Here is a 109,253-nt window from a genome sequence, read left to right as displayed (position 1 = left end):
AGGGTGGTTAGATGCTGATTGTGACCATCAAAAATGGATCTAAACATTGTCAAATGTCCCTCTAGGAGGCAAACCTACTCTGGGTTGAGAGCTTCTACCTTAGAGGATGACTGAACCCATGAAAAAAAAGTATAAATTGTGTAAGTTGTGTTTGCACAGGTGCGTTCACAAGGCTTTGGATAGAGCAGAATGGTCAGAATTAGGCTGACTTTCTACAGTCTCGGACGGTGCTAGACTGCAGGCCTCCCCCCACTGTGGGGCTGGGTCTGTCCCTGTCACACCCCAGCCATAGAAGCTGTCCAGAATGAGAACTCCGCAGGTGAGCCAGCTCCCAGGAGAGAGAGAGAGAGAAGAGCAGAGAGATGGGTGAGTCATGCCTTGTTTCTCCTTCCAAGTTCATCAAGCCAGTAAATGAGGGCATGGAGAGAGACACCAAGGGTGTTATGCCAGTGGGCCTCTCCCTTCTTGAAAGGAAACATCAGGAGGGGGAATGCAATGTCCCCCACTAAGATGCGATGAGCCACAGGCTGGGAAAAGCCGACTTGAATCCCTGACTCACTGCTTGGGAGAAAGCCGCCCCGACAGCTCCCCAGTCTGAAGCAGACTTGGTGTGAGCCACAGACAGACTTCCAAGTGTTTAGCCACTGAGATCTTACAGTTTGTTTGTTGCTGTGTCATAGCCGAAACCACAGGAGAAGTCGTTTTCTCGCCCACATCCCATTCTCTAGCCCACCTACAGCTCCCACAGCCCCAGCCGGTTGCGAACTCAATCTTTCTACCTCCTCCCCTGAAACAAATCTGAAAACTCCTTTTGAGATTTTTGTGTTGACTCAGTGACGGACTTTTTAGTTCTAGGAAGGATGGTGAGATGAAGGGGGAGGGCGGCCCAGAAAGCGGGGTGATTAAGACCATCTACCATCAGAAGTGGGATGAAACAGACATATATTTTAAAATCTTTGCAAAATCTTTGAAAGCTAAATGTAGTAATGGGGTACCTTGGATTGGATCCCAGAACAGAGAAAGGATATGAGTAGATACACTAGTGAAATCCTGATAAAGTGTGTAGTTTCCTTAATAGTAATGTACGGATGTCAGTTGCATCGTTGCGACAAATGTATCAGGTTATGCAAGTTGTTAACATCAGGGGGAAACAGAGTGAAGGATGTTCAGGTGTTTTCTATACTATCTTTGCAACTTTTCTGTAAATCTAAAATTATTTCACAATAGAAGGTTTTCTTTTCTTTTTTCTTTTTCTTTCTTTTATTTTTTTAAGCAATCAGTGAGGAGTGAACATGAGTGCGAGGGGTTACCAGGCTGAGGTCTGCAAGTAGAAACCCAGCAAGAGGAGCTGAGTGTGCAAGGTGCTTTTGTCCTTGAGAATATGTACTGATTCAGAAGCAGCTGCAGAGGGGATGGAGCTAGGAGTCCATGGCCCTCTGAGAGTGGGGAATGTGGTATATGTATTTTTATCACATTAGGCTAGAACCCCAAAGGGCTACACTTTGAGAGAAGGATCAACTGCAAAAAACGAGGCCACTGTGGACTTTCACTCAGCCTCCTGCCATTTAGGTGTCTCCAAAAGATTCAAGCTTTAAACTTGAATTTAAAATGGTCTTGTTCGGGGTGCCTGGGTGGCTCAGTGGGTTAAACCTCTGCCTTTGGCTCAGGTCATGATCTCAGGGTCTTGGGATCAAGCCCCACGTTGGGCTCTCTGCTCAGCAGGGAGCCTGCTTCCTTGTGTGTGTGTGTGTGTGTGTCTCTCTCTCTCTCTGCCTGCCTCTCTGCCTACTTGTGATCTCTGTCTGTCAAATAAATAAATAAAATCTTTAAAAATAAAATGGTCCTGTTCTGGTAACACCCTCCCTACTCCTACATCCAGACAAAGAGACCAATGTAAAATCCTTTCTGGAGGAAAATAGTATCAGCCTGAGTCTCTAGTTATTATAAAAATTGTTTTTGCAAATCCAATCCAATATACCATCGAAGACAACCAGCTACGTGGGGAGACAAGACTCCATCAGCGAGACTGCCCGGAGGTAGCTGAGCACAGAAACAGACTGTGGAGGCTCCAGATGTTGAAAATAGCAGGACCAGCCTTAACACAAGAATTCTTACTCTGTTCAGGGCAGTACAAGTCAAGCTTGAAATGTTGGGCAGACGAGTGGAAAATATACAAAATGACAGAGCAGATCTGAAGAAGAACGACATAAAATTCCAAGACTGAAAAAACCTGTGATAATGAGAATGAAGAATCTAACGCATGAGGTTTAGATTAGACACAATTGAAACAGTCACAGTGAACTGAAAGATGGGTCAGAAGAAACCATCTGGAAGGAAGCACTGAGAAAGGAAAGGATGATAAACAGAGGAGGTAAGAGAAATGGGGAATCAAGTGAGAATGTCTAGAATACAGTTTACTGGAGATTCGGGGAGAAAGAAGACAGAAGATGTGACCCAGCAGTCTTGAAAGAAATAATTGCAAAGAAGTTTCCAAATGTGATGAAACATGCGGTATGTTCTTTGACACATTGTATGGTGTGTGTGTGTGTGTGTGTGTTTCTTTTTTTCAATATTTTATTTATTTGACAGAGTGTGCACACAGCACGGGGAGCAGGAGGCAGAGGAAGAGGGAGAATCAGACTCCCCACTTAGCAAGAAGCCTGATGTGGGGCTCCATCCCAGAACTCTGGGATCATGACCTGAGCCACAGACAGATGCTTAACTGACTGAGCCACCCAGGTGCCCCGTGTGCGTGTTTCTAATAGGGCTGCTAGAGCAGGCAGCCCAGGGCATGGGCCCCTCTTGCCTGGGTCCAAAGGAGGTGCAGTATGGACACCTGATGGGTGACAGGAGACACAGTAGGGTAGAGTGGGAAGGGGGGTCTTTTCATCAAGTAATAAAAGATTATGCTCAGTGAAGGAAGCCAGGCTTACAAAAGACACATTGTATGATTCCATTTAGAAAATTTACAAGCAGACCAGAAAAATGGTATTGTATTGGGATACATACATTTAGATGGTAAAACCAGAAAGCAGAAGTAATTATTGTAGATGTCAGGTGCATACTGGCGGGGAGGGGGCCCTGTATTCCCCTCGCTGCCCCCTCCAGGTGGTGGCTCCATGAGTGTTCCCTTTTCACTGATTTGGGACATTGTCTTGTTCGCGCACTTTCCTGTGCGCATGTCCTTTTTCACAAAACTAAACTGTGTTTTTTTTTTGTTGTTGTTGTTGTTTTTTTTAAGATTTTATTTATTTGACAGAGAGAAATCACAAGAGAGGCAGGCAGAGAGAGAGGAAGGGAAGCAGGCTCTCCGCTGAGCAGAGAGCCCGATGCGGGACTCGATCCCAGGACCCTGAGATCATGACCTGAGCCGAAGGCAGCGGCTTAACCCACTGAGCCACCCAGGCGCCCCCTAAACTGTGTTTTTGAGGTGGAGTGACAAAAATAATAAATAGGAAAAGTTATCAGAAAAAAAACCAATTACAAGTACTTTCCCTTGTTCTCCTTGAGCGGTAAAATCGCCCTTTCTTCAGACCCTTCTTCTCACCCTCTTGATTCCTGTCTGGGAAGGAGCACATTTCTCCTCTTGGAATGATTCCCTGTTCCCTTCCGTGTCTGGGCTGAGTGCCAAACCAAGGGAGGCAGACCTGTAGCCTCAAGGGTTCTTTGTTTCACTTCTTTGAGGATCACTGGCATTCTGTCTTTTTCAGAGTTGCTTCCTCTCCCCACCTCTGCCTGTGAAGATAGACTCCAAGCACCTGGGTGGCTCATTTGGTTAAGTGTCTGCCTTACACTCAGGTCATGATCCTGTGGTCCTGGGATAGAGCCCGCCCGCACTGGACTCTGCTCAGTGGTCTGCTTCTCCCTCTCCTGCTGCATCCTGACTAAGCCCTGGCCGGGGGATGCCACCCCCGCCTGCCCATCTTGGCCAACTGTGCCCTGAGTCACCTTCTTTGTCCTGGGGTGTCTCTCCCCAGCTCTCCACCCAAACATCCCTCTCTTTCTCTCTGCCTACTTCTCCTTCCAGCCTGCTTCCCCAAATATTCCCAGGGCTAAAGGACAGGTACATATAAACATTTTGGTAAATAATGTGCTAAATGCTCTTCCAGAAAGTTTGCACCAATTAACACTCCTTCCAATATAAACCTGTTGATTTCCCTACATCCTTGACCGCATTAGTCATCAACAAACTTACACATTTTTGTGTCTTAGTAGGTGAAAAGGGACATACATCACTTTTTATTTTGGTTTAGAACCTTTGATTTTGAGTCAAGTTGGGCATCTTTTTGTATGTTTATTGACTGTATCTTTTTCTTTTGTAGCAAAGTATTTTTTAGCCATTTTCCCTTTTTCCCCCCACTTTTTTGATGTATGGGAATGCTTGTAAATTACGGAATTTAAATATTGATCATAGAGCATGCCATATCCTCCCATGTTACAAATAATACTTTTTGTCCATAAAAGTGTTTACATTTCACTTAGTCACACGGATCTTTTTCTTTATAGATTTGGGTTTAGATTTGAGCTTAGAATGGCCTTCCCTCACTCCAAGATTATAAAAATAAATCCACTGGAGAAGTATTTTGGTGTGAGGAGTGAGGTGGGGATTCAGCTTTCTTTTTTTCCTTATTGCATACGGAATAGCTAGTTGTCCCCACACTATTTTTTTTTTTAGTAATTCCTCCCCCCACACTTATTTAGAATGTCATCTTTTTAAAAAGTTAAATTACCATATACATGAGGATTATTTCTGCACTTTGTGGTCTGTTCTATTTGTCTAGCTGTTGATGGTTTCTTCACTACTAAACTTTAAAAAGTTGTTTTCGTGTCAGAAATGTTTCATATCAGATGGGGCTAGCACCTGGCACACCACCCCACCTGGTCCTATAACTTCTTTTCTAGAACTTTCCTGCTGCTCGCCAAGGCTTATTTTTCTGATGAATTTTGGTACCATTTTATTTTATTTTTTAAGATTTTATTTATTTACTTCAAAGAGAGAGAGAGAGAGAAAGAGCACAAGCAGGGGGAGCAGCAGGTAGAGGGAGAAGCAGGATCCCCACAGGGATCCCAATGTGGGACTCTATCCCAAGACCCTGGGATCATGACCTGAGCTGAAGGCAGACACTTTACTGACTTGGCCACCCAGGTGCCCTGAATTTTGGTAGCATTTTAAGTTTCCTCTGAAGATCCTTTTTTTTTTTTTTAGAAGATTTTATTTATTTATTTGACAGACAGAGATCACAAGTAGGCAGAGAGGCAGGCGGGGGTGGGGGGGAAGCAGGCTCCCCACTGAGCAGAGCTCGCCATGTGGGCCTCGATCCCAGGACCCTGAGACCATTACCCGAGCTGAAGGCAGAGGCTTAACCCACTGAGCCACCCAGGCGTCCCTGAAGATCCTTTTTATACTTCAAATGCGATTACATCAGGTTTGGAGAGGATTTTACTACATTAAGCTATCCTTTTCTGAATCTTTTGAGTTACCATTTGTTATATATGTGTTTTACTAGTTTTTTAAACGTCCCTCCGCTCCCATACATCAATAATACATCTTTTGGTTACTCTCTTATTATGCAATTTTTTTCTTTCATTATAATTATTTGTCTCTGTTCATAAAAAAAGTCATTGAATTTGTAATATGAATTGCGTATTCTGCTCTCTTTATCTCCTCAGGACTTCTATTTCTATTTATTTTAATTTTGAAAAATTTTTATTATTTATTTATTTTTAAAGATTTTTATTTATTTATTTGGCAGACAGAGATCACAAGTAGGCAGAGAGGCAGGCAGAGAGAGGGGGAGAAGCAGGCTCCCTGCTGAGCAGAGAGCCTGATATGGGGCTCGATCCCAGGACCCTGAGATCATGACCTGAGCCGAAGGCAGAGGCTTGACCCACTGAGCCACCCAGGTGCCCCCAAATTTTTATTTATTTTTTAAAAAGATTTTATTTATTTATTCGAGAGAGAGACAGAGGGAGTGCAAGTAGGGGGAGTGGCAGAAGCAGACTCCCCACTGAGCAGGGAACCCCCCCACTCCAACATGGGGCTCGATCCCTGGACCCTAGGATCAAGACCTGAGCTGAAGGCATGCTTAACTCACTGAGGCACCTGGGCACCCTATGCTGCTCTTTCCCCCCCAAACATCCAAACATACTGGCCACCAAACCCAGAGCAGTTAAATAACTCTGGTGGTAATGGCAGATACCTTGAGGTTCAACTATAATGTTCATGCACAGTTAGGGTTGACATGGCTTCTTGGCCAACTGATTCCCTCTTGTTACAAAATATCCCCCTTCTCCTTGGTACTATTTCTCCTTTTGAGGTCTATCTTTGCCGGACATTAATGTAGTCACTTCAGCTTTCTTAATTAGTATCTTCAGGGTAAATCGTTTTTCCTTCATTTTCTTTTATCATATCTGTATTTTTATATTCAAAGTGAGTTTCTTCTAGCTAGCATACAGTTAAGTTTTGCTTTTTTCAATCCAGCCTGATGATCCCTTATAATTTGGAGGCTGCTGTCCATTGACTTTTTATAAAAAACAACTTTATTGAGATATAATTAACATACCATAAAACCTCTCCATTTAAAGTGTACAATTCAATAGTTTTTAGTATACACAGAGATTGACTAGTAGAATTTTTAGTAGATTCACAGGGATTGGTATATTCAACTGACGGTTGTAAAACCAGCACCATAATCTAATTTTAGAGCATTTTCATCATCTTAAAGAGAAAGCTGGTACCCATCAGCATTCACCCCTCACCTTCATTCCCCCAGCCTAGGCAATGAAATCTCTTTCTCTCTGTACATTTGCTTATTCTGGGTTTTTCATATTCATGGAATCATACAATGTGTGGTCTTTTATGAATGACTTCTTCCATTTACCTTCATGTGTTGAGGCTCTTTTGGCACGTATCAGGACTTCATTTCTTTTTTATTATTTCATTTCTTTTTATCCAATTGTATTGTGATGCTCCGTTTTATGTATCCATTTATCAGTTGATAGACATGGGTTTTTGTTTTTTTTCCCCATGTTTTGGCTATCACAAATAATGCTGCTTGAACCTTCTTGTGCAGGCTTTTGTGTTTTCATTTTCATCTCTCGGGTACATATCTAGGAGTGGAGTTGCTGGATCATATGGTAATTCTATGTTTAACCTTCGTAGGTTTAACTTTTAACCTATGTTCACCTTCATTTTTGAAAGATATTTGTAAAAAATCATGTATGGAAGCATCTATGGAGATAATATTAATTTCCCCCTTTTTATTCTATTCATAGATTACTCTATATGGAGTTACAGTAGTCAATTTCCAAATAGCAAACCATTAAATTTCCAAATACCAAGCCCTTTTTTAAAATACACCCTACTTAATCATGGTGTAGTATTCTTTGGGTGTCCTGGTAAAATTGCACAGTTTTCAGGATTTTTTTCTTGAGTGAGATAGGTTGTGGGTTGGGTTTCTTTGTTTTTTGCTTTCTCCCACAGGTTTTCATCTCAATGCTCTGTTTACTTCATAAAAAGAATTTTGAAGATTTCCTTCTGTTTCTATGTTTTAGAAGAGGTATGGATATCTATTGAAGTGTTTGTTGAATTCTCCTGCACAACTATCCAGTGCTTTTGGAGGGATCTATTTTTTAACAACTCTACTCTACTTTTTTTTTAAGATTTTTATTTATTTATTTGACAGAGAGAGATCACAAGTAGGCAGAGAGGCAGGCAGAGAGAGAGGAAGGGATGCAGGCTCCCCGCCCAGCAGAGAGCCTGACGCGGGGCTCGATCCCAGGACCCTGAGATCATGACCTGAGCCGAAGGCAGAGGCTTTAACCCACTGAACCACCCAGGCGCCCCTATTTTTTTTTTTTTTTTAATTTTAACTAGGCTCCATGTCCAGCATAGGGCTTGACCTCATGACTCTGAGATAGAGTCACATGCTCTACTGACTGAGCCAGCCAGAGACACCAACAACTCTACTCTATTGAAATGGGTCTGTTCCTATTTCTCCCTCTATTGGGGTAATTTAACTAATATGCATAATAGTAATAACACTCTGGGTTTCTGAACCAGTCAAGTCCTCTGAGTGCAGTGACAGCATCAAGATCACAACACCCCAGGAATCATGCAGTATGTATTTTCCTGTCTGTCTTCTTTCATTCAGCATAATATATTTTAACATTCACCCACGTTGTTGCATAGTGGGGGTAGTCTTTGAATAGTAGCTTGTTTCTTTTTATTTATTTAAAGGATTTTATTTATTTATATGACAGAGAGAGAGAGAGAGAGAGAGAGGGACAGCAAGAGAGGGAACACAAGCAGTGGGAGTGGGAGAGGGAGAAGCAGCCTTCCTGCTGAGCCCGGAGCCTGATGCGATGCTTGGCTGGATCCCAGGACCCTGGGATCATGACCTGAGCTGAAGGCAGAGATGCTTAAGGACTGAGCCACCCACGTGCCCCATGAATAGTAGCTCGTTTCTTTTTAACGATGAGCAAATATACCACCGTGTGGGTATACCACAGTTCATCTGCTCATTTGCTGAAGGACATCTGGATTGTTCTCCATTTTTGATTATTATGAATAAAGATGCATTGGATAGTCTTATATGGCTGTTGTGGCCAGATGGCTTTATTTCTTTAGGATGAATACCAAGGAATGGAATTGCTGGATCACACAGTAGATGTGTGTTTAATTTTCCAAAGTAGATGCAAAACAGTTTCCAAAGTGGTGGTACCATGTTAGAGGCACATAATAGTGGGAGAGCTGCAGCTGGTAACTCTTTGCTCCATGCACAGTGATACCTACTGATGGCTGTAATTTACATTTCCTGATGACAAATGATACGGGATGAGCACTTTCTCTTATGCCTATTGGCTATTTATGTATTTTCTTTTGTGAAGTGTGCGTTCACATCTTTTGCCTGTTTTTGTTTGTTTGTTGGCTGTGTTGTTTGTCTTTTTATTATTGAGTTGCAGGATTTCTTTAGTCCAGCTATGGGTCCTTTGTCAGATATATCTGCTATGAATATTTTCTCTCAGTTTGTGGCTTGCCTATTTTCTTGACAGCATTTTTTGGTAAACAGAAGTTTTAAATTTAGATGAGATCCACTGATCAATTTTTTTAGAATCTCTGCTTTTGATGTCCTATCTAAGAAAATCTTTGCTGACCAAAAGATTGAGAAGATAGTCTCCTATGTTTTCTTCTAGAAGATTTATCAATTAAGTTTATGTTTTGGATTATGGTCCCTCTTAAATTGACCTTTGTGTGTGGTGTGAGATAGGGATCGCAGTCCCCCCTCCCCCTCCCCACCTCATACGAATATCCAGTTGTTCCAGCATCATTTGTTGGGGCGCTCATTAAAAATCATTTGACCCGGGGTGCCTGGGGTGGCTCAGTGGGTTAAAGCCTCTGCCTTTTGCTCAGATCATGATCCCAGGGTCCTGGGATCAAGCTGGATTCCAGCTCTCTGCTCAGCGGGCAGCCTGCTTCCTCCTCTCTCTGCCTGTCTCTCTGCCTACTGGTGATCTGTCTGTCAAATAAATAAATAAAATCTTTAAAAAAATCATTTGATCCTATATCGGAGGGCTCTAGGTATCTCTCCAACACTAAGCTCCCAAGTAAAAATGTGTTTCATGCAGTCTCTTCTGTACTCAAAGTGAGTCCCCAAGACAAGGAGCATCAGGTCACCTGGGAGCCTGTTGGAAATTCCAAATCCAGCATCCCTCTAACCCTATGCAACCTCTAGGTAATTCACAGGCACATTACATTTTGAGAAGCACTGGTGTAGATCATTTTTGGTGAAGGAGGGGAAATACCACATTGACACACTCTGCCACTGACAGCCTCCCCGTGTACTGCAGACTGCGGGGTCCTGGGAACTCATTTCGTTCTCTGAGTATGCTAGACTCACTCCCAGACGCAACCTCAGGGTCCGCCACTCCCGACGAGCGCTGCTGCGCGGTCTGGGCTGCTGGGAGACAGCGAAGGGAACTCGGTCGCTTACTCCTCGCTCTCTAATACCCACAGCCACCTGCTCACTCACCCAGCAGCTTCTTCTGCCCTCTCTTCCAGCCACATCTTCCGCCCCTGAACCTTCGTTTCCTCAATTACGGAGCCCAGATAATAATGGTGTCTATCTCAGGGGCTAATGGGATGCAAAGTGATCTGAGCAGAACCCGGGCATGAAGGCAGCACAATAAAAGTCAGTGATCTTCACGGCCATTTCACAGAGCCCGTCGCCCGGGAGAAGCCCCTGCGTACAAGCCGCCTTCCCTCTCCCCGCCCCTCACCCCCGCTCCGCAGCCCCACCCCCCTACACCAGGGTAGAATTGAGCCCGGCGGTCTCCCCAGCTCGACTTCTCCTCCCTCCCTTCCCCGCGCCCCCAGGGCACAGGGCACCGATAAATCTTTCCCAGCACGCGGCATTGTTACAGCCCCTCGCCCTCGCCTCTGACTGGTCCCCGTCCGGGACGCGAGTTCCTCAAATCCAGGTTGTCTGTCTTGGTCGTCTTTGAAGCGCCAGCCCCCCGCACAGTGCCTGGTACTTGCAGGGCGCTCCATAAATGTTTGCGATATTCAATAATACGTGAAGCAAGCGTCCAGCCTTCAACTCGCGGGGGTGGGGCGTGTGCGGGCGGCGGTGGCTAGGGGAGAGGCAAGGCTGGCCGCGGGCCGCGTAGAAGGACACAGGCGGAGGCGGGGGGCTCCTTGGGGGCTCGGTGGGTGGACCTCGGGCCGGGAGACACAGGAGGCCCAAGAGCCGAGCCCGGGTCCGCAGAGGACTGGCGAGGCGGGACGCCCAGGCTCCCCGCGCTCCTCCCCCGCCTCCTCCCGCGCCCCGCCCGCTCCGGCTCCGCCACCCCCGCCCCGCGCGGCCGCGATAGGGAGGGGCCGGGGAGGCGGAGCCAGCGGCGGCCGAGGCTCCCGGCACCCGCGCGGCTCCCGGTGGCGGAACGGAGATCCCGGAGCGCCCAGGTAGGAACCCCCGCGGCGAAGCGACCCAGGAGCCGGGAGGCGGCGGGAGGGGGCGCAGCGGGGGCGGGTAGGAGGCGCCGAGCCCCGCCCCTCGTGCGCGCGGCTGCTTCGCGGCCCCCCGAGCTCCCCGCCTGGGGGAGGGGGCGCTGAGTCCCCGCCCCTCGGCCCCCGGCCTTCCCCCCCGCGCTCACCCCCTCCCCACCCCGGTGCGCCCCGCTCCTTTCCCGCCGCTGGGTCTCCTCTGCACCACCCGCAAGCGGCCCCCGGGGTTCGCCTTCCCTTCGGCCAGCCGCGCTCCTTGTTCGTCCCACAGGTTCCTTCCGAAAGCGAGCTGGAGTCTGTGCCTGGCCGCCTCGCGGGAGGGGGGGCACAGCTAGAAGGAGCCAGAGGGTGAGTCTGGCGGAGGGCGGCGCGGTGGCTGGAGAGCCCAGTACCATTCTTTCGCATCTTGGTGTCCCCGGTGCTCCGCGCCGCGGGGCTAGCTCCATGTCTGCGGAATGAATGAATCATTACTCTCCTTGTCCCCTTCTGAAGGAGGACTTTTGAGGTCCACGTGCTGCAGAGCACGTTGGGGGACTGGGGGGGGGAGGGGCTCCTGAGCTAGGGCTGCCCAGTCCTGCGTAGTGGAGACCCTAACCCTAACTCACATTTCTCCACCTCTTCGCACTCTGTTCTGGGGGGTACTGCCTTCAGTTTGGGACTTGGGGGCGGTGGGGAAGGAGGGAGCTTGTAGGCCCAGATGGGTACTTGTTGAAGGTATGACCAGGGGCTTGAAGGTGAACAAGGGACTTGTGAAGGACAAGGGACTGAGCTAGGCCTCTTGAAAGGGAACAGGGCACAGGGGGTGCCGCAGAGCAGAGCGCCCTCTGTAAGCAGGGGCCACCTCATACCTTGGAGACCAGCCGGGAAAGGCCACCGGAGTATGGATTCTGACCTGTAAGCTACTGAACTCCTCTGAGCCTCAGTTTCTTCATCAGCAAAATGGGGATATTAGCGCCCATTCCTCAGGGCTCTGTGCACGTTAAGAAAAGTGTCATATGAAACCTCTCAGCAGAATGCTTGGCACATCTGGCGTGCCAGCAAGTCTTAGTTTTCTTTCTTTGCTCTCTGAAAACAAGCAAATGAAAAAACAAACAAACAAAAATAAGCGGAGAGTTATTTGTTCCCATCCCCTCTATCCCCAAATTGGTCATGGACAGACACAGCAGGCGTGTAAACCCTGTTGGTTGAATGAATATGGATCGACCCCACTTACCCTCCTTCTCCCAGAATCTTCAGGCAGAGCCCTGGGAGCTGAGCGGCACAGAAATGCCCGTGCTGTCGGAGGACTCTGGTGAGTGCCTTTCCTGGGGCCTGCCCGAAGCCCCTGAGACAAGACCCTGCCCAGCAGCCCCAGGCCGGGACTGCTGGAGAGCCCTAGGAGATAGAGCCTGGGGAGACAGTGTCCACACTGCAGGATCCCCTTGGGGTCCCACGGAGCAGGAAGTACCCAGGGCATGGGCTATACTTCGTGCTCTTACCCTGTCCTCAGGTTTGCACGAGACCCTGGCACTGTTGACTTCTCAGCTCAGACCTGACTCCAATCACAAGGAAGAGATGGGCTTCTTGAAGGATGTTTTCAGTGAAAAAAGCCTCAGTTACTTAATGAAGGTAAAGCCCCATTTCATCCCATCTGCTGAGGGTTTCTAGAGGTTTTCAGAGCTGGCTGAGTCCCCCAAGTGCATCTTAACCATTCCCCTGCCCCGGGAGGGTCTTCGTTGGCCCACTATGGGTGGCTTTCTCTTGGGCTGACCCATCCGTGACCCACTCTGTGGCCATCTCGTGGGCAGGCTGTGGGGTGTCCCTGGTGCACCTGGGCTGCTGACTTGGGAGGCCAGAGCCTGAAAGTGGCTGTCTTTGCAGATTCACGAGAAGCTTCGCTATTACGAGAGGCAAAGTCCAACCCCTGTTCTGCACAGCGCTGTGGCCCTTGCTGAGGATGTAAGCTCCAGGTTTTCCGCTACATTGTTATCCCCCCTCCCTACCCTGTAGGGCTCCATCACCATTGCTTAGATTGTCGGGGACATAGGGGCTTGGAGCCCAACGGGGAAAGAGACATCTCCTTCGCTTCTCCTCCTGCTGCTCCTTGGGCTTCTTAATGGGCAAAAAGGGACTTGTGAACCCCGGACTGGGCCAAGGGACACAGGGACATGAGGACGCCCACTTACTGTGTGTGCCCGAGAAAGTCTGTTCCCCCCGCTGTGAAATGAGAACATTTGAATCATATCAGCAGTTCCAGACTGTTGAGGTCTGGCGACATGAAGGTCAAACAGTCGCCTTGTGCTGTGCTTTGGGGAGGCCCAGTGTAAAGTCCTGGGGTCACGTGACTTGCGGTGCGCCTCTACAGGCTCGGGGTTCTCATTTTTTAAAGGAACGCTTCCTAACTTCCCGCGGACCTGCCCTGTATGTTGCATGGTTTGGGAAGTTGATTGCCAAGGCCAGCTCCTGGGTATACGCACCCAACCCCAGGAGATGGCCTGGCGAGGCGTGGGCGTAGACCTTCCCTCCTTTCTGCGCTGTGTGACGTGATGAGGAGCACGTTAGGCTGTCAGGCTCCCAGGCTCGGCACTGCCTCTCCTACCAGCTCTGGGACCTGCCGCAGGTCATTGAACCGCCCTGAGCCCCAGTTTCTTCATCTAGAAAATAGCACAGCAGTGAGAGCACACATAATAGAGCTACACAGACCCAGGTTCAAATCCTGCCTTTTCAACCTGGGGCAAGATGTTCAGTCTCTCTTGTGTCATTCTCGTCTGTTACATGGCAAGATGAGAATACCTGCTATGTTGGGTTCACTGTGAAATTTGTCCTCATGAGGGGTGCCTGGGTGGCTCAGTGGGTTAAAGCCTCTGCCTTCAGCTCAGGTCTTGATCCCGGGGTCCTGGGATCGAGCCCCACATCGGGCTCTCTGCTCGGCAGGGAGCCTGCTTCCCCCCTCTATCTCTGCCTGACTCTATGCCTACTTATGATCTCTCTCTCTCTGTCAAATAAATAAATAAAATCTTTAAAAAAAAAATTTGTCGTCATGAAGCAGATAGCACCTAGTAAGGGCTTAGTAAGTTAGCTCCCAGTAGGAGTAGCCCACACGAGCTACTCATGCTCTTCTGATCCGGGCTGTGATTTCCCTGAGAGTGTCAGTCCTGGGGCGGCTGAGTGTCCCACGCACTCTCGGGTGCTGTCACCATTCCTGAGAGGACCCTTGGGTCCGAAGCTCAGGAAGCAGGGTTTTCCCTGGAGACTCCCAGCAGGCTCGAAGCCTGGGCAGCCGCGTGTGACGTTCTGCCTCGTTCCTCCACAGGTGATGGAGGAGCTGCAGGCCGCCTCCGTGCACAGCGACGAGAGGGAGCTGCTCCAGCTGCTGTCCACCCCCCACCTCAGGGTAGTCACACAGCCCCTGCCTGCCCACGCAGCTCACGTCCCCCTGGAGTGGGGGCCGTGGGGAGCGCTCAGCCGGGAGGCTGAGGAAAGGAGAGTTCTGAGTGGGAGAGTCCTCACTACCAGTGTCTGGGTGGTGGTTTCTCTGGCATGCGACCTGAGACCCCCAAATCACTGCTCGGCCAAGGCCCCCTGACCCCTGGGAGCTCTGGGGCTGGCCCGTCACTTCTCTTGCTTTCCTGACAGGCCATGCTCATGGTACATGACACCGTTGCCCAAAAGAATTTCGACCCCGTTCTTCCCCCTCTGCCTGATAATATTGACGAGGATTTTGATGAAGAATCAGTGAAGATTGTCCGCCTGGTGAAGAACAAGGAGCCCCTGGTATGTGACACCCACCTCTCTTTCCCCACCCCTTCCATCTCCCATCCACCCAGAAAACTGGGAAGACACCCCCCCACCCCCCCGCCAAAGTCTCCAGAGTGAGCGATAGCAGCTTTATTGGGGGCTGCCAGTAGTCTCCGTGACATCTTTGTGTGCAGGGTACCTCTTTCTCTGGGTGTACACAGCCTCCCTTGACTGTGGCCAAGCTCCATTGTGCAGTACATAATCTGCGCAGCTGTGCAGGGCAGCCCTGATCATCACGGTCCCCATCAGAGGTTGGCAGACTAGGTTCCAAGTGCCAAACCCAACTCACTGCCAGTTTTTGTAAATAAAGTTTTACTGGCATGAGGCCATGCCTGTTCATTTCCGTATCATCTGTGGCTGCCTCTGCGCTGCATCGGCAATGTGGCGTAGTTACCACGGAAACGGTGTGGCCTGCGAAGCCTGAAATATTTACATTTGGCCCTTTAAAGAAAAGTTGGCCAAATCCTGCTCTGAATACTGAGGGAGCACCGGGCAGCAGCCATTCTTCTCCCCAGCTGACAGATTGTTATCATTTTGGTCCAAGTGCAGCATTGATTTACGGAGCAAAGGGACAGGGTTGTTTATTACACGGGGGAGTGTGGAGGAAGTCTGAGAGTTGATCGCTTGCCCCAGAGAATGCCTCAGCTGGCATTCTGGATTTTCACCTTTCACCAAGGGCCCTCAGCTAAACCACTTCTGCAAATGGAAGGGGAACTCTCTGCCCCCTTTGTTTCCCCCCTCGCAAAATGGGGCAGGCATCCTTGACAAGCAAACATACCGTGTGCCAGGCACCATGTTGGGCACCTGCAAATCAGAGGTGATGAAGACTTAGTCTTTGCCCTCTGGGAGGTCACAGGAGAGTGACAGGGGTGTTTTCTGGAAGAAGTGATGCCCAGGCTGAATTCCAAGAAAAGGAACAAGTTTCCCAGGAGGAAAAGAGAGAGGAAGGGCACCCCACACAGTAGAATGACCCGAGCAAATTCAGGGTAAGGGAAACAGCATGATCTATTTGTCAACAGAGAGTCCTGTTCCCCGGCCTTAGTTCTTGATTTTGGCCAAGAAAGAATTCAGAATCAGACCGTGGAGCAAGCAAAGGTTTTTTTATTTGTTCTGTTTTTTAATTTTTTTATAAACATATAATGTATTATTAGCCCCAGGGGTACAGGTCTGTGAATTGCCAGGTTTACACACTTCATAGCACTCACCATAGCACATACCCTCCCCAATGTCCATAACCCCACCACCCTCTCCCTACCCCCCTACCCCCAGCCCCTCTCAGTTTGTTTTGTGACATTAAGAGTCTCTTATGGTTTGTTTCCCTCCCAATCCCATTTTGTTTCATTTATTCTTTTCCTACCCCCCAGCCCCCCCCATTGCATCTCCACTTCCTCATATCAGGGAGATCATATGATAATTGTCTTTCTCTGAATGACTTATTTTGCTAAGCATAATACCCTCTAGTTCCATCCACGTCGTCGCAAATGGCAAGATTTCACTTCTTTTGATGGCTGCATAGTATTCCATTGTGTATATATACCACATCTTCTTTATCCATTCATCTGTTGATGGACATCTAGGTTCTTTCCATAGTTTGGCTATTGTGGACATTGCTGCTATAAACATTCGGGTGCACATGGAGCCAGCAAAGGTTTAATAGCAGTTTAAGGGAAAGGACACTCTGGAGATGGGACACTGGGAGATCAGGGTTGTCTTTTTATGTTTGGATAAGTTATGGGTCATAGCTGGGCTGGTTTCTGCCAAAGGCTGCAGCCAGTCATCTAAGGGACTCCTGTTGGTTGGGGGTGGGAGTTTTGGGCCCCATATGGTCCTTGTCTGACCTGTTCTGGCAGCCATTCTGGGGGAGGGGGACGGAGGACAGAATAAGGGGTTAAAAGCGCAATGTAAATGTATTACAGTGAAGCTCTAGGTTACTATAAGGCACTGGTCATAGGGAAGAACACGGGCATATCCCGTGGGGTCTGTTCTGGCTGTTTTGGAACTTGGCCTCCGCCCTTTCATCAGTGGGAAAACACTTGTTCCCTGCTCCTGTCTAGCTCACTGCCTGCTGCCTACTCTGTCATATTCAAGGTGCTCTGGGCTTCCCGGTGCAGATGTGGAAAGCCAAGTTTGTGGTTAGGAGTGACGGAGGCGGGGCAGAACCAGAGGGAGAAGCCGATGGCCCATGCATAGTGTCCCAGCTTGTTCCTGCGGGCAGCGGGAGGCCACTGTAAGGTTTCACAGAAGATATAACATGATCAGATTTGCGGTTTAGGAAGATCGCCCTGGCTGCCGAGTAGAAGGTGGCCCGGAGGGTGAGGCCAGAAGCGGAGGACCGGTTTGAAGGTGGGGAGCCGACGGGGAGGTCCAGAGATGGGGCTTGACTAGGCCTGTGGGAACAGGGAAGAGAAATGCAAGAAGTATTTCAGAAAAAGGTTAGTATCACTTTGTGACTGCCTTGATTTGGGCAGGAGTCTGGGAGGGGGACGCCCAGGAGAGTGCCCAGGTGTCCAGCTGGGACGACTAGGTGGGCACTGTTTCTGTCGTGCAAGGAATGGAGCTTGGGTCCCGTTGAACACAAAAGCGGAGGCTTCCAGGAAGTGGAGGGAATACTGTTCCGAGACACAGATCCGGCAGCTGCCTGCATCCGGGAGGGGTTCAAATCATACCTGAGAGGTCGAGACCACGTGGGTAGAGAGCAGTGAGGCAAGAGGGGGTCCGGGTCTGAATCCTGCCCCTTTATCACAATCTGAAAGGCAGAGAGAGGAGGACCCGGCTGTGGAGACCTATCGTCTGCTGGGAAGACCCGGGAGAGAGGGGTGTCACCAGCGCCCTGACTAGGAGAGGGTCCCAAAGTGTGGGGGGCGCAGGAGGCAGAGGCAAGAAGGCTGAGAGTGTGTGGGAGCCGGCAGCTGGTGGGCGGTCAGTGCTGTGGCCGCTGTCTTGGAGGGTGCAGGTGGCAGTGACTTGGAGGGCAGGAGGCAGAGGAAGCAGGTGCTTGTTCCAAGGGAGCAGAGACGGGGAGCTGCCGGAGGGAGGGGCAGGCTTTTTACTTATGAGGGGGATGTGATAGTATTTTTGGAGCCAGGAGAAGGAGCCAGCAGGGAGCAAGTATTGAGTTTGCTGGCGAGAGAGGGAGGGGATCGAGGCACCAGCCCAGACAAGAGGAGCCGCTCTGTTGAGAGTAGAGAAAGGAGGACAAGATGGACAGAGATGCCGGAAAGTTTGAAGGTCTAGGGGGCAAGACACCATGGGGTTCTTGGCTGACGATTTCTCTTTCCAGCAATATTTGTCCTGCAGACTTCAAGTAGGTGACATAAACAGAGTTAGTAACAAGCGTGCCCGTGTGTTTGCAGTAACAGCCAATAAGGAAAGGTTAACATTTATTGAGCACTTACTGCATGCACTTATGCTGTGCAACATAATTGAGGCTTGCCCGCATCACCCAATAGAATCCGTGCACCAGCCCCAGGAAGTTAAATGCTGTCCCCCACCCCAGAGGAAGCAGACTCAGAGGAGACAAGGGGCTTCCTTGCTAAGGCTGCAAGCTTTCAGGGAGCGGCAGGTGGATTCGAACCCAGGGTCACCGTGCGTCACCGCCTGCTGCCCTGCCTGCTGTGGTCCTGCCTGCAGGGTGCACGAAATTGAGGGCTTGTTAGCACCTCTCATCTGAGACATCATCTCTGCTGGGCTCCACAGTTCAAGTTCTGGTCCCAAAGCTCTGGCTCGTCCTAACTGGTGCCTCTCGGCAACCACAGAGGGTCTAGTACCCTGTGACTAGAGGTTTAGAATTTGCAACCACGTTTTCTCCGAATTATTATTAAATGTCTTTCCAAGAGACAAGGGCTGTGATGGGCTAGACAAGCTCTGGACTCAGCGTCCCATAATCCGTCACGCCTTCGCAGCTGGGCGACCTTGGGGATGCTGACCTTCGCCGAGCCCCTGTCCCTTATCCCCAAAATGAGATGTGGGGATCGCTGAACTATATTAACATGAGAGGCTGGTTTCGTGCATCCTCGGCGCTGGAAAGGGCTGTCCTTGATGTGCCCTTTGGGGTGACTCTGTGGGGCCCAGAGACTGGGGGTCTGAGGTTTGGAGCTGCCGCTGAAGAGCCTGCTCTGTCTCCAATGCAGGGCGCCACCATCCGGCGGGATGAGCACTCCGGGGCTGTCGTGGTGGCCAGAATCATGCGAGGGGGCGCGGCGGACCGCAGCGGTGAGTGGCATCCCTGGTGGCCTGGTGGAGGCGACAGCCAGTGTGCCCCAGCCTTCCCCCACCCTGCTGCATGGCCAGGAGTCTCCTTTCCTTCTCCTCTCTGGTCCCCTGTTTGGGATGTGCTTTGCTCTCCGGGAGTGGGGCTGGAATTCTCTTCCTCCCTCCCGAGCCTGGTAAAAATTGTAATTGTTTGAACATACCTCAGGCACGGAGAACGCTGGGGTTGGTCAGACGGGCTCCTCGCTGGCCTCGCTGAGAACTGGGGTCGCTGAACCCACAGGACGGGCTTGACGGGTTTCCGGACTGCGGAGCAGGGACGCCCGTCCCCGCCACCCCGGTTGTCATGCTTATGGAGGAAAGGGTGTTCACGCCCCAGATTTGTTTGGGTGGAAAACAGGTGGAGAATCTTGGTGTGTGAAACAACTACTCGGTTGGGAGGCAAACCTCCTGGTGGAGAGAGGTGTTACCCCAGAAGCCCGGGGATCACTCCTGTGGAGACCAGAGCTTCTCGAACACTAACAAACACCGACCCGGCCCCCCGAGCACCTTGTTAAAACACAGATTCGGATTCAGCAGGTGTAGGGGCCACCCCCGAGATCCTGCACACCTGACCGCCTTCTGGGGGCTGCCCATGCTGCCGGCCGTCTCTTTGATGAGCAATTATGGCCTCCTGGGCAGAGACAGTTGTCGTTAGAGCAGAGGCCAGTGGGCAGGTGTGTTTAATACTCTCGACGACACCTTTCCAGGTGCCTTTAAGTTTTCTTGGGATTTGAGAAAGACGTTCTAAGACTATGTCTGTTAACCCAGGAAGGTGAAGAGTTAATGATATTTTTAAAGAAACAGAGATTATAATGGAAAGAATCAGGCTTTCGATGCCAAAATAAGTGTGTTTGGACACAGGCTCCATTATATCTTAGCAGGGTGGCCTTGGGCAAGTGGCGTACTTGCTCTGGGTCTCAGCTGGCTGCTTGCAAACCGGGGATTTCCCTGGGGGGGTTGGAGGCCGCGATGCTGAGTGGGGTGCCCTGCGCACAGAAGGACTCAGCCAGACACAGGCCTGCCGGCCGTCTTCACACCTTGAGTCTGCCGTGCATGTGGTGGGCTCCTCCTGCGGGTGCCAGTGGTGCCCCGGGCCTGGGGCCCCTTCCTGTGCTGATGGGCAGCCCTGTGTCTCCTAGGTCTGGTCCACGTTGGAGATGAGCTCCGAGAAGTGAATGGTATCACAGTTCTGCATAAGCGCCCTGACGAGATCAGCCAGATTCTGGTCCGTGCTGCATGTGTCCGGGGAAGTTTGTGGGCGGGCGGGGGCGGGGGGGGGGTTTGTGGTGGTCTTTGGAGACTGAAACAAGGCACTTCTAGGAGCCAGGGCTGATTCTGCCTCAGTCTCTGTGTTCACGAGGAGGCTGCAGTCAACGTGACTTTGCAGTACGCCCAGGGCTGGGGTGGGAGACAGGAAGAGTGGTACTCCTGGGCCACCTGCCTCTCAGACCTCTTCAGCATAGTCCTACTCCCTTTCCCGAGGCCCCTTCTGCGACATGCCCTCAAATGGGCCTCCTCTTTGGATGGGCTGAGGAATATGGAAAAAGAAGCTGCGGTACAGGGAGGACCAAGAACAAGGGCTTTGGGGGTCAGGTGGTCCTAGGTTCAAATCCTGCTTCCACTACTTTCCAGCAGGGCAGCCTTATGCCACCCATTAGGTCCCCCTGGATTCCAGTTTCCTTTTCTGGAAAGTAGGAACAGGGAGGAGGGTTCCTCCTCCAGTGTGTGGTTGTGATCAGGATGTAAACATCAGGAAAAGGCTACAGCACTTCCCGTCTGTGAGGGGATTCTAGGGTCTTAAGTGCTGGGACGCAAACAACCTCCAGAACCCATTCTGCTTGTTCAAGTTGTAGTTGTCAAAAGCTCCAATCACAGTTTGTCTTCTTTATCCTCAGGCACAACACTTCTTTGTCCTTGTCCCCAACACGACCCTCTTTGCTAGTTTCTGATGGTTCAGGAGGGGGGCAGAAATTGGCTGATCTGAAGAGAGGGAACCCCTACTGTAGGGACCCCTGGTTGCAGGCAGGCTCCTTTGGTTTTCCTGGCCCCACCCCCTTGCCCTTTCCCCAGTTCCAGGCCCTGGGTTCTAGGGCAGTGCTGGTTCAGGGAGACTTTTGGGCCAGATGTGCTCTCATGGGCGGACCACATTCTGCCTTGTGCCCGCCCCCGCCCCCCGCCCCCATGGAGATGCAGGGTCTGTGTCAGGTAGAGGGAAGGAGAAACCCTGGCAAGGTAGGGGTAGCCTGAGGTTGGAGAGCCTGATGGGGAAGATGGGAGCAAAGGAGGGAAGTGAAACTGAACTTGGTTATGAAAAAACCCTGAGAGAAGAGAAAGAAGGGTGGCCTGTGGGCTCTAGAAGTCAGGAGAGAAGGAAAGGCGGAATTCAGTGCGTGCGCTGTCCTTGGTGCTCATTCAGAGTTCCACGTCCCTTTGTCCCATGACAATGTGGATACTGGGTTTCGAGTTTTGCTTTAGTTAATTCATGGGAGCCACCTTGGGAGGGTGACCCACAGGGGAGGCGGTGTGTCTGACTTCCTTCTGAATGTGAGTTTCCAGATCGGGGCTGGAAGACTTGAACTCACCGAGGGTGAGGGTTAGACGTGGGAGGTGGTAAGCTTCAAACTCTCTCCTCTCAGGCTCAGTCCCAGGGATCCATTACCCTGAAAATCATTCCAGCCACCCAGGAGGAGGACCGTTTAAAGGACAGCAAGGTATGGAGGGGTTGGAGGTGGGGGAGGGCCTTGAAGCAGTCATTCTGGAAGAGATCACATGTCTGGTTCTCCAAACATGCGCTCAGTAGAGAACTGGAACTCAGTCACGCTGTGATTCATTTATTTGTACCTGGCTCTTTCTAAACAGGATTTGACGTGACTTACTAATAAAAGACAAGGTTATTTTAATTGAAATAGAAAATCAGGGCCACGAAGAGGAGAAAGTACCAAATGTGCTGGATTCGGGACCAATTAAGTAACTGCCATTTGCTTAATTCTTTGGTGAGCCTACCTTTTTTGGGCACTTCCTCTGTGCCGGGCGCTCTGCCAGATGCTGGAGACAGGGACAGTTGGTAGCCTTGAGGACTCCTGGTTCAGAGAGGGAGGCCGGGGAGCAGGTGTTTCATTGCTATGTGATGAGTGCTAGTGTTTCAGAAAGGTTCCGAGCAGAGTCACGGACACTCTGGAAGGGACTGGGTAGTAGGGGTACTGGAAGTGAGGCTTGAGACAGGTGAAGGTGAGTAGGACTTCGCTGGTGAAGAAGAGGGGGCGGGAAGTTTGCGCTCTGAGGTCTGCATCTACAGAGGCTCAGGGGTGCGGAGAGGAGTGCATTCGGGGATCGGTGAGAGCACCATGCTCGGGCTCTGGAGGGGTTGTGCTGGGAGGTAGGTTAAGGCTATCTTCTGAACGGCCTTGAATGCTTTCTTAAGGGTGCTGGCATAATCCCGGCCTGCTTTGAGGTCTCAGAGGCCGGCCCCGAGATGAAGATTCGAGTGCAAGTAGTTCATTTGGAGGTAACCCCCGGGAAACCTCCCGGGGAAGGGAAGGCAGTGAGTGCAACAAAACGTGCATCATCCTGGTGGGAACTTGGGGATCCTGCATAGACATGTGTCTTCCCACCCAAGAGCCAGGGGAGCTGGGAAATCTGGGCACCCACTCCTGCCAGGCTGCATCCAGGGATGGATTCCCAGCATTCCCTGCTGGCTGCATGAGAGTAGAGCAGTGGCCAGAGAAAGCCTTTGGCCAGAGAGATACCAGGGCTGGCTGCTGGAGGTCTGGCTGGGGGGCACTGAAATGGTGAGACCCTGGGGGATGTGGGAGCTCCCGGGCGGCCATGTGGCGGGGGTGGGGGTGGAATGGGTAGAGACGGGAGGCAGGGAGACCTGCGAGGGAGGCTCTTATAAAATGTCTTTGGGAGAGATTATTCTGACCCAAGTGGAGGTGGCGGTAGAGAGGACAAGAGAGGGCATTGCTTCAACTTCAAATAAATTGGAATCTGAACGAGCAACCAGGGCAGAAAGGAGAGGAAAGGCAGGACATACTTTTTCTCAACAGATGGAAGGAACATGCCCATTTCTTTAAAGAAAGATGAGTCCCAGCCCCTGCCTCTGGGCATGAAATGCAGGAAGAGAAGGGACATCGCAGCACGTGGCACAGAGTAGATGTGGACAAGTATTTTGGTGATGAGGGATCAATAATGGGCAATGTCTCTGATGTCAGACTTTGACAGCAAACGAAGACAGCATCTCCGTGTGACTGTTTCTTATTTGCACACTTAGGTTGAATCCTAGGGCTTGCCTAGTGTAGACTCTTAACCTGATGGAAGCTGATTCTTTCTTGGATACGCTAATATGATCTCCATAGACAGCTTGTGCAGGTTCTAACTTGGCACAGGGAGAAAACACGGTTTTCCTGGAGAAAATGGGTAACCTGTGCCTTAGTCCATCCTTCCTAAATATTTCTTCTTGATCCAGAAGCTTGAGCTGGGATGGCCATATAAGATTATACCCTCTTCCGAGCGCCTGGGACCCTGATAACGTCTGTGGCTGGGTGAGAATGTCTGTCCTTAGAATATCTGGCTGGAAAGTTCTTACCTTTGTCTAACTGATTCTTTTCTTTTTTTAAAGATTTTTGTTTATTTATTGGGCAGAGAGTGAGAACGCACGCGTGTGCACAATCAGGGGGAGGGGTATTGGGGGACAGAGAAGCAGACTTCCCACTGAGCAGGGAGCCCTATGCGGGGCTCGATCCCAAGACCCTGGGATCATGACCTGAGCCGAAGGCTGACGCTTAACAGACTGAGCCACCCAGGTGCCCCCAAGTGAATCTTTTTTCTGGTTGACACATAAAGGAATATATGACTTGAATCTGTCTCAGAAAACCCTCTGTGTTTTTGTTTTTGTTTTCCTGTTAGTTGTCAAAGTAATTGGGCCCTAGTGGTCTGGTAATAGAGATAAATAAAATAAATCCATCCACTGAATTATAGAACAAGAAAGTGTGGCAAACACCATCATCTCTGGGGGGTGAGCTCTCCAAAGGGGAGAGCTGGGGGTGGCCGAGGATGGGGTAGATGAGGCAGGGTGAGCTGTAAAAAAGAAGTGGACATCCGTCGCCCACTGCAGGGTGGTGGCGAGGAGCCGGTCACAGTCGCGCTGTTGGTGTCCGTGCTCTCATCAAAGCGTCTAGATCACTTATTTAACAGATGGCCACTGACTTCTTAGGGACAGTCAGCATATCAAAAAATAACATTTTTGTTAAAATCATGCTGGTTCCTAGGCCTAGCTGTTGCTTTGTGTAATGCTAAGAGGCTGCTCCAAGGACTGGGTAAATAAAGAGGTACTTAGGCTGGGAAGAGAAATTCAGATAGAGGAGCGCATCTCTTAATTTTCTGAACCTTGATGGATTTCCCAACTGTAATATTCAAAACGGTTTGAAGAACAAGAGGAGACCATTAGCTTTCTGTCCTCGAGGCTGCTTGCTCGTCCTGCTGGCCCGTGAGAGGTGTCCTCTGGCCTTTGATGCGGCAGAGACACACCTGTGCTCACGCCCCCAACAGGTGTTCATGCGGGCGCTCTTCCACTATGACCCCCGGGAGGACCGGGCCATCCCCTGCCAGGAGGCGGGCCTGCCCTTCCAGCGGAGGCAGGTCCTGGAGGTGGTCAGCCAGGATGATCCCACATGGTGGCAGGCCAAGCGAGTAGGGGACACCAACCTTCGAGCTGGCCTCATCCCCTCCAAGCAGTTCCAGGAAAGGTGGGTCTGGGATGTGTTGTTGGGGCGGGCGGGGGTGCAGCTGTGGCGTGGCTAGAGGCGTGGGTACCCGGCCGGAGCCCCAGCCGGAGGGGCGAGCGGTGTGTCATGGCCTAGGTTAAGTACCCATCGCCCTTGTGGTCCGTCTTCTTGTGCTCTAACCAGTGCTGATGGCCGTTGGCGATTTATATACACATGTGGAAATCTATGATGTCACTGAACACAGGTATGTTTTATAGTACGTAGAGAAAGTCAAAAAATAAAATATAAAATTACAGAAGAGGAGGACGAGGGGAAACAAAGTCCCCAAAGCATCACCACCATCGAGGCATCATGATAGATGTCCTTCCTGTGCTTTTTATGGGAGAGACATATGGCCGAAAGAATGGGAAGTCATGCTTTTGGCGGCTGGGAGGCACGTGTCCCGTGTCCCTTCACGTGGTGCCATTAGCATTTCCCACGTTATTACCTAGTCTTTATTGTGTGGTTTTTAATAGCTTTATGATATTCTATCAGAAAGTAGACCATGCACTCACCGGCAGCGAGGATGGTTTCTGTCTCCTGTCCCACCGAGGAGCTGACGGTATAGCCAGAAAGTCGCATGTGGTTTAGACGCTTTCTAGACATGTGATGGGTTCTGGGGGAGGAGGACACCAGGCTCTGCGAGGTCGGATCCTGGGAGGGTTGGGCCTCACCTGGGCATGCGCGGAGGCGTCTCTGGGTGACTTCGCTCCTTCCCCGTGGCTGTACTTTTAAGCTGTCTGCACCATTCCGCTGCTACGAGACCGCGGTCATTATCTTGCTCGTGAGACTCTTCCTCCTATTTTGAATGATTTCCTCTGGATAGATTTCCAGAAGTGTAAATGCTGGCCTGGAGGGTGGGGCAGTTACGGCCTGCATTGCGTCTCCTGTAGCCTTCTTCCATCTTTTGGGGTGTGGAATGCTGCAGTGACAGATGTCAGGGGTCATCTACCTCAGTGCCCCCAACCCCTGTACACGGTCCCTAGGTCAGGCGTGTCAGCATCCCCTGGGAACTTGCAGGAAGTGCAAACCCTTGGGCCCTTCCCCGGACCTGCTGAATCAGAAATTCTAGGGGCCGGCCCTGAGCTCCGTGTTCCAGCGGAGTCCAGATGGTTCCAAGGTGCTGAAGTTGGAGAACCCTTGCCCTCTTTCCTCAGGAACCTCAGACCCACGTGCATCTTGGGCTTCCTGGGTCTTGGGGGGAGAGCTCTTTAGCTGCATTTAAATGTGGGACTCTAGACCCCTCCAAGAGCCCTGGTTGTTTTCTCAGATCCGAGGTGAGGCCTTCGTGACTGCCTGGCCACTGATGATCAGATTGGGTAATGTGTCCGGCTGAGCTCCCCGATGACGGGGAGGAGGAGGCTAAATTAGGGTCACTCTCGCCCTCAACTCTCCTGGGAGTTGCTGTGCTATCTCCCAGCGTCCCCAGAGCTAGGGAGGCTGTGTGAGAGTGAACGAGAGGCCTCCCTTCCTTGAGAATCAGCCCTAGGAAAGTAACCACCGATCACCGATGTGGTGTGGGCCCCATCCCCATGGGTGACTGTCTTGGGCTGGAGGAGCTTCTCCTAGAGCAGGAGACTTGCTTTCTTCCAGCTTGTGAACCAATGAGCTTCTGTGAAAGTGTCTCTCTTCATGGCCACTGACTGTGGAGGGAGGCCCTTGGAATGCCAGGATGTACCCACCTGACAATCCAGGCCTTGGTTTCTCTGAGTTTTCCAGAAATTTCTCTCTGACTGGTTTTGTGGCTGAGCTCATGGGCCTGCCCATCCCCTTGTGTCCTCACAGGCGACTAAGCTACCGGAGAGCCACCGGCACCCTGCCGAGCCCGCAGAGCCTCAGGAAGCCTCCCTGTGAGTAGATGGGCAGCAAGGGGCCGGGGTTAGGACTCAGGGGCTTTGTGCCCCGAAGAAGCAAGCACTGGACTGGAGAGGGCACCCCAAGGGTCCCGTCTGAGCTGGGCAGGCCTCCAGAGGCAGGAGGGGAAACTGGAGTAGGTCGGGGAGGGGAGAGCTATTCTCTGGAGAGGAGCTACTGTATTTGGGACCCATAGATGATACGAGGGGGCATGTTAAATACCTCTTCCAAAATAGCGTGCAAACATGTCTATGTGTGTGTGTGCATGTTTGTGTGTGTGTGTCTCTCTGGAGAGTGTCCACTACCAAGGGGCTCTCTGATCCTGACAGTTTTAGAACCACTGATGCTGGTCAGGTGTGGAGAAGGCTGAGCGTGACCCTGTGTTAGCACCCAATTTGGCAAATAAAAACAAAGGATGGGGCGCCTGGGTGGCTCAGTGGGTTAAGCCGCTGCCTTCAGCTCAGGTCATGATCCCAGGGTCCTGGGATCGAGTCCCTCATCGGGCTCTCTGCTCAGCAGGGAGCCTGCTTCCTCCTCTCTCTCTCTGCCTGCCTCTCTGCCTCCTTGTGGTCTCTGTCTGTCAAATAAATAAATAAAATCTTTAAAAAAACAAAAACAAAGGATGTCCAGTTAAATTTGCATTTCAGATACATAATAAATGGGTTTCTAGTGTAAGTATAGCCCATGCAATATTTGGGACATACTTATGCTAAGAAATTATTTGTTGTGTATCTGAAATTCAGAATTAACTGAGGGTCCTCTGTTTTATCTGGCCCCCCATCCCGTGCAGCCCGTCCCTTCAGAAGACACACTCACCTACCACCTTGCCTTTCAGTCATCACAGTGTGAAGGGGTGGAGTCAGGACGTCCTCTTTTCCAACGTGGGAAAATGGAGGCTCATGAGGTCAAGGGAGCGGGGCTGGGGTCAGGTTTTCAGAGGGCCTGTGCCCACAGCCTCCAGGTTAGAGCCCTGTATAGAGACGAAGCTGCCCCGCGATCTGGCCTCTCTGGCTCAGGCGGGGGTAGAGGGGGGGACTCGGAACCAAAAGAGTGGCCCAGAGGGGTGTCAGGTGACCAGAGCAGAGCTGGCTCCTCCGGCACCTGACTTTGCCCAGGCCTGTCTCAAGCCCCGGAAGAGAGAGAGCAAGTCCCGGCCCCACGGCAGGCATCCTAGGGTGAGCTGCTCCCTGGCTGGGGGCCACTGCCCACAGCCGGTCTTCCAGACCGGCTCTCAAGGCAGAAGGGCTGCTGAGTAAATCGGCCTTGGGGCTGCTCACGTCAGTGCTGCACCGGCTTGCTTCGGGCTGCTAATGAGACACACACGGGGAGACTAATGAGAGCTAGGCTCGGTTTCATAATGCACCACAGCTCGGATCACAGGTTTGCTGGAGGAAAGAAAGGGGACAGATGGAGGGCTCCTTGTGCACACGAGGCCACGGCTGCCTCTCAGCCGCGGCGCCTCCTGGTTCCCCTCCACTAACGCTCTTCCATCTGTCTTTTGTGCAAACCGAAGATGATCAGCCTTGTGACAAAGGTAGGCTGGTGTTTATCCCCCGTGCGCCCGGACAAGAGTGTAGACTGTCTGGAGCTGCAGGGGCTTCTTTTCCTCCCCACCCCCCCGTGCCCTGAGGTGTGAAGAGTTGCAGGGAACAGAGCTCCTCCCTGCCCACCCGGCACATAACAACCCCCCCCCCCCCACCACCACCAGATGCTGGCTGGGTGGGAGGCAGGAGATAGGAAGGGGGGCCAGGGCGAGTGACTGTCCCCTCCTTCTGCACACTGAGCCTAATCCAGAGGGGCCTGCTGGCCCAGAACTTCTGCCGGGTCCTGCAAAGTCTGTTCGGGGCCTAAGCATGGAGAATTGAGTGAAAGAGAAAGGACTTGGTTTCCTGGAGAGCCGGGACGTGGCATTTCTCCCGGGCCCCCACAAGACATCATCCCAGTGGCCTGCTCATGGCCACCTAGAAGTCGGGTCCCTTTGGATCAGAATATGTGTCCAGCAAGGCTCACTGTCTGCCTATCTCTGTTTGGTTCCCAGAGACCTGTGACTGTGAAGGGTACCTCAAAGGACACTATGTGGGTAAGTATTGGGCCTTGATCCCCAGCACTCCATGCCCCGCCTATGCAAAGCCAACCATGGGCTCCTGGACTAGGGGAAGACAGAGGCGGGGTGATCTGAGCTCCAAGAGCAGCCGAGCCTGGGGGACCCACATTCCCCTTCATCTCTGTCAGCCAGGGGAGGGTAGCTTATGAGCCCAGGCTTTGGGATCTCCCCATCTTCCACCCAGCCCCCTGGGAGCAGAGCCCTATCAGGGAAGGGCCCCGGAGCGCTCTGTTAACACCGATCTCTTATCATCACGGTCTCAGCCACGGTCTAGCCCGTGTGTGCCGCCGCCACTCAGCGACGGAACCTTCTACCAACCTTGTACCAGTCTCCAAAGGTCCTTTGCTGCTTTTATTTTGCTTGGTCTTTTCAAAGGCCTTAGAGACCAGCAGAGATTTATTTTTTTTAATATTTTATTTATTTGACAGAGAGAAATCACAACTAGGCAGAGAGGCAGGCAGAGAGAGAGGAGGAAGCAGGCTCCCTGCAGAGCAGAGAGCCCAATGCGGGGCTCGATCCCAGGACCCCGGGATCATGACCTGAGCCGAAAGCAGAGGCTTTAACCCACTGAGCCACCCAGGTGCCCCCAGCAGAGATTTTTTTTTATCTTTCATTTCGAAGTAATTTCAAACTTACCCAAAAGGTGCAAGAATTGTACCCAGAACTCTTTGCCCTATTTGCTTGTCATCCCCTTTTTCACACGCACACGGTTTCTTCCTGAGTCCTGTGACTCAGCTGTAGCCATCACGTCCCTTCATCCCTAAATGCTTCAGTATGTATTCCCTAAGGACGGGAACATTCTCTTACAGAACCCAGGGGAGTTATTAAAATTCTGGAAGTTTAACATGCAAGCAGTTCCATGATCTAATACACTGTTCATATTAAAATTTGGCCGGTTGCCCCAGTGATATCCTGTAGAGCATTTTCCCGGATCCAGGGTCCCCCCTCCCCACCCAGGACCACATGTTGCCCTTGTAGATTTGTATTCCCATTTCATGGATATGGAAATTGAGGCTCAGAGAGGTGATGACCAGCCAAAGTCAGCCACATGCTAAATAAAACAGGGATTGGGACGCCTGGGAGCGTGGTCAGTTGAGTGTCCGACTCTTGGTTTTGGCTCAGGTCCTGATCTCAGGGTCGTGGGATCAAGTCCTGTGCCAGGCCCCACACTCAGCGTGGAGTCTGCTTAAGACTCTCTTTCTCTCTGCTCCTTCCCCTGTGTTCTCTACAAGTAAACATCTTTAAATAAAACAGTGACCTTAAACCCTAATTTTAGAGGCCAGATGGTCACCCTTTCTTCATCTTACTAGGCACCCTGATCAGCCCCTTCCCGTGGCAGGAGGTGGTTGGGAGAGGCCAGTGGGACTCAGGTCCCCCACTTCCAGGTGTGGCCAGGTAGAGAAAGTCTTTACTGGGAGATCCTGGGAAAGATGCCACAGTTCTCCCTGCCCTTCCCGCAAAGCTGGTCTTCGGAGAAGCTTCCGGCTGGGCCGAAGGGAAAGACCGGGAAGCCCCCAGGAAGGAAAGGGGTCTGCAGGAGTGGAGTCTCCAGAGCTGCTGACCTACGAGGAGGTAACCAGGTACCAGCACCAGCCTGGTGAACGGCCCCGCTTGGTGGTTCTGATTGGTAGGTGAGGGCCTGCATTTCCAGGGAATGGGCTGGTTTCCTCCTGGACTGGTGGGGAGGGAGCTCAGCAGGGACCCTGGTCAGCCTTCCTTTCATTTCCCAGGATCTCTAGGAGCCCGACTGCATGAGCTGAAGCAGAAGGTGGTGGCAGAGAACCCACAGCACTTTGGCGTTGCTGTTCCACGTGAGAAACCCCCCGCCGTTCCACGGGGGCGGTTTGTGTGTGCATACCCGTGTGTGAAGAGTTCATAGGGACTTGACTCCCCAGATGCATCCTAATCCTTACTTCGGGTCTGAGGGACGGATGGGCACTGCCTGCTGTGGGCAGATCATGGGACCTAGGCATGATAAGAAACCCACTTTCAGGGGTCCACTAGGACCCTCTGAGGCAGAAGCTAGAGGACCACTTGCTCGGTTCCTTCCTGGGATGGGAGATAGGTCTAGAGCACACTGCAGGTAAAGTAGCAACCTTGGGCACCAAGGGGGCGTTCCAGCTTCCTCTTCACAGTGACTCTGACTCCGACAGCCCCTGCCCTCTGCTTGGGTAAGAGAGTAGGACAGAGAAGCTGGGAGCCTGGTGAGTTCTGAGACTGCTCGGGCACTCCCTTGTAGCCAGCTTCTGGGCCATCAGAGTGGCCAGGCGCCCTCCAAGGTGCTCACACCCCTGCCAGTTCCTGAGGCTGGGAGCAGCTGTGGAAGTGAGACCGAGGAGGCAGGGGGCCCTGGTTCTGGATGTGATGCAGAAGAGGGGAACGAAGGGTCTGGGAGCTTCTATGGGCATTGGCTTGGGCAGCCCTCCCGATACCCTTGAGGAGAAGGGTGATCACCATTGTATACTGCAGAGGAAGACGCTGGGGCTCAGAAAGGTTAAGTAACTTGCCCAGTGTCACACAGTTGGGAAGTAGTGGGGCCAAGATTCAAACCTAGGCAGCCTGTCCAGTCACATCCTTGATGAGACCACACAAAGGGCGTCTCCTCTCCTGCCTGCCACTCCTGTCCTTGGCTATCCTTTCCCTTTCTAGAACCCTCAGTTCTGATCTCAGAGGGGTGCAGTGTGGGCACCTGGCAGTCACCGAAAGGGAAGGCTCTGGTGGCAGCAATGAGACCTTTCCAGAGTGTTCTAAGGGCAGCTACCAATCCTTTCTTTTACCAGACCCCTGTCTCCTGGACCTCGCGGTCCATACCCCAGTCTGTGGGTTGTCAGAGTTGTCTTTCGGAGCCCTATCTAAAGTGGCAGGGACGGGAGGGAGGCAGCAGGGCTCCAGAAGCCATTCTAGCGACACACCCCTGATGGACCTGGGAGGTAGGCTTCCGAGGGCCACTGCCTTCCAGAGCGGACTGAAACCTGCAGGACCTGTGGAAGCTGCTCATACATGCGCCTTTCAGAACCTTCAGATCCATCCCCCGGGGCAGGGGTACATGGTTGGTCAGGCCTACCTGCTTCAGACACCCCACAGATAGGTGAACGCCCCCCCCCACTTGCTCTTAGGACCTGAAAGAGTCAAGGAAGGCTTCCCAAGGCTTCCCACTTCAGAGAGGCAGTGACTTTTATCCTGGGTTTTGAAGCATAAATAGGAGTTTTCCAGGCAGGGAAGAAAGGAATAGTTCTCTATACAGAGGGATCCGGTTGTGCAAAGGGATGGGGGTGTGATCCAGGGTCACAGCATTAGGGACTGGGGGGGGCTCGAGTGGATCATGTGGGAGGAGATACTCATCTAAGTTCTTCAGAATGTTATCGGTGGTGAATAAAAAGTTTTTAAGCAAGTAAATGACATGATCAGAAAAGTGACCCTAGCAGCTCTCCCCAACGTGGGACAGAGATGCCACATGTTGAGCACAGAGCATCCTGGGTTGGTCCCCAAGGGCATGAAAATACTGTCCTTCAGGACCCCCATCGTTTCTTGCGGAATGCTCTAGAAAAGAGCAATGTGGTCCTTCATGCGTGCTCTCATTCTGGGAAGGACCTGGTTTCCCCCCGAAGTGCACATATCAGTTCTATCACAGAAACCAGTGGAGAAATGCTGCCTATTTTGCGCTAAGTTGTATGAGAGCCAGATTTGCTGAAACGCACCTTGTCCATCACGGGACTGTCTGTCTTCATGTCTCTTCTCGAAATGAGAAGTTACTGAATAAGGATTTAAAAGCCTCCAGCAGGGCCGTCTGTATCTGGGTCCCCATGGCTCACAGAAAGGAAAACGAGTTGGAAATCAACAGTTAGGGCTAGAGATCCCTCCTGCGATTCTTAACCCACTCCACCTCTGCCAAGCCATCTAGCGGGGCCGCTAAGGGGCAAACGCTTGGCATGGGACAGAGCTCACACCCCGGCTTGGGCTTGATCTCCCTGCATCTCAGTTGTCCTCCCCTGCAAAGTGGGAGGCCTCGTTTCCCACATCGCGGAGTGTGCCTGCACCCCGGGGACACCGAGGAATGGGAGTGGTGGGTTCCTTCATAAAACAGCAATGAACTCCAGGGGGGTAGGGGGACCCAGGCTCGCTGCTGTTCTCAGGCACTGCGAGGTGACATCTCTTAGCCTGGTGTCCCTTTTCCTTTCTTTCAAAGATACCACCAGGCCCCGAAAGAGCCACGAGAAGGAGGGGTTGGAATATCACTTCGTCTCTAAGCAAGCGTTCGAGGCTGACTTACATCACAGCAGGTGCGTGGGCCTGATGGCCCAGCTGGCCCTTGGGGGCCCTGGCCGGTGTTCCGCCTGACCTTGTGGGAGCGCTTTTGGGAAGGCTAGGGGAAGCGGGAGAGTAGTGGTGGTGGAAAGTCCATCCAGCTTTGCCTGCTCATCTAGGCAAACTCAGGAACTGAAGGTTGGTGGTGTTTTAGGTTCCTGGAGCATGGCGAATATAAGGAAAACCTCTACGGAACCAGTCTGGACGCCATTCAGGCGGTGATGGCCAAAAACAAAGTGTGTTTGGTGGACGTGGAGCCGGACGTGAGTTTCTGAGCCAGCTGGGCGTTTTCTGTTAGCGGAATATATACATGGGGGGCGGGCTCAGTTGGTCGAGAGTCTGACTCTTGATTTCAGCTCTGGTCCTATCTCAGGGTTGTGGGGTTGAGCCCCGCATCCGGCTCTGTGCTCAGTAGGTGGTCTGCTTGAGTCTCTCCTGCTCTCTCTCTCAAAATGAAATAATAATAAGCGAGGGAGCTGTATATTACACAGAACATTTGACCTCCGTCTAAGGCTTTTTTAGTCCAAGAGACTGGATGTTAAAATTTCCTTAGGTCTCTCTTTGAGAATCTAAGGAAAGCTTTGTACCCTGAAACGTGCATATGTATACACAAAACGGCATTTGTTGGAGGATGCTCCCAGACCCCCTGTAGACCTGGGGTCGTGGCCTCTGCGTGGAGGGGACCAGGCAGTAGCACGGGCGCTGCTGAGCCGTGGTGACAGGACAGGGAATTAGATACCAGGGCATGGGTGGGTGCCGGGGCCCAGCTCCCTGTACCGGGATACCGCCCCTAGGCCCCCGGGACAAGTCAAGTCAGCGGCTCAGGGAATCACCGAGAGAGAGGCAACCTAGAGAGCCGTTTGAAAGAGAAAAGGGAAGGAGACATGACCCTGCGAAGGGCTTCCAACCTGTTTCCAGTTCTGCACGCCCTGCCTGCCGTGTGTTTGACGGGGGCTCAAGCATCTTTTTAACCTTGTCTTTGACAAAAACTGCGAAGCTTTGAACTCACTCTGGGTTTTTCTTTTTTTCCTCTATAGAAATGGAGCTCTGATTTTATGGTAGAAGGTGTAGGCTTTATTTAACAAGAGTTGGCTTGAGACAGATTCCAAAAAGCACATTATGTTTATGAAGGAAAAACCCTCTCGCATTTGGACTTGCTGGGGGTTGATCATCAAAATTAAAAGTCTGAATTGCAAAGTTTTATCTGAAAAGTGATTTTATTGAATGGGGGGCTGCAGAGCGTACATATACGTTTAATGCCAGTGTTTCCAAATTGAGGCCCTTACGTTATAGGTCATAGGCGCTAACAGGATGATTTGCATATTGAAAAGCTTCTAATGTCTGTACCATTTGTTTCAAATGGTTTCTTAGTCTCTTCATTTGTTCAGCAAACCTTTTCTTCTCTGAATATCATAAGGAGGCCTGTGTGATAACACATGTTTTGAATTAGTGTAGTCCAAACCGACATCTGGCTAATAAGAGTTGCACATTAAATCTTCTATCAGGACGGGGCACGTGGAGAAGGGCATATGAAGGTTAATCAGAGCTTGTGGGGTCAGAGCTGAGAGAGACGGCAACACCTGGAGCCTGGAGCCTGGGCTTCGGAACGTTCATTCTCAGCAGGCGGGCCTCGGGGCCCGGCCAAGTCCAGTGTCAAAGTGGAGGATGGGAAAACGAGCAGCTGGTCTGCCCAGTGGAAGTCCATTGTCACAAGACCATGCGGTCAGGACCCTTGCCCCCGAGGTTCCGAGATACAGCACACCCTTACGGAGCATTCAGAAAGTGTTTCATAATAAAATATTTCTCAAATGTGTAATACTTCTGAACTTTCTTTCTCAGGCACTGCGCCAACTGAGGACCTCAGAGTTCAAGCCCTATGTTATATTTGTCAAGCCTGCGATCCAGGAGAAGAGGAAGACACCGCCCGTGTCCCCAGCTTGTGAGGACGCAGCAGCCCCACTTGTAAGTTTAAAGCTGATCATTTCTGAAGGCCTGAAAGGGCTCATGACAGCTGCCTAAGGGTCCTCGTACCTTCTGCCTGGGGCTGTCTTTCCATTTGCCTATTGGCCAGACTTAGATGGTCGGGTCACCGGAAAGCCCAAGGTAGGGCAGCTGAAAGTTCCTCCCGCTTCAGACAGGGATCACTCTGCCTGGGCTCCCCACCCTTCACTCCTTCACAGAAGGATCCTCCCAGAAAAAAAGGGACATCTGTCAAAGACTCGATCACACTGATCTGTTCAATTCCTAGGCCACACCCCAGTCGTTCTTAATTGAAACACCAGCTTCGGATCCAGTCTCTCCCATCTCTGTGGCAGCATGCCCAACCCTTTCCTAGGCCTTTTCGAACCTATCTTCTGACCTCACAAGTGCTCTTGCTAAAGTTGGGACCTGGGGCTGATGGCAACAGAGAGAAGAGGAGGAGGAGGGAGGGAATATTTTGGAATGTGGGTCTCTTTGGGGGAGGACGGCTCCCCCACGCTGTGAAAGCACTGAATTTCTGTGAGCACAAGAGAGAAGGCAGAAGCTAACCATCAGTCAACTACCTACTTGAGGTTCCGCGTCTTCGAGGTGTTTTTGAATAAAGAAGCAAACCCTACACAGGCCAGGCAAAGGAGGGTTCGCCGGCTACCTGTCCCTTAGTGTTAGGGGCCAGGAAAGCAGTCTGATGAAGTCGGGGACCCCAGGGAAATGGGGTGTTTGGTCAGGATTGTCCTAGGACTTTGGTAAAGAACTCCACTCTAGCTACTGTGCTCGTAATGGGCTCTGGTATGAGGAAATGGCAAGAAGAATTAAGTTCTACGTGATGAATTTAGGAGTCTGAATTCAGAGGGCATGAGAGTTACTTATCCTCCTCCTTTTCCCCCTCACTGATTCCAGAAATGCTTGCTTTGCTTATAGTTAATAGTATTTGTAGTTCTTTGCCATAATTACTTAAGCACCTTGACACACAACACAGTGGTACCCCCTTCTCTGGAAATACCTTCCACCCGGAAGTGTGATACTGACATATTATTTGTACACACGGATATAGAATTAGCGTCCGGCCAAAGCCCATGTCATGGATGAGGTTAACAGGTCCTAAGAGCTAACAGTAGATATTTTGAGAAGACGAACAAGGATTGTGTCTACTTCCTGGCCACATTATCAGACGTGTGATAATCGGGTGTTATCACTACACTCTGTTCTTGTGTAGCCATGGGTTATTCACGGCCCGAGTCACCCACCCATCACTTAAAAGCAAGACCTGAGAACACCGCCCAAGAAAAAGACTGGAGGTTTCTTGTTCTGAGGGAGGACCACCCAGTGGCTCCATGATGGCCCCTTTCCTTGCAGGACGAGGAGCAGCAAGAGATGGCCGCCTCTGCCGCCTTCATAGATCAGCACTACGGGCATCTGGTGGACAGCGTGCTGGTGAAGGAGGACCTCCAGAGCGCCCACAGCCAGCTCAGAGCGCTTTTGGAGAAGCTGAGCAAGGACACTCACTGGGTGCCTATTAGTTGGGTCAGGTAATTGTATGCTAGAACATCTGGGTTGGAGAGGAGCTGGAGGAGGACCCCCTCGTCCAGCCTTCGCCCATGCTACCATCAAGGAATCTTAAGTGTGGAGAGGAGAAGAATTTTCCATAAACGCCCTTGTGCAGAAGAATATGTGTGTAGAGTCTAGTCCGTTATTGGGTTTTGTCTGTTGTTTTTCACTGTACCCCTTTGGAGCAGAGAACAGGAATTGAAAAGCGGGTGTATCACAAAGTAACATTTCATTCACTCAAGTGTCAGAGGCAAGTTGACCGTGATTCTTTGTCCAGAAGTTATGTAGAAGTTATGTAGCCACTGTCTTTTGGGGGTGGGGGTGGGGTGGTGGGGGGAGGTGGGAAATTTACAAGGTACCCATTTGCAGAGATTATCAACAGAGTGATGCTACACTGATTCAGCTTTGCTGGAAATGGAGTTGTCCTTACCCACGGGGATTTCTCCTTGCAACTGAAGCTCCCTTGTCCTCAAGCACTAAAATGTTGGTTTTAACCTTTGTGATCGTGTTTGCTTGGCAGTAGGAAACTTGGTTCTCTGCCTTCTTAAATAGCAAACACACACAAACTTTTTTTGGAAGATTAAGGCACACTTCACCATTATAGTGAATTTCTGTACTGTTGTATGATACGGTGGTGTTTTCAGGGACTCTGGAGGAATGTAAGGCTGCTTGTCCCCTTTCTAGATCCCCTCAGACTTCTAACCTTAAGCCCTGGCTTTGCTTTTTTCCATTCCATCCCTTGTCCCTCTCACCCTTCTCACCATAGCTTGAATTTACAATAAAATTCAGCGTGGCAGTAACTTCTGAGACTGCCAAGAAGCTGCTTACACATGCCAAGTTCTTTCCCTCATGAGCAGAAAAGGGGGCCAGGTTCAGGGCAAAGTACCAGGAAGAAGATTTGCTGCCTCTTTAGGAATTTCCATTTTGCCTCCTCACCCAAAGCCACCTTTGCAACTTTCTAGCTCACTAACCTGGTAGGTCCACCTGCCAGGATCTCATTCTTCAGATCTTTCTAGCAAAAGGATAAGGACTTCTTTGCACTGACCACGCACAAATCCTTAAGTGAAATGAGTCTCAGTTTTCCCAAATAGCAGCAGGGGTGGGGGTTCGAGGGGTGGTTGGGACAACTGCCCTGAAGTGTGAAGGACACGTACAAAGTTGTGTGTATTATACGGGAGAGCCAGGATCTAAAGTCAGGTCTGAGGCTGAAAACAATTACGTCAAAATGACTCTTGAGAGATACTAACCGACTCTGAGCAAAATCCCATTAGGGTGGGTTTTCCTCCAGTGGACAGAGGGGTTGAACACCAGTTGGCTTCTTTTTCTTCTCTTTGTCATTTTACTCAACAGGCGTTTTTGACTTCGTAATATTTTTACGCAATTGTCAGATAAAATGGTAATAATTCTCTTTGTACATATCATGAAGCAGGGCATGGAAATGGGATGCCTGCCTCACTTCCCATCCAAGTAAGTTCCTTGCCCCTGAGATAAGTTACCTGCTGTTGGTCTGCGACAGTAGAATGGGTAGGGCCCCAGAGACAGAGGTCACTTGTAAAGTGTTTATACTGTTTGTAAAAAGCGGAAAAGTCTTGTTAAAAAACACACGCACACACACTTGTTTACACATAGATATTGGTGGGGTGTGTGTGCACGATGCACCCAGTCCCATTCCAGCTAGAACTACATACATTCTGAACCCCTGGGCAAAATCTTGGTAAAAGCTCTGGGGCCCCACACCAAGAAATCTCTTTATTACACACCCCTCAAGATACAGTTCCCTTCCCCCCATGGGCCTTTAAACTCGGGTAAGCTCTGTGTCTACAAGAAGAATGTGGGCTCTAGAGGACTCTTCTAGATTGGGGATGTTCAGTGGGTGGGGCATCTCTGCTGCCACCGCCCATTCTCAAATCCCTGGCGGATGGGACTCATTGAACATGACACGCCCGCTGAATCTAGGCACGGCTTTGGGATCTCTCAGGACACAAAGTATCCAGTTATCAACTGGGCAGAATGAGCAAGTGAATTAATCCTGTTTGCCATCCTTGGTCCAGCAATTTGTAAGTTCCTCTGCTATCCCTTCCACTCTGCAAGAGGGGGCTTTAAGAAAGTTACAACCATCTCTCTATCCTTCAGGCAGCTCTTAGCGATGATCAACGTCAACCAATCGTGCTTTTACCCTTGCATGTTTGAATACATACATCAAGTGTGCAGCCTTTCACACTTTTACATCCATTTACCCGGTGTCCCATCGCTGATGCCCCCGCGCCAGTCACAGGAATTATGCACACCGAAGCGACAGCCCTTGGTGATTTAGTTAATGACAACACACCAGCACAAGCCCAAAGCCCAGTCATGAGTCATCCAGGTCAGAACAAATAAGCAGCCTTTTTCTGGAGGAGTTGATGCGGGGCAATTTCTTCCTCTACTTTTTTTCCCCTGCCCTTTGAATATAGTCTCAATCTATTGCTTCCTTTAAAAGTCAGGCTGTGGTTTCAGAACAAGATGGTGTAGAAATCACATTTTCCTTCTCTAAGTACCACTGAAAACCTTGGAAGTTTAAAAACAATGATAAAAGGACCCTGAAAGCTAGAAAGATGATGGTTTGGGGTGTGTGTGTGTGTGTGTGTGTGTGTGTGTGTGTGTGTGTGGCGGGGGGAGGGAGTGCTGGGTGGCTCGGTAGGTTAAGTGTCTGGCTTGGGTCATAGTCTTGTGGTCCTAAGATCGAGCCCTGTGTTGAGTCCTGTGTTGGGCTCTGTGCTCGGCAGGGAGCCTGCTTCTCTGTTCCTCCCTCTGCCCCTGCTTGTGTATCCTCTGTCCCAAATAAATATATGAAATATTAAAAAAAAAAAAGACAGAAAGATGATGGTGGGCTGGCTAGGGACCTCGGGACTTGAGGAACAACAGTGTGAGGAGTTTCCTGGGTTTTCTTTTCATCTGCCATATACCCTGGACTAAGCTCTGAAGGGCCCTACAACCCAGAACCACCAACAGGCATAGACAAGGAAGGGGGGGAAGAACAAGAAAAAAGGAAAAAAGCAAAGGACAGTTTACTTTCTTTGCCAAAGGACAGGGATTCCGGTAGAGACCTATGGGGAATCCCCACCCTAGTTTCACACCACGGTGCCACGAAGTGGCCCAATTCATTCCCAGCAACAGCAAAGCCCGGTGTCTCCCTGCCCTCCACATGCGGGCTGCGTCTGCCTGCCCCTCTCCAGAAGGCAGCCCAGCAACACCATGCAATCCAGGGAGGCACCTTCTGTCACCACAGAAGACAACAGCAGGGACCGAGCGGGAACCCTAGCAGCACCCACAGAACAACGCAGACCAGAACAGTATTGCCAGGGGTCAGAAAACCACACTGCCGTCTCCTCAGCACTGCCTGGCTTGGTGGCAGCCATCTTACTCGGCATCATGGCCGCCCTCAGACCTCTGGTGAAGCCTGAGGTGCTTAACAAGAGGACCAAGAAGTTCTTTGGCACCTGTCAGACTGGCATGTAAAAATTAAGTACAACCAGTGGAAGCCCAGAAGCATCAACAGTACGGTGCCCAGAAGACTCAAGGACCAGATCTTGATGCCCAGCGTTGGTTACAGGAGCAACAGGGAAACAGAACACATGCTGTCCAATGGCTTCTGGAAGTCCCTAGTCCACAACATCAAGGAGACTGAAATGCTGCTGATGGGCAACAAATCTCACTGTGCAGAGCTTGGTCACAATGTCTCCTCCAAGAACTGCAAGGCCAGGGTGGAAAGAATAACCCAGTTGGCCATCAGAGACACCAATCTCAATGCCATGTGACACAGTGAAGAAAACGCATAGACAGACAGCTTATATGCATATCATGTTTGTGTTTATAAAACCATAAAACTAAAAAAAAAAAAAAAAAGAAAGAGGAAAGAGAAATGAACTTCCCTTGGAACTAAAGCCCATAAAAAATCAAAAACAATGCACTACACCTAAACAGGTCTCCTACTTGCTAAATAGAAGATGTAAATAAAATTAAAAGATCCCTAACATAATAACCCAAAAGTTCAGGATACAATAGAATATCTCTCATCATACCCCAAATCAGAAAAACAACAATGTAAGGAAAAAACAATCAACTGGGGACACCTGGGTGGCTCAGCAGGTTAAAGCCTCTGCCTTCAGCTTAGGTCATGATCCCAGGGTCCTGGGATCGAGCCCCACATCAGACTCTCTGCTCGGCAGGGAACCTGCTTCCTCCTCTCTCTCTGCATGCCTCTCTGCCTATTTGGGATCTCTGTCTGTCAAATAAATAAATAAAATCTTTAAAAACAAAAAACAATCAACTGATACCAATACTGATACGTTAGAATTTATCTCAGATGTTACAATTTATCTCACAAGGATTTTAAAGCAGTTGTAATAAAAATACTTCAATAGGCAATTGCAAATTCTCTTGAATTGGAAGATCTTAGCAAAGAAATAGAAGTTACGAGAAAGAACCAAATGGAAAGTATAGAAATGAAAAATTATTGTGAAAGGTAACACTTGGATGAACTCGGTAGTAGAATGGGAATGACAGAGGATCAAAGCAGAGTGCTTAAGGACAGATCAATAGAATTTACTTAATCTGAACAACAGACTGGAAGGGGAAAAAAAAAAGACAAGGATCAGGGACAATAACAAAAGACCAATGTTTGAAAAATCGGAATCCTGGGAGAGGGGAAATGTGGAACTGAAAAGTATTCAAAGAATAATGGCTGAAAACTCCCCAAATTTGGTGAAAGATAGAAACCTACAGATTTAAGAAGCCGATAAACTCCAAGTAGGTTAAGACCAACGAAACCCACAAGACACATCATAATTAATCTTCTGAAAACTAAAGACTAAGAAAAAACCCTGAAAAACAGGGAGAAACAACCAGGAAGGAACACCAATTTGAGTTCTATTTCAGTATTGCTTATAAAGGAAACTATGGAGGCAGACAGAAGTCATGCAACATTTATAGAGTGCTGAGAGCAAAGAACCGTCAATCTTGAATTCTATATGCGATGAAATTACCCTTAAGGAACGAAAGGGAAGTGAAGACATTCTCAGATGAGGGAAAATTAACAATAGCATATGCAGACACTTAGCGCTACGAGTGCTGGGTTGAAAGTGTAGGCAAGTTGAAAGTGTAGGTTGAAAGTGTAGGCAGAGCTGGAGCGTGCAGGTGGCTCAGTCAGTTAATTGTCTGACTTCAGCTCAGCTCATAATCTTGGAGTCCTGGGATTGAGTTCTGCATCGGGCTCCCTGCTCAAGGGGGTGTCTGCCTCTCCCACTACCTCTCTCCCTGCTCATGCTCTCTCTCTCAAATAAATAAAATATTTTAAAAATTAAAAAAAAAAAAGAAAGTAGGTACTCAGGGAGAAGGAGAAAGAGAGAGTGAAAGTCAAGGATGACTCCCAGGTTTCTAACCTGTATCTCTAGAGAAGAATCTAGATGAAGGTGATTCCTCAAACTGAGATCCACTGGAATCAGTGAATAATGAATTTATAATCGGACATATGATTTATTCTTTAAGCTTTTTGAGATAATTGGAGATTTACATGGGTGTAAGAAATAACATAGAGATCCTGTGTGCCCTTCACCCCATTTCCCCAGGGGTAGCACATGGCAAAATTATGACACAGTGTCACCAGGATATTGATTATCGATATGGTCAAAACACAGAACAGTTTCATCATTGATAAACTGGATGACATCAAAATAAAAATACTTTGCTCTACGAAAGACTCTGTTAAGAGGCAGGAAAAACAAATTACAGACTGGGAGGAAATGTTTTGCAGGTCCTATATCCAACAAAGGATTTGGTCTAGAATATATAAAGAACTCTCAAAATTCAATATTAAAAAAAATGAACAATCCAGTTAGGAAATGGGCAAATGACATTCACAGACATTTCACACAAGAGGATATCCAGATGACAAGCCTATGAAAGATGTTCAACTTCATTAATCACCCGAGAATTGCAAATTAGGGCCATAGGAAGTGTCACCATGCACATATCGGAATGGCTAAAATGAAAACTCTCAGATGAGAGTGAGGATGTGGAGAAATGGAATCACTCATCCGCTGTGGAAATGTAAATGGTACAGCCACTCAGGAAACAGATTTGTGGTTCCTTTTAAAAGGGGCTTACCTACGACTCTCAAGTGTTCATCCCAAATTATACTCTCAAGTGTTTCTCCCAGAGAAATGAAACTTATTTTCATGCAGAATCTTGTAACAAATATTCATGGCTGCTTTATTCATAAGAGTCAAAAAAGCTAGAAACTCCCCCAATGTCCTCCAACAGTTAAATGGTTCAAAAACACCTGGTGCATTTATGCCATGGGATACTATGCAGCAGTAAAAAGGGAATGAACTTTTGATGTACACAACGTGGATGAACCACAAGGAAATTAGATGGAATTTAAGAAAGCCAGGCTCAAAAAAAAAAAAAAAAAAAAGAAAGCCAAGCTCAGAAGAATGGATACTTACCACATGATCCCATTTATGTAAGACTCATGAAATAACATAATTACAGAGATGGAAAACAGTTTAGTGACTGCCGGGGGGGGGTAGGAATGGGAGGAAAAGGGAGCTGTCATTAAAAGTTATTAAAAGGGGTGGTACATGGGGCAACTGGGTGGCTCACTGGGTTAAAGCCTCTGCCTTCAGCTCAGATCATGACCACAGGGTCCTGGGATCCAGCACGGGATCCAGCACAGGATCCAGCACGGGATCCAGCACGGGATCCAGCACCACATCCGGCTCTCTGCTCAGCAGGGAGCCTGCTTCCTTCCCCCCCTGCCCCACCCTCCGCCACTCTCTGCCTGCCTCTCTGCCTACTTGTGATCTCTGTCTGTCAAATTAAAAAAAAAAAAAAGGGGGGGATGGTACCATGAAGTCTTTTGATGATGGTACAGTCAACTATGTACCTTGAATGTGACCCTAGTTACCCAAAGCTACACATCTGATAACATTACAGAGAGCTACACACACACACACCAGTGCATGCATAACTGGTGAAATTCGTATACACTCTATGGATTGTAGCAATGTCAGCTTCCTGGTTTGATATCGTACTACAGTTACACCAGGTGCTAACTTTGCGGGAGGCTGGGTGAAGGGTACAGAAGTCCCCCACCCCCACGCCCACCCCCGAACATTTATTTGCAACTTCCTGTGAATCTAATTATTTTAAAATAAAAAGATTATCTGTGATGAGAACACTAAAGGTCTACCCTCTCTCCATAAAATGTTTAAAATGTCTAGGCTCAAACCCAGCACGACCAGTCACAGCCCTCAAGCTGCGTTGTCTTGCCTATGTTTTGAGATGTGTTTGACACTTTCACTGTTGCTGCTCCCTATAAATGAACAGAATACATGGAAACTTCAATGAAGCATTCTTTTCCAATGCTGTGTATTCACAGAGAGACTAATGGCATTTGTTCTCTGTGTTGTCTGAACCTTAATCTTATCACGTGCTTCTGTTTTCCATTTTGACAGAGCTGTACTCAGGGCTGGGTCAGCTTACTCCACCTTCTCCCCTCTAGGATGCTGATGGTGGCGTGTGTTTTAAAAAGGTTATTTCTCTCTCTCACGCTCTCATAGAAACTCCTTTTTATAGCCCCCAATAAAAATGCTTGTTGCATCCTGTCTTCTGCCTGCCCGACTCTGTCTCCATTTTGGGACGGGACTTAACGATTTTGGATACATATTTTCAATGTAACTTACTCATTTTATGTTCCAAGCTTTATTGTAGCATCCTAGGATTAAGCATTCAGCCACTTAGGAGTGTCTTGAAATTCTAAGTAGCTAAGAAATCCTAGGGCTTTCTCTTGTATCTTTTCCATGGTGAGTAACACTGTTTTCAGGGAGAAAAGGGAGAGAAATGGAGAATCATCAATTATCTGGAACTATACTTTGGAGAGCCCGAGTGCCCATTTATCCTTCTCCCCAGGGGCAAAACACACACTCACACACACACAACTTAGTCATTCCTAATAATGTTAAATAATACAAAATGCCAACACAACAGTACTTGAATAGTGACAGAGACCTGTAATGTAACTTTCGCCCAGCATGAAATTCATGAGACCTCCTGTTTATATTTTACTGGAACAAATCACTTCCCCTTCGACTCATGGAAAGACTCAAGGCTGATGACAAAAGCCAGCCATTTCCTACTCATTTGGAGAGAGGAAACAGAGGGCTCTAAGTTCCGTTATATTACAAAAGGGCAAAAATCCATCCCCTTAAAACTGGGTCCCTTGTGCTCCATCTGTATGGCTCTTAGGGCTTTGCTATCAACCATGATCACTGTTATTTCCCAGTAAGAAGCAGCCGTGTTAAGACATACCTATTCATCTCGGGAGAGAAGATATCTTGTTGTATTTTTGATATAGCGCCTTGAATTCTTGAAGGGAAAAAAATCAGAAAGATTTTTGTCAATGCCACAGGGCTGGGGCTAAAGTTGGAGGTCTAGCTCCTAAGGCTGGCTTAGAAAAGGCTTACGGACAAGTCAGGGAGTGGGTTGTTTTTGTTTGTTTGTTTTTTGTTTTTTAAAGAAAAAAAAACACCACAGAAGGCTTTTTCCTTTTTTTTTCCTTCTTGAAAGTTGGTTCCTAAATGAAGGAAATCAACTGCACACTGAATCATGTACCCTTCCTCCTTGTACATTCTTTTTTTAATGAATTAAAGCTTGAGGGAGGATGTCACTAGATAGTTTTTGAAACTGATACAGGACAGCTTTGCTACCCAGCGAGCAAATGGATTAGCTCCTGGATGGTTTGCTCTGGGTGGTTTCTCTTTTACCAATTGCTGCATTTTGCATGACTTCTCCTTCAGCCACTTAGGGAATGTCTTCTGAGACTGACTCTACTCTGAACACAGACGCACTGTGCAGGCGCAAGGGAGGCGCACAGAGCAGCCACGTGCCTGCCAGTCCATCTCAGACAACCTGCGGTCATAGTGGGGTTTGCGATCACCAAGCCTCTTCAGAATGCCCTGGTTTTCCACGGTGATTCTCACGAGTTCCCGGTTCCTTGTTTCTCTGTTTAAGCTGAAAAACACAAAATCCTGAGATGGCTGAAGAAAAAAATTCCCCTCTTGGATGAAGTCGTGATGTCATAAACCCAGGCTGCCTACGGGCTTCCCGCTGAGCCCTGAGACCCTCTACACCTGTTGAACTAGATGACGGTCTGGGGTCCATATACAACACTGGCAGGTTCCTATCAGTGGTTCTCAACCCTGATGTCCCCCAGAGGATTCTACTCTATTGGCCTGGGTGCAGCTTGGACCTTGTTTTGGAGAGTTCTCATTCTCCCTAACCTGGTCTCCCATCAAGATGCCTTCTCTCTAGGACGCCTCCTGCTCAGGAGAACCTCGCACTAAAACCCGACAAGGGGGAAAGTCGATTCTGACTTCCCAAACACAAGAGAGGAGAAAGAACACTACCTCTTGGAAAAATACTCGTTCCAGCAATCCACCTTGGCAGGACCACGATGGGCGTTTGCAATCTTCTGACACAGTTGCTTGTTTTCATACTCGATTTTGTCAATTCGCTTCTGTTCACCCTGGTAAGAAACCACGCCCCCCTCCGTGGTGACAGCGGCCAACACCCCGGCACTCTGTATCACCCTCCTCTGGGATGGTGGGAAAGGGGCAAATTGAGGGCCGCAGGGGAGACTGGGAGGAGCGCACAGGGACGGCTGGTGCGCAAAGGGCAGGGAGTCTTAACAAATCTCTGGGTGAGGAGGGTATTTACGAGGCTCTGGGAAACCGGACCTCTTTGGGACATAGACAAAAAATCAATAAAGTACATCCACAGACAGCAAGAGCCAATACCTGTAGTTTGCTCAGTTTCAAAATGTGATGTGTGTGCGCCACTGGAGGTTTCGTATCGACGGTCGCCTTCACTAAGAGGGTAAAAAAGAGCCACGCTACTGCAGAGGGGTCCTCCTAGCGCCTTGGAAAACCTGCTCCCCTTCCAGACCGCCCCCATTAGTAAACAGGACGATGTTGAATTCTGACCTTACTCCGGTTTAGGAATTTTATGTTAGTTTAATTTCCCAAACGGACATCTTTGAAGAGTTTTTAGCACAAATAACAGAACGTGAGGGCCAGAACAAGTAAAACAGAGATAAATGTCCTTTGCATCCTTTCCCAGTATGACTAGCCTGTTGGGAGCTGGAGTCCTGGCCTCTTCCTAGCTTACTCCGGCTTTAAAAGAGTTTAAGTGAGCATTTCCAACCACTGAACTCCTGCCGGGAGATAAATCTGTCACGGATGCCAACATCCTCTTGACCCAAGCCAACTGATAAGGCCGTATCATCACAAAGCCAGTAGTGGTCTGGTTCACTGTCAATCTCTCTAAGGCCAACCGTTCCAGAACCCCTAATCACAGATGTCCCACCCCAACTGTCCACATACCTATTTGTATCCTATTCTTATGAAATACATAGTGGCCAAAGTCCAGTTTCTTCCTGAAGGTTGTGCTCTGTCTGTGATTAGAGACGATTACAGGGTAGGCTAGATAATCCAGGGAATTGTTCATCTTCTCGTCCTAGTCTCACTTCAGAAATGAGGCACCCAGGCTCCTCTGTGAGGTAGTTAGAGATCCCCATGACAGGCTGTCATAGTTACCCCGTTATGACATCAGGGACAGGTCTTGGGGAAGGAAGAGGAATGACAGAGCGTTCCTGGCTATCCCTGGACTTCTGTTTGAAGGCTAACACAGGTCCAAATCAAGATGGGGGACAAGACTCAGAACCTGCCTAGCATGTGGATGCCCCCAACGGCAGGGGGAAAAGGTGTGGTGTGCTGGGAGGGGTAGGAAGGCTCCGGGTGGGAAGTGGGGGGTGGGGATGGAGAAGTCCAGCCTCCCTCACACACCTTCAGCTGTAAGCTCAGGAGTCTCCACCACAATGGATCTTCCGGAGGTGGGAGACCTCAAGCTTATAGGGGCAGGTGAGAGATGGCCTTAGTGAGAAGCTCATGCAATTTCTTCGTTTTGCAGATGAAGAATCTGAACTTCAAAGCAACAGGCTGCTCTGCTGCTCAAGAACCAAGTTTGTGTTGCGACTGGGCTCAGGATGGGGGGTTTCCTAAACTTCCAGGGCATTTGCATTGGAGTAGGAGTGGGGCTGGAGTCTGCCATCCGCACTGAGGGAAGACGGAGTCTGTCTTCTGCTTTTAGTGGGATTTCAGCAAATGAGGGGTTGCCAACGCGATCACGGCTCATGGAGGGCTGGTAGCTGCTCCTGGAAGGGCTGCGAAGGAGGCTGATGGTCTCCAGGCGGGTGCAGGTGGAGTAGCACCTAGTGGGTGCTCACGGCATTGGCTGATGGAGAGGGAGAAACCTACTGGGTGCTCACTATACAGTGCTGGGCGATTTCCTTGGATGTCACATTTAATCTTTCAAACAACCCTAGGAGTTTGGTGCTACTAGTATCCCCCTTTATTTCCCCCCAGCAAACAGGCTCAGAGAGGCTGATTTGCCAGGGTCAGAATGCGAAGCCTGGCTGCACAGAATCCAAGCTTTGAAGCCGGATAAATGTTGGAAGAAATGTGCCTCAGAGTTGGGCTTCCCAAACTTGAACCTTTGTAAGGATCGCGGGGGGCGGGGGGGGGCGCTCTAAAATGCACATTCTCATTCAGCATGGCGGGGCTGGGGCCAAGACTATGCGTTTCTGACGAGCTCCCGGGTGATGTCAATGCCGCTGGTCCGCAGCAGGCAGAGTCAGCTCACAAGCGGAATCCGGGTGTCCCGCTAAACCTGCAAAAACTAAGCAAAACCTGTGCGTACCCCTTTCAGTTGGAACAATTAATGTCGCTCTCCGTTTAATCCAAAGTTGTTACTGCACTTCCCCGTTTATAATGATGCAGAAAAGCCCTTAGCTGGGGATGGACCGAGGACCCCCTAAAACACCGGGGTGGCGCCATCTCCGCCGGCGGGGGGGCAGGCCTGGGGCCCCCGGAGCGTCCGCGCGGGCCCTAGCGGCGCGCCTCCCTGCGGGGAGCTGAGCGTGCCGGCGGTGCGCGCTCCGCCTTTTCCCGCGCCTGGCGGGCCCGCCTCCGGGGCGGGACGGGGCGGGTCCCGGCTCGGAGCCCCCGCCCAGCTGACCCGGCGGCTCTCCCCTCGCAGGCTGCTGCCCGGGCGTGCAGGGCCCGGCCGCCGCCATGTCGGGCCCGTTCGAGCTCTCGGTGCAGGATCTCAACGACCTGCTGTCGGACGGCAGCGGCTGCTACAGCCTACCGAGCCAGCCCTGCAACGAGGTCATCCCCAGGATCTACGTGGGCAACGCGTGAGTCGCCGCTGGGGCGCCCCGCCCACCCGAAAGCCGGAGTGGGGGCGTCGCGGGCGTGCGGGGTTGGGGGGGCGGTTTGTGGGGCGTGGTCGCCCTCCGGGAACGCCGCGGGGGCCGGGCAGGGGCTGGAGTCGCCGCCCGCCCCCGCGCGGGGGGAGGTGGAGGGGCTAGACCCCGCCCCGGCCCCGCGCGGTCCTCCCCCCTTCGCGGGGGGCCCGGATTCCGGGGTGTTCGGCCAGCCTGGCGTCCTTCGGAAGCCACCACCCGCTAGGGGCTCGGCCTTGGGCGGGGTCGGGCCACCGTGATCACCTAACAGGTGGCCCTCTGTCACCCGGCCGGTCTCCAGCCCGCGCGTCATGTGACAGCCGCCTGGTTCTGCAGTGAGGTCACCGCGGAATGTCTGCCTTCGCTGCCATGGCAACCGGCTGACGTCACAAATCGGGCGTGGAACTTTCCCCGGCTGGGCAGGCCAGATCAGGGAATCGAAATACTCCAAATGAGGGATCCGGAGGGCTGGGCTGGGGTTTCCTCGCTCCTTCTCCTGCCTTCCAGATAGGGTTTGATTTACCAACGCCCTAAGCTCTATGGGCCAGGGTCTGCATTTTGGAAACCCAGAATTAACTCCCCTCTCTCCTTTTAACCTGGAGGACATGGTGGCACAGGGTGGTTGAGGGACCGTGAGGACAGGGTCAATGTCTTGTTCATATGTGTATCCCCTATCCTGTACTACCACCTGTTGCTTACTTACCCTGCTAAGGGCTGCCACAAAAATGGGGGTCATCGTGGGGCTAAATAGGGTCTCTAAAGCAGGTCCCACTGTCATGGGGGACAATCTCATCCACTCCATCCATTCATTCACCATATTGAGCACCTACCGTGTGTCAGGCACTTGAGTGTGCATTCACAGTGATGATAATGGTGAATTTGTTGAATGTGTAATGGAGAAGGGAAGTGAATGGGAGCTCACCTTCAGAGACTCGATCACTGCTCAACAACCATGTGCAGCCTGGTGAGCAGGAACAGCTAAAACAGTCCCAGAGCCTCAGCCAAAGGGCCCAGGAAATTGCAAAGTTCTGATGATAGCGCCCTGTCCTGACACCGAAGCAGCAAGTGGCCTTGGCTCCCTCGGAGACCCTGCTCTCTAGGGCACTTGGGCACATTCAGCTGTCCCCACTTCCCAAGTGGAAACCAAGCTTGTGAATGCCTGGTGGCAGCCAGAGTGGCCCGTGCCAATGGCCACTGTAGAAAAACACGTCCCCTGGCCAATTAACGAATCTGGCTTTGACCTGGCCAGGGGTGTGTGTTGGGGGAGGGGGGCGCTCAGCATGGAGCGCCTCATGCTCCCTGCCTCTTGGGAGCCCCTGAATCAAATCAGGGCTCACACGGCAGAGAGGAGCCTGTATGAGCCTCTTTTTCTAGAACTCAGGATATGCAGTTGATGTGAACATGACAGGCAGAGTGAGGGGGAGACAGAACAGGGCTGGCGTTGGGCCTCCTCCCAGCTCGCCGCCCAGCTGCCTGCGTGAGCCCGCAGCTCATCCTTCCGCCGTCCAGTGGGCCCAGAGCTCAAGGCCAGGGCTTGCTTCAGGCAGACGAGATCTCCTGCCGGAGAAGGCATTTTGTAAAGTATAAACTGCTGTCTGAATTGGGACGTTGTTGGGAGATGACATAAAGGAGCCCTTTGACTATTGAGATCAAATGTTTTATAACCCCCAGAGTTGGCGCCACTGGGTCCCCAAGTGCTTACTCACCCAGGAGAGCCTCAGAGATGTGGCTTGTGCTCGGTGGCAGAAAGGGTCCCTCTGGGGGACTGGAGGGGCTGCGTATTTTATGATCCAAGGAAGGAGGCTGCCTCAGATGTGCTGATTTCCTTCTTTTTCTCGGATGCGCTACGTAGTCAGTTGACGCCTACTGAGTGCCGGGTGCTTATAGCAGGTGCTGGCCAGTGGAGTGGGTTACTCCCTTGAGGGGCTCAGAACAAAGCAGCACAATCAGGCATTAGAAGAGCATGGACTACAGTGTTGGGCTCTGTCTATAGGACCACTCCATGTAACACAGGCCACCCCAAGGGGTAGCCTCTCCATTTGACAGGGAAACTGAGTCACCAAAAGGTTAAGTGGCTTGCTCAAGGTTACCTGGATGGTAGGTCTGAGGGTTGGATTCAGACCCAGGCATTCTGGCTCTAGAGCCCATTTTGAGCCCACTAGGCTGTACCCCCCACCGCAGGGTAGGGATCCGGATGTCAGATTGGGGGTGGAGGGGAGATGAGGACACATTGCAGAGGGTGGTGAAAAGTGAGAGGGTGTCTGTCCACGGAGAAGCTCGAGAAGGGCATTCCAAAGAGAGGGAACGACATGGGCATGAAACCGCCCCGGCTATTTGGGGAAGCTGCTGGTAATTAGATACGGCTAGAGGGAGGGAGGTGGGTCATAAGATGAGGGGAAGCTGGCAGGGGCCGAGCGCCGAGGGTTCCTCGCTTTGCCGGGAGACTTAGAATCTTCTCCATCTTCCTCCCCGCTGGGGCTGCCAGCTGGTGAGTGAGTCATCCCCTGCCGCTGTCTCTTGTCCAGGTCTGTGGCTCAAGACATCCCCAAGCTGCAGAAACTAGGCATCACCCACGTGCTGAATGCCGCCGAGGGCAGGTCCTTCATGCACGTCAACACCAATGCCAACTTCTACAAGGACTCCGGCATCACCTACCTGGGCATCAAGGCCAACGACACGCAGGAGTTCAACCTCAGCGCCTACTTTGAAAGGGCTGCAGACTTCATCGACCAGGCCTTGGCTCAAAAGAACGGTAAGGCACCTGCGGGCCAGGAAACAAGGCAAGGCAGCTTTGACCGGACTTCTCTAGAAAACAGGCCCGCAGCCAGCCTCCTCTGTCAAGAGGCCCCACGTTACCCAAGATGTATAAACGTTTCTCACAGTGGCAGCCTTGGGGTCCTGGTGTTTGAGTGGACTTTGGCTGAGAGTTCATGTCTACCCACTCCCCGCCACGCCCCCAAAATAGGTTCAGCAGTAACGATTTATCTTCTGTGATGAGAAGTGCTGAGGTAAAGGAGCTCTGGGGCTGGTTGATTCAGCAGCTCAGTGGCCGTGTCAGGACACGGTGCTTCCCCCTCTCCCTCTGCTACCCTCTGGGCTCTCCCCTCATGGTCCCAAGATGGCGGTGGCAGACCCAGTCACCACATCCCAGCAGGACAAAGTATGGCAGAAGACCAGGCAGCCCTCTCATCCCCATCTTTGTTTCTTTTCTTAAAGAGCATGTAGAAGGGCACCTGGGTGGCTCAATCAGTTAAACGTCTGCCTTCGCCTCAGGTCATGATCCCAGGGTCCCGGGATCCAGCCCCATGTCAGGCTCCCTGCTTGGCAGAGGGAGTCTGCTTCTCCTTCTCCCTCGGCTCGTTGGCCCGGCTTGTGCTTTTTCTCTCTCCAATAAATACATAATATCTTAAAAATAAGTAAATAAATAAAAATGAACAGCAAGTAGAAGGGCCTTCAGAAATCCCTCAGTGGGGTTCCCTTCAGATCTCACTGGCTGGAGTTGGCTTACATGAATGCCTGGCCAGGGGAATGGGGCCGCCATGGCTGGGCTTGGGCTGGTGCTCAGCAGGCGATGGCCCACAGGCCACATCTTCCAGCCACTTTCTGAATGCTTCCTGCGGCTCCCACATCTGCCACTGAGGGGGAACGGCTGAGGCACTGGCAGTCAGGTAGGCCGTCCCGGGGGTGGGGTGGGGGGGGCACCTAGAATGCAGAGGGCAGATGTCAGTTGACCAACCCTGGCCACCTGCCTTTCTGCTTATAGCTCATTCCTCTCCGGGACTGCCTTTACCTTCAAGCTGCCTCTCCCAGCCTCTTCCTCCCCCACCCACGACCTTTGCAGGGGAGGTGAGCCCCGTGTCCCATTGCTCCCAGCCAGTCTCTGCTTCCTGTGCCCAGCAGCCTCCCCCTGGAATGATTCCCAGTGAACAGCAGGTACTAGACGTTGGTTATCATGTGTCTCAGGGGCTCAGGAGGGAGGTGTGATCACCTGGGGAATCTGTAGGCTTTGCTGTCGGGCCCTTTGTGGTCCTTCATGGTCTCATGTACGTCACCCCCTCTGTTCTGGCTGTATGGAGTCCCCCTATGGATGGGAACGAGGGTCTGGGTTAAGGGGATGGATTTTGCTCTTCTTGTACATGGGTTGGTCAGCCACTCTGGGAAACTTAGAGCTTTCCGACTCTGTTTCCCCTTTCCATCCCACTAGGAACAGACCTTGACTTTTTGTGACCTCCCAGCTTAGCGGGAGGCAGCGTGGGCTGAGTCGTCCGTCTGGAAAGTTCTCTCTGCCTCTCCCTACCTTGTCTTCTGGCAAACTCTCTTGCGTGAGACCTGCCCTCTGGCTGGATCCACGGGGTCCCTGTCTGTCCCTCCAGCACGTGAGGTAGCTTTGGGCCCATAGCAGACACGCTGCAGATAATTACTGAGGGAGTGACAATAATGAATTCCGTGGGCTGTCAAGCCAAGTGTAAATGCTTCTAGGATTGACTGGTCGAGTGAGTCAACAGAAACACAGCGGCCTCCCACAGGCTGCAGGGCTCAGGGGAGCCAGGCCCCCATCACTTTGGAGAAGTGGGAAGAGCCAGGAGTGCCCAGAGGAGGAAGCAGTCACTTCCAGTCCGGATCAAGAGAGGCCTCTAGGGAGGACTGGCGCCTGGGTGGGGCCCAGGGGCCTGGAAGGCGGGGAATCTGAACCTTCCCCTTCCTGATCGGCTCTGGGAGTCCTGGGCTGCTGAGTATGTTCCGGTTGGTGAGGCAGCCACTCCGCAGAGGGTCCTCTCACCAGGGCTTGGGCAGGGAAAACCTCTCTCCGCATCCTTTGGGTATACTGGCTAGAGAGAGAATGGGCAGGGGCGTGGCGGGTTCCTCCTTCCTGCATGGGAGGCATGGGGAGAATAGAGTCATGTTTTGAGCAAAGGGTGATAGGAACAGAAGAGATTCTGTTTGACTCTGGGCCACCAGATTTCCTTCAAAATAATGGCAGGATAGAGGCATTGGTGGACACTCAACCACTTGGCTAATCAGCCAACATTTATGGAGCACCAAGTGCATACTAGAAGTTGTAGGGCATCCAAAAATCAGTACCCCACAGTCTGCCCTTAAGGGACGTGCGGTCGGGCGGAGGAGGGTAGATCCGTGCGTGGCCAGGAGGGACACAGAGCCGGGCTGCTGTCCTGGAAAGTACTGGGCGCCACCAGGCGACTCCTGTTGCTGGCTAGGAGTTAGTCCATATGCCAGGCGCTGGTCTAAGGACTTTATAGGACGTTTCCTTCAATCCCCCAACAACACTGCGCAGTGGGTACTATGACCACAGATGAGGAAGTGGAGGTGTGTGGAGGGGTAGTGGGTTGTAGAGTTCATAAGCAGTGTACCAACCAGCAAGACAGAACCAAGAGAAGCAATAGATATTATTTATTTTAAGGAATTGGCTCATACGGTTGTAGGATCTGGCAGACCTGAAATCTGGAGGGCAGCCTGGGAGGCTGCAGACTCGGGCAGGTCTTCTTTATTACAGCCTCGAGGCAGAATTTCATCTCCAGCGAACCTCACTTTTTGCTCTTAAGATCTTTAACTGATTGGATGTGGCCCAGCCACATGATCAAGGGCAGTCTCCTTTACTGAAGGAAACTGATCATTATTGATAGTTGGTGTTAATTACATCCACGAAATACCTCCTAGACTAGTGCTGGACCAGGCAGCTGGGCATCATAGACAGGCTGAGTTGACACCTGTAACCATCACAACCAGTAAGTTAAAATTTAAACCTACATTCACGTGACTTCAAGGTTTTTTTTCTTTCTTTCTTTTTTTTTTTTTTTTTTAGATTTATTTATCGGGGCACCTGGGTTGCTCGGTCCGTTGAGTGTCCCACTCTTGGTTCGGTTCAGGTTATGATGATCTTGGGTTCTGGAGATTGAATCCTGCCTCTGGCTCTGAGCTCAGCAAGGAGTCCCACTTCCCTTCTCCCATTCTCTCTGTCCCCTTCCTCTTCCCCCGCCACTTCCCAGCTCCCCCCAGCCCCCCCACTGGCTCGCATGTGTTCTCTCTCTCTCAAAAAAAGTTGTATTTATTTATTTATTTGAGAGAGAGAGAATTGTGTGCACATGTGCCCCCGGGGTGGGGGGAGGGGGGGCACTCAGCGCAGGGCTTGGTCTCATGACCCTCAGACATGAACCCAAATTAAATCAGACCCTCAACCAACTGAGCCACTCAGGTGCCCCAAAGGTTTTGGTTCTAAATCCCTGTGCTGACAAAGGAAGTATTTGAACTGGGTTGTTTTTTTTTTTTTTTTAAAGATTTTATTTATTCACTTGACACAGAGAGAGATTACAAGTAGGCAGAGAGGCAGGCAGAGGTGGGGAGGAAGCAGGCTCCCTGCTGAGCAGAGAGCCCGATGTAGGGCTTGATCCCAGGAACCTGAGATCATGACCTGAGTTGAAGGCAGAGGCTTCAAGGAGCCCCTGAACTGGGGTTTTAAGGAATGAGTAGGAGTTTGCCAGGTGGCCCAGAGAGAGAATACGTTCCAGGTAGAGGGAGTGACATGTGCAGAGGCACAGGGGTGGGGGAAAGCATGGGAAGGTCTCCCGGCCATGGGCACTCGGCCTTGTAAGCCACACGTTAGAGACTAGAAGCCCTGAAAAGGGTGACGGGTTGTATTTGAATTTTAGAAAGCCCCTTCCGGCTGCTGGGTGGAGTGTGGGTTGCTGGTGGTGGGGGAAGAGCGAGAGCTGGGTTTGGAAGTGTGGAGGGGGCCGTGGTGAGGGTGACGAGGACCTGAACTAAGGCTCTGTGGTGGGAGGGGGTGGTGGCAGAGAGACACCAAGGCTTGGGGCTCCCGGGAACCCCCCAGTGGAAATGCAGTGTGGTGGGACTGGTTGATGCTTCCTTTCACCAAGTGCTGGGGATGCAGCGGGGAGCAAAACGGATGGACAGCCCTGCCTTGTGGAGCTTCCCCATTTTAGGGGAGGGGGACAGCAAACGAAAAAGATTTCTGGCCTGTGGCGGGGGGGCGCACTAGAACCGGGAGGAGGAGAAGGGCTGGGGAGGGCGTTATGGCTGTAGAGAGGAGGGTTGGGGGAGCAGACCCCTGGGGAAAGAGGTTTGCAGGCTGAGAGGCCAGCTGGCTGGAGGGACGGAGGGAGAGGAGGAGATGACGGCAGAAGGGGGGCCGGACTGCGTGGGGCCTCATGGGCCATGGGGGGAGGGGGGCGTGAGAGGGTGTTTCCGTCTGTGCGTTTTGATTTTCTGTCCCTGTGTTTGTATTTGATACACATACTCCTTTTATGTTTTTGAAACTGCTTTGTTGCGGTATAATTGACATTCAGCAAATCACACGTATTCAAAGCCTACGATGTGACCTTTCGACATAATGCGTACACCTGTGAAACCAGCACCTCAGGGGCGACGGTGAGCTCGCCCGTCGACCCCCCCAACCCCTGGCATTTCCTCAGGCACCTCTGTGACCTCTCCCATCCGCCCCCTCTGCCTTCCATTCCCAAGCAACCACCGCTCTGCTTCCTGTCACCAGACAGGAGTGTACATTTTGTAGACGTTTGTTGAAATGGAATTACACGGCGGGTTCGCTTTCTCGGCCCCGTCCGGTCCACGTCACTGCTGGGGGTTCCAGCTGTGTGGCTGCACGTGGCCGTTGCCCTTTCCTGTCGAACGCTGACGAGTCTTCCCAGTTTGTCCGTTCACCTGCTGGTGGACCTTTGGGTCATTTCTGTGTTTTCTTCTTCTTCTTTTTTTTTTTTTTTAAGATTTTATTTAATTATTTGATTGAGGGAGAGAGAGAGCATGAGCGGGGTGGGTAGGAGCAGAGGGAGAATCAGAGACTCCCTGCTGAGTGGGGGAGCCCGTTTCGGGGCTCGATCCCAGGACCCTGAGATCATGACCTGAGCCAAAGGCAGACGCTCCACCAACTGGGCCATCCAGGTGCCCCATATGTTTTGCTTTTGATTGAAATATCAAAGTCAGGGGCGCTTGGGTGGCCCAGGCACCCCTCCTCCTTGTTAGTGATCTGTCCTGCCACTGATGGGCCTCTGGGAGCTGCCAGCTGTTAGGAACAGCGCCGCCCTCGGAATATTTGGGTGCGGGTCTTTGTGGGCCCGTGTGTACCTCCCTGCTGGGCCGTAGGGGTTGCGTGTGTCCCACTTGAGTACACACTGCCCCGCAGTTTGCCAGGGTGATGTGCTTATGTACATAGCTCCCCGCCCCACAGCACAATGGCGTCTTGCGGTACTCATCGGCGCTCCCCCGGGAGAGTTGGGACTTGAGTCAGGCTGTGTGCGGACAGCCCCCAGCTCCAGCTCACGTGCTCCTGTTTCTCTTCCAGGCCGGGTCCTCGTCCACTGCCGGGAAGGTTACAGCCGCTCCCCAACCCTAGTTATCGCCTACCTCATGATGCGTCAGAAGATGGACGTCAAGTCTGCCCTGAGCGTCGTGAGGCAGAACCGTGAGATCGGCCCCAACGACGGTTTCCTGGCCCAGCTGTGCCAGCTCAATGACAAACTAGTCAAGGAGGGGAAGTTGAAACTCTAGGGCACCCCTGCGGCCTCTTCTCTAGAGGCAGGCCGGGGAGGCCCTGGTCGAGGTGTCCGAAGCCGCCATGTTTAGGAAACACAGTGTACCCTGCTCCCAGCATCACCAGGCACTTGCCCACAAGTCTGTCCCAACACAGCCCTGGGCCACTTTCCCCCTGGGGAGCACATAAACAAGCTTGCTAAGGAAGGCATTGTCGCTCCTTGGTGTGTCCTGTGCCTGTAGTTTACAATGTCCTCTCCCTGAGGTGGGGGCACAGGGGGGGAAGGCCTGTGATATGCATGCTTCTCCTGGATGACCCAAGGCAGGAGGTCTGTGGCAGTGAAAGGCTTGAGATGCCCCCACGGGCACTTCCTGACCTCTGTTGCCCCCTGCCTCCCTCCCCAGCTCCCCACCACGCACCCCTGGGTCCTCTCCTGAGTGGGGACCTCAGCACCTCGAGCCCTTTAAGGGAACTATGCAAACACAGGCCCCTCTCTCCCTACCCTGCCTGCCTCCTTCCCGCTCATCCCAGCTGCCCATACCCTGTTCATAGGCAGAGGCTCGAGTCGTGAGGACTGAAGCTGGCCCCCCACCGGCCAGCAGTTGTTAGTGGGTGGAAATTCCCATGAAGAGACTGCATTTTAAGTATTTCAGTAGGACTAAAGATACCCAAACAAAGAGGCCATCAGGTGGGCAGACATTCCTCTGGAGGACTCCTGTCAGTCCACAGTATCTAGAACGCGAGAATCTTTGGAAGGCTTGCATTCAGAATCCGCTGCTTTGGAATATTTCTCTTGGACTGCTGCTCTCAGTCACTTGGATTATTAGAAGAGTGATGCCTTGGGCATGGTTTTATATTATTATTATTATTTTTTTTTTTTTTGAGAAAACAGGGTGTTGAAGTTCCCAGCCTATTTAAAACCCCCTCCACTTGAAGAATTACAAAGGTTTTATCCTGAATTATAGCGTGGGCGAGCTCGAGCCACTGATGCTAACTGCTTTTTGTCTCTGTTGCTATTCCAAGGACAGAAGGAGGAAGTTGGCCAATTACAGGGTGCGTGTGTGGGTGTGGAGGGGGGGGGTGTGTGTCTCAGAAACACAGCCAGAGGATGTAGGAGCAGGCTTTCACCCCGCCCACTTCTAGGTGGGTCTTAGGGCTCTGTAGTGCCAAGAACAATCCCGGAGCTTTTGGAGCAAAAGTGACTCAGCCCGGCCAGAATGAAACACAGTGGAGCCTCCAAGTGGAGACTTTACTGGTGGTTAGAGCAAACAAACAAACCAGAGCCACCTTTTTTTAGGACTAATTTAAGGATGACATTAGTCATCCATAAGGATGATGCTCCCACATGTGCACACACGTGTCAGAATATAGGAGTTTTGTTTTGAAAACAGTCTTGTTAGGACTTCGAGTGATTGTTGCCATGGAAAGGGATGCATTCCTGTCGTCTTCAGGTTCCCCGACAGCAGAGAGGTTGTCCTCAGCCATATCCGCCCCCCAGCTCCTCGCATGCAGAGATCTAGAAAAGCTTGTAGAATTTAACTTTTTCTTATTGTTTCTGAGCCCCAGACCCATGCAGGGTGATGTTCTGGCGGGTGTATCAAGCTCCCAGAAACCTGAATTTGTGGTAGGATCCCTTGCAAGGATTTGCAGAAGGAGTCTTACCAGAAGTGAAAAACCAAGGACTTTTGTCGAGTCTTCAAAATTCCGTTGTAAGTGGAAATTCAGGCAGTGTTCACCTGTCGAGGTGGGGAATGTGCCTTTTTCCGAGTCGACCAGGGGCGTCGGGCTAGACAAGGGGAAGCAGGGTGCCGCAGGGCCTCACTCCCGGTGTCATGGCCTCTCCTGCCACAGGGCCAGAGTGTGGGGTCTGGACGGTCGCTTTCCTCTGTGACCACAGCCATATGAACAAACTAGGAGCTGTGATCTCTTCCAGATACCGGACTGCCCACAGAAACCCACCTCAGTGAAATGGCCATCCTCTAACCCGTGTACCTCACCTCCCAGTTTCCCGAGAACCATCCCACTTAATCTAACTTGATCCAATAACCCTATCCAGTTGGCAGAGCTTATTCGTGTATTGTGACCTTTGAAGAAAAAGGAACTAGGGTTCAAACTGACGGAGGGCAGGGCGCCCAGGCCATCCCGGCTCCGAGGAAGAGCCGACGCAAGATTTCAGGTTTGCTGCTTCCCGAAACTGAATATTTTGTCCCATACTAGGCTCCCCATCAAGAAAGGCGCCCCCTGGGAGTGTCCCGGGGCAGGCATATGCCCTGGAGCCAGCCGGTGTGCCTAGGAGCCAGTTTTGTGGATGGAGTACAACCATTCAAGCTGGGGTGCCATGGCGGGGTGGGGGTGTTCAGAAGAGGGTAGGAGGGATTTGATACAAGCCCATCCCCGCTCCAGGAGCAGGAAGCAATAAGCCTGGGTCCCCGATTTGGTTAGAAGGTGTGCCTCTTCCTCCAGGAAGCACATAGCATCCCTAAATTGGAGCTTTCCCTTCTGCTTCTGGAAGAGGCTCTGGGACTGGGGGAAAGGGCGCCTCCTCCCACCCTTCAGCAGTGGCCCCCCCATGGGACAGGGGCAGCTAGCTACTCAGACTCCTTAACCTTAACAAAACTCCTTAACAAAAGACCTCTTGAAGGCCTTTTGGTGGGGGCCTGAGGGAGAAAAGGCCACTGGGAGAATTACTGCCTTTACTTGGGCGCTTACTTTTATGCTGATAACTGGGGATTTCTTGGTAGTCTTTGGTCCCAGAAACCCTATCTTTATGTCATGAGATTTAGCTCCTAATTTTTGAATAAAATAAAATTCTATGGTGTAAGAGCCAGCACGTGCCCAGCTGCCCATGGTCGCTTTCTGGACGGCTTTCTACCCCTGGAAAGGGATGGGATAGGAACTCAGGGTGCCCTTACCCTCCCCCATGACCTGATCCCTTTCTTTGACTAGCAGACCCCCACCTTGGTCAAATTAGAGCACCGGATGGCTTTCTTCTCAAATCTAAAAGCAGTACACTTTCCACGGGCTGGTCTGTTTCTTTGCCACTCTGAGTTATCTGGAGAGCAGAAACTACCATCTGTCAAAACAAGGGGACTCATCTAGAAGACCTCTAAGGTCCCTTTGGCTCTGACACTGTATAGGGTTCTCTAGGAATCCCCACCTGGAATTTACCACCACCTGGGAATTGTAGGGTATGTAATAATACGGTGACCAGCAGGTGGCGCTGTGTTCCACCCATGGTGATGGATGGTTTGAAAGGGAATGTTGGTGCCTTTCGTGTCACAAGTTAATGTTAAGATGCTAATGTTTTAATCCAAATAAACACTGATCTTATAATAGGAAGATATGCACTTTCCTCGCAGGAGATTTCTGCCATAAAACCAGTATCAAGAACCACTGAAGAGCCTTCAGTGTTGGTCTTACCAGGACTTATCCTGATTGGAAATGGAGGCCCTCTCCCGTTGAGAGAGCAGAGTGGTTGGAAGCTTGATTTATCTCCTGTCAGCTTTCAGGGTAATTTGACTGTGAAAGCGTGAGTGTCCTGGACAGAAAAGGGGCAGGTATTAACATGGGTTTTAAAGGAAAGTGAGTTTAACATCTGTTGTATCACAAATCAGTGTTAAAACACTAACTGTAACCAAAATAAATGTCTTACATTACATAGAAATGGTCTTTTTTGGGTCTTTCTTATCTCTGCTGATTTTCTCTGATGCTCTTATGTTTGCTTTTTTTCTAACTTTCAAAAATAAGGATCATCTAAAAATTAGCCCTCCCGAGCTCATTCTCAGTCCTGTGATGATTAGTTTTATGCAATAGTTGTTGGCTAAACATCTTGCCAGTACCAGAAATTTCCCGTGATGGGAATAATCTTTTTATTTATTTAATTTCTAAAAAATTGCAGCTTTTTTGAGGGATAATTGACTGGAATAGTCTTGACTAGAGAGGCCCATCCTAACTGAGGGAGGTAGATTTACGTTCCTAAGAAAGTAGGAGACTGGGTGGCCCTTGGGTGGGCCCTTAGATGGCATTTGGGGTTTGAATGGTCCTACAAATGGGCAGCCCCCAAACACAGTCCTGCCCCCAGATGCCTTCAATTCTGCTGTTAGCATTTATCTCCCTTGTGATAAGCATTGGCTTTTTTTCTCTTATAAAAAAAACTCAAGAGAGGGGCGCCTGGGTGGCTCAGTGGGTTAAATCTCTGCCTTCAGCTCAGGTCATGATCCCAGGGTCCTGGGATTGAGCCCCGCATCGGGTTCCTTGCTCAGTAGGGAGCCTGCTTCTCCCTCTGCCTGTTGCTCCCCACTGCTCATCCTCTCTCTGTGTCTCTCTCTGACAAATACATAAAATCTTTAAAAAAATAAAAATAAAAATTCCACACATACATAAGTACCCATTCATGAACGTGTGCATTTAGAGATCTCCATGGAAAACGTTCTGCACTTTGCTTTTGTGCTTAACAAATAGTTATTTCTCGGAGTGCTTGAGTGGCTCAGTGGGTTGGGCCTCTCTGCTTTCGGCTCAGGTCATGATCTCAGGGCCCTGAGATCGAGACCCGCATTGGGCTCTCTGCCCAGCAGGGAGCCTGCTTCCCCCTCTCTCTGCCTGCCTCTCTGCCTACTTGTGCTCTCTCGCTCTCTGTCAAATAAATTTAAAAAAAAAATCCAAATAGTTATTTCTTAACTAACTGAGCCACTCAGGTGCCCAACAAATAGTTATTTCTTAGAGTACCCTTCATTTCACTAGCTACCTAGCATTCCATTGTGTATGGTGTGCTGTGATTTCTGTATACTCTAATTTCAGAGGTCCAGGCTGCTCTAATGAGCACGGAATGTCGAAATGACACTTAGGAATAACAGTTGCAGTCTGTCTGCTTAATATCCTCTTAATTTTTGTTGTCTGCTATGATGGCACCGTGTCATCATACGTGTCATCATACGTGTCAACACATCCCAGTACTCAAATCTAAGGAGGATTGTTCCGTGCTTCTTGTATAATTTTATGGGGGTGGAGGGGGGCCCCTGCCTGGCTGGCTCAGTGGGAGTGTGCAACTCTTGATCTCTGGGTCATGAGTTTGAGCCCCATGCTGGGGTGTAGAGATGACTTTAAAAAATATATATAATTTTATGGAAGTGGCTTGCTCAAGCCTAATTTTTAGAAAGAGTCCCTGAGCCATGGCCTTCTGAATCGATGACCCATTTATAAGAAGTTCAAATGCACAGAGATTCTGTTTTTGAAGTCTACACTAAAATGGGTTAACTAACCTAGAGGCAACGCAATGAATGGGTGGTCTCTGTTTCATTAAAAACGAAAACACACCACATTTAATTAGTGTGTGTGTGTGTTTATATTTTTATTTAACTTTTACTTAGGGGGTGCCTGGGTGGCTCAGTCGGCTAAGCATCTAACTGTCTTAGGCTCGGGTCATGATTCCAAGGTCTTGCTCAGTGGGGAGTCTGCTTCTCCTTCTCCCGCTCCCCCTACTTGTGTTCTCTCTCTCTCTCTCAAATAAAATCTTTCAAAAAATAAGTTTTACTTAGTTAACATACAGTGCAATATTGGTTTCTGGAGTTGAATTCAGTGATTCATCACTTAGATACGACACTCAGTGCTCATCATTTCACGTGCCCTCCTTAATACCCGTCACCCACGCACCTCCCTCCATGAACCCTCAGTTTGTTCTCTGTCATTGAGAGTCTCTTGTGGTTTGTTTTCCTCCCTCCTTTCTTTATTATATTTTTAAATAATGGAAATGTACATATTTTAATATATTTTTATTTTTTTAAAGATTTTATTTATTTTAGAAAGAGCTTGCACATGAGCGGGGGAGGGGCAGAAGGAGAGGGAGGGAGGATCTCAAGCAGACTCCACTGAGGGCAGGGCCCGGCACGGGGCTCGATCCCACAACCCTGAGATGATGACCTGAGCTGAAATCGAGTCGGATGCTTCATGGACTGAGCCCCCCAGGTGCCCCCCAAGTGTACATATTTTTATTTTTTAAAAGATTTTATTTATTTGTTTGACACAGAGAGAGAGATCACTAGTAGGCAGAGAGGCAGACGGAGAGAGAGAGGGAAGCAGGCCCCCCACTGAGCAGGGAGCCTGATGCGGGGCTCAATCCCAGGACCCTGGGATCATGACCCGAGCCAAAGGCAGAGGCTCAACCCATTGAGCCACCCAGGTGCCCCATATTTTTAAAACCATAAGACATCCGTGTGGAAATGTGGAGTTCTGAGAAACCTAGTCTGAAAGCCCATGAATCGGACAGCCCTCCAGTGGAACATTCCCAGTGCACGGAGCACTGGGGCAGCCGCCCTGAAAGGCAGGAGGGCAGAAAGAAGAGAGAGAGGACTTGAAAAGGAAAGTGGAGAGCAGGGGTGCAGCTGGGCTTGGAAGAGGGAAGTCAGTCTCCAAACACAGAGGGAGACAGAGCCTCTCTTTGGCCAGACTTTACTCATTCTCTTTTTTTCAATTGGGCCCCGACTTTTGGACTTCCATGTTTGTGTCCTTTTTGTCCCATTTTAGCCAGAATCCCCCCAACTTCCACATCTGATCATCCTCAATATCAAATCGGGTTCTTCACCCCCACCATCCTGCAGGTGAAGTCTGATGGCGGGGGGCTGCCTTCGGAAGGAATCAAGTTTGGTTGGTTTATCCCACCTTCCCTGCTTCCTCTTAGGAGTTTTCCGGCCACTGACCCTACCCTGCTCCTGCGCTACAGATTCCCACTTTCCTGTTGTGGTTGGAGCTGAGCCCGATCTCTCTCCGCCAGTGCAAGACTCCAGTATAGAGGTTCCTATCCCCAGAGTCCCCCCTTGAGCAAAGTCATCTTTACCATTTTTTAAAAAGATTTTATTTATTTATTTGACAGAGAGAGAGATCACAAGTAGGCAGAGAGGCAGGCAGAGAGAGAGAGGAAGGGAAGCAGGCTCCCTGCTGAGCAGAGAGCCCAACGCGGGGCTCGATCCCAGGACCCTGAGATCATGACCTGAGCCGAAGGCAGAAGCTTTAACCCACTGAGCCACCCAGGCGCCCCATCTTTACCATTTTTAACAAGTCTCACGAATACTTTTTTATTTCGGGTTTGCAGACAGGGACCCTCCAGGCGGAGGGTGGTAGCTTGAATGACAGTAGGGGAGGAGCTGGGACCCACCTCGGAGGCCTTGGTTACCGGAAAGGACATGGAAGCATGATTTTGCTAGGGCTGGGGGAGCCCTTAGCTCATTCTAAGCGCGCGTGCGTGTGTGTGTGTGTGTGAGACAATGCTCTTTGAAACTCTTCGCTTTGTCCCAGAAGCTGCTGAATGAACGAGTGGAAGAGTTCCACTGTCCACTTGTGCCAAGATCCTAACGCTCTCCACAGAACAAGCTCTCAACTCTGAGCAAAGACAGGCTGAATTGGGGCGCCTGGGTGGCTCAGTCGGTTAAGCGTCTGCCTTCCGCTCAGGTGCTCAGGTGCTCAGGTCAGGATGCCAGGGGGTCCTGGGATCAAGTCCCATATCGGGCTCTCTGCTCAGTGGGAAACCTGCTTCTCCCTCTCCCGCTCCCCCTTCTTGTGCTCTCTCTCTCTGTCCACTAAATAAATCTTAAAAAAAAAAAAATGGTGATTTGGATGTCCCTTATCGCAGACAACTGCTTATAAACAGATTGCCCTCCAAATCCGGATACTCCCTTTTACCCTGACCTGTGGGAGCAAAGTCTGTGTAGACATGTAGCCCATAAGGGGAGCCCTCTGTTCCCATGAACTGCAGATAGGTGACTTGAGAAGCAAGTAGAGAGATGCCCCTGGGGGCTTCTTAGAGATCAAAGATTCTAGAATCCCAAGGATTCAAAGGAGCATAACTTCCTTTCCAAACTTGACCTGTCCTTTAAAGTGTGGTCCTAATGCCATATCTTCCTGTCAGAACCCCAGATCCACCCCAGGCAAAAGACACTGCTCTCCTTTCTGAAGGCGCATAACACCCTGTCCCTTAAAAAAAAAAAAAATGCAACTGAACCTTTCCTCAGTGGCACTAACCACTTTCTTCGCTGAAGAACTGTTTTCTTCCCCAGTACCTGGAGGGGGAGCGCGGATCAGTTCACAGCTCCTGGTGCGAGGGGCTGGGGTCTCACTTCATGAGATGTTTAGCAAATGGACATATGAACAGGCAGCTTGGTAGAAATGAGAACCAGCAAATCATCACGTAGAAAAACAGCCTTGCTAGAAATTTAGGTACAACTCTTAAATTATTAAATGCAATTTAAAGATTTTTAGCCCAAACCCAGCATTGGCCACCTTGTGGAGACATGTGCCGCACGGGCTAATTGTGCCCCTCCAAAATTCATATCTTGAATCCTAATGCCTAGTACATTAGAACGGGACCTTATTTGGAAGTAGGTTGTAGCAGGTGTAATTAGATAAGACAAAGTCATTAGGGTGGGCCCTAGTTGAATATGACTGAGGTCCTTATTAAAAAAGGGGGGAATGAAGGCATAGACAAGCACACAGGGAGAACGCCATGTGAAGGTGAAGGCAGAGATCGGGAGAAGCTTCTAGAAGTCAAGGAATGCCAAAGATTGCCAGTAAAGCCACCAGCATTGAGGGCAGAGGCATGAAACACAGAGCGCACAAAGAGGCTACCCTGCCAGCACTCTGATCTCACAGCTCCGCCCTCCAGAACTATGAGACGATGCATTTCTGTTGTTCAAGCCACCCAGTTTGAGGTACTTGGTTTTGGCAGCCCCAGCCAAACCAAGATGTATAGACACACGTCTACCTGTATGTCACTGGTGGGACCAGGGACCTGACTGAGCTTTCTGGGAAACAACCCTGCGACCCACAGCCAACTGTTCACCCTCCCAAACCCATTGTTCACTTCTGGAAATAACCCTAACCTTTTTTTTTTTAAAAAAGATTTTATTTATTTATTTGTCAGAGAGAGCACACAAGCAGGCAGAGTGGCGGGGAGAGGCAGAGAGAGAAGCAGGCCCCCCCACTGAGCAAGGAGCCCAATGTGGAACTCGATCTCAGGACCCTGGGATCATGACCCAAGCCGAAGGCAGTGGCTTAACCCACTGAGCCACCCCAAACCCTAACTCTTTTTAAAAAACTTATTTTGTGGACTATTATCCAGCAGTAAAAAGGAACAAATCGTTGATACATGAAATAACCAAGATGAATCTCCAGGGCTTCATGTGGAGCGAAAAAAGCCAGACCTCAAGCTTACATACTATTTGATTCCATTTATATGACACTTCTGAAATGACAGATTAGTGGTATCATGGGTTAAGGGAGAAGATGGGGGGGCATGGGAAGAAGGTAGATGTCATTATCAAAAGAAAACAAGAGGGATCTTCATGGTCACAGAGTTGTTCTTTATCTTGGCTGTGATTGGACACTGGAACTTACACATGTGATAAAGCGACATAGACTGAAACACACACACGTGGGCTTGTGTACATGCATATTGGTGGGTTGTTCCATCCTGGTTATATTGTACTACAGTTTTGCAAGATGTTACCATTGAGAGTAACTGGGCCAAGGGCACATGGTATTTTCCTGTTTTATTCTTTGCAAGTACATGTGAATTTACAATGATCTCAAAAGTTTAACTCAAAAAAAAAAAATTACTTTGTACCAGGAATCCGTTCATAGCATCCCTACTGAGGCTAGGGAAGCATTGGAAATAACCTAACGTACCCACAACAGTAGTCAGCTAAAACCCCGGGGGTTTAACTCTGAACAATGACAAGCTCTCAAACTGAGTAAACATAAAACTGGATTAGCATGAAGTGAAAAAGCAGATGATATCCTAGCAGGTTCTCTGTGAGCCGTTTTGGGAAGATCAGGGCTATACCTTTGCAGAGAATAATTCAAAAGTGTGGGCACACCTCATAAGTTCAAACCCACTGGATTCTTCTCTTTTTTCTTTTAACAATGACTTCAGTTCCAAATAAAACAATGAAATGAAATAAAACCCTTCGCCATCCTCCAGCCGCTGGCTCTTCCTTCTGTCTCCAGCAGGTGGCAGCAGCGCTCCGGGGATGGGCCCCACGGGCTCCGGTTCAGGCGGTTGGGTCTGCAGCTCCCACCAGCAGGTGGGGCTTGAGCGTCCAGATCGCGGCCGCTCAAAGTATCCGGCCTCGGAACTGCACTTTCCCAAATTTGAGGCAAGAAGGCAGTTGTCCGGCCAGGATCGGGTTAATGGTCCACATTCCAGAGCAAGGGAAAAGGGTGCTGGAGGGTCAGAGACAAGGGGAGGGGGCGCAGAGGGCCAGCTTCTCACAACACCCACGGGCTCTGTTGGGAGAGATAGATCACGTCCAACAATGGGCACAGCTGTTTTCGTCTGCCCCGAAGGAAGCTGACTTAGGAAGCAGGTATCAGAGAGGGCCCTTCCTGCAGGGGCTTCTGTCTGGCTTGTAAAACTGTCAGAGCAGCTGCATTTATGTGTGGAGTGATGGATGGTAGAAAGGAGGGACAGACGGCTTCAGATGGACACAGCGGCTTACAAGTCAAGGCAGGTGGCAAAGGCCTCCACCAGGCTCTGCAGGTGGGGCGTGCTGATTCATTGCCCAGTGGAAATACCTAGGGGACCTGGGCCACAGCCCTCTTCCCTGTCTCCTTCAGGTCCAGGAGCCCGGTGCCCCTCCTTCACCGGCAGTGAAAGCTTCCGATGGCTCTCCTTTCTTTTCCTGCACCTCAGGTGTGAACCTTCCTCCCCGGTGTACCTCTACCCCTCCCCTTGTTCTGCTCCGGGGCCAAGGTGGTAGTTCCTTTTGGCTTCTTTGTGGCTAGCCGGACCTGGGATGGCTTCGTGGAATGCGTCCCATAGCATGCACCAGCAAGGTTTTCCATATAAGACTCAAAGCTCTTTTTGAGGACTAGAGACCCTAGTCTTCATGGACTAGAGACCAGGGCAAAAAAGAGGAGATGAAGAATCAGCACTAAAAATGCTGGCCTTGGCTTTTGCTAAGAAAAGGGATTTTGTGCTCTCCATTCCTAACCACAGCCCAGCCAGGGAAATGACTGCCTTTGGCACATGCGTCTGCAAGCAGCAGTGAGCGTCTTGGCCAAGAAGTGCCTGTCACCGTGCGCGGAAGCCCCAAGATCTCCTTCTTGGGTTCCATCACCAGTACCCGCTGATTTGCTCATCCTGGACTTGTAACCAGAATCCCGCCTCCTTGCACAAGCAGACACCCTCCCCTCCTCGTGGCCTTCCAGTTTTCTCTCTTGCCTTCCAGAGGGTTGCCAACAAGGGGCTTTCTTGGTCAGGATAATCAATGCTGAGCCTCATGGAATTGGGACCAGTGAGATTTCTTAAAAAGCCTCCTTCTGCCTCTGCCTCGGTCTGCGGGGGCCAAAGATAGAGACCTTGGGCCATTTGTTGTTGGGGTAACAAATGAACTTGGCCTGAGAAAGGCACTTGGTGGGGCTCAGCCCTGTGGAGGGCTCAGAGCCATCGTTTTCTTTGTGATGCTGGTCCACAGTTTGTTTTTGAGAAAGCCCAAGAGGCCCAAGGAGGTAAAGATTACGAGCTGGAGCTCATTTTGATATCTGAAAACCGCAGCTGCCTGCACGTGGGAGGTGCTGGAGGGCAGGCTTGCCGTACACACCCCTCTCTCTAGGTCACCTGGGAGCACCAGAGCAATGTGGGAGTTTGCTGTGCCTGGGAAGTCTTTGGGGAGGGGTTGCTGTGAGCACACCCTGTTCCCTCCCCCTGGGCTGAGAGAAACATGGGACCAGCCCTGCCCCAGCCTGTCCTCATTGGTTGGCATCAGGCAGAGGGGGCTTTAAAAAGGCAAACGTGTCCCAGGCTAGGGACCGGAGCCCGTGCTACTGGAAGGCAGGCTGCCCTCCTCTGGCTGGCACCATGCAGCTCTCTCTCGCTCTGTGTCTCGTCTGCCTGCTGGTGCATGCAGCCTTCCGAGTGGTGGAGGGCCAGGGCTGGCGGACCTTCAAGAACGATGCCACAGAAATCATCCCCGAGCTTGGCGAGTACCCTGAGCCCCCACCAGAGCTGGAGAACAACAAGACCATGAACCGGGCAGAGAACGGGGGGAGGCCCCCTCACCATCCCTTTGAGACCAAAGGTATGCATCGGGTAGAGGAGAGCATTTTTCACATGAGGGGTGGCTCTCTGGAAGGTTTTGAAGCCTGGGGTAGAGCTTCCGCCCCTTGTCAGCACTAAGGGGAGGGACAGCCTTGCCTGGAGGCAGGGGGAGGGTGGCAAGCCAGCATAGCCTTGGTATTCTAGTTCAGGAGGCATGAGGCTGGTGTAGGGGCGGCTGGCCACAGGAGCCTGGGGCAGGAAGGATGCTGAGGTGGTGAGAATATAACTCTGGGGCCGGCTCAGAGCCTCCGAAAGCAGACAGTTTCCAAGAATCGCCTCCTGAGAAGACAGGAGATGGGTCTGGCCGCTGGCATCCCTGGACGGGGGGAACCAGGCAAGGGAGCCTCCCATCCGTGAGCACCTGCTGGAGGTAGACGCTCTACCCAGGTTGTACTTAAACCCCACCCCAGGGATCCACCACAGGAGAAGCCCAGGAGGTGAGCCCCCTATTGGAAAGTGAAGAAACAAAAGCTCCAGACGTGAAGTAACTTGGTAGGGAGTAGAAGAACTGAGATTTGACCCCAGTCTGATCCCATGCCCAGATAGCCCAGTGGGAGACTGGGGGAGGGGGGAGGAGTGCTGGGGACAGAGAGCCAGAGCAAGTCCCCACAGAGCAATGGGAAGAGGACACTCCCACGGCCCTGAGTCTTCCCAGTGAGCTGGCCCTTGAAGGAACGGGAAGTTGTAGGCAGAGTCTGACCTCGGTAGGCAGCTTGTCCAGGCCCTGGAGGGGAGGTAGCATCCTCTGTGCGGGGAGTGGACGCAGGTAACCCCATTTGTCCCCAGGTCCCCATCCCAGGTCCAGCCTTGCCTCATTACTAGGGAAGGAGCCTGACCCTTGTGACAAGGCAAGGGCTCTCGTGGAGGGCACATCTGGGCTGCTGGTCAGGTCTGCACAGAGAAGCCTAGGGGGCCGTGTGCGCAGCTGGCTGGAGCAGCTGGCAGGAGCAGCTGGGGGTGGGGCTGGAATGACACTTCTGGGGGAGGGCCTCACTGCCCTCCAGTCATTGCCTGGGTAGGAGAGGAGTCCACTGCCCTGGCCCCTCATCTCATCTCTCCCTGCCCCACAGCCAGCTGGGAATGTGGGGCTCTGCCAAGGGGGGGCAGCCCCGTTGGGGGCCTGGGGCCTCAAGTCTTCAAAAGGGAGGGCAGGAACATACCACCCTGCCACTCCCCCCCACCACCACCCAGGCAAGGTCAATTAAACTTAAGGGACTGCTTCCTGGGCTCTATGGGGCCCAAATACAAAATACCCACCTCCCTGGGCTCCCAGAAGAGGCCGCAGGCCCCCAAGGAAGCTGTAAGCTCAAAACAAAGTCACCTTCTGTAGAAGTGCCTGATGTGGGGTACTATGCTTGGAAAGCCCCCAAAGCCTCCTTCCCTTGGCAAACAGGCCACCCCCACACACTGCCCCTGCAGCCTGGGAGCAGGGGTAAGGGTGGAAAGCCAGCCCAGAAACCGGAAGGTCAGCCACGGGAGGAAGGCAGACCCTCCTCCCCCCTGCTCTGCTGGTTCTCCGGGGCCTGGGGAGTGGAGGCCTGGCCTTCTTGGTCTTCTCTCTGCTTTGGTCCCAGGACTGTTTTTCATCCCCTTGGGTGACAGATGTTCATATGAGGACCAGCTGTTTAAAAAGCTCCCATCTGTCTAAGCCCACAGTAGGAGAGTTGATTAAGGTGTTTTTGGAGGACTTAGCCAGACTTTAGAGCACAATCCTCCCCACCGCCCCACCCCCGCCCCAACCCAGGAGCAAGGCTGGGCCACCATCGGAGATCCATTAAAATGGCACAAAACAAGAGATGTGCCTAGCACCATGCCTAGTACACAGCAGGTGCTTAATAAGTGTTTGCAGCAGCTGAACCTATAGGTTTTCAGACAGAGCTCCATCCCCTCTGATAGAGAAGTAACTGTGGTGAGAGGCAGCCCTGCGCCCCGCCCCCACCCCAACCTCCCATGTGGGTGCTCAGACATACAGCTTCCACCCTTATAGGAACCCAGAGGGGCTGGGGCCCCAGGAAAGCGCCGTGAGGACACCCAGCTCTGCCTTTTGGGCAAGGGCCTTTCCCTCTCTAGGCTTTCCCGTCCTCTGTGATGATGAGGGGGCCGGACAAGAAGCCTTTGGCTCTTTTCAAGTCTAATGACTTCTCCCCACCTCCTTTTCCATCTCTCTCCTCCGCAGCAGCTGCCCTGATTTATTCCCTTCAATTAACCCCTACTCCTTTCTCCATCCCCTCACCAACCCTCCCAAGTGGCCAGAAAAAGAATTTAGGAGAAGCCAAGGCTGTCATGCAGGGGTGTGGCTAGCACCTGCTCTGCCTAGACCAGGCACTCTTCGGCATGATGTGACTTATAGAGGGAGAAAAGGACCCCTTGGAGAAGAAACACATAATAAAAGCCAGTACGTCCAGCTCTTACCGTGTGCTCACCACGGCCCCTGCGTTATATACGCCATGGATTCACTCCCTAACTCCTCAGGACAAACCCACTTTACAGATAGGAAGCACAGAGGGGTTAAATGACTTGCCCAAGATCACACAGCGCTGGAGCTGGTATTTGAACCCCAACAGACACTTGGCTTCAAAGTTCTAGGGGGAAAGCGTGGGCCAGAGGTCTTTCCACCAGCCCCAGAATACCTGGGCAAATGCAGCTGGAAAGTGGCGGGTTTGGAAAAGGCGGGTTGGGCGGGGTGGGTGGCGTGCAGGAGCCCGCCTGGCCTGACGCGCCCTCTCTCCGCAGACGCGTCCGAGTACAGCTGCCGCGAGCTGCATTTCACCCGCTACGTGACGGACGGGCCCTGCCGCAGCGCCAAGCCGGTCACCGAGCTGGTGTGCTCCGGCCAGTGCGGCCCCGCGCGCCTGCTGCCCAACGCCATCGGCCGTGGCAAGTGGTGGCGCCCGAGCGGGCCCGACTTCCGCTGCATCCCCGACCGCTACCGCGCGCAGCGGGTGCAGCTGCTGTGCCCGGGAGGTGCGGCGCCGCGCGCGCGCAAAGTGCGCCTGGTGGCCTCTTGCAAGTGCAAGCGCCTCACCCGCTTCCACAACCAGTCCGAGCTTAAGGACTTCGGGCCCGAGGCCGCGCGGCCGCAGAAGGGCCGAAAGCCGCGGCCCCGCCCCCGGGGCGCCGAAGCCAACGAGGCGGAGCTGGAGAACGCCTATTAGAGGCCGCCCGCCGCGCCGCGATCCCCGACCCGCGCCCTAAGCCGGGCGCCGGGGTTTCTGCTCTCTGCGCGCGGTCTGACTGTTTGTATGTCCTTGTAAATGTCTGCAGCCCGGGGCAGGGGGCGGAGACCTTCCGCGCTCCGGCTGGAGGGAGCCAGGCCCTGCGGATCCCGGGGAAGGGGGCCAGCAGAGCCTCCCCAGCCCCACTCCCCTGCGTCCCAGGGGGTCCCGCAGGGCAGGGGACGGCGCTGAGAGTCACACACACTGAGCCACGCAGCCCCGCCCACCGGGGCCGCCCACCTTTGCTGGTACCACTTCAGAGGAAGGCAGAAAAGCAAGCATTTCGCCGCCCAGGGTTTCCAAGGGAGCGGTGGGGAATGAGAGTCCTGGGACTGGTTAAGAAAGTTCGCTAAGGTTCCTCCTCCACTCCTCTGCCCCCTCCTAAAGCCTTTAGTGCCTTGTTGTGCCAAGAACCCAGGACTGGGGTCCGTAGATAGGATTTCCAGTCTGGACTCCGCCACTAACTTGCTGGATGACCTTAGACCACACTTTTCCCATTCTGTCCAGAGTCTGTCCTCAATTTCCTCTTTGGAAAATGAAGGTGGGCCTGGGATTTGTATCTCGGGGAATCTACTGTCACATGATTCCAAGGCCTTGGGAGCCCTTTGAATGGGCAAAGGAGAGAGAGGGGGGTTGGATTGGATTACCGCCATGGTCGTGGTCACGGCCAGAATTCAGAGCTGTAATCCTCTGATCTGACAGCCAAATAAGGGTGGTGGGGGGAGTCTTTTTTAGGGCTGACAAGCTCCTGGAAGAAGCTCGTTCTTTCCAGCCTGGCTTCCCCAGATGTTTGCCTACCTCCACCTCTCCACCCCAAAGGACACAGAAAAGATACCAGCTATGGGGGTAGAGAAGGAGAAGGTCTCAAGGCTGGGGAGGGCTGGGGGAGGGCGGCCAGGAATCAATCCCCTATTCCGAAAGAACAGCATTCCCCACCATGGCCATGTTTTAAAGTCACCTTCTGCAGAGAAGCTTGAAGCCCCAGGACACTGGGCTTGCCAGGCCCAAGGAACAGCCAGCCCCCCATTCAAAGACCGGCAGATCCCTTTGGAGGTGTCTCCTCCCGCCTAGCACTCACAGACAGGATTCTGTCTAGCAACTAGCTTCTTACTACTGTTGCCGGTGGTGGCGCATCTTACATTAAAATAATATTACTTGGGGAAAAATTACAAGTGCTGTACATATGCTGAAAAAAAACGCAAAGCCCGTTAGCTGTCATCCAAAAATCTTTCTGAAAGTCATTTCCAGACACCTCTTACTTTCTGTGTAGTTTTTCATTGTTTAAAAAATTTTTTTTTTTTTTTTTTTTTTTAAACAGAAGCACAGACCATGTGAGAGCCTGCTGGGCTGGTCGTTTTTTGCAATCCTTTCATGTGGGATTTGTCCACAAGAATGAGAGTCGCAGTTCTTAAAAAGAGTTAAGTTACGTATTTATTTTCGCACTTAAGTTATTTATGCAAAAGTTTTTCTTGTAGAGAAATGACCATGTTAATATTGCTTTATGAAGTACCAGTCTGTTCTTTCCGAATCCAGAGGCATTGTTAATAAAGACAATGAATCATTTCAGAGAGGATGTGGTCTCATTTTGTCAGCCACACACAGTCATTTCATCAAAGTTAACATCCTTCTCCTCCTGGTCACTAGGACTTCAACCTTGGAGGCACCTTTGACCGTGCCATGGGGGCCCTTGTGGCAATTATGTCCTCTCTTTGAAAAGCCATGTCTGTCCCTTCCTTTCCAAACCTAGACCTCATTCCTTCACCGCAACCCTTGTCATAACTTCCAGCTTGGTCTCCCTCAAGCAGCCTGCTCTCCACACTGTCTTCCAGAAACACCGCTCTCATTGCACCACACCCCTACTCACAATCCTTCCATAGCTCCTCCTTGCCCGGGATTGAGTTTCGGCTTCTCAGCCTAACTCAAGAAGCCCTTTCCCCACTTGAGTCCCCTTCCCCACCCCCACCCTGCTCTACCAAACTTCCTTCCGACTCCCAAGTGGCCACACTCCGCTGCTACACTCATTTCTGCCTTAGTTTACCTGCACGTCTAAAGACCACCCCAACGACTCCTTCTCGTTTTAGTTTTAGGGTTCATATTCCTTGCCACCTTTGAACCTGAACCTTTCAGGGATGTTGCAAACCTGGCTGAGCTCTCCTCAGATGCCCCAGGCCCTTTGTCCCTGCCATGACTTCAGTTTCTGATTCTACGTCTTCCATTCGATACTGGTTCACGGATCATGTGTCTCACCTAGCCAAGTCCTGCTTAGTGCTGAGAGTGATGCAAGCCACATACAACTCAGTTCCAGCTCCCTGGGGGGCTCTGTCAAGTGTTTTCCCAAGCATGAATTGTATGCCTCTCTGGTGAAAATGGAAGATCATGAGCAGGGACAGTGGCTTGTCCTTCCCTCGGTCTTGTGTCACCAAGGTGTCTCACGGCGCCGGACACTGCCTGACACACAAGAGCTACTCTTCAGTCACCACAGGGAGAGATGAGTCAAAGCTTTGAATCCAGTCCAGCCCCTCTTGGGGTAACCCCACCCCAAAGCACCGCCCCAGCCCCAACGACTTTTCACTTTAACTCCCAATGATCCCTCCTCAATTCCTTATCATTACCAGCTAGTTTCTGATAGTTGGCAGGGGGTGTCTTGTCTCTAGACCCTGAGGACGCCCCAGCGAGAGCCTGCAAGGAATCCACGCAGAGGAGTGTCTCAGAGCTGGGAGTGAGAACAGGTAGGAAATGGATATATGGTCCAGCCCCCAGACACCCTGTGGTCCAGTGGATGGGGACACGGGCTCTGGAGCCAGGCTTGTGTTTGGATCTAAGGCAACTGGGGCGCCAAGGGGTTAAGCATTCGCCTACAGCCCGATGTGGGCTCTATTCCTGCTCAGACGCTCACTCAAGCCGCCCCAACCTGGTGGGCACATGGGCAAGGCATCAGGCCACATTGTACAGAGTGTTATGGGATCAAGTATAGGAGTAATTCACTTTGTGGTAGGAATGAGGGGAAATGCTTCGGGAAGGTTTCACAGAGGTGGGTGCTGCTTAGAAGCTTGGCTGGTGGAGAAGGTGGCACAGGGTTCTGAGTGGGGGGCGTGGCCCGAGCAAAGGCACTGGGGCTGAAGGTGCATGGCTGCGTTCGTGGGGGCATGAGACTTGATCCGCCACATTCCTCAACATGTACGGAGTCCTCACCATGGGCCAGGCAGCATGGGGGGAAAATGGGAATCCCAAGCCAATGCCCAATCCCAGGTACACCTAGGGTCTGCGTTCTGGGACCCCGAAACCCAGGAGGGATCAGCCCAGCCTATAATCCCATTACCACGAGGGGAAAAAAAAAACCCAAAGCCTAAATTGTAGGTCGGGCTAGGGGTTATTTATGGAAAGTTATATTCTACCTACATGGGGTCTATGAGCCTGGCGCCGATCAGAAACGGAACAGACAACAGGCTCAGCTGGGAGGGGTGGCGTTCTGCTGTGGGGAGCTCATGTTCTCGTGGCTCAGCCAGACGTGGGGTTTGTATTAATAGTCTTGAGAGTCAGACAGACGGAGGGGCAGAGGGAAACAGGTCTCTGTCTCTCTTACACACACACACACACACACACACATACACAAACACTGCATCAGACTCTCCCTATATACCAAGTACCAATCAGGCCACCTTTGCATAAGAAGGTAGAGCAAAAGAAATTCAAGGAAACCACAGGGACCCAAACGTCCATGCCTGTCCTAAAGCGAGCAGGACTTGGGCCACCAGGGAGTGGGAGGAGCTCACACAACAAGCTCAGAGTCAATGCCGCTAGAAACTGGTGCCACCCGCCCACCTCCCACCTGTTCCCTGGCACAGGCCTGCCCTCGTTCCTGATCTCTGGTTCTAGCTCTGGGACCTGTGTGAACTTTCCTGGTTCCCCCTCCCCTCCACCTCCACGTTCCTGAAGTGCATCGTCTGTCTTTTCCCTTGTCCCAGGGCAGGCGAAAACTCAGGCTTCCGGAAGCTCTGACCAGAGGTTGAAGTTCCTTTCATCGCTAGAGTGGCAGGAAGCAGGGAGATTGTCACTCTTAATTTATGCAACCAGGCGCCCGATTTGTCCAGACACGGACGCCTATTGGCCCATTGAAGTTATTAACAGCTCCCACTTTTCCTCTCAAAAATACCCTGTTCCATCAGTCAGTTACATGTCTGTTACAGCTGCAGGTGTAAGAGATACAGCTCTCTTGGAATGGCTGGGACTCAGGTGCTGGCCCTTTGGGGATGTCCCCTGCATGCCTCCTCGAGGGCTATTGTTCATCCTGCAGGTCTCAGCCAAGTGTCAACTTCCCCTAACCAGCCAAACTATGCTTCATCTTTCCTGAGCAAGGCTCTGTTCCTCCAGAGAGCTCACCTTTATAGGGACGCAAGGATAGACTCATTCTTGTACGTGTTCGATGATTCTCTCCCCTCACCCCAACTCTGAGACCCGGAAAAGTGGGGACTCTGGGTCTGTGGCTGCTCACCAGGGCACCCCCAGTACCCAGCATACAGTAGGTGTCTAAGGCGCATTGCGGTTGCATCGGTGTTCAATGTATTCCGGATTTCTTCTGCCCTGGGATTAGGTGGATGGAATGGACTGGGACACGTGGACGATGGTGGGAAGAGGGAGGGGAATATCCGGCTTCTAGCAAAAGCAGCCATTCGCCTGGGTCCTGGTAGGTTGGGTCTCTGAGGGTAAGACACAGCTCCTCCCCTCCAGCAGTTTGTAATCTTGCTGGGGAGTCAGGTGGAAAATACTGCTGTGGAGTATGTGGTCATTTGGCACAGATGACCGTAGAGACCTGAGGGGGGCGGGGCTTCTGGGGAGCCAGGTAGTGGTGGGGGTGGGGTCCGGCTGAGCTGAGCTTCGAGGGCTGCCCGGGTGAGGAGGGGCAGGGAGGAGAGGCAGTGGAGGAAAAGAAGCAAGGCGGGTGCACACACGGTGGGCTGGGGCGAGGCTGGCCTGGGACCTGGCGCAGAGGTGGCTCTCTCGCTCCAAGTTTATTGCACAAAGGAAGCAGAAGCCTGGAAGGAGAGAGAGGCGGGGGCTGGGGTGGGGTCAGACGCTGTCAATCGGGGCAAGAGGGAGGAAGCTTCCGGTAGCTCCAGAAGGGGGCTGAATCCCTACTGGGGCAGTGCTGACTCCTATGGAAAAAGCAAAAAGCTGGCTGCTGGGTGCTAAAGGATGACCCGAATGACCTTCTACCCTGTGACCTGGCAGCCCTGCCTTTGGTACAATCTCCATTCCCCCTCCCCCCCCCCTCCAGTTTCCCTACAATCTTCTGAGGTGCCTGAGCCTGGTGGTGGGAGCTGCAGGTGGGAGAGAGATACTCACAAGGGAGGGCGGGCCACAGACAGGAGGAGAGGAGCCACCGGCCCTCACCAGCCCTACAGCTTCCGGAGGGCTGATCCTGCCAGCAGGCTTAAGATGGAGGCAGGAGAGGAAGTTGGGGAAAGGAGAAGGTAGGCATGGAGAGGAAAGGAGGGGGTGCTCATTCATCCGTCCATCTGTATGGACAGAATGCCCGCTGTGCGCCAGGCACCGCCCTAGGCTCTGGTCATATGGCTGTGATGAATGGGACTCATGAAATTCGTGGTCTAGGACCGGCAGGGAGACATATGCTGAATAACAAAGAAAGGCACAGCGTAATCCCAAGAGTGAAAAGTTCTGGGGAAAAAAAAAAATACAGCTGGAAAGCAGAGAGAGAGCCTTGGAGGTGGCCAGGCCAGGCCTCCCTGAGGAGGTAGGACTTGAGCTGAGACCGAAATTCAGGGAGAGATGAGCCACAGAGGGACCTGCGGATGCATGGGCTAGAAAGCAGACAGCGAGTGCAAAGGCTCTGACAGTTTGTAGGGGGTGAAGAAGGGACACCGCTAATTGCCTTGGGTGCATTTCAGGCGTCTCCAGGCTAAGGCTATAACCCCCTGATCTGGAAACCAGCATGATAATTATAATTATAGTGGGGAGGGTTGTGTGTGTGTGTACAAGAGAGTGAGTCTCTCTTTGTATGTTCTCCTGGCTCTGTATATTAAAGATGAAGGGATGCTTCCCAGAGAAGAATGATTTGCATATTGCTCATTATGTAACTATGGATGCCTTTGTTCTTCAAAATCACAATAGGGGCACCTGGGTGGCTCAGCAAGTTAAGCTTCTGCCTTCAAGCTCAGGTCATGATCTCAGGGTCCTGGGATGGAGCAGGGAGCCTGCTTTTCCTTCTCTCTCTCTGACTGCCTCTCTGCCTACTTGTGATTTCTGTCAAATAAATTAATTTTTTATAAAAAAGCATGAAAGATTCGTTTAAGTGAGGCTGTGGGCATCCAGCAGATGTATTCCTTCTAGGATGCACCTAAGTCATGAAATTCATACGTAATTGCAGAAAAGTCACAGTTTTCTTTACTCAGACTGGGGAGGAAGCAAGGATTAGCTTGGCCCAGGAAAGCAGGAACATAAATGTATCGATTCTTCCTTCCTGCCACGGCTCTAGCCCAGACACATAAATGTATGTGGATGCATAGACGTGTTTGTTGTATTCCCACTAGATCAGGGGATGGAGATCTGAATGGTAAGTAGTTGCCTAAAAATGAATTCCTTCTGGAAAGATTCAGTCTTACTTCTCTGAACTGTATAAGAACATTGCCATCAGGGAGCACCCTCCAGTCCCAGAATGCACTGCAACCTCCTTTCTAGAAGGTTCGCTTTCACCCTGCTCCTCGGTTTTGCACATGCAGACACACGTGTATACGTGCACACACACACACATGTACACACACACTATCTCTACTCTGAGCATACGATGTCAAACGTTCCCAGGTATTCTAAGAGCCTCCTGTTTCTGCCCCCTTGGTTAGCAGGTGTCCAAGAACAGTACTGGCATCCAGGGACTGTGAACCATGCTTTACATCAGATCAAAATGGTGGCCAGGTCTGGACAAGACCGAGACCCATGTCTTCCAGAGACACCAGACAAGAGGCCAGAACTGCACATCAACTCTGCCCAGAGGCTAAAAGTGGCCAAGGGTGGGGGTGGAAATGTTTCCTTGTGCATTGTTCTTGGGGGCTCCTGGGATCTGACCTCCAGCTCTCCTCCAATCAGGAGAGCTGGCTGGAGGCAACAAGACTGGCTTAGGTCCCTTCTCAGTCTCTCCCATATCCTCGATAGCACCTCTAGATGGATCTTTGGTTTTTTAAAAAACAAAGTTCAAGTTTTTTTTAAATGCAGGGAATTTACTGGTTTAGCATTTTTGCTCTATTATTTTTCTCGTAAAAACAGCTAGAACATTCTAGATAAATTTCTCTTTGTATTTCTCCCCTTCCTCATGCCTTTCCCTCACTCTTCAGAAGCAACAATCCATGTTTCTATGCTTTTCTATATATGTATTATTTATTACAATATATAGACGTGTGGTTTTAAATTTTTTATGCATTTTACCATACCATACATACTCTAAAATTCACCTTTTTTTCTACTCAAAATCATGCTTAAAAAAAAAGATTTTATTTTTACTTATTTGAGAGAGAGCAAGAGGGAGAGATATCACAGAGGGAGAGGGAGAAGCAGACTCCCTGATGAACAGGGAGCCAGATGCGGGGCTTGATCCCAGGACCCTGGGATCGTGACCTGCGCTGAAGGTAGGTACTTAACGGACTGAGACCCCAGGCATCCCTCAAAATTATGCTTTTAAGATCTGTCCATGCTGGATCATTTTAACTATTGAGCCCTATTACATTGTATGATTACACCATGATTTTTTATCCATTTTTCTACCGCTGGATGTTTATTTTGTTTTCTGCTTTTTCACTGTCACCAACAATGCTGTAAAGAAGTTGCGTGCTTTAGTTTCCCAATATGATGTATGGTAGAGTTTTTTTCAGAACAGAAAGGAGTGAGTGCTCTAATACAAAAATCTAATCATATCACTTCCCTGCTCAAGATTCCTCTTTGGCTCCCTATTACCTAAAGGATAAACTCTGAACACCGTAGCTCACAGAGGTGTGATCTAGTTTCTGCCTACCTGTCCAGTCACACCGTCAACCACTGGCCTCTTTAGCACTTTATTCCCTGCAATAGCGTATTTCCTTTAATTTCCAAAGAGTCCAAGTAGTTTTGAAGCCTCTGTGCTTTTGCACCTGCTTTTCATTCCATCTAGGACACCCTCCTTCCACTTCTCTGGCCTGGAAAGTCTTCTTCATTTCCAAGTCAAGTCAAATGCTGCCGTGCCAAAGGAATACTGCCTCATAGTGGCTGCCACACAGGCTGAACTTGGCTGCCTTCGCTCTGGATTGAGTCTCTTGAGGGCAGGGCCCCAGCGTTTGCACATCTGTAGCCCCCGTGCCTTTGCACAAGCCACGCCAGTCAGTGCTCAGTGAATATCTGTTGAATTAACGGGTATTTGGTCGGTAAAGCATGCTTTGAGCAGCAGGAAGGAAAAGTCCAGCTTCCTTGGAGCTCGGCAGCAAGCAAGAGCTCTGGAACAACTTTTCCAAAAGCTTTCCTTCCATCTGAGTCCCTCTGAGCTTTGTCTCATTGTTGCGGGGAACAGGGCCCCTCCCAAGAAACCAAGTCCCTGGCTGTTTACCTAGGTTGTTACCAAACGCCCAAATTACAGATATCTCTATCACTTGGCCAACAATTTGGTGTTGCGGTGTTAAGTTATTTCTATGTTTGAGGAAAACAGCTCAGCTCTGACTAAAGAAATAAATGATATCATTTTTCATTCAGGCAACCAGATTCCTTGGTAAGAAAGGCTCCCTGGGGAGGAGCGCCGGGACAGCGTGGCTCCTCTGAGGCTATTTACATCTGTCAGCTTCTCTAATCTCTGGCCTTCCTTCCTCTGCCTGTTTCCTTCCCTTTACACAGGGGCCCTTGTTGAGCCCCGGACTTGCAAGGAGGGCGGTGAGCCACTGTCCTCACGTATGTGCTGGGGGTGGGTGGGGTGAGGTTTTGGCCAGTGGCATTTGGGTTTTTTCTTTTTTCTTAGAAACCAGCCTCAATTTAAGATAATGACTCTCCCTTATTTGTAGGGACTTATTTTTCCCTGGTCAGCTTGGTGAAGAAAAGTTGAATTTAAAAGGGGGAACTTTTCTAAAACTGTTGCTAGACAGTGTGCAGGGCACCGAGGGGCGTCTTCTGGGTCACCTGTTTTAGGAGTCCGAGTGCCCCCTCTTCTCAGTGGACTCCAAAGCTTGCTATCATTGGGGGGGGGGGGGGATCAGGAACAATGTCCTTGAAACCTGGGGTGAAAAGGACCCCGAGGTACCTTTTGGTCCCAACTTGGCTAAAACATCCCAAGCCCTGCACAGTGAGCCCCCACCTCCTCTCCAGCCGGTCTCCCACTGTCGGTGTCCCCAGCCCCCACCCAGCCCTGGCCCCCCTCCACCCACACTGTCTCTCTTGCCATTCCTCGAAAGCGCCACCCGTAGTGCGAGACTCTTCCCACCACCTGGGATGCTCTGCCTGAATTCTCTGCCTTCCAACCTCAGCTCAGACGTCGCCCCCTGAGAGGCCTGACCTCTCCCCCTCTGAAACAGGACCCCGCTATTCTCTTTCCTAACGCTCCTTGTGACTTGTCACTTTGTATTAGTGTCACGTCCTGTCTGCTTCTGCTGCCCCATCGAAAGCTCTGTCAGGTGGGGGCTGAGGGCCTTCTCCCCGTGGTGTGCCCAGTGCTGAGGCCATGGAGCCCTGCACACAGCAAGCGCTCCATAAATGTTTACCAAGTTGTGAACCAGCAAGGGGAAGCGGCCACCAGCCCTGCTACACGGTTAAGCCTCCAGGGCAGGTGTCACTGAAATATCACGTCTGTTGGCCCACGTGGCCCCCTTCTTGGAGCAGGGGTGAGAGACCCGAGACCTGGAAAATTCTTTTGAACTTTTCTATTTCTTGTTCTTAGTCTCTTGGTGCATGAGATGCTTCCCTTCCCTCAATCACCGTATTCTCTCTTTTTTCTGATGATCATGCCTTCCCTAAAGACTTTTGCTAACGATACTGTTCACACTGAAGCTTCTGCTCTCAGGGCTGACCAGTTGGGCACCTGCAACCCTTCAGGGACTCCAGCCAGATGCCATGACTCCTCCTGCCCCCCACAACCCCAGCATCCAACCCACCGACCACCATGTATGTACGTGGTTTCTCCCACCTTCCAGCTGCCTAATGTCCCTCTAATCCCCTCATTTCTCTCCAGTGCCTCTCCCTGCTTCAGCCACATTGCCCTTGTCCAGGCTTCTGAGGTTCTCTGGCCTCTGGTCTCACCTCCTCCAAGCCAGTCTTCCCAAAGGAGCAGAATCTGATTCTGCTCCTGCGCTGCTTAACACTACGGTCCCAGAATGGTGAGCCCTCACCTTGGCCAGGCCCTGGGCTAGACCTGATCAGACCTCCCAGCTTTCCTGCTCCTTCTCTTCCCGCTGCCCGGACACCTCCCAGGTGCCTCACGGGGCCCCATTCAGTTCCCCGCAGCCCCAGCTGTCTCCCACCTCCGGCTCTCATGCAGCTCACCCCTCACCTGGAAGTCTCTCCTGCCTCACCTGCTGCTCTCGCCTCCGGTTACGGCACTTCCTCCCGGAAGCCCCATCCGAGCCTCCCTGCCTGGCTTAGGACCCTTCCCCTGCCTTGGTATTCTCATGGTGGGTTGTAGTTTCCCTCCGTTTGCTCTTGCTATGTCGCTCTTTCATTGCCTAATCCCAAGGACGAGGGCTGGCTGTCACGCTCAGGGCTGCAGAGAAGAAAGACCCTGATTTGAAAATCCTGTGACTTGGGACTCGTAGGCGCAGCCAGACTTGAAGGATGTGAATTGAACCATCTTCCACTGGGGAAGATCTGATCTCCCTGGAGGGAAACTGCTTTGAGTTTAGAGGCCCCTGGGGGAAACGAGGAGCCCTAGGAAACCTGTTGTTCGATCTTGCCTTGGAGCAGACCTGATTGCTTTCCAGAAGTCCAAACCAGAGAACGGCCCTCCAGGACTCCTGGAGAGGACCTGAAGCCGAGGAAGTGCCTCACGGAAGGACCGGGCCACCACCACCTCCTCCTGGCAGGCGGCCTGAACGAGGGCACAGCTGTCCTAACATGTGAGGGTGAGAGGGACCTCTCCTTCTTCAGCCCTGGCTATTAAGAGATCTGCCCCCAGGTGTGTGTGTGTGTGTGTGTGTGTGTGTGTGTGTGTTTGGGAGAGATGGTTACAAAGAAGGTTTTTCTGCTCTTGAAAAGGGATTCCTGGTAAGGACTGGAAAGAGTCCAGCCAGGGCAGCCACGAATATGGGAATAGAGGAATTATTACAGGCCTTAGACGTTACCCAAATGTGGGATGAGCTGAAATCGGTGATGTTTCTGAAAGGAGACTGGGGCAATCAGGGAAGGTCTTGCCATGAGTGACAAGTTGGTGCTTGCTGAGAAATTTGAGAAGCCAAGCATGTCCCGCTGGCCACAGCGGGCGGGAAGGGAGCCGATGGAGAGGCCGTGGGAGCTGCTGCTCAGCAAGGCCCGCGGGCAGGACAGGGCGCAGAGGAGCGCAAGGACAAGCGGGCACAGCGGGACACCCCCCGGGCTCTGTCTCTGGCAGTACCGTGGAAGACAACCTTCTGAGAGCCGTGGTGCTGCCTCTCTTCTCTTTTCCAAATCTTCCGGAAGTTCCTCTTCTGAGCAACTCTGCTGCGGGCCCTAAGGAGAAGGGGGTTCTGGGAAGTGTTTTATCTCAGCTTAAGGGAACCAGGGCACAGAGCATCCTCCACCCACCTCCCCAGCCTCCTCTGCTCGGCCCCCTCCCCCTGCCTTGACCCTGAACGATTTACACTCCCCCCACCCCGTGCTCCCAGAGGACTTGGCACAAACCCGTAATGCAGCCCCTGTTGCCTGCTGCGTCTTCCGCACCCCCAGATCTCAGAGTCTCTTGGGGGACAAGGGCGTGCCTGCTGGCTCGGGGTGTGGGGCCTCAGCTGGGGAGCCAGGTCCAGAAGCCCCTCAACCTCTGTCCTCCAGAATGACCCAGAGAACTTGTTGAAAATTCAGGTTCCCAGTCCTCGCCTCCCTGAGATTCTGGTTTGCTGGCTCTGGCGCGGAGCCCAGGAATCTGCATTTTTTTAACCAACCGCCACGAGTGATGCTGACGCAGGCAGCCCACCATACCAGGTTGACTCCGACCAGCCCGAATCTGTTTCTTATAGTTTAAATTGGATTCCTTAATAGAAGAAACGTCTGTTTCTTCTAACAGAAAAATTAGTGACATTTGCATCGTCTATTAACAATAATTACTGTCAAAATATCTGTAAGTCTCTATAAGTCATATTTTATTTTCACTGAAAGCCCGCAAGGAGCTTTTAAATCCTAGGGGATTTAAATGTTCCCACATTCCCTGAAGGGCTGAAGGAGGACCGCCAGGGAGAAGGCAGTGGGCATAAGTGTAGAGGCGAGGTGTGGAGCCCTGCCAGGAGCCTGGCCTGGACACGGAGGCCCAGCAATGCCTTGACCCCGAGAAAGTCTCCTTGCCTTCCCAAGAATGCTGAGAAGAGCTAAGTGGATGGTGGGTGGGCTCAGGCCCAGGCCTGGGGAGCCATAGCAGCCCGTGCTCTGAGGACCTTCCTGCGGGTCTCCAAAGCCGCTAGATCAAGAAGCAGATTCCTTCCCCAGCACAGCAGTGAGGAAGACACTTTCCTGGAGGCCCCTTGGACCTGATTGGCTGGGGACCTGGGCACATGTGGGATGGATGTGACCCTCTTCAAGGCTGCTTCAGATGGACCTCGAAGGTGCTGGAACCGGGACAGGAGCCAGAGTGAGCTGGCGTCCACACAGCCGGGCCTTGCCAGCTTCAATATCTGTCCCTAATCCTTGCCTGGTCCCCCACGGAAGGTGGCTCAGGGCCCCAGAAGAGGGGGGAGAGAGAGAGAGACCCTGAGCCCTCCCAGGCCTTCTCAGACGTGTTGTGGGTATTTGGCATGCCCTGGGCTTCTCCCAAGGGGTCCAAGTGCTGCTAGATGAGATTGGGACGCAGTGATTCCTGATTTGTGCCATTATTTTATTTTAAAATACTGAGCAAATAAACCCAGCCACAATTCCTGGCTTGCACTTAGGTGTAACTCCCTAGTCTTGCTTCCTCTGTGTGCCTGCGTTGGAAATCCACAAAGTGATGCCTTGTGCATACGAACAAAAGCATTTCTCATGTTGCTGCGAGGGCTTCCTAACCATTATTCCTAACAGCTGCCTGGGCCACTGACCTGATGGGCCATGGTTTCCTTAAGGTTTGGCTGTGGTCTTCTGCCCCCTGCCCCTTAGTGCACCGTGTCCTATCCTAGAGCCAGGCCCCACTCAGTGTACCCGTCCTGTTGAAGCCCCAAGTCCTGGTGCTCTCAGTCCTGTCCCTTCCTCCCTGACCTCTTCCTGAGTCCTTGTGGCCGCCGACCTCGTGCTTTGTCTTCTGGTCTGAGGATCGCACTCACCCCTCAGATCTGAAAACTTAGAAGATGCCTTCTCAAAGACTGGAAAAACCTGATTTACCCACCATTTTTGAGACTCCTAGAATATCATGCAATGAAGAGATGCCAAAAGAGGACTATAAAGATCGCTAGCTGTTTTAATATTTACATTGAACAGCTGGATACTCTCTTTAGACAATAATGTAGCAAAATGAAACTCACAAGGAAAGGACCAATTCCTAAGGCAGCGCAGGCGGCACTGGCTATCCAGGGGTACAACACGATCAAGGCCAAGGGCCCAATGTCCTCTTTGGGTCTTATCAGACTCACTGTCTAGCACGAAGCGTGCAACTACATTTGAAGAGAATGGTAGAAGGCTAAATGGGAGACCCATTGAGAATATCAGATCTGGACCCATGGCCCTCCAGACAACCCCCGCCGCCCACCCTATCCAATTAAAAAAAAAAAAAAGTAATCCAGAGTGCTTCTCTAGTACTGGCCCTTGGCCTTGGCCTGCTATCCTCAGATCTGATGTCTTGTTGCTTAGAGTACCTCCCTGCCCCATCCCCAGCCCCTGGGATCCTACTCTGGTCAGAGCCTTGGCTGCACAAAAGGGCATTTGAAACATCGAATGGTTTGAAATATTTTCATTACTATAAATATGGTAGATGGGACTCTTTGGCCTCGTCAGCCTCCTTCCCCTCTCTGTCCTCATCCCTACTGGACAGGGAGCCTTGGAACATCATAAATCATCAGAGTGGCACATTGCAGATCCACCCTAACCAAGAAGAAGCTGGTTACATCCTGTGTCCCCCACGGAGAGGCTAGGGGGAATGCAAGGCATGTGGTTGTGCCAACGCGGATGTTGAACATCTCTGCCCAAATTGATTTTTCTGTACTTACTATTATCTATTTTCCCAGGAGGAGGATAGTTCTGGGGTTCCTGACATATATTGCCTGATTGCTTTCCAGAAGGTGGGTACCATTTTATAACCCCGTGACCCACACAGGCTGGAAGAGGGTGCCTTTCTGACGTATATTAATATGCAATAACTAAATATTTAATAGCAAGCAGAACGGAAAATCTCTCAAGCTGTGGGGCAGCAGTACCACTGCTGGAGAGAGAACCGCCAGATGTTTAACCCCTGGGGCCACTTTGAATACATTTGCACAGGATTTAAGGGTCATTAGTAGATGTTGCCGCACTGAATCGATAAGTGAATATCACACAGGCTGTCTGCAGGTCTTCTAGCTGGGCCAGATGGAGTGTGGTTCTCAGAAACCCCCGAGGCCTTGACATTGCAGTGTGATGCTCCTGGCAGGAATCGCTGCTCTTCCCCATTGATGACTCCCTCCAGATCCAAATGCCTGGGGGACAAGCCTGATGGCTCTAGCTGGGGCAGCGGTGGGAGGGGAGGGCGCTGGTGCCTCACCACAACCAGTAGCATCAGGACCGCATGGAACAGGAGAGAGGTTATTGCTCAAAGAAAAACTAGGATGGAGGCAAGCTGCTAAAATGTTGGAGGTCATCCCATCCTAGTTCGGGTTGGCAAAGCATGGCCACTTATTGGAACAATAGATTCTTGGGGCATGGGAATAGGGGTACTGAAAAAGTATTTTTTAAAAAGCTTCTACCGTATTTTTTAAAAATATTTTATTTATTTATTTGACAGACAGAGATCACAAGTAGGCAGAGAGGCAGGCAGTGAGAGGAAGAAGCAGGTTCCCTGCGAGCGGAGAGCCTGATACGGGGCTCAATCCTAGAACCCTGAGATCATGACACTGAGCCACCCAGGTGCCCTTCTACTGTATTTTTTAAAAAGCTTCTAAGCTGGGTGGCTCAGTGGGTTAAAGCCTCTGCCTTCAGCTCAGGTCATGAATCAAGCCCTGCATTGAGCTCTCTGCTCAGCAGGGAGCCTGCTTCCTCCTCTCTCGGCCTGCCTCTGCCTACTTATGATCTCTGTCTGTCAAATAAATAAATAAAATCTTAAAAAAAAATAAAAAGCTTCTACGAACGCACCCATGTATCGTCAATTGATTTAGAAAAATTTTTAACTGTAGTAAGACACACATCCCATATAATTCAACATCTTCACCATTTTTAAATGTACAGTTCAATGGTATTAAGTGCATTCACAATGCTGTGCCATCAGACTCACTGTCCGTCTCCAGAACTCTTTTCATCTTGCAGAACTGAAACTCTAGATCTATTAAACAATAACGTCCCATATCCCTATGCCTCTGGCCCCATCATTCTACTTCTGTCTCTGCAAAATTGACCAGTCTAGGAACCTCACGTGAGTAGAATCATACAGTATTTGTCCTTTTGTGGCTGGTTTATTTCACTTAATGCAATGTCCTCCAGGTGCATGTATATCGCAGCATGTGTGAGAATGTCCTTCCTTTTTAAGGCTGTATAATAGTCTGTGTATACCACATTTTGTTCACCCATTCATCGGTTATTCGTTTTGTTTGTCTATTTATTTTGGTACCTATTCTGTGGATTGTCTTTTTAACTCTGTTCATTTGTTCATGCATCCAATGACTCACTTAAGTTTTTTTTTTTTAAAGATTTTATTTATTTATTTGACAGACAGAAATCACAAGTAGGCAGAGAGGCAGGCATAGAGAGAGAGAGGAAGGGAAGCAGGCTCCCCGCTAAGCAGAGAGCCCAATGCGGGGTCGATCCCAGGACCCTGAGATCATGACCTGAGCCGAAGGCAGCGGCTTACCCCACTGAGCCACCCAGGCGCCCCTCGCTTAAGTTTTTAATCATGATGTCATTCAATTTACCTATTTTCCTCTTTTTGTGTGTGTTTTGGGGTCATACCCAAAAAACTCATTGCCAAAGCCAGTCATGAAGCTTTTTCTCTGTGTTTTCTTCTAAGAATTTTATCATGGTACTTCTTAACTAAACTATAGTTTAAGTCTTTGATCCATTTTGAGTTCATCTTTGCAGAAGGTTTAATGGAAGGGTTGAACTCCATTCTTTTGCATGTGGGTGTCCAATTTTCCCAACACCATTTGTTGAAAAGACTGTGCTTTCATCATTGAATGGACCTGTTCCCTCATCAAAAATCATTTGGCCATATATATGAGATTTTATTTCTGGGTTCTCTATTCCATTGGTCTATATGTCTGACTTAAGCCAGTATGACATTGTTGGATTACTTACTTCATAGTAAGTTTGGAAATCAGAAAGGGTGAAAGCTCCAACTTTGTTCTTTTTCAAAATTATTTTGGCTATTCAAAATCTTTGGGGCAATCCATATGAATTTTAAGATGGACTGTTCTTTTTTGGCATGCACACACAGAAAAAAACAGCTTTGGGGTTTTGATAGGGACTGCATTGAACTTATAGATTTGCTTTGGGTAATATTACATCTTAATGATATTAAGTCTTGTGATCTCTGAATACAGGATGTCTTTTTATTGGTGTCTTTAATTTCTTTCAGGAGTGTTTTGTATTTTTCAGTGTACAGGTCTTTCACCTCCTTTGTTAAGTTTATTCCTAAGTATTCTATTCTTTTTTGAGAAGGGTGCCAAGAACATTTCACAGGAAAAGACTAGTTTTTGCAACAATTTGATGTTGGGACAACTAGAGAGCCACATGCAAAAGGATGAATTTGGAGCCTTCCCCATACCATATACAAAAATTAACTAGAAAATGGATCAAAGACCCAAATATAAGAGTTAAAAGTACAAGGGCACGTGGGTGATGCAGCTGGTTAAGCATCTGACTTCAGCTCAGGTCCTGATCTCAGGGTCCTGGGATCAAGCCCCCCTCCCACTGGGTCTCTTAGGCCCCGATCTCACTGGGGAGTCTGCTTGTCCCTCTGCCCCTCCCCTTGCCCCCTCTGTGCTCACTCTCTCAAATAAATAAATAAAAGCTTAAAAAAAAAAAAAGAGTTGGACACCTGGGTGGCTCAGTGGTTAAGCGACTGCCTTCAGCTAAGTTGATGATCCTGGAATCCCAGGATTGAGTCCCGCATCAGGCTCCCTGCTCAGTGGGGGTTCTGCTTCTCCCTCTGACCCTCCACCCCATGCTCTCTCTCTCTCATTCTCTCTCTCAAATAAATAAATAAAATCTTTAAAAAAAATTTTTTTTAATTTTAAAAAGAGTTAAGAGTATAAAATACTAAGAAGAAAGCATAGTTGTATATCTCAACAACCTTGGATTACACAATCGTTTCTTAGGTATGACACCAAAACACAAGTAAGAAAAGAAAAAATAGGTAAATTGTAGTTCATCAAGATTAAAAACTTCTGTGCATCGAAGAATGCTACCAAGAAAGTGAAGAGACAAACCACAAGGAAAATATTTGCAAATCATATATTTATAGGTTAGCAAGAATATATAATAAACTTTAAAAATGTAACATTGAAAAGACAAATAACCCAGTATTAAAATGAGCAAAGAGTCTGAACAGATATTTTTCCAAAGAAGAGAGACAAATGGCCAGTAAGCACAGGAAAAGATGTCCAAAATCATGAAACATTAGGGAAACACAAATCAAAACCCCAGTGAGATACCATTTCACACATACTAGGATGGCTATAATCCAAAATTTTAAAAAAGGAAAATGATAAGTATTGTCAAGGCTGTGGAGAAATCAGAACCCTCATACGTGGCTGGTGGGTTTGCCACCAGCAAATTGCCAAATGGTGCGGCCACTGTGGAAAGTGGTTCGACAGCTCCTCAATAGTTAGACACAAAGCTGCTAGAGGACCCAGCAAGCCCATCCCTCCATATCCACCCAAGAGAACTGAAAAGATACGTTCATTCAAAAACCTGTACACAAGTATTCATAAAAGCATAGTTGATGGCCAAAAAGTAGAAACAACCCAGTGTCCATTTATTGAGAAATGGATGTACAGAATATGGACTAATTCCACACAATGGAACATTCTTCACTCATAACATGAAAGGAAGTGATAGACTCCTACACATAGACAAACCTTGAAAACATGATTCTGAGCGAAAAAAGCCAGACTCAAAAGGCCACATACTACAGGATTCCATTTATATGAAATGCCCAGATGAGGCAAATCCTTAGAGACAGAGGTCGATCAATTGTTGCCAGGGAATGTGGGACAGGGAATATACTAAAAACCACTGAACTGCACACTTTAAAATGGTGAGTTTTGTGGTTAGGAGTTATATCTTTGAGGGATGAGGGCAGAGGGAGAGGGAGAGAAGCAAGCTCTGCTCTGAGCACCAGCCCATCACAAGACTCAATCTGATAACCCCAAGATCACGATCTGAATTGAAATTAAGAGTTGGTTGCTTAACCAACTGAGCCACTCAGGTGCTGAGAGAAAGAGAGAGAGAATCATAAGCAGGCGCCATGCCCAACACACAGCCAAAAGCGGGGTTTGATCTCATGACCCTGAGATCGTGACCCAAGTCGAAATCTAGAGTAGGACACCAGCCAACTGAGTTGGGTGCCTTGTATGTGAGTTATATCTTAATAAAATAAATTTAAAAATACATAACCCACAACATCTGACATAATCTGGAACTTGGTCTCAGAATTACTCTGACTTGATATAGCCTCTGCATTATATGTTGGAGATAATGGAGTGTCTGTTATTTGACATGGTTAGGATAATGGGTTCTCTAATATAATAATCAGCCTATTGGATATGATAATGGTATAATTAGTGACTAGACTTATGCACTAAGATGGGCGTTGTGCTTCTGTAGAAGTCTATGGAAAGTTTCCTATGGGTTTTATACTTTTGAGTTAAGTTCGGCCCTTGTATCAGTGTTCTATTAAATGTCAGTAAGTTGGGGCACCTGGGTGGTTCAATCAGTTGAATGTCTGCCTTCAGCTCGGGACAGACATGATCTGCCTTCAAGATCCCAGGGCTCCAGGATCGAGCCCCACGTCGGGCTCTCTGATTGGCAGCGAGTCTGCTTCTCCCTCTCTCTCTGCCTGCCGCTCCCCCTGCTTATGCTCTCTCCCTTGCTCTCTGTCAAATAAGTAAATAAAATCTTAAAAATAAATAAATACATTTCAATAAGTAAAAGGGAAAAAAAAGAATGTCTACAAAGTTTTCAGCAACGTGTATCAAAAGTCTTAAAAATGTTTGGGGGTCAGCCAGGTTCATAGCCAGTTTAAGCAGGTATAAATTAAGGATTTGAGGGAGCTGGCCAACTCCCCTGTCCCCAGGGCGCCAGAGACCAAGCCCCCTGGACACAAGGCTCTGGGCAAAAACCCACTGCAGGCATCAGCTCACACTGCAGGCTGGGCCCAGGACGTAGAAGCCAGTACCCCTGAAAGGCGGTGGTCCTCACTTGCTCCTCCTTACTGCCCCCAGAGCAGACTCAGCGGGGTGCTTCCCCCTGCTCCGGCTCTGCTATGAACCACTCTGAACCACTCTGTTCTGAACTCATGCATCTCACCAGCGGAGCACAGATCACAGGCTTGACGTCAGCTTTGAGGAACTCTGAGAATGGGAGTTTGGGTTTCTAGTACGGGGAGATGGGGCTCCCATGGTGGGAAATTGATTAAATACAGGAAGGGTATTCAAAAGGTGCCAAGCAGCCCAAAAGCATGAAAAACATTCTGTTAACATCATAGCCTTTGCCTCAGTAATTTCAGTTCCAGGGACTGTTCCAGCGACACCATCAGGGATAGGGAGCGAAGTGGATTCAAGGACATTCCCTGGGGTGCTCCCTGTGATAGGGAAGACAAGAGGAGAAGAGGTGAGCAAGTTGTGGTTCACACGCATGATGAAATGTTATGCAATTAGAAATCATATTATAGTAGAATTTTTTTTAATGGCATGCGGAAATACTTGCAATGTAACGCAGAATGCAAACAGCAAGGGGTAAACCAGCACTCATCAACCTTTAACAACCCACAGAGTTCCCTCCTTAAAACACAGATTCTGGGGGTGCCTGGGTGGCTCAGTGGGTTAAGCCGCTGCCTTCAGCTCAGGTCATGATCTCAGGATCCTGGGATCGAGTCCCACATCGGGCTCTCTGCTTAGCGGAGAGCCTGCTTCCCTTCCTCTCTCTCTGCCTGCCTCTCTTGTGATTTCTCTCTGTCAAATAAATAAATAAAATCTTAAAAAAACAAACACAGATTCTGATTCCGTAGCCTTGGCATAGGGCCTGAGATTCTGCATTTTCTTTCTTTTGCAACTCCCCCTCAGACCAATGTATTACTTAAACTATAACCCCTGGATGATTTTGCTAGTTACCAAGCGCATTTAGATAGGGCCTTAACAAAAACATCTACTGGCAATAGGTCTTTGGGGGAAAGGCCAAGATCTCCTTTCTCTTCCCAAAAGCGCCTGTTGTTAGTTAGATGAGTCCTTTGAATGTGCTTGTTTAACTATAAACTTTACCCTCCTTCTTGTTTGTCCACAAGACAGAAGAGACTAGTGTTTGACCTTCACCAGCTCTTCTGTTGGTTATTGTTTCTATCTAATAAAAGTGAGAGTGTGGGGTTGCTGGGGGCAGCAGTCTTTTCGACTGTTGTCCCCTGCTCCCTTTCTCTTGCAGCTGACTTGTTTGTGACTCATTCTTCTCCCGTTCGCTGACTAGAAGCAGCAAGTGGCGCCCAAACAGGGACTTGAAACAAAACAGGAGAAGAAGCTCCAACGTGAGTATTGCACGGCCATGCCTTTTTCCCGCTGGTGAGTTGTGGTGAATTATTGCAGGCTATGGGTAATCTAGAGAGCACAAACGATTATCACTCTTACGTTTGTTTACTGAGCTGGCTCCTAAAGGCGGGAGGAGCAAAAGTCAGCGAGGGCCAGCTTATGGAGCTTTTAAAGGTAATTAAAGAACATTGCTCCTGGTTCCCTATATTAGGGACTTTAGATTTACAAACATGGGAAAAAGTAGGTCATGAGTTAAAACTTTCGTATACTAAAGGAAAGCCATTTCCAATTACTATATGGCCTACTTGGACCCTCATTTGCTCCGTTTTGGAGTCTTTACAAACCCCTGATTCGGAGAGTGATAATGAATGTTCAGGACAAACTAAAAAAGAGGAACCTGAACATGTCATTCAGGAGGAGAAAGAAATTACTAAGGCCATCAGAAAGGATGGAATATATAAAGGAGGAATCTCCTCCTCCTCCTCCTGCACCTCCAAAAGGTGCAAATGGCACTGCCACCCTCGGCTAAAGATGAAAAGTACACGCTATCAGCCATTCAAAAAGGCCTCCTTGAAGCACAGCGAGCGGGGAGACCTAGATGCCTTACATTTTAATTTCCCAGTTATTATTACAGAACATGTCCTTCCAGGACAGGACCCTAACAACCCTAATGGTATCTATGAGGCCAAGCATGAGCCATTTCCCTTCAAATTATTGAAAGAACTAAAACAAGCAGTACAAAACTATGGAGTTAACTCTCCATTTACAACGGGAATCATTTAAGGCATCACAGAAGGCAATCGACTTATGATTGGTCATTGTTAGCAAAAACAGTTCTATCTTCGAGTGAGTTCTTACACTTTAAAACATGGTGGCAATGGGGCACCTGGGTGGCTCAGTGGGTTAAAGCCTCTGCCTTTGGCTCAGGTCATGATCCCAGGGTCCTGGGATCGAGCCCCACATTGGGCTCTCTGCTCAGCAGGGAGCCTGCTTCCTCCTCTCTCTCTGCCTGCCTCTCTGCCTAGTGTGATTTCTGTCAAATAAATAAAATATTAAAAAAAAAAAAACATGGTGGCAAGATCATGCAGAAACAGCAGCTGCCCATAACAGAGTTCGTAATGTTCCTATTTCCATGGAGCAGCTCATGGGTACTGGGTCATGGGCCCAGGTGCAAGACCAGGTACTAATGAATGATCAAGCTATTGAGCAGCTCCAATGTTGTTGTTTGAGAGCCTGATAGTGCTGGATTAGTTATCCTCACTCCCAAAGATTATCTTTTAATGCCTACCAAGCTTCCCATTAAAATTCCAAGTGGCCCTTAACACAAGAGAAATTACTTACTTTGCAAACCCTAGTAGAGGAACAGACAGAAAAAGGACATATTGAAGAATCTCACAGTCCTTGGAATTTGCCAGTTTTTGTTATTAAGAAAAAATCAGGAAAATGGAGACTTTTAACAGACCTGCGTGCGGTTAATTCTGCTATCCAACCCATGGGGTCTCTCCAACCTGGATTGCCTTTGCCTAATCTAGTCCCACGTGAATGGCCAATAATTATCATAGATGTACAGGATTGCTTTTATACTATACCACTTGCTAAGGAAGACTGTCCCCGTTTTTGCTTTCACTATTCCTAGTGTAAATTTAAAGGAACCAGCCAAATGATATCAATGGAAAGTTCTTCCACAAGGAATGTTGAATAGCCCCACTATCTGTCAGGAGTATGTGACAAAAGTTAGACAGCCGGTTAGAAATCAATTTGCACAGATTTATCTTGCCCATTGTGTGGATAACATATTGTGTGCAGCCTCTGACAACATGCAGTTTCAGGAGGCATTCAGAATGCTGCAGTTGCAATTTGAAAAATACAAACTAATTACAGCTCCAGAAAAAAATACAAGTCACCCCACCTTTCTCATATTTGGGGTTCATTATGGACAGGACCTCAGTTAAACCACAATAAAGCTCAAAGCCATAGAAAGAAAATTACAACCTTGAGTGATTTACAGAAATCATTGGGAGATATTAATTGGAGAAGACCTAAAATTGGAATTACCACTTATGCTTTACAGCATCTGTTTGTCTCTTTATTTTTTTTAAAGATTTTTTATTATTTATTTATTTGACAGAGAGAGAGAGATCACAAGTAGACAGAGAGGCAGGCAGAGAGAGAGGAGAAAGCAGGCTCCATGCTGAGCAGAGAGCCCGATGTGGGACTTGATCCCAGGACCCTGGGATCATGACCTGAGCTGAAGGCAACGGCTTTAACCCACTGAGCCACCCAGGTGTCCCTCTGTTTGCCTCTTTAAAGGGAGAGCCTAATTTAAACAGCCCTAGGACCCTATCAAAAGAGACCTTAAAAGAATTACAATTTGTTGAAAGCCAGATTCACTCAATGCAAACGGATAGAGTCCAACCTGAGATACCGTTAGATCTTCTCATTTTTCATACCCCACCTACACCCACTGGATTAATTATCCAGAAGAAACTAATTGTAGAATGGATTTTTCTTCCAAATAATACTGTTAAAACACTCACTACCTATATAGACCATATTGGCAGTATTACTCAATTAGGAAGAAAAAGAATTCGGCAAATACAGGGGTATGATCCACAGGTTATTGTTCTGTCTTTAAATAAGACACAAATTGAAATGGCATTCCAAAATAATTTAAATTGGCAAATTGCCCTTAGTGGCTTTACTGGAAACACCTCTTCTCATTATCCCTCTTTACCTGTTGTTTCCTTTTTTTTTTTTTAAAGATTTTATTTATTTATTTGACAGACAGAGATCACAAGTAGGCAGAGAGGCAGGCGGAGAGAGAAAGAGCAGGCTCCCTGCTGAGCAGAGAGCCCGATGCGGGACTCGATCCCAACACCCTGGGATCATGACCTGAACCGAAGGCAGAGGCTTTAACCCACTGGGCCATCCAGGCGCCCCATGTTGTTTCCTTTTTAAACCGTACTGCTTTTGTCCTTCCTAAAATTACTTATAAAAATCCAATAACAGATGCCCCTATTTACTTTTCTGATGGCTCTGTCAAAGGTAAAGCTTGTTATTATGGTCCTACTTCGAAGGTCATATCGCTACCAGTCTCTCAGCACAAAAATCAGAATTAATGGCGATTATTGCATTGTCTCAAGACGTTTCTTCTGCATTTAATCTGCTATCTGATTCTTTATATTCAGTATATGTTTTACAGCATATCGAAACTACTACTGTTTCTACATCTCATGTAACATGCTGGCTCTCATCACGGTAGCTGTACGTCTTCCTGGATGTTGTGCACAAATAAATGACTTTACTTACTGGGCTTATATACCCAGTCCTCCCTTGCTCTGTCCAGTAGAGTGGGGAGAAGATACAATACCACTTTATTTGAATGCCTCAAAATGGGTACCTGGAATTTTGGATCCTGGATTGCTGCTCTTGCCCTCAGAGGAGGGCACAAATGTTAATCTTACCTTTGGATATCAGAATAGACCAGTTATTCTAGTTGTCTTATCCCTGATGATCAGAGATAGTTGGTGGACTTTCCTACTGACAATTATCTGACTAAAGTTCAGTTACATTTACTCTCCACTAAAGGATTCCAAGCCGATGAATATCGGGGTCCTAGCTATAACACAGCAGCACCCCCTATTCCCGAATGCAAACTAACCCAAATGTGGTCTGATGAGGGAATTTGCCCTTTATGGGAGGATTGTCGAGCTTCTCACCCCAGTATTGTTATTAATGATTCCTATGGAATTATATGGGACTGGTCCCGCAAGGGGATGGCAGTCACCAATTGTACTGGGAGACCCTGCTCCTCTCATCGAAATTTAAAATGACGAGTTTTTGATTATCTCATTTTACCACAAACCTTAACCTCAGGGGATGCACCCCTGGTTTGGCTTGGGCAAGGACTTTCTATGCCATCTCCATTTGTTAATTATCATAAAAGACAAAAGAATGTATGGAAGGTCACTACCACTTTAAATCTTGTAAGAGTTTGGAACAACTCTTATATTCATCAGTCTAATGACTATGCGTTTTCTTTTTTCCTAATGGATGAAGAATGGGTAAAAGCTTGTGTTAGAGATCCTTATGCTTTTGTTATTGGAAAAATGACTTTTTTAAAAAAGATTTTATTTATTTATTTGACAGATGGAGATCACAAGTAGGCAGAGAAGCAGGCAGAGAGAGAGGAGGAAGCAGGCTCATTGCTGAGCAGAGAGCCCGATGCGGGGCTCAATCCCAGGACCCTGAGATCATGACCTGAGCAGAAGGCAGAGGCTTTAACCCACTGAGCCACCCAGGCGCCCCGGAAAAATGACTTTTGATAATAGCAATAGAGAAATAAACTGTCTGGAATGTGAAATGTTCACCTGTGTAGATAAGAATGTTTATACAGACAATTCTATCACTCTCATAGCTAGAAGAAGAATAGACATTTGGTTGTTGGTGAAACACCACCGTGTTTGGGAAAGCTCTCCAGATGTACATATACTTTTAACAGTTTTGAAGGTCTGGGTCCCTAGAACAGAAAGATTTCTCGGGCTGCTTATACCAGCTATTTTAGGAATTAGAGCCATTACTGCTACGGCTACCACTGCAGGAATGGCCTTGCATCAAACTGGACAAACCACACGATTGGTTCAGAAGTGGCGCGAGAATGCTAGCAAAGCTTGGAGTCAACAAATGATCACAGATCCAAAATTAGATGAAAGTATCTCTGATTTAGAAACAGCCATGATACATATAGGAGATGATCTTCAAAATATAAAGCTTAGACTTTCATATTTTATGTGACTGGAATGTTTCTTCTTCTGTGTTACTCCCCATGCCTATAATGAATCAGAAATATCTTGGAACAAAATTCGCCGGCATATTACTAACCATTCTGGTGATAATCTAACTTTAGGTATTAAACAACTTCTAAGAAACTCTTCTAAGTATTACTCACTCATCATTACAATCAGTTCCAGGAGTGAGTTTTACTCAAAGAATTAATGATATTCTGTCTGATTTAAACCCTTCTACTTGGATCAAACAAACTGGTCTCGGTGTTACAGGTGGAATGACTATTCTTTTTTTTTTTTTCCAAGATTTTATTTATTTATTTGACAGAGATCATAAGTAGGCAGAGAGGCAGGCAGAGAGAGAGGAGGAAGCAGGCTCCCTGCCGAGCAGAGAGCCTGATGTGGGACTCGATCCCAAGACCCTGAGATCATGACCTGAGCCGAAGGCAGCGGCTCAACCCACTGAGCCACCCAGGCGCCCATGACTATTCTTTTTATTGCTATAATCTTTTTACGCTTAGTCCTCAGAAGCACGCGAAAATCCCTCCAACGACTGAGGAATCAAGAAGCTGCAAAATCAACTTTTCTACTTCTTCACAAACAAAAGGGGGGAGATGCAACTGCCCCTCAGACCAATGTATTACTTAAACTATAACCCCTGGATGATTTTACTAGTTACCAAGCACATTTAGATAGGGCCTTAACAAAAACATCTACTGGCAATAGGTCTTTGGGGGAAAGGCCAATATCTCCTTTCTCTTCCCAAAAGCGCCTGTTGTTAGTTAGATGAGTCCTTTGAATGTGCTTGTTTAACTATAAACTTTACCCTCCTTCTTGTTTGTCCACAAGACAGAGGAGACTAGTGTTTGACCTTCATCGGCTCTTCTGTTGGCTATTGTTTCTATCTAATAAAAGTGAGAGTGTGGGGTTGCTGGGGGCAGCAGTCTTTTCGACTGTTGTCCCCTGCTCCCTTTCTCTTGCAGCTGACTTGTTTGTGACTCATTCTTCTCCCGTTCGCCGACTGGAAGCGGCATTCTTTCTTTCTTTTTCTTTTTTTTTTTAAGATTTTATTTATTTATTTGACAGACAGAGATCACAAGTAGGCAGAGAGGCAGGCAGAGAGAGAGAAGGAAGCAGACTCCCTGCCGAGCAGAGAGCCCGATGTGGGGCTCAATCCCAGGATCCTGGGATCATGATCTGAGCCAAAGGCAGAGGCTTTAACCCACTGAGCCACCCAGGCGCCCCAGATTCTGCATTTTCAACAGGCTCCCAGGCGATCCCTCTGCTGCTTGCTGGGACCAAGGGCAAAATCTTGGAGAGATAATCCCAGGGAGGTTCAAGTATGTACATGTGCATAGAAAAAAACAGGAAAGCAAGCCAAAACATTAATATCAGTTATCTCTAGGTCATGAAATTATGAGTGCTTTTCCCCTCCCTCTTTATATGGCCATATTTTTCGAGTTTTCTCTGCTGACCATTACTTAATACAAGGATTAAATAAAAATGCAAAAAGCCTGCTGCTTCTGTGAGTGCAATTAAACTTCTTGACTAGCATCTCTCTCAAAATTTTTTTCTCATCAAATTCGATGAGAAAATAGAGTTCGTGGAAAAAAAACAGCTGTAAGCCATTAAGGCCTAACACCGTCAGTAAATCAAGGACACCTCGATGGGGCTCTTGGGATCAATGACAGACCTGGACGGGCTATTTGGACTGGCTGAGTTATCAAGAAATGAATGATGCCAGAAACAATGAAATACCGCATGGAAATGAATTTATAGCACCTTTTGTGTTTGTGGTCGGAATGACCGCGGATGTGGTGAAGTCGGAATGTGTATCAGCAGCCACAAAATAGATTTAGGTTTTTGTCTTGCAAAATCCATCTGAACTTCATGGCTCCACTCACTGGGCCCAGAGATTAAGTCATCTCCTTGGGTAGGGCTGCAGTGAAGGCTGAATCAGATCCAGGGCCGGGGCGGGGGGGGGGTGCGGGGGGAGCATGAGGCGCGATGCCCAGCTTGCTGTGGACATTCAAGAAATGTCGGAATACAATTTCCCAGCGCTTAGCTGTCGGAAAGAAGCAGGTTGGAGAGCACAGGAAGCTTAAGGAAAGGGGCTCTGGGTTTCCCAAATACCTGAGGGGAAGCTGTACCCTGATTTCTTGCTGCTACATCCCTTGTGTGTGGGTTTTTTTCTTTTTTTAAGATTTTTAAATTTATTTTTGCACACACCCGTGTGTGTGTGAGACAGAGAGAGAGAGCGCAGGAGCATGGGGAGGGGCAAAGGGAGAAGCAGACTCCTTGCTTGACAAGGAGCGTGATGTGGGGCTCCATCCCAGGACCCTGGGATCATGACCTGAGCCGAAGGCGATTCTTAAACTGACTGAGTCACCCAGGCACCCCAACACCCCTTGTGTTTTGAAGAGAAGGCTTGGGTTGGGTCTGCACCCAGGACTCTTTCATGGCCTTTGATGTCTGCAGAACGTGAGCCAGGAAGAAGCAATTGCCCCTCTGTTCCCAGAACTGCGAATTTTCTGCAGCTTCTTGGCCGGCCTACCCCGAGGGGCTCCAACCCTCCCAGTGCATGCGGGCTGCTTTGTAGCAGCTCCTTATTTTTGGAAAGGAAGCATCGTGGGTAACCAGCATTGCCCACCTGTGTTGAGCCTGCATGACCAAGGCTGCTTGGGGCTCAAGGAGAACCCTGGCCAGCCTTGGTCTCTGCTGGATTATTCTCCCAGAATCCTAGTTACTAATCCTGACAATCACCTTCTCATAAGCCTGTGACTCCCAGCCACTAAGCAAAGAAAGTCCAGCTCTCAAATCAGGCACTCAAGAATCTAGTGTTATGATGCACACTGCAACTCAGCACGACCCGGAAGGAGTGTTAGACTCTGGGGGTTAAGGGCCCAAGAAGACTGCCCTCCCTTCGGACAGCAGCCTCAAGTTTGGGGATCTCCAAGCCACCTGAACTTCTGAGTTCCTGGCTATAAATTTGGAGTTTCCCACGACCCCTTCGTATTTGATAATTTGCTAGAATGGCTCACAGAAGTCGGGAAAGCACTTTACTTACCATTAGAGTTTTATTTTATAAAGGATGCAAATCAGGACAAGACAAATGAAGTGATTGGGGAGGGTCTTGCACACAGAGCTTCCTTGTCCTGTCCCCGTGGGATCAGAATGTGTCCCTCTCCCGACACAGCAATGTGTTCATCAACCAGAAACCCTCAACCAAACTTGTTTTTAATCGCCAGAGTTTTTACTGGAGGTGCAGTACAGAGGCCTCAATGATTGGATCATGGGCCACAGGACAGAACCCAATCTGCGGCCCCTGTTCCCAGATCAGGCTGGTATCACATGGCTCAGAGCCCCAACCCTTTCAGATGACCAGCCCTTAACCTGAAACTATCAGGAGTCCCCATGAGTCACCTTGTTCACAGAAACTCAGGGTGATCTCAGGGACCTACCAAGACTCCTATCACTATGGAAATTTCAAGGGTTTAGAAGATCTCTCCCATAAACCCAGGATGAAGACCAGGCAAATTTTTTATTATACAAGTGCCAAGCTACCCTCACCAATGTGTGCAACCCTTGATCCCTCTCTGCGTGCTCTTGGCTCAGGTTAGAGAGTCTCTGGCCATTTTCTACAAAGACCTGAGTTGTATCTCCACCAGACTCTTAATGTTGAAGCCCCAGGGTAGCTGGGCCTCGGACACCCCACTCAACCTCTCTGGGCCTGTTTCCTCGTCTGGGAAATGAAAATGTAAGAGTGCGTCCTTCGTGGGGCTGTGGTTTGTGAGCGCGGGGAACCGTGCCCAGTGCCCCACGATGCTACCCTTCCCCACTGCTCCTGTGATTATCCGGACCAGAGCCTGCTCTCCTTGGGAGTGGGTCTCCTGCTTTACAATCAGCCTTCTTAAAGGGCCCCTCCTTTTTCTGGACTTTGAACAGTTCAAAGACATCCAGCAACTTGGAACAGCTTTAAAACAACTTCAGTAACCAAGAGTTTCTCTAAGTGACCACCTGCCTCTGAATCCTTTGGGGTGTTTTTAAAAACACACCAGATTCTCTCGCACACGGAAGTTTGAGAATCCTAGTGTGACACTCCAGGATAGGAACTTATTATCAGCAGCCAGAACAAGGAGGGAGATCGCGTGAGGCTGCCCCGTACCATCGTCCCCCCCAAGGACAGCACGCCCCGCGGGTCCAGGAATGGAAGTCCTCCCGGAGGATGTTTAGCAAGACCAGGGCCTTCCTTGGGGTCCTGTCATCGAGTGCCAGAGAAGGTCTTGTCTCAAGAACAGGTCTGGGGGCAGGGGGTGGGTGGGACACAGGCAGACACTGACCATATGGCCAGTAGCATCTCTTCCTCAGGAGTCCCCGGAGTCCTCTGAGAACCAGACGAATGTCACAGGTCTTTCACACAGTGGGGCAACCTACGAGCAGAGAGTCTTGTGATCATTTCCAGAAAGAAGAGAGGAAGCCTAACCATGGCCAGACCGTGGTCCAGCATGTCCCTCACTGGCCTCAGAATGAGCAGATAATGAAAAAGTCAGGAAGCCCAGCTACGAGAGTTCCAGGCCATGAGAAGAACAGCTTGGTGTGAGCTTGGCCCCCCTCCTGAGACCCTCAGGGGTGTCTGGGAATCTTCCAAGTCCTAGATCCTGCAAAGACCCCAGGCCCTGCTTTTTAACAAATGTGAAGATTATCCTTCCCACCCTCTGAGACATTCCAGGCCTTTCTAGAGCCCACCCGGAACTGAAAAAAGCTCCCCGTGGGGATGGTGAGACTCCAGAACTAAAATAAACTTAAATAATATCCCAGAAAATTGTAAATTGTGTATTTAGGAATTGGAATGTACAAGGCAAGGTTTTCTCTTCCTCTATTATAGCTTTCATGAAAGGGAAACAAGTAACAAAGCTACCCCGGGCTAAAGTTAGAGTCGACATATAGTTTACACCAGAAAATATACAGTTAGGTATCAATTTGGAATGCATGTACTTCCAGTGTGAAATCCTGCCGGCGACCACAAGCTCCTCAAAGCCAAAGCCAAGAGCAGGGGAGGCCTCTGTGTGGTCCGAATGCTCAGGAAGGGAGGGAAGTCAAATTTATTGAATATTTACCATCTACCTGGCACGTAACTCACGCCACTTTACAACGTCCCTTGGGCGACCCTGTGAGTAGATTTTCTCAGCTTCATTTTACAGGTGGGGAAACTGAGGTTTAGAATGAACAGGTAAGTTTTCCAGTGTCACGGGACTCGAACGATTAGTCTGCAGCCAGTTTACCTAACTGTCTGCCTCTTCTAGTGTCCTAGCTTTCTCTCCCCTTTCGGTTATTCTAAAGACTGTATAAAAAGGATACAACATAAATATATGTATGTCTTAGAACACCCCGCTGGCTCTTTACCCAAACTGCTGGGTCCCACTGCTAGTGAGTAGCACAGCTGGGCGTCAGATCCAGCCAGTCTGATCGCCGTGGCCATGACTTTGAGCTCCCCACTTCAATGAGAAGAGGAAGACAGGATTTCCCCTGGAATCTGAAACAGCTGGAGGTGGGGGTCGGAGGCGGAGGCTGAGTGTCTCCATCAGACCTCCCTCCCATCGGCCAAGGGCTGAGGGCTCTGCCAGAGCTGAGGGCGCTCTTCACAGTCCTCTGACTTAATTTCCCCTTCTGTCCGCTGAGGGCATTGGAGAGCGTGCTCTAAGGCAGCAGTATCCAAATGCTGGGGTGTGAACCCTGTGTATCAGAACCCCCAGGGGAGCTCAAGAATAGAGGTGTCAGACCTTCTCTCCAGACGGACAGACAGATTGAATCCAAAGCTCTCCGGGTGGGAGCTGAGCGTTTTGAGCTGTTCTGCAGGTGCTCCTTCCACACCCCAAGGTCTGAAACCCACTCCCCTGCAGTAACTCCAGGCAGTCTGGGCGTCCCACCTCAGCCCCGGACGCCCCACCCCCGGCCCCTGGGACTCAAAATCAAGGCCTGGGTTAGGCGTCCCAGCTGTTCCTGCCTGCATTTAACAGTCGACCAATCAGTGTGCCGGCCCAGGGACTTGCAGAGGACTTAGAAGCCCCATCAGCCCCTCCCAGGAGAGGACCGCCTCCTCCTGGGAAGATGGGGTGGCCCAGCAGGATTAATAAGTGCCTGTGGAGACCTGTACCCCTGGGGATAAAAATACATTATATGTTTATTAAAAAAAAAAAAATTGGAAGGGGAGGCGAACCATAAGAGACTATGGACTCTGAAAAACAACCTGAGGGTTTTGAAGGGTCAGGGCTGGGAGGTTGGGGGAACAGGTGGTGGGTAATGGGGAGGGCAGGTTTTGCATGGAGCACTGGGTGTTGTGCAAAAAGAATGAATACTGTTACGCTGAAAAAATAAATAAAATGGAAAAAAAAAAAAAGTGCCTGTGGCTTCCTGGGGACTCATGCTGTTCGTGATCCCGGGACTCATGTGGCCAGTCTGAGCGTGCTGGCCCAGCTGTCGCTCCCAGAGCTGGCCCAGTTGGTCATTTGTGCCTGGGCTTTTCTGGGGACACTGGAGAGTCCTGCTTGGGCTTCTTTTCAGTCTGATGTCTCACCTGCTGGGTGACTTGGGGAAGCTCACTTACCTTCTCTGGGCCTCAGGGCTCCCCTCCAAAAAAGAATTGATAACGAGAAGCAGCAAGTCCCTGCCCACTCTCAGGATAGCCTACCTCATTCAAGGCACGTGCATTAAAGAATCATCTAATGTTTGTCTCTGGCTGGATGGGCCTGTGTCCACGTCCCAGAGTCTAAGTGCCAGGGCCTGGTCCTTCATCCACGCTCAAAGAGCTCTCGTTGAATAAACGAAAGGAGGATGACTGGGGCCAGGAACTTGCAGGTCGGTCTCACTTCCCTCCCTTTACTCCCCTGGGATGCTGCCAGGGCCCCTCTCAGGAATCCATATCCTTTTCTCACCAGCCACACATGGCAAAGGCTTCATTCACCCAAGTCCCCAAAAGCAAGGGTCACCATCACACCTTCGCTGGCCGGCAGATATGGCTTGAGCAGTGAGTTGATGGAAGCATGGATACCAGACGATCCCGGTAGGCCCAGATGTCACCCCATCTCGGTTATCCGTGGCCGAGTGAGAAAATTGCCCCAAACCTGGTGGCATTAAGTCAACAACCACTGTATTAAGCTCACAGATTCAGAGGGTTAGGAATCTGACCGAAGCCCAGTGGGATGGCTCGGCTCAGCTCCACAATCTCTGTGGCCTCAGCTGGGAAGACTCCGGTGGCTGGAGGTGGCTCAAAGGGCCAAGAGCTGAAAGCACTAGAGGCTTCTTCTCTCAAAGGTCCCGAGCCCGGGCTGGGACGACTCAGCAGGGACTGTCGACCACAGGGCCTTTGCATGTGGTTTGGGCTTCCTCACAGCATAGCAGCCTTGGTGTAATTGGACGTTTTATCCAGAAGCTCACGCTCTCAAGGTTAACTGTTCCAGGTAACAAAGCAGGAACCAGGGGCCTGGGATGGCCTAGACTTGGAAGTCCCAAGGTGCCACTTTGCTATTCTTTACTCATCGAAGCAGTCTCACAATGCACAAGGAAAGTAGACATAGACCCCAGATCTGAAGAGGAAGAGTGTCCCAGAATTTTGAGCCATGATTTAAAACAGTGACACGTACCCTGCTTGTTGCAGCAGAACGTGCTAGAACCTGGGGTAGGGCCTGATTCACGAGGAGGGCTCAGGGCTCTTGGCCTGATGCTCTGTGGCCTGGGGTGAGTCTTTCCTGCTTTCTTGACCTCCAGGGTGACGTTCAGGAGACCAAATGCTGCCGGGTCACCTGGGTTCCCTCCTCTGCATGTCCTTGTGGCTGGTGACCCTCCCTTCATGGGCATCCACAGCTCAGGCTGAAGACAGTAGTCAAGCGCGTCTGCCAAAGGTCTGACTCCAGGCTTTTCTGACCTTGTCGCTGCCCCCACAGTGACTGATGCCACCGCAGCTCAAGGCGCTGCCAAAGGACAGCCAGGTCAGGCCTCAGTGAGGCTCCGCAGGACCAGCTTGGGAATGCGGTTCACCCCCGGGGGCGTTCGGTCCACAGCTACTGTTAAGAAACCACTGGGTGCCGGCCCTGAGCTGGGCATTCTGCCTGGTTCTGGAGACAGTCAGTTGAATAAGACACTGGCCTCATCCTTATCACATCTACCATCTTGTGGCAACAGTTAGAAACCGCTGGTTCAAGGACCTCAATCAGGAATTGCTCTTTATTGCCGCTTTGCAGAATTCACTTCTGCACATCTCCAGCTGATCAGTCAACAAATATTTGTTGAACACCTACTAGACGCCAGGCTCCGTTTTTAGGTGCGTGGGGTGCGTCAGTGAACAAACAGTTGAAGTATGAAGAAAAGGGCCTTGAACCTCTGTTTTTGTCTGTGCCCGTCTTGGTCCTACAGACGCAGGTGTTGGTGGTTCAAGCCGAAAGACCACATGTGAAATTCTGTTATAAGGCACTTCCCACCCCTGCCCTCACCCCCTGAACTCCCATCCTCCTTTTGATCCACAGTCAAGGCCAACTTTAAAAATCCCTTGGTAACCAGCTGGGAGCTTGGAGGGCCCAGACAGTCCTTCAGCAGCCTGTGGGAATCCCCAAGAGGAACACTTTCTGTCAACAGAATGCCAGGAGTTTAATTACTGTATGGCCTGTATGGGTGATTTTCATTTGACAGGTCTGAGTCCAGACAGTTCCTAGGAAGGTCCTTTGTGCGAGGCCGCTGGGGCCTACTCTAGCCAGGGCAGGAAGGAGACTGGGGCCTGTGGCCCAAGCAGTGGGGGCAGCGGGAATGCTTTGAATATGTCCTCTGCTTGTGGCCATGGGTTTTAGCGCTGGCTACTGGGGGCAGTTTAATTAATCACGTCCACTACTTGTCATTTATCATTAGCAAAACAGGAGGGGTTTGGGGTCGGGACAGCCGAGAGGGTAGGGGAGGCTCTCTCAAAGCAAGGTGCCAAGATAAATTAAAGTTTTACCCATTCATCTCATGGGGTGGCCGCTGGTGGGCAGCTCCACGTTGTTTCCTCCTGTTCGGCAGCCAGTCTGGTTTTTCTGTCAGGCCTTTGCAGCGGCTCGTAGGGGGGTCATCAACGACTATGTTTTTCCCTGTCAGTTCCCAGCAAAAGGCTGTGTTGTGTGATGCACGTGGGAAGGAGAGGGTAAAACGTGCCCTTGGGGATTTGTTGCCCCTGGAGCTGCAAACCAGAACTCTAGGGTTGATCCAGTCTAAGGTTAGATTTTGTTTGGCCTTGACAGTATTCAATAAATTGGAAAATTCTACATGACACCCTGGGTCTGGCTTTTCTTGAAAAAGCAGAATGTAGCAAAACCAAGCTCTCTTCTTCAGCAGGGCAATATGCAGCTGATGGCCAGCTTAGGCAGTCAGGGCAGCCATGTTGGGTTTTGTGGGTTGTGCACTGCACAAAGGCACTGGGCGGATGGGTCAAATGGAAGTTGATTCCATACAAGGTTGTCCGCCCAGCAGAGAGGCCCTGTAGGTGAATGTGGGCCTTCTAGCTCACCACACCACCTCCAACAATCCCTGCTGCCTTAATCCTGCCTACCCTTTACTTATGCTACCTATCTGACAAGCACTTGACATTTTTCATGTTTGTTTGCGTTTTACTTTTTTAAGATTGTATTTATTTATTTGTCAGAGAGAGGGAGAGAGAGTGCATGCACAAGCAGGGAGAAAGGCAGATGGAGGGAGAAGCAGGCTCCCTGTTGAGCAGGGCACCTGCGGGACTGAATCCCAGGATTCTGGGATCATGACCTGAGCCAGAGGCCGTTGCTTAACGACTGAGCGCCCCAGGCATCCCTGCACTTGACTTTTTGACTCCTAGAGTATTCGGGACACAGTTTCATCTTCTCTGTGTGAGAAACTCCTCTTCAACCTTCAAGGCTCAGCTCAACTCAAACTTGGTCCTGAGCTTCCCATAAGAAGTGGTGGTTCCTTGCTTTGTATTTTCTCAGCCAGCCACGCACACGGCTACTGTGGCACTCAGCACGCTGTTGTGTTCTTTTTTTTTTTTTTTAAGATTTTATTTATTTATTTGACAGACAGAGATCACAAGTAAGCTGAGAGGCAGACACAGAGAGAAGAGGAAGCAGTCTCCCTGCCGAGCAGAGAGCCCGATGTGGGACTCGATCCCAGGACCCTGGGATCATGACCTGAGCTGAAGGCAGAGGCTTTAACCCACTGAGCCACCCAGGCGCCCCTACGCTGTTGTGTTCTAATTTGCTTCCAGGTCCTTCCTTCCCATGGACTTTGAGCCCCTTGAAGACAGAACTTACTCATACACTGCCTGGCACACGGCACTTAATCAGTGAGGACTGAATGAATACCTTTGGCGCCAAGTTGACTTCAGATGAGGGAAGTCCCCTGGATGCTGCCAAAGTCTCAGGTCATGAAAATTAGGAAGAGGTAAAAGATTTTAGCTTTGGGGTGTTAAAATAAACTTGAACACCTAGTACCCTCTCTTGGATGCTCTCTGGGGCACTTGAAATCTCTCTTTCAATTAATTAGGTAATTAATTGATTAATTTTTAAAAATTTATTTGTTTTAGAGAGAGAGAGAGCGTGCACAAGTGGGAGGGGCAGAGGGAGAAGGGAGACGCTCAAGTTGACTCCACACTGAGCACGGATCCCGCTGCAGGGCTCCATGTCCCAACCTTGGGATCACAACCTGAGTC

At 50.2% G+C, this 109,253-nt stretch overlaps 4 protein-coding genes across 6 annotated transcripts; 3 read left to right on the top strand and 1 right to left on the bottom strand.

The window, feature by feature from the left end:
* The first annotated feature begins 10,887 nt into the window (after nt 1-10,887).
* Nucleotides 10,888-36,849, top strand: MPP3 (MAGUK p55 scaffold protein 3). Of its 2 annotated transcripts, XM_045983791.1 has the most exons (20): nt 10,894-10,963; nt 11,277-11,353; nt 12,233-12,296; nt 12,495-12,613; nt 12,866-12,943; nt 14,298-14,378; nt 14,621-14,758; nt 18,913-18,994; nt 20,173-20,258; nt 21,670-21,744; nt 24,581-24,777; nt 26,581-26,645; nt 28,163-28,183; nt 28,688-28,729; nt 30,216-30,380; nt 30,484-30,564; nt 32,940-33,033; nt 33,213-33,321; nt 34,898-35,020; nt 36,392-36,849. In XM_045983791.1, exons 3-20 carry the CDS (start codon nt 12,272-12,274, stop codon nt 36,566-36,568), a joined length of 1,758 nt encoding a protein of 585 aa, XP_045839747.1. In that variant the 5' UTR covers nt 10,894-10,963; nt 11,277-11,353; nt 12,233-12,271; the 3' UTR covers nt 36,569-36,849. The 2 variants fall into 2 exon arrangements, with proteins under 2 accessions (XP_045839748.1, XP_045839747.1); XM_045983792.1 differs by lacking the exon at nt 12,233-12,296 and having other exon boundaries at nt 10,888-10,963.
* Nucleotides 36,850-44,345: 7,496 nt separating this feature from the next.
* CFAP97D1 (CFAP97 domain containing 1) lies at nt 44,346-47,128 on the bottom strand. Of its 2 annotated transcripts, none has more exons than XM_045983878.1 (5): nt 47,005-47,128; nt 46,420-46,490; nt 46,030-46,148; nt 44,933-44,989; nt 44,346-44,436 (listed from the first exon to the last, which is right to left on the bottom strand). In XM_045983878.1, the coding sequence occupies exons 1-5, from the start codon at nt 47,126-47,128 to the stop codon at nt 44,346-44,348; spliced, it is 462 nt and encodes a 153-aa protein (XP_045839834.1). The 2 variants fall into 2 exon arrangements, with proteins under 2 accessions (XP_045839834.1, XP_045839833.1); XM_045983877.1 differs by lacking the exon at nt 44,346-44,436 and adding an exon at nt 45,511-45,634.
* Nucleotides 47,129-48,680: 1,552 nt separating this feature from the next.
* On the top strand, nt 48,681-61,111 carry DUSP3 (dual specificity phosphatase 3). Its single transcript, XM_045986050.1, has 3 exons — nt 48,681-48,878; nt 51,452-51,678; nt 57,259-61,111. Exons 1-3 carry the CDS (start codon nt 48,754-48,756, stop codon nt 57,462-57,464), a joined length of 558 nt encoding a protein of 185 aa, XP_045842006.1. The 5' UTR covers nt 48,681-48,753; the 3' UTR covers nt 57,465-61,111.
* An 8,181-nt stretch (nt 61,112-69,292) lies between these two features.
* On the top strand, nt 69,293-72,687 carry SOST (sclerostin). Its single transcript, XM_045983985.1, has 2 exons — nt 69,293-69,512; nt 72,266-72,687. The coding sequence occupies exons 1-2, from the start codon at nt 69,293-69,295 to the stop codon at nt 72,685-72,687; spliced, it is 642 nt and encodes a 213-aa protein (XP_045839941.1).
* Nucleotides 72,688-109,253: the final 36,566 nt, after the last annotated feature.

This window comes from Meles meles, chromosome 18, assembly GCF_922984935.1.
Source record: "Meles meles chromosome 18, mMelMel3.1 paternal haplotype, whole genome shotgun sequence".
Lineage (NCBI taxonomy): Eukaryota > Metazoa > Chordata > Mammalia > Carnivora > Mustelidae > Meles > Meles meles.
This window is presented reverse-complemented; position numbering and strand designations above follow the sequence as displayed.

What these genes read in the sequence shown, in the direction of transcription:
- CFAP97D1 (XM_045983877.1), bottom strand. Translation starts at nt 47,128, where the DNA reads ATGAACAATTCCCTGGATTATCTAGCCTACCCTGTAATCGTCTCTAAT. An exon ending in TGAAACTGAGCAAACTACAG is followed by an intron (nt 46,149 to 46,419) that starts GTATTGGCTCTT and finishes GTTTCTTACCAG; the next exon opens with GGTGAACAGAAGCGAATTGA. An exon ending in AACGAGTATTTTTCCAAGAG is followed by an intron (nt 45,635 to 46,029) that starts GTAGTGTTCTTT and finishes TGTGTTTTTCAG; the next exon opens with CTTAAACAGAGAAACAAGGA.
- DUSP3 (XM_045986050.1), top strand. Translation starts at nt 48,754, where the DNA reads ATGTCGGGCCCGTTCGAGCTCTCGGTGCAGGATCTCAACGACCTGCTG. An exon ending in AGGATCTACGTGGGCAACGC is followed by an intron (nt 48,879 to 51,451) that starts GTGAGTCGCCGC and finishes TCTCTTGTCCAG; the next exon opens with GTCTGTGGCTCAAGACATCC. An exon ending in GGCCTTGGCTCAAAAGAACG is followed by an intron (nt 51,679 to 57,258) that starts GTAAGGCACCTG and finishes TTTCTCTTCCAG; the next exon opens with GCCGGGTCCTCGTCCACTGC.
- SOST (XM_045983985.1), top strand. Translation starts at nt 69,293, where the DNA reads ATGCAGCTCTCTCTCGCTCTGTGTCTCGTCTGCCTGCTGGTGCATGCA. An exon ending in CCATCCCTTTGAGACCAAAG is followed by an intron (nt 69,513 to 72,265) that starts GTATGCATCGGG and finishes CTCTCTCCGCAG; the next exon opens with ACGCGTCCGAGTACAGCTGC.
- MPP3 (XM_045983791.1), top strand. Translation starts at nt 12,272, where the DNA reads ATGCCCGTGCTGTCGGAGGACTCTG. An exon ending in GCCTCAGTTACTTAATGAAG is followed by an intron (nt 12,614 to 12,865) that starts GTAAAGCCCCAT and finishes CTGTCTTTGCAG; the next exon opens with ATTCACGAGAAGCTTCGCTA. An exon ending in GAGCCTCAGGAAGCCTCCCT is followed by an intron (nt 26,646 to 28,162) that starts GTGAGTAGATGG and finishes TGCAAACCGAAG; the next exon opens with ATGATCAGCCTTGTGACAAA.